We start from the raw sequence: 142,208 nt of genomic DNA on the forward strand, positions 1-142,208 counted from the left end.
GGTAAGGGAATATATTAGGGGATACCCATAGCAGCTGCCCAAGACCAAGTTAGGAGACAATAAGTCTGGGGGCTTTAGTTCATTCAAAGTGATTTTTCTGGTTAAAAATCTAATCCCTGGAAGACAAAACTGTGGCCTCAATTATTAAAGAAGCAGGGAGCAAGCCCTGCCCACCCCCAGTAAAAGAGCAACCAGGCCCACTACAAAGCCAGTGTGCTAAGTGATCTAAAACTGGGGAAGCCGCTGCGTCAGTCAGGCCCAGTGCCGTGTCTTGAAAGGGGCAAGGTGAGTGGTTCCAAGTGCGAGCGCTGGAGTAACATGGGGTCTGAGGACCAAGGGGACTGATACAGTCACAGGATAGAGAGCATTGCTGGAGCCTCAAACTGCCTAGATGACAATTTAAAAATAGATTTGTTTCATACCAAGCATATCTGAATCCAAAAAGGATTGTGATTTTCATTACTAATCAGAAAAAGTTGACACCACACAGAAACACACACACACACACAAACTGTGGCAGGTCTGCTTCTGATAACAATTCCTTAAAAGGGTTTTTGTCCCTATCTAAATAGGAAGGTGATCACATTACTCTTTAAAAACAGAACCATCTTGCTGAAACCCACATATTCAAAGAATTAACAAGCCAAGTTTCCCGTATCTTTCTTTCTGTAGTAATTGGGATTTGGACTTTTTAAATACAGGCTCACTGGAATCTCAAGTGTGGTCTCTTTTGTGTCATTTCATTCAGGTAATATTTTTATAAAAGTTGTTATTCCTAAATTCATGGTGTTTATATGACTGTTATTGAATGTAATTTTCATTGGGAATTTTTATGAAGAGTTATGACTTGCTTTTATTGCTCTTTCTTTCTAATGTGAAGTGTTAGAGGGAGGACTGAGCCACAGTTCAGAAGAGCTTTCTATAAAATAGGAATTATGGTGAGCATTTTAGACAATGAGATAGATAAACTAGCAAACAGGAGATTTAAGATTTTTTTCAGAATGTAGGAAAGAAACACAAAAAACTAATCCTGAAGCCAAGAAGAAGTCCAGATAGTGATATATCAGTAGGTCAGCTCAGTTGCTCAGTGGTGTCTAACTCTTAGCAATCCCATGGACTGCAGCACACCAGGCTTCCATGTCCATCACCAAATTCCGGGCCTTGCTCAAACTCATGTCCATCGAGTCAGTGATGCCATCCAACTATCTCATCCTCTGTCATCCCCTTCTCTTCCTGCCTTCAATCTTTCCCAGCATCAGGGTCTTTTCCAATGAGTCAGTTCTTTGCATCAGGGGGCCAAAGTACTGGAGCTTCAGCTTCAGCATCAGTCATTCCAATGAATATTCAGGACTGATTTCATTTAGGATTGACTGGTTGGATCTCCTTGCTGTCCAAGAGACTCTCAAGAGTCTTCACCAACACTACAATTCAAAAGCATCAATTCTTTGGCACTCAGATTATTTATAGTCCAACGCTCACATCTATACATGACTACTGGACAAACCATAGCTTTGATTAGATGTATCTTTGTCAGTAAAGTAATGTCTCTGCTTTTTAATATGCTGTCTAGGTTGGTCATAGCTTTTCTTCCAAGGAGCAAGTGTCTTTTCATTTCATGGCTGCAGTCACCATCTACAGTGATTTTGGAGCCCCCCAAAATAAAGTCTGTCACTGTTTCCATTGTTTCCCCATCTATTTGCCATGATCTTAGTTTTTTGGATGTTGAGTTTTAAGCCAACTTTTTCAGTCTCCTCTTTCACTTTTATCAAGGGGCTCTTTAGTTCTTCTTCTCTTTCTGCCATAGAGGTGGTGGCATCTGCGTATCTGAGGTTATTGATACTTCTCCCAGCAATCTTGATTCCAGCTTATGCTTCCTCCAGTCCAGCATTTCTCATGATGTACTCTGCATATGAGTTAAGTAACCAGGGTGACAATGCACAGCCTTGTTGTACTCCTTTCCCAATTTGGAACCAGTCTGTTGTTCCATGTTCAGTTCCAATTGTTGTTTCTTGACCTGCATACAGATTTCTCAGGAGGCAGATAAGTTGATCTGGTATTCTCATCTCTTTAAGAATTTTCCACAGTTTGTTGGGATCTACACAGTCAAAGACTTTGGTATAAACAATAAAGCACAAGTAGATATTATTCTGGAATCCTCTTGCTTTTTCGATGATCTAATGGGTGTTGGCAATTTAATCTCTGGTGCCTCTGCCTTTTCTAATACAAGCTTGAACATCTGGAAATTCATGGTTCATGTACTGTTGAAACCTGGCTTGGAGAATTTTGAGCATTACTTTGCTAGCATGTGAGATGAGTGCACTTGTATGGTAGTTTGAACATTCCTTGCCATTGCCTTTTTTGGGGATTGGAAAGAAATCTGACATTTTCCAGTCCTGTAGCCACTGCTGAGTTTTCCAGATTAGCTGGAGTATTGAGTGCAGAACTTTTATAGCATCATCTTTTAGGATTTGAAATAGCTCAACTGGAATTCCATCACCTCCACTAGCTTTGTTCATAGTGATGCTTCCTAAGGACCACTTGATTTCACATTCTAGGATGTCTAGCTCTAGGTGAGTGATCACACCATCATGGTTACCTGGGTCATGATGTTTTTTGTATAGATCGTCTGTGTATTCTTGCCACCTCTTCTTAATATCTTCTGCTTCCATTAGGTCCGTACCATTTCTGTCCTTTATTTGATATGTGAAATGTGCGATGTATGGTATCACATATGTGAAATATGTGATATATGAAAAGGCTAAAAACATGGTAAGACAAAAGAAAGAGCTAAGATGGGATTTATTAAACAAAGAACTTAAAATCCAGAAGGTGGATTTAAGTTACTCTGAATTCACTTTATTGCTTCTTCTATGTTTCTTTTAATGTCAATTATTCTATAATTGTATTGGGTATTGTATATAATTATGACTAAGTTTATAGAATTGACTTCCAGAGGCCCTCTGTTTTCCAAAAAGTAATTCATGTCTTAACAGTTCTAATCTGGAACACTTAAAACATCATCTATTATAGTTTGTTGAACATAAGGACCAGCAATGAATATCTGTTTTATGAAGAGACTTGAAATCAATAACATTAAAAATATTTTTTAAAAAGAATGCAAAGATGCTTGCTGATTTACTGTTCTCTACCAATAATACTTTAATCTGTAAAAGAATTTTTAGTTTCCTAGATATAATCCTATTCACCTTGTTAGACTCAACTCAATGTTACTTCCTAAAAGAAGCCCTCCTCACTTCCTAAAACAGTTTATTCTGATCCTTAGAGCACCCTGTGCACATATCTAACCCTCTACTTTTCATACCATCTTATAGTAATGCTGCCCTATCTCACGCCTTGTCTTCCTTACCAGACTTTGAACTTGTTAAGGGCCTGGAATACATGTACTGCATCTTCCATGTCTGGAATACAGAATGCACTTAATAAATCTTTCTAAAATAAATGCACCCACTTCTCTCTCACTTCACTTGCAGTCATGTTCTCCATCTTTCTCTGTCCTTTCCTCTATTTCCTAAGCACCTTTTCTCCATTGGCCTTGATACTGAGTATGTTTCATCATGTTTTCAATAGACCAAGTCAGAGTTTCTCATGATCATCTCTGCCGTAAGTATGTTGGCTAAGGTGCCAGGGTGTCAGGAGGCGGGCCAGCACATTGCATAAATGCCTGGATCATGTAATCAGATACTGTGACTTGGGACAAAGTGGGCAGGGGGGCCAAAGAAGTGAGACAAAGTCAAGGGGTAAGGAGAAAACCAGAGAGCTGCCGCCACAGTGCGCTGGAAGCAGGACAGGCTGTTGTACCCCCCGCAGCCCTGGTGTCAGAGAGTTTACTGATAAAGAGAAGTTTAAGTCAAATCCAGAGTCTAAGGATGAAAACAGTTACTGGGCCACTTGATTGATGAGCAAAGACAGGAAGTAGACATTTTCTTTGCACCAGAGAGTTTGTGGTCTCCCTAGTAAAGCTGGGGTGGAGGCCTGGTTTGCTCACTAACACTGTTTGTACTTCATTTTTCTCTGAAATCTGTTACACATCTTGTTCTGAGGGAATACAGGAGAAAGGAAAAGTTTTAGAATGTATTTTCGGGCAATCTGTGAAATGTGATTTGTTTTCAAATTTTGAAAGGAAAGGAAATTCACTTCATAGGGCATTTCCCTATTTGAGGCACTATCATTTTCTACTTATCCTCAAATGATTGTTTTCTAGTGCTTTTGCATATTTGGCTACAAAATAGATAACGAGTACACTCTATATACAGCAAAGATGAGAAAATGATTGTGGTAAGGGGTGCCTGGGGAACCCACTAACATCTCTACTTGTCCCTATGAAAGAGCCTCACAATGGTGTTTTCTCAAAACATCTTGTTTAACCCTTTCCGTCAGAAAATTTAATGTCACCATTTATCTGTACCCCAGGGGTACATCTCCCTTACCACAATCATTTTCTCATCTCTGCTGTATATAGAGTGTACCAATCAAAAACTGGGCCAAAGAACTAAACAGACATTTCTCCAAAGAAGACATACAGATGACTAACAAACACATGAAAAGATGCTCAACATCACTCATTATCAGAGAAATGCAAATCAAAACCACAATGAGGTACCATTACATGCCAGTCAGGATGGCTGCTATCCAAAAGTCTACAAGCAATAAATGCTGGAGAGGGTGTGGAGAAAAGGGAACCCTCTTACACTGTTGGTGGGAATGCAAACTAGTACAGCCGCTATGGAGAACAGTGTGGAGATTTCTTAAAAAACTGGAAATAGAACTGCCATATGACCCAGCAATCCCACTTCTGGGCATACACACTGAGGAAACCAGATCTGGAAGAGACACGTGCACCCCAATGTTCATCACAGCACTGTTTATAATAGCCAGGACATGGAAGCAACCTAGATGCCCATCAGCAGACGAATGGATGAGGAAGCTGTGGTACATTTATACCATGGAATATTACTCAGCCATTAAAAAGAATTCATTTGAATCAGTTCTAATGAGATGGATGAAACTGGAGCCCATTATACAGAGTAAAGTAAGCCAGAAAGATAAAGACCAATACAGTATGCTAGCGCATATATATGGAATTTAGAAAGATGGTAACGATAACCCTATATGCAAAACAGAAAAAGAGACACAGATGTACAGAACAGACTTTTGGACTCTGTGGGAGAAGGCGAGGGTGTGATGTTCTGAGAGAACAGCATTGAAACATGTATATTATCCAGGGTGAAACAGATCACCAGCCCAGGTTGGATGCATGAGACAAGTGCTCGGGCCTGGTGCACTGGGAAGACCCAGAGGGATGGGATGGGGAGGGAGGTAGAAGGGGGGATCAGGATGGGGAATACATGTAAATCCATGGCTGATTCATGTCAATGTATGCCAAAAACCACTACAATATTGTAAAGTAATTAGCCTCCAACTAATAAAAATAAATGGGAAAAAAAAAAGAAACATTCTGCAGCAGGTATATTAGAAATGTCGGGATGTCAGATAAATTAGGATCTGGGCTCATTCTGTTTATTTATGGCTTGATTTCTCTTGGGAGGAAATGTCTTCCCCTTTTACTTACAAGATCTCCCAAGTGAAGATGCTTGTTCTTAAGTCCTTCTGCCTGCTCTTTCAACCAGTTCTTGGACATAAAATGGATTTTTTCCCCCCAAGGTTGTATGTATGTATGTATGTATGTAGGATGTAATGATTTTGGAGAAAAAGCTACAAGATAGATAAAAGGCTACACAGGCTAAGAAGGCAATAATTGGGCATGCTACTGCCCATAAAAGTCCTTAAGCAATCTTCACTTGCAAGATCAACGTACACTCACCAAAAGGCCTCATTCATTTAGGCTTTGCCTCTATTGGATTTACTTTTTAATCTGGTTGGAAAATTTCCTGATATTCTAAATATCAGTTATTATGGTGTATTTTGACAACTATTCCTAGATATTATAATAGCAAATATTTATAGAGCATAGTAAAAGGCAAAAAATTAAAAGCCCTTGATTCTGATTTTAGGCTCTTTACATATCTCAATTTTGAGTGTATACAGTGATAAGCCCAAGGCCAAATGTAGAATTCATGTAATGCACAATCTAACCTTCAAGGGCCCAGGATTCAAAGCTCTTATTCATAGCTGAGAAAACGAGGTCCTTGGTTTTCAAAGAAGGTTAGTTGGGGCAGTTGAGTGTTGGAAAATCATCCAAGTGACAGTGTTTGGAAAATATAGTTTCAGGGGTGATCCATTAAACATTGATTTCTCATTCAGAACTGTAGCTGTAAGTGTAAAAACAAGAAGTGGCTACCAGGATAAGGAAGGATGGTAAAATTAAATTTTTAAATTTTATCCTATATGGATAACATGTAGGATAGTTTTCTCACCTAGTAGGTTATCTGCACTATGGTGTTCTTTAAAAGGGACATTTCATAAGACCTAAATATGATGGTTAATTCATTAGTTCTCTGACTGCTAAGAAACTTCAAGGTGGAGTGTAGCAGCAGGAGTAGGGGTGGTAAATGAGTAGTTATAAACTGCGCGGTGAAGGAACATCAGTCCTAAGTTACACTTTGAGACATAAACTCAGTGAGGTGTAGCGTTGTCATGGTGCTTCAACTTTCAGCTATGGAATCTTGAGGAAGGCATTTTAAGCTGTACGTGTGACTTGAGTTTGCACTATTTTTTTGTTGTTATCACAATGAGTTTAGTGAACATCCATCACCACAAAGAAACAGAAAAAAATGTTTCCTTGTGATGAGAATTCTTAGGATTTACTCAACAATTTGCATATATAACATGCAGCAGTGTTATATTTATCATGTTGTACATTACATCCCTACTACTTACTTATTTTATAACTGGAAGTCTGTCCATTTTGAATACCTTGAACCAATTCCCCACCTTGTCACCCCACAAAATGCTCCCTCCACCCTCTGGTAACCCCAGATCTGACCTCTTCTTACAATAACTTTATTTGGTTTTGAAGTATAACTGGTCTATAATACAGTGTTAGTTCATTTTACACAACATAATAATGAGATATGACTGTGCATTTCAAAATGAATACTATGATAAGTCTGGTATGATCTGTTACCATTCAAAGACATTATACAATTATTGACTGTTTCTCCACACTGTACCTTTCATACCCATGACTCATTTATTTTTGCAGCTGGACATTTGTACCTCTTAATCTCCCTCACCTGTTTATTAAGTCATATGGGCTCATGGTTTCCTGTTTTATTCATTGTAATCTACTGTTATCACTTATTATAATACACAAACTGTTCCAGATTTGATCAGTGGAAGCCCATTCAAGTCAACTTTTGTGTCCATTTGATTTTATATGGTTATTTGAATAATGTATTCCTCTCTTGCACAAGATATTCCAGGATCATCATGTCCTTATTCCCCGCCCCAACCCTGGAGTCAGATACTTCTCCAAAGAGCTTTTGTTCTTTTCAATGGAGAACTGGTATTTAGAAACCAACATTTGGATACTGGGTGTGCTCACTGCTTATGAAGTTTGTTTTCAGGCCCTCTTAGTGGACATTTCCATAGATACACAGGTAAATAGAGAGAGACACTGACAGATACAGGTAATTCCATTTCAGTCCAACACTACAGAATTGAATTTTCACTATTCATGTGCATCTACCATGAATGAATTGCTTTATGTATATGTATCAGCCAGTCTAGATTTTATGGTCAAAGTCATCAGAAAGAGTTTTTCTTAAAGGTCTGACTTACTCAGGAAAGTGCAGACTTAGGAAGCCACTAAAGAATTGCTTGGGACTTCCCTGGTGACACAGTAGATAAGAATCTGCCTGGCAATGCAGGGGGCATGGCTTTGATCCCTGTCCGGGGAGATTCCACATGCTGCAAAGCAGCTAAGCAGGTGTGCTACGACTACCAAGCCCATGGGCTGCAAATACCAAAGCCCATTTACTGAGATCCATGCTTCACAAGAGAAGCCACCACAATGAGAAGCCCATATACCATAACTAAGAGTAAGCCCCAGTCACCACAACCAGAGAAAATCCACAGGCAGCAATGAAGACCCAGCACAAAGAAAAAGAAAATAAATAAATAAATCATTTTGTTTTGTTTTGTTTTTAAAGAATTACTTGACATTGGAGACAATTCTGAGATCCAAGGGGAAAGAGTAAACTCTTTTGATCTTAAAACTAAACTTTAAGATTGCTTAATTGGGAAGGAGGAAATTCTTATACATGAAGGAGACTCATTGTTCATGATTCTGATAGAACAGAGGATCAGGATACAATCAAACTATTGATAATTGATTATTCCCTTAAAGTATTGATGAATTCATGCATTCAAAAATATTATTGTACACCCACTATGTTCTAGATGTGAAGAAGCAACTTGTTGGAAAAGACTCTGATGCCAGGAGAAAGTGAAGGCAGGAGGAGAAGGGGATGGCAGAGGATGAGATGGTTAGATGGCATCACCAAATCAATGGACATGAGTTTGAGCAAACTCCAGGAGATGGTGAAGGACACGGAAGCCTGGCATGCTGCAGTCCATGGGGTTGCAAAGAGTTGGACATGACTGAGCAACTAAAAAACAACAAATGTTATAGAACAGTGATCACTATAAGGCCGCAATCACATTGTTTCAGATGCTTCTAATTTAGTGGAAAATGATAATAACAACACAGCATTTATTAATTTTCAAATGAGTGTCACTTGACAGGAAATTCTTCAGGAGTTCATCAGAAGGAAAAATCTCTGAATAGAGAGACTCATAAATTCTCTCTGCTTCCTGGCGGTATTTTGTCCAGCTTCATGGGAAAATGGATGTTCAACTTAATGTAATTCTTCCCCAAGGAGAAACCGCAGCTGTTTATATAGAATTTCTTTTCACTTTACTATTACCATTAGCAACTGATTCTTTATTTTTGATTTGTAACATGGCTGGGGGCAGTAACAGACAAATGAAGACATTAGTAATATTCTCTGAGCATATTTCAATTACATCTTTTAAAGACATACCTTTAAAGCCACAATGCAAAATTAATGGAAGTTTCTATTGTTGCTGCTCAGCCATGAAGTCATGTCCCACTCTTTGTGACCCCATGGACTGTGGCATGACAGGCTCCTCTATCCTTTATTATCTCCCTGAGTTTGCTCAAATTCATGCCCATTGAGTCAATGATGCTATTTAACCATCTCATCCTCTGCTGCCCCCTTCTCCTTTTGCCTTCGATCTTTCCCAGCATCAGGGTCTTTACCAATGAATCAGTTCTTCGCATCAGATGGCCAAAGTATTGGAGCTTGAGCATCTGTCCTTCAATGAACATTCAGAGTTGATTTCCTTTAGGGTTGACTGGGTTGATCTCTTTGAAGTTCAAGGGACTCTCAGGCATCTTCTCCAGCACCACAATATGAAAGCATTGGCCTTCAGCCTTCTTTGGCTGCTTACTTTATGGTCCAACTCTCACATCCACACATGACTACTGGAAAAACCATAGCTTTGACTATATGGACCTTTGTCAGCAAAGTGATGTCACTGCTTTTTAATACACTGTCTAGTTTTGTCATAGCTTTCCTTCCAAGGAGCAAGTATCTTTTAATTTTATGGCTGAAGTCACCATCTATAAGGAATTTTGGAGATCAAGAAGATAAAATCTGTCACTACTTTCAATTTTTCTCCAGTTGCCATGAAGTGATAGGACTGGATGCCATGATCTTAGTTTTTTGAATGTTGAGTTTTAAGTCAGCCTAACACTCTCCTCTTTCACCCTCATCAAGAGGCTTTTCAGTTCCTCTTCACTTTCTGTCAATTAGAGTGGTATCATCTGCATATCTGAGGTTGTTTATATTTCTCCCAGGAGCCTTGATTTGAGCTTGTGATTCATCTAGCCTGGCATTTTGAATGATGTACTCTGCACAGAAGTTAAATAAGCAAGGTGAAAATATATAGCCTTGTTGTACTCCTTTCCCAATTTTGAATCAGTCTGGTTCCATGTCTGGTTCTAAGTGTTCCTTCTTGACCCACATACAGGTTTTTCAGGAGGCAGGTAAGGTGGTCTGGTATTCCCCTATTTTTAAGATTTTTCCACAGTTTGTTGTGATCCACACAATTAAAGGCTTAGTGTAGTCAAAGAAACAGAAGCAGATGTTTTTCTGGAACTCCTTACTTTCTGCATGATCCAACAAATGTCAATTTGATCTCTAGTTCCTCTGCCGGACTTTTCTAAATCCAGCTTGTACATGTGGAAGTTCTCGGTTCATGTACTACTGAAACCATGCTTGAAGAATTTTAAGCATAACCTTGCTAGAATGTGAAATGAACACGATTTTTCATACCAAATGTATAAAGTCTGAACATTCTTTGGCATTGCTCTTCTTCAGGATTGGAATGAAAATGGGCCTTTTCCAGTACTGTGGCCACTGTTGAGTTTTCCAAGTTTGTGGCATATGAAGTGCAGCACTTTCACAGCATCGTCTTTTAGGATTTTAAATAGCTCAGCTGGAATTCTGTCACCTCCACTAGCTCTGTTTGTAGTGATGGTTCTAAGTCCCTCTTGACTTCGTGTTCCAGGATGTCTGGCTCTAGGTAAGTGATGACACCATCGTGGTTATCCAGGTCATGAAGACCTTTATTATACAGTCCTTCTGTGCATTCTTGCCATCTCTTCTTAATCTCTTCTGCTTCTGTTAGGTCCTTACTGTTTCTGTCCTTTATCATTCCCATCCTTGCATGATGTGTTCCTTTGATATATCCAATTTACTTGAAGAGATCTCTAGTCTTACCCATTCTATTGTTTTCCTCTATTTCTTTGCACTGTTCATTTAAGGCCTTCTTATCTCTCCTTGCTATACTCTGGGTCTCTGCATTCAGTTCGGTGTATCTTTTCCTTTCTCCTTTGCCTTTCACTTCTCTTCTTTCCTCAGCTCTTTGTCTGAGAGCCTTCTCAGATAAATACTTTACCTTCTTGCATTTCTTTTTCTTTGGGATGGTTTTGGTCACTGACTCCTATACAGTGTTACAAACCTCCATCCATACTTCTTCAGGCACTCTGTCTATCAGACCTGATCCCTTGAATCTGCTTGTCACTTCCACTGCATAATCATAAAGGATTTGATTTAGGTCATACTTTAATGGTCTAGTGGTTTTCCTTTCTTTATTCAATTTAAGTCTGATTGTTGTAATAAAGAGGTCATGATCTGAGCCACAGTCAGCTCCAGGTCTTGTTTTTACTGACTATGTAGAAATTCTCTATCTTTGGTTGCAAAGAACATAGTCAGTCTGATTTCAGTATTGAGCATTTGGTGCTGTCCATGTACAGCATTGTCACTTGGGTTGTTGGAAGAGGGTGTTTGCTATGACCAGCATGTTCTCTTCGCAAAATTGTTAGCCTCTGCCCTGCTTCATTTGTACTCCAAGGCCAAACCTACCTGTTACTCCAAGTATCTCTTGACTTCCTACTACTGCATTCTAATCCCCAATGATGAAAAGGACATCTTTTTTGGTGTTAGTTCTAGAATGTGTTGTAAGTCTTCATAGAACCAGTTTTCTTCAGCTTCTTTGGTATCAGTGGTTTTGGCATAGACATGTATTACTGTGATGTTGAATGGTTTGCCTTGGAAACAAACAGATCATTTGGTCATTTTTGAGGTTGCACTCAAGTACTGCATTTCAGACTCTTATTGACTGTGAGAGCTATTCCAATTCTTCTAAGTGATTTTTCCCCCCCTAGTAGCAATATAATGGTCATGTGAGTTAAATTCACCCATTCTCATTCATTTTAGTTCTTTGATTTCCTAAGATGTTGATATTGACTCTCGTCATCTCCAGCTTAGTCATGTCCAATTTGTCTTGATTCATGGACTTAATATTTCAGGTTCCTTTGCAGTAGTGTTCTTACAGTATCAGACTTACCTTTCACCACCAGACATCCACTACTGAGTGTGGGTTACACTGTGGCCCAGCCACTTCATTCTTACTGGAGCTATTAGTAATTGCCCTCTGCTCTTCCACAGTAGCATATTGGACACCTTCTAACCTGATGTACTCATCTTGAAGTGTCATATTTCTCTGCCTTTTCATACTGTCTGTGGGGTTCTCCAGGCAACACAGGAGTGGGTTGCCATTCCCTCCTCCAGTGGGCCACATTTTGTCAGGACTCTTCACTATGACCCGTCTATCTTGGGCAGGCCTGCACAGCATGGCTCGTTAGCTTCCTTGAGTTAGGCAAGCTCCTTCACCATGACAAGGCTGCAATCCATGAAGGTGGAAGTTTCTATTACTCATCTATGTTAATGTGAACATTTTTCTTAAGAAGGAAACTCTGACATCTCATAAGAAATTTAGAACAACATCAATCCTACTGACAAATTAAAACAAGTGAAAGTTTATCTAGGACCTCGGTTTTTGGTGATAGAAAAAAGTAATTGCTTTGATAATATATCTTGATCATTCTCTTACATTGTAGTTGTATAAGCACCTTTAAAGCTTTTATTAAGCCACCAAAACAGTTCACTTAACTGTCCTTCCTAAGGGAAACCATAATAGAAAAGTGCGTGTGTCATGCTGTTTGTAAAGCAGTTATGAAAGAACTGCAAAAGAAAGTTTGTGAATTCATAGAATGATCAATGGTAAGTTAGATGATCATGACAATTTTCATTAAATCCATGAAATTATTCAAAAGCATACACTGAGCTACCTCACATAATGTAGAGGTGTAAATATCTTTTCTAATTTTTATGTACCCTATCTAAATAATGCTGCTTAGCAATTCTAAAGAATATCTAAGTATTGCTTAGTAATTCAAGAAAAATGACACTAGTGTTGAGACTTCCCTCAGGATATTTTTTTCAAGTTCCTTACAGATTAGGCTTCTGCACAAGTTACTTATTTTCTCTACCTTTTTCCTGTGAAGTTGGGAATGAAATACTCAGCATGGGAAAAGGAGGAAGTGGATCTGGAAATCTGATTTAGTTGTATGGTCTGGAAAGATTTTCAAATATAGGGAAAGGAAGATGGGTTTAGGTAGGAGAAAAAGAAGATGGAGAATCACTGGTCACATACGCTTTTTGTTCTTAGGGTTGTTTGGTGCTCACTGGTGTGTGGGAGGATTTCTAATGCCATCTGATAAGCTCAGCTAGTTCACTCATAGAGCCATGGCTCAAAAATGTTATTGGGTGACTTTTGTCCTCAGAGTATGACCAGCCCTCCCTTTAATGGCTCTTGTCACCTTGATAGCACATTAATCTCTCAATTGCCTATTTTGGTACCCAGGAACATGTTTTCTTACATGGCTCATTGAACCAATTTGTCCAGTAAATTTTCATAGAAAGCTTTCAAGAGTGAAAGTCTCTGTGCTAAACAAGGGTAAACTCATTAATGCTGGCAAAAAAAAAAAAAAAAAAAAAAAAAACAACTGAGCCAAACCTCCAAGGGAATTTATATTAAAATGTGACAAACCCCTATTTGATATCAAGGTTACATTACCTCTTTGATCCTACAGATTTATTAACACTGTAACTACCATACTGTCATGAAATAAGTCTGATCAATTTCTTCTAACTCATGGACTGGCGTGAATACAAAACCAACATACAATTCATAACTGTTTTTTCCTGGTGACTCCAGACCTTGATCTTTGTAACTTTAATCTCTGACTTAGCTTCCAGTTCCCAATATTTACATATCCGTTTATTTTGTATGTTTCCTCCATGTTTCCCTTTCTTTTCATGAAGGCCTTTTGGACTGAAGATCTTATAGTCACTGCTGTTCAAGGAGCACAATCTGATAAACACTGAAGCTGGGGGATGGTCATACAGGGTCCTTATACCTTTATTTCCACTTCTGAAAAGTTCAAGAGAAGGTCAAAAGGCAAAGCCACTTTCCTATATTGTGCATGGGAACCAGATGAGTATGAAATTGTTTAATTTTACAGAAAGAGAGAAGTTTAGAGAAAGACTCACAGGCCTAACTGTCCGTCAGAAGGAAAAAACAATGCAAGGGTTCTCTGCTTTAAGAAGTTTGCGTGCAATTAAGTTTTTATATGAAAGACTAGTTATTTTTGTTAGTTGGTGATGGCCAGGGAGGCCTGGCATGCTGCAGTCCATGGGGGTCACAAAGAGTCGGACATGACTGAGTAACTGAACTGTTTCTGTTATAATATACATCTTCCATGAGATTGTTTTAGAGACAAGCAGTACAGAGTCCTTGAGCTGGAAGCTTGAAATAGTGTCTCAGGGACAAGGAAGGAAGCTCTCAGATAAAAGTGTGGTGGAAAAGGAAAGGGAAAAAAAAAAGAAACAAGCAGAGTGTGTGGCTATAACAGATGAGGCTAAGAAAAAAATAGACAACAGTCTCACAACATGTTTAACTGTATAATCTTAATGTAGAAGGAAAAAAGCTATAGGGAAATATTCCAGTTTGTATTCTTATGTGACTTTGATATTCAGATGACTTTTAATACTTTTTTTAGGATATGACTATTTCCACAGCTTAATATTTAATGAATATATAAATTTATCCTTTATATTTAAGTGATATGTATTAAGTATATCATTTAATAGGGAAAAAAACTACTGACAGTGTCATTCACTATGCTTCTTTGATGTAAATTTTGATAGATGTGATCAAATATATGCACCATCAAAAGGGAGTCAGGATTATATTAGCTGCTATAAAAGCCAAATTGCTTAGGTCCTATAAGTTATCATCTTTCTGTTGTGTTTTACAATTGATAAAATTAACCATTAGAGAGGGTAAGTGGCCTATGCTCAGACATCGTCAAGTGGGAGAGTCACACTCCCATTATAAGCATGCCCAAACCTCCTGATTCAGAACTGTTTCATTGTCAAGGGCTCCCGTGACATGGAAAGCACTTTTGGTTCTTTTGACAAGAAAATAACATTTACAAGTATATATTTTGTTTCTCCCCCCAGCTTTTCAAAAGTCTCCTACAGAAGATGTCAATAAATCTCAATCAAGTTGTCATTTAATTTTCAAATGTGTTGAATACTTGAGTCTTATATTTTATCTAAATCTCAATACAAGTGGTTACACAATGTTTTTGTCTAAAAAACTACATTATTTCTTAAGAACTCTCTAGATTTAGAACCAGGACATTTCCAAAAGAAAATAACGACAAGACAGTATCTTTTTTTATTTTTTAAGTAGATGCTGTATTTTAGGGATGAAGGCTAACTTCTTTGAAGTCTAACTGAAACTATGTTAAGGAAACATGTCACTAGGAAAACAGTCCTTAAATGTAGTTTGCTATGCATAAATGCCAATTCACAACTCAGAGGAAACCAATTTGATTTTGCCATCAAGTAACTTTATAGACATACACATAAGTTGTAAACAAATTCTTAAAATGTTTTTAAATACTCACATCTCTTTTGAAATGCATTTTAATAGGTGATAAATGAATTCAGGGATCTATCTAGAGCTTATTTTTAAAACCAAACTGTACACAGGCTGATCATTTGAGGCACCATCTAACTGTTTAGGGAGAAGACCGAGAGAAGGAAAAGGCTACCCACTCTAGAATTCTGGCATAGAGAATTCCATGGGCTGTATAATCCATGGGGTTGCAAAGAATCAGACATGACTGAGTGACTTTCACTTTCACTTAAAGAGCTCATTGAAAGTTCCCCTCCCAAAAATCTAGACAGCCCTATTTGCCGATTAGTTCAGTTCAGTTCAGTTCGGTCGCTCAGTCGTGTCTGACTCTTTGTGACCCCATGAACTGCAGCATGCCAGGCCTCCCTCTCCATCACCAACTCCCGGAGTCCACCCAAACCAACGTCCATTGAGTCGGTGATGCCATCCAACCATCTCATCCTCTGTCGTCCCCTTCTCCTCCTGCCCTGAATTTTCCCAGCATCAGGGTCTTTTCAAATGAGCCAGCTCTTCCCATCAGGTGGCCAAAGTATTGGAGTTTCAGCTTCAGCATCAGTCCTTCCAGTGAATATTCAGGACTGATTTCCTTTAGGATAGACTGGTTGGATCTCCTTGCAGTCCAAGAGACTCTCAAGAGTCTTCTCCAACGCCACAGTTCAAAAGCATCAATTCTTCAGTGCTCAGCTTTCTTTATAGTCCAACTCTTACATCCATATATGACCACTGGAAAAACCATAGCCTTGACTAGATGGACCTTTGTTGACAAAGTAATATCTCTGCTTTTCAATATGCTATCTAGGTTGGTCATAACTTTCCTTCCAAGGAGTAAGAGTCTTTTAATTTCATGGCTGCAGTTACCATCTGCAGTGATTTTGGAGCCCAGAAAAATAAAGCCAGCCACTGTTTCCACTGTTTCCCCATCTATTTCCCATTAAGTGATGGGACTGGATGGCATGAGCCTAAGCAAAAATCCTATGAAAAAGATGAGCTCAATATTCCAGGCAAAATACCTATATGAACACTGCATCAGGTGATGAAGCTTAAGGCTAAAATCAAAGAAGTTTTCAGAGTGGGATGAATGTCATGAACACAGATTGGAAATGAGCAAATAGGACTGAGTTTCACACACTGTCTTAGCTGAGCAGCAGAGTTCAGATGCCAGCAATACAGACTAATTTCTCACATATTCTAAATTTAAATCTATGCTAGTAATTAGATACAGTGACTTAGCAGTGCTTTCTACTGGACTTTTTTTTTAAATTCCATTGGGAATAATAACCTATATTCTCAATGAAGGCCTCAGACCCTCTAACAACCCTCCACCTCCACCCACACACAAATCAGATTATTTTAAACTGTCAGTGCAGGAGATGCAAGAGACATGGATTTGATCCCTGGATTGAGAAGATCCCCTGGAGTAGGAAATGGCAACCCACTCCAGTATTCTTGCCTGGGAAATCCCATGGACAGACAGACGTTTTAACCTCTAAGCCACCAGGGAAGCCCATTCTCTGTGCTAGCTGTTGAAATACTGAGGAGAACATTAGAGAAAAACTATTCTCAAGTTCCAGAGTCATGATGAGTCTCAGAACAAAAAGCCACCCAAGGATAGGTTGCAGGGGGTCTGGGGTTAAAGAACATACTATTGATTTACATCAGATGCACAGCTGAATGAGCTATTGTGGAAAGGATACATTTACAAAACTGGTAGGATCACAAAACAAAACGCTTCCCCAGGCCCATGGCTACTGCCGGTGGCTCCATTTGGTTTCATTCCTCAAACAATGACCCAGTTAGTCTTCTGTGCTTTGGTTTTTACATTTTATCTCTTTGAACCATCAGCAGGTAGTAAATCTACAGCTGTTCCTTAAGATTTCCCATTTGTGTCTGTGTACTTTCAAATATAACTTGACCTGGCCTCCATTCAGGCAGAATGATTACTGCTGCATTATGTCATTTTAACACCACAAGCAAGTGTAGAGAGTGGTCTGCTTTGAGTACTGGGTGTAATTTAGTCAATCTATCCCTTGTGCTTGAAAAATCAAAAATAAAGCACATAACTTCTAGGGAAAAAGTGAAATAAAAACATCATCAGAGATACATGAAATAAAGAACAGAAAGCTGTTATTGGTGTCATCTAGGTAACTTGCATACAAATGAAAAGGCAAAAGTTAAAACTGAAGTTAGCTCACATCTTTCAGGAATTTATTACTAAAGTGCCAAAATTTGATATTAATTATGATCAGCAAACATACTTTCATAATGTATGAGATGATAAATGAAAACAAACAGGTTTTCATTATTGTTTTAATAAATGAGACTATTGTGATCTGTTATACAATTACCAAACAGTTAATTTGAACTTTACCTCACACAAAAATATAAAAGCATCCTTTTATATAATATTATTATTAAATTTTTAGGCTTTATGACAAAACTGTTTCTCCTTATTATACACTTACAATTATGACTGTTTTCTGGCTATATGCTGAGTCACCAGCTGAATCATGGACAGGATCAGTGATATAATCTGAACTCACTAATAAGGTGCATGGACTTGATATGGCTATCTCTTATCTTCCTCTAGTAGTAAATTGTTATAAGCTATTTACTAAAATAAAAATGTTGTTTACATGTACCTAGGTGATACCAGAAAATGATGTGGCAGAGAATAATCAGTTGATATGCTTAGAATTTGTCAGCTAAAAAAATGCACAACATGAAAGTTGCAAGTTAAGTTTTATTTGGGGCAAAATGAGGACTGCAGCCCAGGAGACTCAGATAGCTCTGAGACACTTCTCCAAAGAAGCAGTGGGGAAAAGTCAATATATAAGATTTTGGTGAAGGGGGAGTTCATTGCAATCAAGCACTCATTTTACAAAAGGTGTTCCACTAGTCACAAGGAGCTGATGTCACCATGAAGGGATTTAGTGTTTTTCTAGATAAGAGGAGATGCAAGGATTGGGATCACGAAATCAGTTCCTGAAAACATCAGACAGTTTCCCTGGAGCACAGTGCCCCTCTCTCCACCCTGAATTCCCTTCTCGGAGGGTCAACGGTCAGCAGCTGCAGCCGCCCAGGTAGATGGCAGATGCCCTTGTTGATAAGTTGCTGGCAAACGCTACTGGCAAGTGTCCATTTGCAGTTGATGGGCAAGTGCCAATTTGTAGTTGACAAGTTCTAAGGTAAAAAACAAAAAAACAAAAAACCCCCAGCAAAACAGAAATTTGGCAATTGAAGGCCAATATATGAATAAGAAAATAGAAGATCATGGAGAGTAATGGAATGCAAAATCTAGGATAATAATAATAGTAATATCAGAGCATGTAGTACAGATGTCTTGAATATCATTCTATGTTATTACTATCCTGAGATACTTAAAATTTTCAATGCAAGTAAGGGGAGTTAAAAATAGCAAAGTAAAACAAACAAACAAAAAATAGCAAAGCAAAGGGAAAGTATGAGACAAGATAATGCAGAGATTAAATTCTGCTGGCCTCTTTCATAAATCTTCCATATCGCCACAGTCCCTACTGAATGCATAGTTTGATCAAGCATTCAACTATTGATTTTTCTGTGATCAGCAAACATACAGGCTTTCTTTTCTTTCTTCCCCATTTAAAAATTATTTCCTATTCATTGAGTTGGCAGAACTTCAGGCACATTGATTGCCTGTCTATTTCTGTACAAATCCCACACCTTTAAAGGCCTCAGAATTTTTATTAACATTGTGTGCTCTACCTAGAAGCCCTTTTTTCTCTTTTTCCACTTTTTCAAATCCTACTCATTTATCAAAGCTTAATAACCTGCTACCTCTGCATTTCCTCATGTCTCCCTGAGATCTCAAAGCAAATTGTTTATGCATATTTTATTATTTTATAACTAGCCATTATTTCTATAAAGCAGTTTTTCCAACCACTGATTTTAAAATATTCAAGGATTAACAACAATAAAAATAGCAAATATGTGTTTCAATTTCAACTTTAAAAATCAGTTTGAAATAAAAGTGCTTAAAAGAGAAAAAAAAAACATTTGCGGTCTTAAAGGTTGTCAAATGATATGCATTCAATTTATCAAAGATGAACACTGCCAGTTATAAGGAAAGCTTTAAATTCTATTCAGTTGTATACTCCCATTATTCTTATTTTAAAAATTATTTTATAAAGCATTGACTAAAGATATTGGGAGAATTAAAGGTATTAAAAACCATAGGTGAAAGTAGAAGTAAAGGAACTTGTATATGTATAAATTTGTACCAACACCATCTTTATCAGGTTTGAAAATTGCATCCAGGTATTTCAGATTTCAATAAAGCAGAAGGAGTTGTGTCTGGAAATTCAAGGTCAGTATCCAGAAAGAATATATAGTGTCACATATATTAAATTTAATCTTTTGTTTGTTAGGTACAAAAGCAAGTCACATGCAAATAGTGTTATCGATGGAGAAGTGTTTTTAAAAAGTGACCTCTAACCTTCTTCCTTCTCCCATAATTAAGAAATTAACCATTATAAATATAAAAAAATACATAGTTTAAAACTGTGAAATGCAAAATTCAAGTAACAGTGAAGGAAAGGATTTTTGCCCATGTTTGCTGATAGAAAACTTGTTAAATTTCAAAACACTGTTCACTATGTATTTGGCAGTGAAACACAACACATTAAAATTTTTATTTATTCATTAACAAATTAAGCTTCTTATTATCTGGAAGTAAAATTTCCTTGTTAGTAGAAAAAATCAAATTTATTTTTCTATATGGCTATATTAAAGAATACACAATCCTTAATAATTTCCTAAAATTGTAAGAAATCTGACTCTACCTCATATTATTAAAAATGAATACAATTTTAACATGATAGGCTATAGATATATAATTATTAAAATGGGTCACAGGTTTCAAAAGGTTTGGAAATGTTAGTTGATGAAAAACAATTAAAAACTGAATATAATAAATTAATATTTACATTCAGACATTTGTTGTATAAATAAATCAGTAGATGAATAAATATATGAAAGGAGGGGAAAGCAAAATTTGTTAGGAAAGAAACTAATTGTAAAACCAGACAGACCTGGTTTGAATTTTTAAAACTGCCACTTATTAGGTATAGGCCCTTAGGAAAGGCATTCTACCAAAAGTCTTTGAGCACAAGTTAATTATAAAAATAATAGGTATGACAGTGCCACTAATATACCTACCTATGCAGCAGTCCTTATGCAAAGTTTTCATACCATTCTCTACTTGCTCTACTTTGAGGGTAGTTTCAGCCTGCATGTAGTATACATGTGGTTTCAACCTGTGTTGAAATGCTCAGGAGAAAGATAAAAATCTTAGAAGTTAGTATTTCTTCCCAGCTTTCCTCTGTATAATCCTCATATATCCAAATTCAGTTGCATCTTTCACACTCAGTTTGTGAAATGGGAAGTCCATATGGTAGGATTTTTGGTTTCTTTTGGTATATTTTTTTGTTCCATTAATTCACATTGTTTCCTATATCAAAACAAATAACCAGAAAGCTATTTCTTAGACTAAAGACTTTGCATTTCCTACAGAAATTATTTCATGGAATTAAGGGTTGAATATTAAATCTCAAACACTTTGCTGTTGTTTCAGTCTCTAAGTTGTGTCCAACTCTTGCAACCCCCATCTATGGACTGTAGCCAGCCAGGCTTCTCTATTCATAGGATTTCCCAGGCAAGAATACTGGAACAGTTGCCAATTCTTTCTCCAGGGGCTCTTCCTACCAGTGATCGAACCTGCATCTCCTGCTTGGCAGGTGGATTCTTTACCACTGAGCCACCAGGGAAGCTCCCTTAAACATTTTAATTGCAGGTACATAAATAAATATATAAAAATAGTGTATTCAGCTAGTCTGCAAATATTTCTGGCATGCTTTCTCTGTGTTGGGTACTCTTCTAAGCAATGTGGAATATTGCAAGAAGTGAACATGACAATAAAAATTCCCTGGCCCCAAGGACTTTACATCTTCATCTGGTGTATTCTAAAGATTTAAAAAATACCAAACAAATATATGATAAAATAAGGTAGCATAATAAATGCAGTAGTGTGGAGTTAGAAGATAGAATATGAAGAGAGATTGTTTCTTAAATACATTGGGCCCTAGAGAGAGGATATTTGAGCAGAGAAGCTGAATGAAGAGGGGAGCAGAACCTGCACAAAAATACCTGGGAGAAGAGGGTTTTAGGTCAAGAGAAAGTCCAGAGGTAGGATGTAGTTTGGCGTGTTCCAGTAGGGCCAGTGTGGTACGAACACAGAGAATGAACTACAACATAGTAAGAGTTAAAGACAGAGGAGAGATTAACCGCTAACCAGATGAGGTCTTTTAGATTCCCAACATTTGAAGACTAGTTTCTACTTCTGAACGAGTTGTTAGAACTCTTTGAAAACACTGTCCATTTTAATGTCTCTTTTAAGGATCCAGTAATAAAAGTTATCTTAAGATTTGGTTCATGAAGAAATCTGATGCCTTCTGAAGGACTGCTAAGTTTTCACTTATAGAGTGTTTTAAAACACATCACAGTTCCCTCGTGGTTGTGGCTGCTAGGAGACACCAAGCTTGGGCTTGGCTTGAGTGAACCAATGATCCTCAGCTAAGGTTTTAAGCGAAATTCATCTCCCCTCCTTTATGTTTTCTCTTTGTTTCACATCTTCACTCATTTTCTGTTGTGTATTGTGGCTTTAAGTACCTTCTAGAAATAGATATAAGGAAATAAATCAATAAAACTACCAGATCTGTATATCAGAGATCTTTCTAAAACTATGATTCATATGAAATCCATTTATTAAATGATTGGTTAGTAGACAGTGGACTAGATTAAATGAATAATCCCTGAATTCTTTCTAAAACTATGATTCATATGAAATCCATTTATTAAATGATTGGTTAGTAGACAGTGGACTAGATTAAATGAATAATCCCTGAATTCAATCAGAGATTAAATACATATACTAAGTTTGATAAAACAAGATTTAAATTTACAGGGAAGTAAATCATATATAATAATCTGGGAGGTCAGTTCAGGAAGAGTTTTTGTTGGCTAAAGGAGAATTGAATAAACCACAGAGAGAAGAGAGGAGATTTGTTCATTGAATCTTAAAGGAAGACCACTGCTGAATATGGTAATACTTGTACACTAAACAATACTAAATGATGTCATTCACATTGTATATGTGATGATATTATATATAATGTAATATAAAATATATGTAGATACATAATGATACTTTTCTGGTAAAGTACATCAAAGTATTTTGAACAAGTGGTTCCTTTCATTTGTACGAATTAACCACATAGACCAATAGTAGCACTAACAGTAATTTTTAAACATGAAAGCATTCATTAATTTCAATTAAATAGTCTAGGATGAAGAACGAATATGTTATATGTTTCAGTGTACACACCATGCTAAGGATCATTTAGAGAGTGGCATTTATGTAGACAATTGAAAATGAGACCATTTCATTGAAGAATGAAATGGAACAGAAATGGAACAGAATGCAGGAACAGAAATAGTAGTTAAAAATCTTCAGTGCTGGTCTAAGGGGTTTAAAGTCCATTCTGTACTGTTAATGGAAATGGGTACTATTAATGTTTTATTTTAAATAAATAAATCATAAAATCAAATTTGTGTTTTAGAAAGATTACCCTAAAATGAGTGGGAAGCATAAATGAGAGGGGGTAATTCTGCATGCAGGGAAACCAATTAGGGGGCCATGGCAATGGTTAAAGGTAGGTGGTGATGGAAATCTGACTTAAGTAGAGGCAGTGAAAACAAAACATGAGAGACAAATGGAAAATACACGACAGAGTTAGAGTTGTTAGGAATTGGAAGATGATTCAGTATAAGGGGACCAGTTTCAAGCTGGGTGGCAGGAGGTAGAGATGGAGAGATAGGGAAGGGGAGGTGTGTTAAGGCAGCAGGGTAGAGATGTCCACGGAAGGCTGATGAACAGTTATATCACAGTGAGTCAATCACAGCACAGTGTTTAAGGGCTTAAGGCCTGGAGTCATCTGAGCCCAAATCTGGCTACTCAGAGCATTGTCACTGTGAATTAAGTTACTTAATTTTACTAAACATTCATTTAAACTTCTAAAATGGTAAATGTTTGTTTTATACCCAGTTTTTAAAAAAATTAAATGAGTTAATATATGTTACTAGTGTATAGAGAATTCTCAAAAATACCAAGTAAATTTATCATTAGGGTAGAATTTAGGGGTAAAAAAATAGATTTGGGGATTAACTGTGCAGAGGTGATAAATTGAGCCCAGACAGTAGCACATATTGCCAAGAAAGAGAAGAAATAGGAAGAAAAAAGAATGGATAGGACAGGAATTTAGAAGACCCCTGTATTTAGAATGCAGACAGAGCAAGGGAAACACAAACATGGACACGGAAAGGACAATCAAGAACATGGATATTTGATCTTTACATGAAAAATGTATGCACAGAGGAATCCTATTTGAAGTATGATCTAAAGGTTGGACATTTTGGTTCTAGAGTTTTGTTAGAACATTTTGATCAGCCTCAGTATTTTCCTGCTTAATCTTCCCCTATCCTAAAGAAAACAGAGCTACAAGACACTAGATACTGTTTGTATAATCACTCACCAAGAAAGTACATAAGAATTGTCTGATTATTAGCTGATTATCATGTGATAACATCAAAACAAAATTTCATAAACAGATAATGCTACAGCAAGTTAAGTAGTAATTATAACAAAGCTGTGTCTGATTTAAAAACCAGTGAGCCATCTGCTTGGCTGCTACCGTAATTGGCTACTAGTCTGTTGTTTTGTTGTGCTAGAAGGACTTTATGTCCTGTGGATATTATTTGCTCTTGGTCCAGGGGGACTCAAGTTTCCATTAGATTACAAGCTCCTACACACAGAGCCAGATGTGTGCAAGACACTTGAACAATTTCTAAGTCACTGAAAAATTATTCCTTTTAATACTAGGTTCATTTATTTCTCTTTGGACCTGTCTCCATGAGAATCCATCATTTCCCTGTACTTCCTAGTCTCTTAAGGTATCAAGCAGTGTTTGTGACTCTCCTTGCCACAGCCTTGTGGAAACTTTGTATGATGACCCAAACAAAAAAAGATACATTGCAAGAAGCATTCACTCCTATTAACATTCTACCCACTCGCACTCACTCACTTATCCATTTATATAATCTTTTATATTATATAAATGAAGTTTTATGTAAATTTTTTGGAATTTTGTGGAATTCCATTTTATGGAATAAATTAAATTTTATGGAAAATGAAATTTTCCAGCACCAGCTGAAATATGCCAATCATTGAGCTAGATATGTTCTCATACATTATCTGAAGAGTAAATGTTCATGTTAGGGGGTAGAATAATTCCTAGAGAGCTTCAGTTTAAATAGTTTCTCAATTATTCTTCTTCCCTTTTCCTCATATACCACCACCACCAAAATCTGTTGATTTTACCTATGCATTTCACGAATCCATGTTTTTTCCTCCATTTACCATCCATTTTAGGATCTTATCATTAAGGTCAGTAATAACTGCCTTGCTGGTTTCCCCACATCTATCCTTACCTCTCTTTAATCCATTAATAATGAAACTATCAGAGAGCTTTTTCTTAAATGTAATTCAGATCCACCCATGTGTCTCTCTAGATTAAAATTTTTCAGTCTTCCCATTGTTCCCAGGATAAATCGCTACAAATCCTGGTAACATTCCACTCTCCCCCAACCCTTCTGTCTCATCTCATATTATCCTTCCTTAACCTCTTTCATCCAGTCACACTGGTCTCCACGGTGCTCCTTCCTGTCCCCGCCACTTCCTTACAGCGGTGGATCCTTACCTTTGAATGCTTTCTTAATTCTTTGCCACTTAAAAACAATTCATTTTTAGATATTTGTGTGTGATCTATATTATATGTATTATATATAATCTATTATATATATACTTATGCATACATATATGTACATATATATCATATATTTAGGTGTAGTAGAACTAAATGGTAAATAAAGTGCTCTCAAGAATCTTATTGTTTACTGAAGGCAGACAAGCACTATTATCTCAATAATATACATATTATACAGGGAAGAGTACATACAAAAATATTAGTGGAACCTCTCTGACCTCTCACCTTATCACAGTGTAAATTCCTTCCAAGTTTACCCTCATTGATCACGGTTTATGACAGTACATAAATGGGGCTTTAGTGTCGGCTCAGATGGTAAAGAATCTGCCAGAAGTACAGGAGACCCAGTTTCAATTCCTGGGTTGGGAAGATCCCTAGGAGAAGGCAGTGGCTACCCACTTCAGTATTCTTGCCTGAATTTCAAGGACAGATGGGCCTTGCATGGACTGAATTCAATGGACAGAGGGCTCAGTCCTTGGGGTTGCTAAGAGTCAGGTATGACTGAGTGACCAACACTTATAGACATAAACAACATCTGCATATATCCATTTATACCTACATACACATATAAACAAATGCATACAATATATAGATGTATACCCATATGCATGTATATATATACATAAATATGTTAATATAAACAAATACATACAGTGTGTGTGTGTGTGTGTGTGTGTGTGTGTGTGTGTGTATGTACACATCTATACATTTAAATGCATATGTATATTAGGGAAACGTCTCTGACCTTTCAGTCTAGCTTATCACAATAAATTTCCTTCATTATTTATCCTACTTCATTATAATATGATTTATTAAATAGTGTTTGTCTCCCTTCACAAAATAAGAAGACATTGAGAGCACAGCTTTGGCCTTTTATTCACCATTTTTCGCACAGGAGTAGCACAATACCATACACAATACCAAAACACATCTCGGTGTGTTTTGCTATTAGATGGATAAGTGATTAAACGAAAAGCCATTAACCTTAAAAGGAAAGAATATTGCTTTGGAGTTATAATATTTGGCTGCAAATTATCGATAAGGCTTTTACAACTAATGAGGATGACTCTGGGAGGCAGAAAGCGAATTAAATACACAGTTGAGCCATGATTTTAGGCTTCCAAGACTTAAGAGAACTGCTCCATTAGATCATTTTTAGTAGTAGAGATTTCCATCAATCCTTATTACTTTTGAATAACAAACACATAGCCAGCACTCACCTCTGAAGTCAACTTTGTGAGGAAATGGTGGTAAAATCTTTACCTCAAGCTGATGTTTGAAATAAAGACATTTCAGACATGTAGAGATTTGAGGAGAGCAAGTTAAGCAGAGAAGATTAATATTGACTTGTCCCCAGCTTTCCTGTAGGAAAATGCTCCTTATGAAGAATGTCTGAGTGAAATTATTTATTCCATGCTAACATGGGAAAACAGACAAATAAAAAAGCCTGGAAAGAAGGGTGTGTTACTGAAATTGATGACAAATTAGTCCCCAAAATTCAAATACTGAATATACACATTAAGCAAGCTGATAATAAGTCAAGGATGTTTTCCAAATGTGCTTTCCCTAAAAATCTACTAAGGTTCACATGTTTAAGTATCTTGGTGAATAATCTCATTGTTTTCAAGCGTGTACAAGGGTTTAAGCCAACATTTCCTGATAAGGCCACAAACTATTCCTTCCCTGTTATGTTACAGAGTCAAGGGTTCAAGAACAGATTAATGTTAACACTTATACAGTGAATAGGAATATAAACAAAGGGGCGAATCTTTGGTTTAAAATTTGAAATTTTCTGAAGGGAATTTTAAAAAATGCATCATATTATTAATTGAAAAGGCCCAAACCCATTCAGCAGGACATAGTACTTAAGGGTGAACTACTAAGAAGGGTGACTTCATGAAGCACCTTGGATGCTGCTGGTCAGGTAGAGAAGAGGGATCTGAAAAGACGACCCTCTGAGGGCATCAGGAAAACAGGATTTGAGCGGTGGGACAGAAATTGGGAAGGACAGAAATATGAGTGTGGCTACTACTGTCACTGTATCCATGACGCTAATGCATATTGACATTAATTTGACTGCTGTTCTGAGAAAAACATTTTCACATAGAAATTGCACATTTCACAATAATGTCTTGTGAAGAGCATGCTATCAACAGCTGGCAACAGCTGCTGTTAGTGGCTGGGCTGTTGGTTCAACTTTGATTTCTTACAGTTTATGGTACGTGTTGTGCAACAAAATCCAGGAGAGGTTTTGATTTTGCCTAGTTTAATACTTAAAAGGCAACAGTTTGGGGTGAAAAAGTCCTAGGTTTAAGTAATATCCTGTGATGAAATATTTAATTCTGAAGATAACTTCTTCAGAATGACAATTCTCGGGTTGAAGAGGGTCAGAGGTCTTGTCTGAGTTACCCCAGCCTAATCATTTTGTACCTCAGTCACTATTTTCCCGCTCCCTCAACATTCACCCTTCAGAAATCAGTGTCACCAGGGAGTGAAAAATTCAATGATAATGAATATATAATTCATAGAAAGGATATTGCACATTCCCTATCTTACTTATAAGGCCTAATCCATATTCAGATAGTGGGTGCTTAGGGTGTGAGCATTCTCTGATACTTATTGTGATTCATAGAAGATATATGTGATCCTGAGTTCACTGAATTTGTAGTTTGTCTTCTGACTTCTTTGATAAAACATTTTGTTTAACAGATTCCTAGTTCAAGTAAAAGAAAAACATTTGATACACATAGAACCTTTTTTTCTATAAAGAAATGTGTCGCCTTCTATGACTTCTATGACAGATGAGAATCTGACCTTCCCATGCCAAAATCTCTCTGGTATTGACCACCTGACCTTGCCAGGTGACTCTGTATCACGTGGATGTCGCTGCTTGTGCCGGGTATCCATCTCAAACTGCCAAACATGATATTAATGGCTGAGAAGTGGCCATTGGACTGGCCCTCCAGGCTCTGATAGGTCAAATTTTGCTTATACAAACTGACAAGGACAATTTGCAAAAAAGTAAATGCAAGAGATGAGAGATATCTCTGGCTAGGATTGTGCTGTCCTTCCAGATCGTCTATCTTTTCCTTGTGCTAAGGACAATGCTTCTGGGGACTTTCTAGTGTCATAGCAATACTCCACAGGGACCATTTCTGTACTTTCCCTAACTTTGTTTGAAATAACATTAAAACAATTTTGGAATTACTTATAGGTTGATTACTTTGACACAGATAATGTGTGGACGAAACATTTTTAACCTGTAACTATATTTTAGGGTGGGAAAGAAACATGCTTTCAGTCAAACTTGCGTGTTAGACTCTCATAGGAACCACTTATTATAGCCACATGTCCATTGTCAGTATTTATCCTTTTGGGTCTGCTTTCTTTCCTGTAAATATTTGTACCTAAAAATATTGACTTGATTTGAAAGGATATTTCAGGGTTAGGAAAAGAGAATGAGATTATACGATATGTACTTAGCAAAGTGCCGAGCATGTATACAGTGCTCAGGGCACAGCATCTATTAAATAAAATACTAGATATTAAAATACTAGTTTTGGTCCTTTGAAAGAAGTCATTCTCCTGCCTGGAATGATAGGTAATACTGGTTATAGTTCAGCTTCATTTAGAAAGTGGTAACTCCAAAAGCCATCATTTTTCTCTAGTGCCATTCTGTAAAGACTGAATTAACTGAAAATAATTAATACCTCAAAATCTCAGGAAAGCAGCATGACTTTTCTAGTTTCTTTATCCACTTTGTTTTAATATAGTATTATAGATTCTTGATAAATAATATGAACCCCAGGAAGGGACTTATTGTTAGAAATCTTGCAATTATAGCTTCAGAATAATATCTTTAATCAGATTGAGGGTAGATCCTTATTCATATGCTTAACAACAGTACTAAGCACAATTTGATTTAAATCTATCACATGATACGACTATACCAAAAGGTTAACTTAAGCCAAAGCACCTTGGCAGTGCATGACACTTTCCACGTCATTAAATGAGGCAAACCAAAAAGGACCAAATTACTGCTTAAACCATGTAGGAGGAAAAATTACTAGAAAGTTTACCAAACACCAATTTACATTTCAATGACTCACTTGGAAAACTTCCTGACAAAAGTTTGTAAATAAATATTTAATATTCATTACTGTTTTCTTTCAACTTAAGCAAGGGAAAGTCAAACCTGTCTCTATACTATGACAACAAATGCTAAACAGAGGAGCAAATTGATTGTTTATGATTGATTTGAATTCATGTGCTTCATAAGCAAAGGAATTATCTGTTAAGGTGCAAAACAGGTTTTAACAGGAAAAGGATTAAGGGTTTTATTTTCCTCAATGGAGCGCCAAAATGAGCAAGATTTTTCAAGTTAAGGTTCACTTCATCTGGCTCAGGTGTCAGGGATCTATATTTATCTCGGTTTAGGCATCTGAAGTGTTGGAAGTCTCAGGATGTCAATGGCTTCACATGTCAGGATAACCTTAACGACAGACGAATGGTCAAGACCCTGAGCCTCATTTCTGAGTTCTCAGCTGTGGAAATAATGTGTTTATTTTCTGCATCTTCTCCTACAACAGTCACTCTGAAGTTTTAAGATCCTACGTCTGGGCAAGCAAGCTTCTCTAAAAGTTGGTGAGCAGAGTTATTTTTGTTTAGGGGTGTGGCTATAAATGTCCTTGTAGTTGATGGACTATCATCTAGTAAACATGAATACTTGTTATTTCAAACTCCTTAAGAAGCTAAATACTAACTGGTGTATTAATTTAGTTTATGATATTGTTTCAACAGAGTTACAAGCTTTTGACTAAATGGATAAACTTTTAAGACAAAGCTTTCATTTCCACTAGTCTCTCAACTGATCCTATGAAATTTCCATTTATACATTTTCATATCTTTCATTTTCAAAGTATCAGAAAACTTTAAGTATTTTTAAAAGTGCAAATTTTGGTGGAATTTTTTTCTTCCTTCAGATTCTTAAGTTGATCTGTCATGTCCTGTTCTAAATTGATTTCTTATTTTATTTAAACTTTTGTGTGCCTTGTTTTAAAAATGTTACTCTTTTGAAAAGGATGCTCTCCAATTCTGACCTGTTCAATTTTCTGCTTACAAGTTGAGAAAACATGTTTTTAATGAGACTAGACATTGAATGACCTTTGTTCACGGGACCAAAAAAATGGTTCTTGTGTTTTGTCAAGACTGACAAGTATATTTAAGAAATAATCTAAATGACTCAATCCTTTTAACAAACTCTTAGAAGAAAAAAATATTTCCATAAATAAAATTACTGATCACTCATGATCATAGAAATTATATTGATTCTTGGCACCAGATATTTGAGGGGAGGGAATTTTGTTTCATGGCAGAAGTTTTGTTATATGGTGTGTTTCATACCATGGCTATATAAGACCAGGAAACAACAAACAATGATACAGTATGACTTATTCAGACAGGAAAATTAAGGATATGTTTGTTTAGAGACAAATAAGTATATAAGGATATACTTCTTTAGAGACAACTGCTGATACCAAAAAAACAGTTCCATCTGACTCTATGCTATGTTACAAAGTCTGAGAATGAAATGAACAGGCTTCTTTACCTTTAAAAAAAGTCACCTTCCATAATTCTTTGGAGAATGGTCTCTTGGAGGCGTGCAGAATTCAGGGGGAAGCACTCTGGACTGATAGCTTTAAAAGTATTAACTTCTATTCACTTCCTCTGCAAGAACCTAGGTAGGATCTGGATCAGATGAAGAGAAACAAGCAACCTGTTCTGTTTGCAGGTATACCTGACCAAGAAAGAGAAGGAGGGTGTGTGGGGCAATATATGAGACTTGTGCAATCCTGGCAAGGGGAAAGGAGAAATATTTTCAGAGGATGTACAATACAAACTGTAATTATTTGGAATTTGATCCTTTTGTAAAGGACAATGACGACTTTGCAATGAATTATTCTGAGAATTAGAGAAAGAAAGCAAACACCTGAGAATAGTAAAAAGATTTTCACCTGGGGAAAAATGGTGAGCTCCCAAACTCAGAAGAATCACTGTTAGGCAAAAAAGGAAAAGAGGCTTTAAAATGCTAACAAATCAGTGGCAAAGACCAAATAAGACTGCAGAGGGGACCAATCAAATGAAAGAATATGTTTTTCTTGAAATGAAGAAATACATAGTAATGTACTGCCCTTGAAGTGATTAGGGCTAATTTTGCTTTTAGCACAGATTGTTGGCGGAGATCACTAGCTAAGGAATTTAACATTCTTAGTATTTACAAACTAAACTTCACAGCTGAATTTTTCAAGGAAAAAAATCACAAAATTTTCAAATGAAAAAGAAACGCTTTTAGTTGAGAAGTATTTTTAATTGGTCAGTTGTGTATAGGTTGCTGATTGCTCTTTGGATGAAAACTGAAAAGCGTGCCATCACTGCAACCTAAAATCAGAGATCGGGAGTGGTGAGGAAGGAGGTGCTGGTGGAGGAGTGATGCTGTTTCCATACCAGGTTCCTGGAATCTGAACTCATGCCTAATCCAAAATGATTCTCTCAATCACAAACAATGAATTGTTTGTCAGGAAAAGGAAATAAGACTAAACTAGGGTAAGTGTGCCAGGGATATAAAAAGAAATATAGTTCAGTAAATAGTTTTACTGTTTTGTGCATTGCATGTTGAAGTATACATATTGACTAAGCCACTGGAAGCTTTCTTTCCATTATATCCGGCAGGTAATAAATATGCCATTGGTTCCACAATGCACTTTCTACTCATTTCTTTATGGATCAGGGCAAGGTGAATTGAGCTTTGTGTCTTCTGACAAATTTCATCTTGTGGAGAATAAATAACACTTTTAAATTGGGGCTTGCTATTACATTGTTAAATAGTTTAAGATGTTTTGAAATATACCCAGAGACCTTTGTCACACACTGTCATCTCAAGGAGGAAATGACAGAAAATTGGCAAACGTTCTGGAGGCGACATAGCAGACAGCCTCCCTGCCTTCACCAGCGACTCCAAAGTGAGCTCAAATGAAAGGGCATTGTGCACCCTACAGTGCTTTAAAAGGGGAGTGAGGACAGTTTTAAAAGTCATGATTTTGATCTCAGTGTTGTCTTCTCTTATTAAATCTTCCAAACTTCAATCTTACATTCATCCATTTTAATTTCCCCAAATTTCTCCCATTTCATTTCACCTAAATCAAAAGGGAGGGATATTAATACTCAGGAGAACACAGTCTAATTGAAATTCATTTCGAGGCTCACTTCATTCTATGTAGAACTTCATTATTACTCTATTTGAAATGTAACAGGTACTGTTATAAGGGGTCTTTCTTGTATCTCACTCTAGGAAGCTTTGGAAATAAAGAAATAAAAGGTTATTCAGTACAGTGGTTTCATCTCATGGACCCTAAATACAGTGTCTTCTCAGAGTAGACATACACTTTAGTAAGTGGGATCTTTCCTACAAGTATTCTTACTTTGATGGGACCCTAAAACAGCAGAAACCTATTTTGGTTGAATACATAATAGAGTCACTCTCTTTCAGATAAACATTTCTCGATGCATTTGCTGAAAAATATTTGAGCACTTACTGTGTGTCAGACATTGTAGTAAGCTACAGAAAACATTATTAGACACTGACAAGGACCCAGGATCTTTTTATCTTCAGGTGGTGGTTCTAAATTTTGTTTCTATGGAATGAAACCTTTTGATGAAAGTGAAAAAAAAGAAAAACTTAAGTTAGTAAATGATGAAGGCACAAGTTGAATTCTGTGGATACTTTGCCACCACTGCACACAAACATACCCCTTAAGGAGGTATTAATCTCCTGAAGAAAACAGGCCAAACAAGTGACTTAAAAATAATACTGTATTTACAGAAGGAATAGAAGGAAGATACCAGAGTGAGCATCTTGCTGTTGCCATTATAAATGCATAATTGACTCTTAAAATTCTAGTAACTAACATATATAAAACATGGAAATACCTCCAAAATATAATAACTGTACTGTGTGCTCGAAGGCTTGTTCTTGTTATTGCTCAGTTGCTCAGTTGTGTCTGACTCTTTGCGACCCCATGAACTGTGGCATGCCAGGTTTCCCTGACCTTCACTATCTCCCTGAATTTGCTCAAACTCATATCCATTGAGTCGATGATACCATCTAACCATGTCATCCTTTGTCGCCCCTTTGTCCTCCTGTCCTCAATCTTTTCAAGCATCAGGGTCTTTTGCAATGAGTCAGCTCTTTGTATCAGGTGGCCCACGTATTGGAGCTATAGCATCAGCATCAGTCCTTCCCATGAGTATTCAGGGTTGATAACCTTTAGGATTGATTGGTTTGGTCTCCTTGCTATCCAAGGGACTCTCAAGAGTCTTCTCCAGCACCACAGTTAAAAGGCATTGATTCTTTGGTGCTCAGCCTTCTTTATGGTCCAACTCTCACATCCATACATGACTACTAGAAAAACCATAGTTTTAACTAGATGGACCTTTGTCAGCAAAGTGATGCCTCTGCTTTTTAGCACACTGGCTAGATTTGTCATAGCTTTTTTTCTAAGGAGAAAGCACCTTTTAATTTCATGGTTGCAGTCCACAGTGTCTTTGGAACCCAAGAAAATAAAGTCTGTCACTGTTTCCATTTTTCCCCACTTATTTGCCATGAAGTGATGGGACCTGATGCTATGATCTTAGCTTTTTGAATGTTGAGTTTTAAGCCAGCTTTTTCTCTCTCCTATTTTGCCTTCATCAAGAGGCTCTTTAATTTCTCCTCACTTTCTGCCATTAGGGTGGTGTTCTCTGCATATCTGAGGTTATTGATATTTCTCCTGACAATCTTGTTTCCAGCTTGTGCTTCTCCAGCCCAGCATTTCTCATGATGTACTCTGCATGTAAGTTAAATAAGGAGGGTGACGATATACAGTCTTGATGTGCTCATTTCCTAATTTGGAACCAGTCTTTGTTCCATGTCTGGTTCTAAGTGCTGCTTCTTGACTGGCATACAGATTTATCAGGAGGCAAGTAAGGTGGTCTGGTATTCCCATCTCTTTCAGAATTTTCCACAGTTTGTTGTGATCCACACAGTCAAAGGATTTAGCGTAATGAATGAAGCAAAAGTAGATGATTTTTTTTAATTCTTTGCTTTTTCTATGATTCAACAGATGTTGGTAATTTGATCTCTGGTTCCTCTGCATTGTCTAAATACAACTTGTACATTTGGAAGTTCTCAGTTCACATACTGTTGAAGTCTAGCTTGAAGGATTTTGAGCATTACCTTGCTAGCATGTGAAATGAGTGCAATTGTGTGGTAGTTTGGACATTCTTTGGTGTTGCCTTTCTTTGGGATTGGAATGAAAACTGACCTTTTCCAGTCCTGTGGCCAATGTTGAGTTTTCCAAATTTGCTGGCACTTGCAGCACTTTCACAGCATCATCTTTTAGGATTTGAAATAGCTCAACTGGAATTCCATCACCTCCACTAGCTTTGTTCATAGTGATGCTTCCTGAGGCCCACTTGACTTCACGTTCCAGGACGTCTGGCTCTCGGTGAGTGATCACACTATCGTGATTATCTGGGTCATGAAGATCATTTTTGTATATTTCTTCTGTGTATTCTTGCCACTTCTTCTTAATTTCTTTTGCTTCTGTTAGGCCCTTCCTATTTCTGTCCTTTATTGTGCCCATCTTTGCATGAAATATTCCCTTGACTGGAAGAGATCCCTAGTCTTTCCTATTCTATTGTTTTTCTCTATTTCTTTTCATTGTTCACCTGAGAAGGCTTTCTTATGTCCCCTTTGGAGAGATAATCTTTTTAATATTTGGAGTTCAAAAGCTATTCTTTGGAATTCTCCATCAATCAGGTGTCTTTCTCCCTTTCTCCTTCACCTCTCACTCTTCTTTTCTCAGCTATTTGTCTCAGCTATCTTATCTCAGACAACCTTTTGCCTTCTTGCATTTCTTTTTCTGGGGGGATAGTTTTGGTCACCATCTCTGTATAGTGTTATGAACCTCTGTCCATAGTTCTTTAGGCATTCCATATATCAGATTTAATCCCTTGAATCTACTCCTCATCTCCACTGTAAAATCATAAGGGATTTGATTTAGGTCATACCCAAATGGCCTAGTGTTTTTTGTTACTTTATTCAATATAAGCCTGAATTTTGTGATGAGAAACTAATGTTCTGAGTCACAGTCAGCTTCAGGTCTTGTTTTCACTAACTATATAGAACTTTTCCATCTTCAGCTACAAATGATATAATCAGTCTGATTTTGGTATTGACCATCTGGTTATGTCCACATGTAGATTCATCTCTTGTGTTGTTGGAAGAGGTGTTTGCTGTGATCAGTGTATTCTCTTGGCAAAACTCTGTTAGCCTTTGTCCCGCTTCTTTTTTGTACTCCAAGGCCAAACTTGCCTGTTACTCAAGGTATCTCTTGACTTTCTACTTTTGCATTCCAGTCCCCCGTGATGAAAAGGACATCTTTTGTTAGTGTTAGTTCTAGAAGGCCTTGTAGGTCTTTGTATAATTGTTCAACTTCAGCTTCTTTGGCATTGCTGGTTGGGGCACAGATTTGGATTACTGTGATGTTGAATGGTTTGCCTTGGAAACAAACTGAGATCATTCTGTCACTTTTGAGCCTGCACCTAATTACTGCATTTCAGACTCTCTTGTTGACTCTGAGGTCTACTCCATTTCTTCTAAGGAATTCTTGCCCACAATAGTAGATATAATGGTCACCTGAATTAAATGTGCCCATTCCCATCCATTTTAGCTTAGCTTCCTAAATTGATTTCTGATTGAAGTGTTCTTGTCTGCAGTGGGGGACAAATCTAAATTGTAGCTGTGTCTCTTGGCAGAAAGACTCTAGTTTGCCTGGAAACATCTAGTTTTTATGAACCCAGTCTTTAAGAGCTGCTTGGTCAAAAGTTACATCCAAGCAGACACGTAGACAGGGAATTCCAATGCAGGAGAACCTGAGCTGTAATAAGGCCAGTGCTCAGAGATACCAGCTCTATTCTTTGACATAAGGCCTCTGTTCACAGACCTTTGCTATTATGTGGAGCCTGTACTTCCTGCTGGGCTGTGAACTCCATGAAGGCTGGGTTTCATTTGTAACTTAGTATCAGCAATATCCAGTGCTGGACACATAATAAGTACTTAATAAACAGATAGTACCTATCTATTCAAAAATAGGTGTAAGTCTTTTATAACCCAAAGGGTTCACCTTCCAATGAGGTCTAAACTAGGATCTTAAGAATTTTTAGTCATGTAAAACAATTTAAAATCTTTTATTCCCATTTCTTAAGCTTAGCACTTTTTAAAAAATATCCAACTTGACATAAATCTCTACCATAAAGTAATACATAGATGTGTGCAGTTTTGTGAGTGAGAAATTCTCAGGTAAGTAGTTCCATGGAATATTACCATCACCAGTACCACCCTAACCTTTCTCAGCATGTCTGTTTTATTTTGTTTTGTTTTTAAGTCTCTCTCTCTCTCTGTGTAGGGTGGATCATCTATTAAAATTATGAAATTTAACAGAAATATTCTGTTTCATGCTGCACTAAATATGCAAATTCATAGACATTGATAATCTCACAATGAACCAAATCCATGAAGCTCATTCATCTCACCTAATGCCGTGAAAATCTTATCCTTTTTCCCGTTCTAAGTGCAGAGCTTAGATATGTTTGCTTCTCTGTTCAGTCTCTTAGGTGTCTACAGTGCACTTACTGAGTTTTTAGATAAAGCTAGAGAAAAATTCTTGACTCAGCCATTCCACTCTGGGTCAAATGGTCATTTTTAAGATTTGCTAACAGGGAAAGCACAGGCTTTGATTTCTCCACTTCCTACTTCATGGGAACCGCAGCACAGTAGATGTTCTTTGTTGGCCTAATCACACATCCCTTCAAAGCCCTCCCTTGAGGTGGATGTGATGGCCACAGCAAGTGGAGAGATACAGACATCATTCTCTATTTTCCTTCTCAATTCATTGGTTAGAGTTAAGTCCTGACCTCATTGAGAGTTTGTCTCCTGTTATCCAAACTTCTTTGTTTCACAAGCTATAGTTCAGTTACAGCGGTTCAGCAGAATTCTATGTTTTACCAGATGAAGTCAGGAAAACCAGGATTAGGCAAGGAAAAAAGTAAATTCTAATATTAGGGAGCAAACAGAAAGGAAGCTTACTATAATGATTCCTTCCCTCTTCTCTACCTCATTAATATTCCTCCTGTGTATGAAACATGCCACTTTGTTTTCTTCCTCACATCTCCCATGCAGAACTCTGTACATAGTAACAGCAGGAGCACTTGTGAAGCTGAAATCCTGTAGAATAAATAAAAGCAATTGAAACCATTTGAATGGGCTTTTGTGAGAAGAAAACTTGTTTCATAATAACTTGCCGTGGCAGAGCAGCAGCTATGAAGTTTAGCTTTTCCCTCCAGTTTAAGGCTAGAAGTCACCTTTCAGCAGGTCTTCCAATGTTCATATTTGTTCACAACAAAAGCTGCAAACATTGGAAGTGAGAATAGTTCTTGGCACACTCTTAAACCATGATTCACTACATTTTTTTTTTTTTTTTTTTTTAACAAGTGAGGACTCTGAGGCCCAAAGAAGTGAAGTGAGCTTTCATGTCTGGGCCTAGCTGTTGGATTGTCATCCTGATTTCCCTTTCTGCAGTTTTTCTAGGCTCCCCCTTCCCATCAACACCAACATCTATTTTTTTTATGGTTTCAAACTATAACCTAGCTGTTGAAGAGACCCAAATCTTTTCACCACCCCAATCTCTTCCCTGATCATTAGACTCATCCATTTATGTGCCTGCTGCTCAAGTTCTAGACGTGGATGCCTTACTCGTGAGTTGAAAGTGTCTAACCTCTTTCAACACATAATCTTGTTACCGTGCTTTGATTCATGAGGTGCATTTTATGCTCAAAATTGTAAACAAACCCAACAGAGGTTTGTTTCCTACTCTGCTTGAGTATCTTCTAAAGTTCAGGAAAACCTGCGTATATATGTACTCTGCAAATACTTTTAAACTAACAGGCTGGATTAAATTATAATAGCTAATTATAACCTACTATGTTAGGGCCCTATGTTCAGGGCACTCACAATAATTATGAAAAATGCCTAGTATTTAATGAGAGGCACTGGGAATCACTGGTTGAGATACTCTCTGTAGCTTGATTGAAAAGGTTCGAAACCTGGAATCAGCCACTTTCCAGCTGTGACCTTGGGGAACATATTAAACCTCTTTGTATCTCTGCTTCCTTGTCTGTTAAATAAGATTAATAAAAGTACTGCCTTTATGGACCAGCTGCTCAAAATAAGCAAGTGACTATGTAAAATATGCAAGTGCAAGTCCTGCAGTTAGTTAGTGAGAGTGCTAGATAGAACTATCTTGTCCCACCCCAGATCTCTTATTTCCTCTCCATTCTTTCTTTTTATATTGTTGCTCTGAACCTAAAACCTAGAATTCATTTTTTTTTTTTAACCCCTCTACCTAGCTCATTATTAACCAAGTCTTGGCTGTTCACGCTACCTTCTAAAATCCCCCAAGTGACTCTGGATTGCATTGAAGAGAAATTTCTGAGAGAACTAATTCCTAGGTGTTCAGGCAAAACCCTTAGCCTGGAATATCATCCATTACATTAGGGCTTCATGATCGTTTGTGCCCACCTCTCCAGTATCCTTTCTTTTCCAAAACTCGTACATTGTACCAAAGCCTTACCAAACTGTATTTCCCCAGTTGTACAATTTCTTATGCATCTGTATTTTAGGGGCATGCCTCTAATCCCTTTGCTGTCTCCCCCTTCCTTACCTGGACCTGTATTTTATATGCAGTAAGCTATCACTTCTTCCACCAGCAGTCCTTTCACATTCTTACATGACCCACCATTTTTCTTCCCACTTGGGTGTAGGTGTCACAGTAAATCAATATTGTTGTCTGTTTACAAAGCTGTCTTCCTAGGGATGCTGTGAGCTACTTGCATGAAAATACCAGGTTTTTGTTCTGTTGATTTCCTCATTTCATCCCAATTAGAAGTCCAGGCTAAGAATGCTTCAGGAAATTATTTTATTTTACTGTTTCAGTGGCTACAGGTTAATGAAACATTTACCAGTGTCAATGGAAGAATAAAAGCATAAATATATGAGAAGCAAAGTGAATGATTCAAACTATTATAGGAAAGTAGCTTCAAAAGTAATCTAATATTTTTTAAAAATGCAAAAACCTTGATAAGGGAAATGATCCAATATGAGAACCAGTAAAAGTCATTGCAAAAAGAATGGAGCCAGAATTTGTTTATCTTCTGGGTTGTGATCCAGTGGTGAAGGAGCCAGATCAGAAGTTGGTTCAGGTTGCAGGCGTGACAGCCTGGCAAGTGCTTGCCATGTAGGCAAGAGGTTGAGGGCAAGATAAGATTAGGTGAGGACATGTACTATCATGGGTAAGCCAAGTTCAGAGTCTTATGTAGTTTTAAATTCTTCCTTCTTTTGGAAAATAAGGACTACTAAGTGAGTGCTGGAAACTACAGAGTGTGAAGTATTATCTTATAGCGCTAGGCTCACTTTTAATAGCTGTTTAAAGCAGAGTAGATTTAACACATTAGATCTCAAAATATTGGAAGGCATGAGAGTCACTAAGAATGCTTGTATGCTTAGGCTATTCTCTTGCTCTCTGTACATCCCTTGCTCAACCAATCCCTGCCCACCTACACCCTACTCACATCCTGCTGACCTTCCTTGTTAATCACTGAATCTAATCAATAAATGCCTACAAAACTTGTCCCTGGCCCCAACTAGTGATTCTTCCAATCTTTTTCTTCCTTTCCTTTGCTTGCTTCCTTCTTTTTTTTATTTTTTTGGATTGGAGTATAATTGCTTTACCACATTATGTTAGTTGCTGCTGTACAAGGAACCAAATCAGTTATATGTATACATATATCCCCTCCCTCTTGGACTGTCCTCTGCCCCACCCCCATCCCACCCATCTAGGTCATCACAGACCAAGAGCTGAGTAAAGTAGATAGCTAGTGGGAACTGCTGTCCTAATCTTCCGATCAGAACATCTCCACCAAGATAGCTTATCAAAGGGGAATGAGGGATGCACTCCTCTATTGGTTTCTCTGGTAACTGATGACTAAGCCTGATACCAACTGCTAACTTCCCTCTCCACATCCTCTGGCCCCCTGCCAGCAGACTGCTGCCACGTCTCGTCCACTGTCTGCAGTGTCAGTTCAGAAACTTGCTTCTGACATGTAAGATCCCCCATTCATTACACCACTGATGTGTCTGCCACTGACTTTGAGCTCTTTATTCAGTCTTATGGCTGGCCAAGCACAGAGCATTCAGCCCAAGTGTAGCCGTAATGCCTGCTTCTAAGCAACTCATTGTTAAATGTTATATTGTTGTTATAATTTTATAACTGTCTTCATCATCATTGTCATCATTACTCTTATTTTTTACATTTGTACCCTGATCCTCCCACCTGGCTGATTATCTAACATTTTAATCCCTTTGTCTTAATCTCTTCTAAATTATTAAAATTCACCTACAATTATCTTGATAACCCTTTACTGGGAGGGTTATTAGTTTCCTAGTGATATTTAGCTATTCTTTTGTGTTCCTCTTTCCATGGGATTTCCCAGGCAAGTATATTGGAGTAGGGCTGCCATTTCCTTCTCCAGGGGATCTTCCCAGCCCAGGGATCAAACTCACATCTCCTGCTTGGCAGGCAGATTCTTTACAGCTGAGCTACCAGGGAAGCCAAGCTTTTTATAGATATTATATGTATATACATATATATATGTGTGTGTGTGTATATATATATATAAGAATAGTATAATATTTTCACCATAGTGGCTAAGACTTGGTATTCAGACTTAAAATTTTCTTCTTATAACCCTGTTTCTAGTTGTGCAGCAGGGTTATAAGACTCTTTGGTGTTCATGGTTCTTCAGCTCATCTGCCTCTCCTTGTGCCCTGACTCGTGTTCTTCATCTCAGCAGGATATTTCACTCCATACTTGAAACAGTAGCTTTAGCCTCAAAATCTTTGTCCAGTGTCATTTTGCATACCCCATAATAATCTCTCCTGTTCCTCATCACTGTGTCGTCTTCTAACGTTCCTTCGGTGAAGTTCTACTTGTTGTTGTTGTTTGAGTTGCTAAGTCGTGTCCAGCTCTCTGCAATCCCATGGACTGTATGCCTGCCAGGCTCCTCTGACCATTGTCTTTCCCAGGCAGGAGTACTGGAGGGGGTTGCCATTTCCTTTCCCAGGGCGTCTCCCCTGCTCAGGGACTGGAGCCACATCTTCTGCACTGGCAGGTGGATTCTTTACTGCTGAGCCACCAAGGAAGCCTGATGTTCTATTTACTCTTTCCCCAGATTCTGGGAAGTTATGTAACCAAATGCATCAGAACTTCCTGATAACACAGGCATGAGGAGTCAAACTTTTTAGCTGCCTCATTACTGTTCTTGCCCTTAAGCCAGAGACTACCAGCAAGACACCTGTAGTTGAAAAAGTTGAGTTCGTTACCTATTGCAAAGAGGACAAAGTGTACCATGGGGTCAGAAGGCGTTAAAAAGAACCCCTTATAAAACTTCAGTTGAGTGATCTGTGGAGAGGGTTTAAGGAAGAAAGCATTACTCTGAATTGAATGTTGTCAGGAAGCAGGGTAATTTTGCAAGTTGGTGCCTTAAAAAGTCCTATTCAGGAAGAGGGAAGATAAGCCTGTCTTGGTAACGCAGCAGCAGTGACCCAGATTAGCTGGGAAAGGGGCACATGTGATGCCTGTGGCTAAGACAGTGTTCATAAGAGGTCTGTATTCAGGCATAATTACAGAGCGTTTTGTTTCTGTCTTGATTCTTCATGATCATAGAGTGTCCTTGCCTAAAGTTGATGTTCTGTGAAATTGCTTCTGTTCAACATGAGGATACCACGGCCAGGTGTGAGAGCCAGGCCAGTGTCCAGAAACAGGACCCACGTGATAGCACCGGGCCAGGTCCTGGGTGTCAGGGGCTGTTTTCTCTCTCATGATAAAATTCTTTGCTACTTCAGTAATTAAACTTACTTCCATGAAATCCACTTTCCTCTACTTTGGTGATAAGATTCTAACAGTTCTTTGTAATTTTCTCCCTAAGCCCTATGGTATGCTCAACACATTGTGTATTTCAATACAAAATTTCATTCCTCTTAAGCTAGCAATTTGATGATCAGTAAGGATCACAAAAGTAGACTGATCTATGTATAATAACTACAAAGGGCACAGATTGTTTAGGGAACTGATTATTTTTTGTGCTTACACCATAATCACTAATTTGTTACGTAAATATAAACCACTGGCAGATAGGAAATAAATGGAATAAAATTTTAATTTTATTTAGTGAAATTACTTGTGAAGACTTTAAAGTGTCTTTCCACTTACTGTATAGAAAAGAGCTTAATAATCAGAGACTGTGGAATTTTGGAGTTGGGAATTATGAATCAAAATATCTCTGGAAATATATATCTAGGCTAAACACAAATGTGGTTAAAAAACTTTCTACTTAGGCCTTCTAGATGCCTATTAAAAAAGGTGAGATAATCTTTTCTTTTACATAATAGACTGTCATTATCATAAGTTTTGCTTAAAGAAAAGAAGATCTAATTAAGTGATTTAAGTTCATGATTGAATAATCTTTAAGTAATGTATGGATTTTAAATGAGTAGAAACTGACTAATGTCCCATATTAATAATTTGCTTTGTAACTTGTTACAGATATATAGAGAAAGTGTTGTGGGTGGAAGGCTCTGAAGAGAGAAAGAGATAAGGTTGTATAAATCAGGCCTATTCTATAAGTCACACATGAAAAAATATCTTCCACAATGTAATATTTAATGTATTTGTAATATTGCTAAATATAACACTTTTTAAAACTTATACATATATGATCTTTAAACATGAGCTATTTAATAGGCTCAAGATTACCAGTTTCATAAGCAAGATTAAGTTTCTTCATCTTTGAGTTTTTTTATTGGTTTTAGAATAGAATAAAAGCAATAAAAAAGAAATAGTTACTTATTTTCCAACTCTGCTTTATTTATCATATTATCTTATTAGTACGGATAAGATGTTTTGATTGAACTTCATGAAATTTGCCCTTTAGTTACCCTTGAAGATATTATCTAAACCAAGATGCTCATTTTTCATTTTCTCTTTACAGTTTACTCTTCTGTATATGATTCTATTTCATCTTTCCTGTTTTCAAGTCGAATGTGTAGCTATGTTTTATGTGAACCAGAAATAATTATTTAAAACATGAAATGAAACTTAAAAAGTTAAAATTCAAGTTAAATATTTAACTTTTAATTAGACTATAAGGCTTAAATCATTTTAAAGACTACAGATACTTGTCATGGGCCTAGAGGTGGGTTTGTTCACTCTTAGTACAATCGAGGGCATCACTTTGGATCCTTAAATCTGAATGGTTCAATAATTAAATTACAGAAGACTCCTGATAACTGATTTAATTCTTCATTAACTGTAATAAAAGGGAAATAATACAATAAATATCCATTGGCTACTTGGGAACTTAGTCTATTCCTGGAGTCTATTTTATGCAGGGTCAAATTAGTTTAATGTGCTTTTAGATATGTGTGTTCTTTAATATTACTGTCTAGAAGTTTACTACAGATGAACTTAGATTACTGCTTTTTGTCAAAAGAAGTATTCTGAGTACCCATTTAAGCAGCAGGTACCTATCTGAAATGAAAAGAATTTAAGCCAATCAGTTTTCTTACCTGAAATATTCCTGCACATGGCGTGCTTCTGCAAACTCCTTAACACATAACAGATATTCTCAAAACCATTGTTGTGGCTGATGCCAGAATAAAAAGGTGGCTTTCTTATTCTTGTTTACACATATTCCTTTCTTCTCAGGGCATATCAGGCTTGGAGGCAAACAGTGGCAATGGTTTTCAACTGCAGAAACTCTCCAGATGATTTCTTCCAGAGTCTCCTTTTTCCTCACTGTCATTAGGCTTAGATTCTCCTCTCTTCTATCCTATCCTTTTTGAACTGTCATAATGCATTTACATTTTACACATCTACTTGCCAAACAAGAAAGATTACATGTTCAACAAAGAGCAGGCTCATATAATCATTTTTTTTCATTGTTTCTTTCCAACAAGGTCCAGTTACTGACTCTAGACTAGTAAGTAAATCAAAGGATCGATGTCTCCTGCTTACTCTTCCACGGCTGTTTGCAGTGGACCTCTCCATCTCTTGATCTTTGTTCCTCACGCTCATCCCCACGTCTCTTCCCTGACTCGCATGAGGCTGAGCGTGGCGCTAAGTCCACCAACCTCAGCCTGGAATGTGAAGCGGGGAAAGTGAGAAATTAGGAGATTAAATACTTCCTAATAGTAATATCAGCTGAAGTCTCTGCATGCTCTTGTTATCTGCTGTTTGCAGAGCCAATACTATGTCACTTCAGTCTGAGCCAATATGAGAAGTGCCAAGTCCCCGGTTGCTTTGACCTTTAGTGTATTGTCTCTGCTTTTGCCAGGACTGTTACTTCAGTTGGTACCCAGTTTTCATTACTGCTCTTTCTACCCTTGCTGTTATGCTCCAGAGCACCATCAGATAAAATAAAAGCTTAACCAGAATCTCTCTCCCACCCATGATGATGGCTGTAAGGGCATGCTTTCGCTTTACAGCCCTCTTTGCCACAGCTGCTGCCATGACCTGCACCATTTTATGCATTAATATACGATACTGGTTTTTCCCTTTCTGACTTATTTCACTCTGAATTACAGTCTCTAGGTCTGTCCACATCTCTACAAATGACCCAATCCCATTGCTTTTCTATGGCTGAGTAATATTCCATTGTATATCTGTACCACATCTTCTTATCCATTTCTCTGTTGATGGACATCTAGGTTGCCCCCATGTCCTGGCTATTGTAAGTAGCGTTGCAATGAATACTGCGGTACATGTGTCTTTTGGAACTATAGTTTTGTTTGGGTATATGCCCAGAAGTGGGATTGCTGGGTCATGTGGTAGATTTATTCCGAGTGTTTTGAGGAATCTCTCTACTGTTCTCCATAGAGGCTCTATCAATCTACAATCTCACCAACAATACAAGAGGGATCCCTTTTCTCCACACCCTCTACGGTGTTTATTGTTTACAGATTTTGTGATGACGGCCAAACTGAATGGTGTGAAGTAATACCTCATTGTTTTTGATTTGTATTTCTCTAATATTTAGTGATGTTGAGCATCTTTTCATGTGCCTCTTGAGCATCTGTATATCTTCTTTTATCAATATCTGTCTGCTTAGGATTTCTGCCCCTAGTTTTTTTTTTTTTTTTTTAATTAGGTTGTTCGTACTTTTTATATTGAGCTGCATGAGCTGCTTTAATTAGGTACCATCTGCTTATTTTTGTTTTTATTTTCATTACTCTAGGAGGTGGATCAAAAAGGATCTTGCTACAATTTGTGTCAAGGAGTATTCTGCCTATGTTTTTCTCTAAGAATTGTATAGTGTCTGGGCTTACCTTCAGGTCTTCAATCCATCTTGAGTTTATTTTTATGTATGGTGTTAGGAAGTGTTCTAATTTCATTCTTTTTTCACGCAGCTGTCCAGTTTTCTCAGCATGACTTATTGAAGAGGCTGTCTATTCGTTGTACCTTCTTGCCTCCTTTGTCAAAGATAAGGCAACCACAGGTGTGCGGGTTTATATCTGGGCTTTATATCCAGTTTCATTGATCTAAAAAGAAATTTCTAACATCACATTTCTGCTTCTTAGCTATAATGAGGAAGTTGCTCCAGATGATCTATAAGGAATGTTCCAATGCTAGGTTTATTTGATCATCTATTGTGTGAATCTATGCTTCTGTTACCTTCTTCTTTAGTATATACTATTGCACTGAAGTTTCCCAAATATTTTTTTAAGTATTGACAAATGACCATAATTGCAACAGGAGAAATTTTTCTAGATTTACAGAGTAGGTGACTGCAAGCTAGTAAGCAACTGGCTATAATATCTTGGTCAAATTCTAAACAAAGAATTATACTTTTTGTGTTGATTTTCTGATTGTAGAATTATATAGCAAATGTTTGTAAAGATTTCAATAAAATTTTCAGGCTAAAGAGAAATGATGCAAATAAAATGGTTACTGAAATTTCTACACAAATCTCCTGCCAGAAACATGAAATTAACAACTGCTGCTGCTGCGTCGCTTCAGTCGTGTCCGACTCTATGCGACCCCATAGACAGCAGCCCACTAGGGACCCCGTCCCTGGGATTCTCCAGGCAAGAACACTGACAACTATCCACGCCCAAAAATACCTTCACAGAAGCTCAGGATTCCAAGTAAGGGACTATAGTACCTGGGTCAAGGAGGTACTGTATTTTGAAGAGATTTTTAAGAGATACACAATGGATGGCCTCAAACTTTTTAAAGCAGGAAATAAAACTTTATCCTGAGAAGATAGGTTTCCAGGGGAATACTTAGGAAAATGAAGATGCCACAGCAAAACCAAAAGAGTGAAGGCAAGAGTTACGAGATAGGGAAAAAGTAAAGGACTGCTTAGCACAGCTCAATTCAATTATAACCTTGCTTTTAAAATGTATATAGATATCAAATGAATGTTTGTTAGTTTTTTAAAAGACCAAATGGTATTTTAAAACTTAAAGAAAAATAGACAATTGCCTTATTTTTCCCACCCTGTCCCATTCCCCATGTTAAATTTTAGAATACTGAGCTATTTTTAGATGACATACTTAGAGTGTTCTTGATTTAAAAAAAAAAAAAAAAAACCAACCCTGTTTTGTTTAACACAATTTCCTCCTGTAGAAGAGAAGGATCTAACTTTTACGTATTAAATACAATACCACTCCATCCATCACATCTATATACACACTTCTCATCTTCCACCTAACAGTGTAGTTATTTTTCTAATATTATTGACTGTGTAAATCATTATCATGAATTTTCTGAGCAGCAGAGCCAAGAAATAAACAATGAGTGCTTTCTTTCTGGTGCAATTTATGTTTTCCTGGTGATAATTGCATCTTTAAATCCTTTGTCCTCCTGGTCCAATACTAACTGGTTTTTGTTTTTTTCCCCTTGACCTGTGACATAATTCTTACCACGAAACTTCCCTTCTGCTGTTCCTGGAAATTCCCTATGCCTCTCAATTGTTGTATTAGCTATTTCCTTAATTCCCTGTCTTCTTTTACTTCCTTGTTTCAGTAACATTTATATTCTGAGATTTCTTGGGCTCCTTATAAAACAGTAAAAGAGAAGTAAAATTTAGGACCTTGTGTATATTAAAATGTCTATATCCTCCTTCTTGAAAATGTGTTTGCACAGAGAATAACAGCTGGAGATAATTTTTGGACATTTTTTAAGAGATTGCTATTTGACTTGTAAATCCCCAGTGCTGCTGTCTGCTGTCTCTTTGATTTGTTTGTGACATTACTCTCAAGCCCACCAGAGGTTTTTAAGAATTTCTCTTTATTCTTGGTACCTGTGATGTGAAAACCGGCAGCTCGGTCGTAGCCTGTGGCCCTTTACATCCACTCTGCTGTAGGTGGGTGACTTTCTGCATTCTGGGGATTTAATGTCCTTTGAGTCTGGAAAATATTCATGCATTCTATCCTGTTTCCACACTTGGTCTGGCTTTGTTTTCTCTGGAAACCCCACTATGTGGATGTTGGGTCTATTCTATAGCTAGCTCCTCTAATGCTCCCGTGGCCCCTCTGTACTCAGACATTCCAAATGCTTGCTCCACTGCGTTACTTCTACCATCATGGTTTCCTTTTTCCCGATTGCTGCCTTTTATTTATGTGGATTTTAGGACTTCATGGTTTTCTTTTTAAAGTGAGTCTTTCCTTTTTTTTTAAATTATGATCAGAATTTTTAAATGAACTTTTTACATTAATATTTTAATTTTTGGCTGTGCTGGGTCTGCGTTTCTGCGCAGGCTTTTCACTAGCTGTGGTGAGTGGGGACTGCTCTGTCTTTGTGGTGCCTTCTTTTGTTGCGGTACACAGGCTGTAGGCGCGTGGGGTTCAGTGGTTAGGGCTCCCAGGCTCTAGAGCGCAGGCTCGGGAGTTGTGATGCATAGGCTTAGTTGCTCCACGGCATGTGGTATCTTCCTGGACCAGGGATTGAACCATGTCTTCTGCATTGGCTGGTGGATTCTTTACCACGGAGCCACCAGGAAAGCCCCATGGTTTTTTGTTTTACTAGTTTCATGATACAAAATTGTCCCTTAGTTGTCTGATGATAGTAATCACAAAAATATTTCGTGTTTTTTATCACCTTTTCTTGTATTCAACCTTATTGTTTGTTTGTATTTAACTTTTTTCATGCAAGTCAGAAGTATTCCTCAAATGTCTGGTGATTGTCCATTGATATTTAAGATTGTGGCAAAATGAATACAGATTTCATTCTAGAGTTGCACCGTCCAATATGGTAGCCACTAGCCACAAGTGACTATGGAGAACTTGAAACAAAGTTAATCCAGATTGAAATGTGTTCTAAGAGTAAAGTTAAAAACCAGACTTTAAACACTTTGTGCCCCTGCAAAAAAATCTCATTAATAATTTATGTTGATTTAAATGATAGTATTTAAAGTGAAGTGAAGTCGCTCAGTTATGTCCGACTCTTTGCAACCCCATGGACTGTAGCCTAATAGGCTCCTCTGTCCATGGGATTTTCCAGGCAAAATACTGGAGTGGGTTGCCATTTCCTTCTCCAGGAGATCTTCCCAACGCAGGGACTGAACCCGGGTCTCCCTCGCTGTAGGCAGACGCTTTACCGTCTGAGCCGCCAGGAAAGTAATATTGCCTGTTTACGTACATTTACTTCAATGTGGCTCCTGGATATCTTGAAGGGATGTTTAGCATGAGGCTTGTACCGTACTTGCACCAGACAGTACTACCCTGGATTGAGAAGAAGGTCCTGATCATTGCACCATGCTCCCTGACTTCCTCCCTACCTCACCTAATAAGTGGTGTCAAGTGTTTTCTCCTGCGCCAGTTTCCCCAGAAAGGAATCCTGTAATGTTTTGCTTGATAGAGTTCTGGAATTGGTAGTGGAAGAGAAATCAGTGCGTGGGCTTAAACTTTTTTCAACATGGATCTCCCTCCTATCCCTGACTGGGCTTCCTTGTCTTAGGTCCAGAAATCTCTTACTCCATGTCTCAAAAGACCCCACCTCCTGACAGATGAGGAGGAAGGAGAGTGAGCAGGCTGTGTAAAGCATATGGAGAGAAGATTTAGGTTTAGGACTTCCTGAGATACTCAGTCAAGTTAAGACTCTGCTTTCCATGCAACCCATGGTCCTATGTAGACTGACACAGTAGATTCTTTTTGCTTCTGCTCTAGGTGAACATGTTTAGAACCTGACATGTAGGATGTTTGAGCAATTACCATTAGTCTATTATGCTTTCTATATGTTGACTGGTTTCTTGTCTTCACTCATCTAAATCTTTGAGCTGAACATGTGTGTTCCTCTTTTTATAAATTCTACAACTTTCATTTCAATGAGATTTCAGATGCAAGTGAAAATGTATTCCACCTGCCACATTTAACCAGAGGTCATAATTTTAAATCTTAATATCTTGTTATTCCCTTCTATCTTTTTTGTCAGATTATATTCAGGTACTTAAGTCTCCTATAACCTGCTCTAACATGTCCATCTCTCTGTAGATAGGAACCTTTATGCCAAGCCAGGCTTAGCATGTACACATGCCTTTTTCCAACCATACCAATTATATTTCTAAATGATTTATGTGATTTATATAATTTTATTTGCCACGAATCCCACTTCCTTCTACTTTTGTACATTTAACTCATCTTCTAGGGAAGATTAAGGATGTAAGAGTTCTATGAACATATTCTTAGGAATTCAGTCCCCACTGATCTCTTTCTTAGCTAAACTTCTATCATGTGTGTGTTTCCCACAATTTATAGTTTTTTATACTATGATAAATTATACTGTGAGGTATTAATCCACATGGTTTTATTCTGCCTACTTCATTCTCTTTTCTAACTGCAAGATACGAAGCTGCAAATTAAGGGAGAACTTTTAGTGGACACAAGGAACTGACATTCAGTTACTATTCAGTCTTATTAAAGACTAGGAAAACAGTTGTGCCCTAAGCATGGATAAAAGTGGAAACACAGAGTTTAGACATAAACGAATCCCAGAGAGCTGCTGTGATCCATTCTGCAGCAGACTCACTCCAAAAGGCAAGTTTTCTTCTCTCTTTCACCTCTCAAGTGGGAGGACCTCAGAACACAAGTGTTATCAGAGAGAACAAGCCTCAGAAAACACTGCCTCCGAGACTACGGCAGTGGCATAGTGGGTGGTGCGTAGGCTGTTGTTTAGAAGCAGATTCATGGAGCCCCTTGGACCCTAACACTGAGCTCAAGGCCCTTCAAGGTTACGTTAGTTGAGAAAAAGAAAGGCCCCACCTGCAAAGTGCTGAAGGCCAGAACAAGGGAAAGTCATAGCCACAAATTTTGAGAGGGCATGCTCTGTGTTCTTATCTCCTTCTCTGAAAATAGCCTGTACTGAGAAAAACAAGAGTTTTAAACTTGAAATGATTGAGGAACAGCAAAAATGAAGTTTCTTAAATGTGACTAAATATGCTGTATCAGACAGAATGGAGGTTTGAGATAAAATGAAATTTAGTGCAACAAAATTTTGTTTTTGCACACCTGAGTCTGTGACTGTAAAACTCATTTCTACCTCGGTAATATATAGTATACAGCCATTCTCAAAGTTTCTTTCTCACAAAAAAACAAACAAAAAAGAAAACCTTTTCCAGGTAACCATAATTATTTTTCTTTGTTTTAGATTAATTTTATCACATTCCCTTTGTCAGGTTAAACAGTTTTGTTTCCCAGAGTGATAGAAACGTGGATTTAATTTTTACTTTGAACTTTGCTTTTGAAAACTTAACATGTAATATTTTCTCCCTTTAAAGAATTATACCCATCTAGGGGACAGGAGATGGTCTTGATTTTGAGTTGATTGTATATACATACACATGTGTATGCAATTTAGCAAATAATTGTATTATCAAGATGGTATGATAGCCCAATATTTAAAAATGGCTGCTTTAGAGAAGAGCTAGAATTTTGGAAACTGATAGTTATTTCCTAATATTTATTATTTGACAAGTAAAGTTCTCCCCATATTCTGATCTACTTTCACTGGCGCATTCTCTTACTTGCAGACAAAAGTGTCCTAAGTGATACAACCATAGCTTGGCATTCTTTGAGCAGGCTACCTGACCTCCTGGTCCTTTTGCCTCTCAGTCCTTCGGTACTTTTCAGCTCAGTTCAGTCACTCAGTCGTGTCCGACTCTTTGAGACCCCATGGGCTGCAAGGCACTTTTACTATTTGTAATGTTAGGAAAACAACAGTTCTTACTTCAAATGATGGTTATGAAGATTAATTTAGATAATCCATATAGAGTCCTTAGAAAGGTGTTTGTCCTGCAGTAAGTGCCCTCAATATTAGCCATTTGTATTACATGACACATTTTGGGCTTTTAAAAAAAAAATGTGCTTCTGATAAGTTTTATCATCACACATTAAACACCAAGTGGTTTTCCAAGGAATAAAAAATGGTGATGTGATTATTTTAAAAGTCAGTCAATGCACAAGAATTTGTCAGCTGCCCTCCATAAGATTCTAGAGATAAGTTCAATGAGTTTTAAAAGCACTCACCATATGTATACATATATCCCCTCTTTTTTTTATATCCTTTCCATTTAGGTCACCACAGAAAACTGAGTATAAAGTTCCCTGTGCTGTACAGTAGGGTCTCATTACTTATCTATTTTATACATAATATTTGGAGCGCCTTTCTATCTGCTAGATTTGACGCTGCCAGATTCAAAATGATTTTTGCTCAAATAAGCTCAATATTTAAAAAATATAAAAGTACTCATCAGAAATAGCTTTGGGTACATATAGCCTAAAGGACAGGACATTAGACCCCATTTAGGTGGTATTTTCAATTAGACCTAAATAATTATTTGGCCTGTAATCTCATTCTACAAGGTTTCCCATATGCCTGAATGTTTATTTGTGGGTTTAAACATGGAAGTTCTGTGAATTTCAGGGCAAGAAGAGCCTGGTCCCTGTCTCCAAGGACTTTGGGAGTTACCTATTGGATAGAGGAGAGCAAGACTCTGCTTTTTTTTTTTAATTTTATTTTTTTAACACCAAAAACATTTTGCAATGGGGTATAACTGATTAACAATGTTGTGAAGTTTCAAGTGAGCAGTGAAGGGACTCGGCCATATATATACATGTATCATTCTCCCTGGAGAAGGAAATGGCAACCCACTCCAGTGTTTTTGCCTGGAGAATCCCATGGATAGAGGAGCCTGGCAGGCTACTGTCCTTGGGGTCACAAAGAGTCAGACACGACTGAGTGACTGAGCATATCCATTCTCCCCCAAACCCCACTCCCATCCAGGCTAGCACATGACATTGAGCATGAGTTTCATACGCTACACAATAGGTTTTTGTTGGTTATCCATTTTAAATACAGCAGTGTGTACATGGCCTTCCCAAAGTCCTTAACTATCCCTTTCCCCCACGAGTTCATTTTCTAAGTCTGTGAAGACTCTGCTTCTTACTGCCTAAATTCAGTTGAGCAACAGAGAAGAGAGGAGTCCAGAACACACTGCTGGACTGAGGCCAGAGGGAGGGTTACACAGAGAAAGAACGTACTGCCCTCATACTGCCTCTGGGTCTGGTAAGCTTAGTACAGCTTAGAGCTGAATATGATCAGAAAGCATTATAACTGGCTGGCACCAGTAGAGTAGATTTTTAAATGAATGACCTGAGATTGTGAAGAAGAAAATCTTTTTTCACAGAGATAGCCTCTTTATTACCATTATCAATGATACCAGTGATCACAACTTGTTGTTGTAATAAGTGCACATATTTCATCTTATTTGATCCCCATGGTATTACGAAATAAATATTGTTATCATCCTCATCTTTTAGAGGAGGAAACTGAAACACAGAGAAGCCAAGCAACAGGTTCAAGACCATTCGGGATACTCACTATCAACCCAACAACTTGTCTCCACAGTCTGCAATCTTACCCACTCACTCTCTGTCCCAAAGTTCCTCTGCAGAACCCAGACTATCAACCTGTGTCCCAGAGCATGAAAAAAGAAAAGACCCAACCAACCATCAAGGACCCTGCCTTGTCTGGCCAGAGCCAATTGATCAACAGATGTCAAGCTAAGCAAGTTTTTACAAGACAAACCCCCTATGTGGACAATTGCTATATTTGGGCTTCATAAGAAGTCAATAGTTATCAACTTATTTGCTTGCCAGACCCAGGGCAGTCTGAATTCCCTTTTTTCCTGCAGCCCAAAGGACTGCCCCTTTCCCCATCTCAAGTCTCTCTGTCTCTCTTTCTTTCCTGTACTCTCTTCTTCATTCTTCCTGTTTACAAAGATAAAAAATACAGGTCACTAAAGGTTATGTGTGTGTGCTAAGTTGCTTCACTAGTGTCTGACTCTGTACGGCCCCATGGACTGTAGCCTGCCAGGCTCCTCTGTCTGTGGGATTCTCCAGGCAAGAAAACTGGAGTGGGTTGCCATTTCCTACTAAAGGGGATCTTCCCGACCCAGGAATTGAACCCCTGTCTCTATGTCTCCTGCATTGGCAGGCACTTTCTTTACCACCAGTGCCACTTGGGAAGCCCTACCAAAGACTGTAAGATACTTTAAGTTGTAGACTTAACCTTTCAAGTCAGATATACCACCGATACACTCCCTTTTGCTTTTTCTTAGAAATTTTTACTTGTCCTTCTAATTTAATTCAGCACTTCCCCAAATGTCTTTATGAAACCCTGTTCCAGTAGATGTTAATAAAGATATCCTAGGGTGACATATGGTCAAATAAGTTTGGGAAATAAGGCATACCAGGACCTTCTCTTGGAGCTGTGTTATGAGAATAGTAAGACTGAGAAATCATGAAGTAAGGAAACTGTTGAATATGACTTTTAATTTAAATATTCTGGGTCCTCTGATGTATTAGGCTCAGGTTTTTTTTTTTTTTTTTTTTGGTATTGGAGTATGAAAAAACTTTTAAAGTGAGAGGAACAAAAGAGATTAGAGGGAGATCCATATTTCTAAAAAGTTAACTTCTATGACATAATGCTACAATATAGACTATTCATATTTTAAGAATGTTTTATGGTAAAAATAATTGAACCAAGAAAGTTTTATTTCAAAATATTTTTCTTCTGTGCTTTCAAATGGAAATCAATTCTCCCCATGTTTATTACTTTTTAAAAATACAGTTGCATTGGTGTTTCTGTCTTATTAGAGTTAGCATTTATACAACCTCAGGTTTCTTATTTCCTTAGCCGTGAATATAAATGTTTGCTTTCTCTAACCCCTAACATTCCCAGTAAGGCGATATGCTTTACCTGTAGTAAGAGACATTTGTTGTTGTTCAGTTGCTAAGTTGTATCTGACTCTGTGACCCCATGAACTGCAGCATGCCAGGCTTTCCTGTCCTTCACTATTTACCTGAGTTTGCCCAAACTCATGTCCATTGAGTCAGTGATGCCATCCAACCATCTTATTCTCTGTCACCCCCTTCTCCTCCTGCCCTCAATCTTCCCCAGCATAAGGGGCTTTTCCAGTGAATTGGCTCTTCGTATCACGTGGCCAAAGTACTGGAGCTTCAGCTTTAGCATCAGTCCTTCCAATTAATATTCAAGGTTGATACCCTTTAGGATTGACTAGGTTGATCTCTTTGCAGTCCAAAGGACTCTCTAGAGTCTTCTCCAGAACCACAGTTTGAAAGCATCAATTCGTCGGCACTCAGCGTTCTTTATGGTCCAGCTCTCACATCCATACTGAAAAACCATAGCTTTGACTATACGGACCGACATCGGTAAAGCGATGTTGCTGCGTTTTAATACACTGTCTAGGTTTGTCACAGGTTTTTATCCAAGGAATAAGCATCTTTTAATTTCATGGCTGCAGTCACTGTCTGGAGTGATTTTGGAGTCCAAGAAAATAAAATCTGTCACTGTTTCCACTTTTTCCTCATCGATTTGACATGATGTGACCAAATGCCATGATCTTAGTTTTTAAAAAGTTGAGTTTTAAGCCAGCTTTTTCACTCACCTTTTTCACCTTCCTCAAGAAGCTCTTTAGTTCCTCTTCACTTTCTGCCGTTACAGTGGTATCATCTGCATATCTGAGGTTGTTGATATCCTCCTGGCAATCTCGATTCGATTTTGTGATTTATCCAGCCCAGCATTTCACATGATGTACTCTGCATATATGTTAAATAAGCAGGGTGATTATATACAGCCTTGACGTACTCCTTTTCCAATTTTGAACCAGTTCATTGTTCCATATCCAGTACTAACTGTTGTTTCTTGTCCTGCATACAGGTTTCTCAGGAGGCAGGTAAGGTGGTCAGATATTCCCATCCCTTTAAGAATTTTCCATACTTTGTTGTCATCCACACAGTCAAAGACTTTAGTCAATGAAGCAGATGGTTTTTTTTTGGAATTCCCTTACTTTTTCTGTGATTCAGCAGATGTTGGCAATTTGATCTCTGGTTCCTCTGCCTCTTCTAAACCCAGCTTGTACATCTGGAAGTTCTTGATTGACGTACTGCTGAAGTCTAGCTTGAAGGATTTTGAGCATAATCTTGCTAGCATGTGAAATGAGTGCAATTATACAGTAATTTGAACATTCTTTGGTATTGCCTTTCTTTGGAACTGGAATAAAAACTGAACTTTTCCAGTCCTGTGGCCACTGCTGTGTTATGCAGATTTGCTGGCATATTGAGCGCAGCACTTTAATAGCATCATCTTTTAGGATTTGAAATAGTTCAGCTGGAATTCTATCACCTTCTCTAGCTTTGTTTGTAGTGATTCTTCTTAAGGCCCGCTCAACTTCACACTCTAGGATGTCCAGCTCTAGGTGAGTGACCACACCATTGTGATTATCTGGGTCATTAGAAACTTTTTTGTACAGTTCTTCTGTGTATTCTTGCCACTTCTTAATCTCTTCTGCTTCTGTTAGGTCCTTGCTGTTTCTGTCCTTTATTGTGCCCATCTGTTCATGAAATGTTCCCTTGGAATCTGGTAAGAGACACAGAAGTATACTAATATATTTTTTAAAATTTATATTCCTTATGCAACAAGAAATCTGTATCTTAAACACTTTCCCCTTGATACTTAGTCTGATTAATATTCATTTTAAAAATCATTGAAATCCTTCCAAAGATATATATATATACACACACATATATATATCTTATAAACTTAGATAAATTTAAATAAGCTTTTTAAAATCTATACAGGCACCAAATAGTAACATAACAAAATACTTGTAAAAGACATCCAGTATGGTTTTCTTTTCTCAATATTAAGTAAAAATTTTTGTGCTTTGAAGCAGAATTTTTAGTTCCTGTGCAACAGAAGTTATAACTTTTGGCAGTTTAATAAAAATTTATTTTAAATGCCAAAGTGAAACTACACATTGTTCACTAACAGTGCCTAGAAAAAGTGGACACTCAATTAATTTGAAATTAATTTTTTTAAACTTATATGTTTGTTGCCACAGCAGCTTTTTGTATTTTTTCCCTTGAAGTCACTATCTTGTGGCAGAAACTGCCATATCTTACGAAAGATGGAGAAATATTCTCTGCCTTTATGTCAGACGGCGTGTTCTTTGTGTTAGTCAGTACTTGGTGACTGGTCTCTGACTCATGCTTGAGGAAGAAGCTACAATGTTAGGTTCTCTATGAAGCTTCACCTTCTAAAACTACCCCCTTTGTAGGTTTTCCCACTGTACCATAAACCTTCCATTAGACCATCTATTGTACGATTTCATAATAATTTTTCTGTGTGTCTGCCACTCCATGAAGCTAGAGTTTTATTTTCATAATTTCTGGACCCAGGAGTATCTGGTGCCAAGGAGGAATAGTTTCTTAAATTAAGTAATTCTGTGAACCAATGAGTTTTTAACTATAATTCATATATGAAAATAATAAATAATTCTGAAACGCCAAAGTAGCATAGCACAATGCATCTGCTGAGAGATTTATACTGACACAAGGTAAGGATTTAGATAAGGGCAAAAAATGCCCTTCATGATCATGCATCCTAATCTTTGATATTACTTGTCGCCTGGATGCATAAACCTAAGGTGATCCATTTCATGCAAATGCTGGAAATCTTAGCATTTATCTAGTTTTTCTAATTTTCTCTGTCAATTGTCTCCTCTGTAGGAATGTAGGTTAGCCATACCTAATTAGAGAATTTTCTATAGATTTAAATAATAACATGGAAGTATTTAGCCTGACAACTGATCCATAATAATATGTCAACAAATACATAGTCCTCCCCCTTATCCTTTCCTAGAACTTTTCAAGTTGTCCTTATAAGGAGGAATAAATAGTATTCTGTTTTTATATTTGATAATTTAGATAATTTTAAAAGCATATTTAAAATAAAATAAAATTTAAAAAGGCAAGAGCACTGGAACCCAAATAATTTAGAAAAAACTAACCTCACTCTAGTAACAGGGTACAGTATATGGGAATCAAAGAGGTGTAAACTATTCCAATTACCCAGGAAATTAATATTAAATTGACTAGCACTTCCGAAAGTATAACAGCACACAAAAAATATTAAAGTAATACACTAGCAAATATCAGGCCAGATCCTGGGAGAAGATATGTGAAATACAAAAAATAAAAATAATAAAAAGAAACATCAGGAGGAAAAGAGAGCAATATTTCAGTTGAGGGGCTTTGTTTTTTTAATTACTCTTAGGGCAATGTAAGATGAGCATTTCCTCAGATCCCTGAGGGATGTTAAATGTTAAATGATTAAGAATAGATGATTCTTAAAATTCCTTCACATTTTGTAATATAAAGTCACGAGCAAGAGAGAAAAAACGTGTCATCCATGGAAGTGGGTGAAAGGTCTTTGAACTAAGAGTCACAGCTATTTTTAACTGAGTAAATGTGGGTGTCCCGTGAGCCCAGAGCCTTGTGGTTGCTCCTCTAGAATCCTTCTGTGTAACTGTCCTCCATCAAGCTGCATCTCTAGAATATGAGCTTCTTAAGGTAAGTGTTGCTAAACTATCCAAGCCAATTTGGGCACACACTGTCACGGGGTTATCTTGGTAGCTTTCAATAAATAACAATGGGGAGAACCACAGATCTTTCTCAAAAGGTGTACAAAGCAAGCCCTCTCAGTATTGGCTCCTAACAGAAGCAGTAAAGTGGCGGTTAAGTGGCAAGGTCCCCCAACCTGCTCCATGGGATTTGTAAAGTACCCACTCTGTCCTTTCAAGTGTCCCAGTAGTTCTTGCCTGGAAGTCTCATCGGGGCGCACGCAACATGCTAACTATAGAATTCAGCTAACTGTCCAATCCCGGTCAGGCAGCCAGGAATGCCCTGAAATCAAGCGCTAGACAATGAACTTGGTGGGTTTTTATAGCCTGTGATGTACGGATAGAGATTTAGCCAGTAATTTTTCTGGTCAGTTCATAAATCTTTGAAACCATTAATTTCACCAGTGAAATAACCTCTGTTATATTTATTGTGAAAATTTCCAGGAGAAATTTTAGGAGAAAAGGCAACTAAAATACATATTTTGATTACATGCTAAGTAAACAGTTCTAGAATGAATATTCTCAACTAGGTTAGCTGTCCACTTAGATTAAAAGTATTCAATGCTCCATCATTGCATTTTATTTGCAAGGTTTTGAAGTACATTACAGAAAATCTCACTGGAAGGATCAGGCTTTCTTCTTCTTGATGACAGGATTCTAAGAACACAGTGGACACATCCGATTTTCATTAAGTATGTGTGTGGGTGTGTGTATGAGGATACATGTCATCAACTTTAATCCTTAGAGGATTAATGCCTTAAGTACTATCAGGAAAATCATATATTTTTGTCTAATTTAGCATATACTGTAATGGCTTGATTTGCTTTTAGAATATATTTATCTTAGTTTCTTCATTCTTATGAGTTGCATATATAATAGCATAGTCACCAAACATTGCTAATCTTACATGACAAAAGAATGTCATAACTAGCAAAAACTTGAGCTTGTCCATTTTGCAAAGCCCTGCCCAATGCTGCTATCATCTCCAGCTTTCCACAAACTAGAATATTCACTGATGCCTTGTTTCTTATCCTGAAGGCCAGTGTGCAATGTTGTTATGTGGTTCCTAGGAAGACTATAAAGTCCTACACAAAGACAAAGGATGAAAGCAGTCAAGGGAATTGCTATAAGAAAATAAGTAGGGATATCTCTGGAGAGGGAGTTGCTTCTGTGTTCCTTTAAGCATCACAGAGTAATTGTTTCTTTTTTAAGGAAAGAACCAAGAGAAGAGCAGCTCATTTTCAAGCTAGAGAGCTTGGCAAACACAAGCTGCAGGGTTTACTTTGGTTTAGGAATCCCACTGCCTCACTGGAGTGTCAATCAAAATTCCACAGCCATTCTTGGATACTTGGAGGTGGGGCTGACTGATGTACAGCGGAGATTTGACCCAGCACTTGAGGCAGACACAACAAGAGTCATCAGTGCTAATTTCGTTGTCCTCCAACCAGCATTCTGAAAGTGCGTTGACACTGGTGGCCTTGCACTTTTTCATCGGACTTCCAACTGGTAATTACACCTATACTATCACTGTGAAGTTATCTAACCTAACAAAGTAGGACTCAAAACCAGTGCCTGTAATACTAAAGTCTCTTACTTTGATCTGATTTTTGCATTGTTCTTGTCCAGTTTAAGTTGTATGTGCATTTTTTCTCTTCTCCTAATGAATAGAGTATATGAGATAGTATAGACATTAAGGAAGCCTGTCCCAAGCTTTTAGATAAGAAATTGTGTCTAAAAGAAAACAGAAGGAGTTGGTCAGCTTTTGTAATTTTGCTATGATGTTGTCAGTAATAACTAAATATTAGGTGATAAGAGGATATTCAAAATATTTGAAATTGTCTAAACCTTCCAACACACCTATGCTTGTACACATGCTACAATGGAGGAATATCTTAGTAGAGCAATACATTAAAAGATCAAAAGCTATCTTTTATTCTAAAGAAAATACATGCTCAGGAAGACTTAAATTATAGATGGCCACTTTTACCTGAAGAGGCAATTATGATGAGTAGTACTGTATACTACTATGAGTAGTATTGTATATGTTTGGGACTCTCATATTAAGATTGTAAGGCAGAGCAGTTGTTCTTTCCAGTCTTGGAGAAAGAAGAATCTATCCTCCCCCATTGTCAGGGAAGTCTTGGACAGGGAAGCCTGCTATAGTCCGTGGGGTAGCAAAGAGTCAGACACGACCTGACCACTGAACACCACCAACCAGTAGAGGTTACAGGCACTTTGTACTGGGACATTCCTGGAATGGATCTAGTCCACTAGGGGTTACTGTGACTTGCTAGACAGGTGACTTTGCCATTTTTATTTTATCCTCAAGTTAGGGAAACTCAGTCATCGTACTGCATACCTGACTTGGGCTACTGAATCTTTAATGCAATAGTTAACAGCATATAAGCAGTAACATTATAAAATTTGCCATTAAATTAAAGCCAGTTTTTTCTTTGCAAATCATTCTTACGAGGTTTTTCATGGCAAGAACAAGCTACATAAAATGACAATGGGAGGCAGAGAAAACCAGGTATAAGAATTAGGTAAAATTTTACAGATTCCAGACTTAATCATTTTATTGGCCACACATAATTATTTCTATTAATGACATTTTATTTCAGCCTATATTATGATACAGTGTTTTGTAGGAACAGACAGTATTGGCTCACCTTAATTTTATATCATTGTGATTATCTTAAATAGCTGGAAACTGTAAATTAAAATTGGATGCAATGGTTTGCCTCAGTGAGTACTGTGTCAAGACTAAAAAGTATTTAACATAGAAAAGGACAGGAAATGTTAATAAAAGCTCATTCAAAGGACAGTTCACAACTTTGCTTGCATCTTAGAGGGATACAATTCTAATAGACATTTTGGTAGTTAATATTGTTACATAAGTTTATTCCAGACAATCCATAATTAAATATTTTGAATTAAACTCACAAATAATTGCAGACTTAACAATTATGTATGTTACCTAAATGTAAATGATTACAAAACAAAAAAACTGAGATGCATGCTTTATAGGAATGCTACTAAACAGATATATTTATATATATATAAAGTTAAGGACTTTATGAATGCCAGCATTATGTAAATCACTTTGGAGGGTTGGATTATGTGTTGAATCTTGTTTATTCATTCAACACACATTTGTTTGCCCACAACAAACTAGGTATTGATCATTTCCTGTTCCTAAATTCATCCACTTAACACTTTGGGTAATCAATTAATTCTCTAGTATGACTATCATTATTTAATAAATTAAATCTATCAATACAGGGGATGTTGTATAAGGGTCACTGCTCTACTGGATAATTGGGGAAACTCCCTCTGAGATTGGTACCACAGTTTCTCCAATTTTCCCAAGGATGATGAAAGATCAGTGGACTCCTAACTATCTTAAGTCTGTGGAGTCTTAGGTTGCTTAGAAACCCAGTGACTATGGGCTTGCTATAGCAACCCAACTTATCAGTGAACACAAAACTAACTTACCTGGCATTTTGCCAAATCTCCATATTTTTCTACGATAAATATTCTGATCAGCTCTTCCATCACATGGCTGTTTTTATTCACACAATCAAGCTAAATAATACTACAGTTCACCAAATTTTGAAAAGAACTTATAATAGCTAGCAACTACAAGAAAATTAAGCTTAAGCTCACTATGTAATTTTAGTTACTTGAAATTTGTTATGTAACCTGGTTATTATCCCATTGCCTAAATTTGATTATATATATGTAAGATTTGCACTAAATTAGAAGCATGGAAAGTTAGGCTAGTACAGTGTATAATCTATGTGATAATAAAAAGGCTCTATAAATGACTTCTATTAATATTTATAAATCCATAAATTTATCCATACATGTATATGTAGTGCATTTTAATGATATTCTTACTTTACATCATAAACCCCCTTTTCACATATAAATATATTTCTTTAAAATTATTTACTACATTATTTCTCTTTAAAATCTTAAGCCTTAAGTAATATGCTGTGTAATTTGTATACAGAAATGTATTAGAAAATTAATTTATTTGAAAAGCACATTTTTCCAATAATGGAAAAGACTGGGGAATGTAATCTCATCGTTAGTCTAAGTATTTGCTCTTTGTAGTATATTTTCAACTATTTGCCCCCTTTGATTTAAGGCATGTTTTGAGATTTTAATAGTATCTTCAGTTTATCAGTTTTTTACATTGTTGTTCAACAACAGCAACCTTCTCTACCTCTTCATATGTAGGAATCGTATTTATCTTATCTCCCTATTGATTCCCACTCTCATGTTTATCACAGCCAACAGCACAGGTAGACCCAGCAGCCTCTCCTGAGACTAGAGGCCTATAAGGTTTTAGTTACTGTCCTTTTCTCCTGGGTTTTGGCATTTATGCATTTTGTTTTGATATTTAATAAGAGTTTGTCATATTAAAAATTCTCTTGAGAATAAAAGAGTCAGTGAAACTTAGGTTTTTATGGGATAAGGATGCATTTGCTATTTTCAGTTTTTCTTTATACTTCATTTCTACCGAATTGTGCAATTGATAAAATTTTTGACCCCTCTAGTATGTCAGTTTAATTGGGTAGTGCCCATGTTAATGATGATAAATCTCATCTCACAGATGGAAACAAGTAGGAGGACAAAAATTGCGCTATTTTCGTTAAAGTAATTGCCATCAGAACAGAAAAGCCAATTCTCAGGAGTCCTTGTTTATGGGTCCAATGACTGGGCTACCCTGGCACCCTCAACAGAGGTGCATTTGTGCAATCAGATAAAGGCCTATTTTTTAACAAAATAAGTGAGCAGTCCAGTACAAATGCACTAAATAACCCAAAGGGATCAAACTATTAGCAAGGGATCACATGTTAGCTTATAAAGAGATAGTAGATTGGCATGTAAAATTAGATGGTAGAGTATAATATGCAGGAGACTTAGAATTTTGATGGGCAAAAAACCCAATACAAGAAATGATCTATATTTAATCATTATTTTTGGCCTCTGATTGAATTATTTTCATAAATTTTTGAAATCTTCACTTTAATCTATATGTATATTCCTGGCAATGAGGATATAAATATAATTGGTACATCTGACCATTTAAAATACTTGAGAAAAGCTTATCATGCAGTGGTATGTCATTTGTCCTTGTACTGCAGTTACTTAATACATATCTGTGGACCAACAGAAGTAAGCCCTCCTTGAGAATAAATATTTTCCAATGTGGAAGAGCCAGACTGTTTAATTCAGATAACCAGTCCTTTTAAATTCTATGTTGGATAGCTTGGAAAAGTAAATATATTCTTCTGCCAAAGTATTTAAGATACCCATGTCTCTTTAATGTATGTTGTGATACTTGTAGTTTAGGTTTTTCAGCATTTATTTGATGAGTATCTGAATACCTATTATGTGTCACGAACTATTTTAAAATCTGGCATATAAAAGTAAATGTTACCAACACAGTCTCAGTGAATATATTATGGAGAGTTCCACTGTGACCTTCTCCCTTGGAAGTCATAAATGAGTATATAATGAATTGAGCTTTTTTGTTATACTTTGTATGAGTAGGGTATTAAAGCATTCCAGAGATATAAAGATGAATAAATATAGTCACGTGGCTTTTGTATGTGGTTAACATTAAGATCTCTGCTTGTTGCACATGGTATACAAAACCATGTTGTAGGGACTGTTTATTTCCTTTGTTTTTTAGGAACCTATTGATTAAATCACATTTCTTGCTGATAGTTAATGACCGAGAATTTTGGTTAGATGTTTAGTTATTTAAAATGTGTGTGATCTACAATTCACATTTTACATAGAATCTCAGTGTGTGAGTTTGAGTGTTTTCAACTCAAACCATTGTATCAATTCAGGGATTTGGGGTCCAGCTTAACTGAAAACTTCAGAGTTAGCACTCTCTGGGCACAGCTGGATCAAACTGTTGGTTCTTCTGAATTTATCTGCTCTTGCCTGTTATTTGGGTGCTGTCTTTCACCCTAGCTGACCTTCCTTGAAGTTCTAAGATGGTTCCTGGCAGCATTCATACATCTTTCCTTATTGCAAATACTTAAGAAGATGGGGAGAGATAATAGTGAAAAGATCATTCCCACCTATACTGAAAAAAAAAGAGCATAGGTTTTGTGAGTTCTGAGGAGATGTATGTTTTTATAACACTGAAGTTCTTATAATGCTTTAACTTACAACAATTAAATAGGGATTTAATTTAAAAAATAGTAAAGAGAACATTGACATTTTTAAAGGCAATATCATGTTCAGTTCAGTTCAGTCGCTCAGTCATGTCCAACTCTTTGCGACCCCATGGAAATAGGTTAGTACCATGATAATACATGTTTTATAAAACAAAATATGGAGGAAACTTTTGAATCTTTTATTCTGAACTCAGTATTGTGAGTCATCTCTGAAAGCAAAGTCAGTCGCTCATGGTTTCTGGAACACAAGTTACTTCTAACTACATAGGATATAATAACGACCTGTTAGGCTAGGCTAAGTTCTTGAAGAAACATTATGATCTTCCTTTCCTCTGGGAAATTCTTAAACATGTGGAAATATCCCTTAAAGGTTATGATTTAATCAAAAAGGATGAATTTAGTTGTATTTATTCCTTATGTTTCATCTTTAAAAACTGAAGCCAGTTCCCTAAAACATATCTCAACACATATGCATTGGAATTTTTAAAAAACTATGTTATTTTCAATTTTAAGTTTAGTCACCTAATATTGGATAAAGATTGCCTGATGGGATGATTTTCAATGGTGGAATATTTTATCCCAAAAAGAAAAGGTTTTCCCCATAATTAGTTTGCACCAAAAGACTTACAAAGAAAATCACCACAGTATTTTTTTCCTAACCTACGTGACATGGCAAACGAGCCAAAGAAATTTCAGTAAACAGCACAAATTTAGTTTAATCTTTATTTTGTTTTAGTTTCATAGTTTAAAGAATTTAAATATTTTCTACTATACAGGATGGTAAGGCGTGTGTGCACAGTCGTGTCTGACTCTTTGCGACCCCAGGGACTGTAGCCCCCCCAGGCTCCTCTGTCCATGGAATTTCCCAGGCAGGAAAACTGGAGTGGGTTGCCATTTCCTACTCCAACAGGATGGTAATATGAGATTAAAAGAATAAGTGGCAGAATATGGTTCAGTTATAAGCAAAATGTTTTGGTAATATATTGGAAATCTGTGATTGTGTACTGAACTACCCCTGGAAAATGGATGTCTTTCACAACCAAACTACCAGTTAAGTGGGTAATGTGAGCGTATCAATACAAGGTGTGAAGAGCCAAATGAATTTATGGTTTCTGGTCATTTAGGAAAAGCTGTGATTTTACAAGTATAATTGTAGTAAGTAAATTTGCATGCAATTCCAAATTTACATGCCTAAAATCACACTGAATTTTGAAAAACTATTAGATAAAAAAATGAGATGTCAAATAAAAATCAACTAGGATAGATAAACGCAAGGTAACCAAGGAAGAAAAAAGGAAAAAAATGAAAACTGGAAAGCTTGTGGAGGAGAGAAGTCTATCCTGAAACTTATAAAAATAGTATTTGGGGACAGGCTTCTTTATAACATGGGAAACATTTAGTGGTTTTTAATTTCGAGTTGCATGAAATGGTATGGTTTCCATGTTTTCATGGGCTTTTTTCACCTCCAAGTATCACCTTCACTGTAGTCCTCTTTTCTACAACCTACTGTGATTATCCAGTTTTCCCAGAGGGGTTGCAGAAAATGAGAGGAAAAACAGGCTTGCAGCAGTCTTGGAACCTGTCCAGAAAATGTTTTTAGTCCTTTGACTACTTGGAGGACGGTGCTCCAAACCTTGTATACACAGATTGGAAAACAATGATAATCCCAATGTATTCACTCTGAACAGGAATTTTTGTGTGTGTCATTAACAAAAGGAATATCACAGAATACACTGAAACACACTGGGATACCAGAGGATCTCGATTCACATTTTTATCTTTATCCATGAACAGGACGCATTGTGCAGTAGCAGAGTTTGCTTACTAACTACCACGACTGAATGCCCATAAAGCCAGGAAAACAGTTGTTAGAACAATCTCTGAGGCTCCATGGACCAAGCGTGCAGAACTCGCAGGGCCAGTAGAGTCATTTGAGGGTGACATTCCACAGCAATTCAGATTCCGTAACTTGCTGTTTACTTAAATCACAACCTCCTAACAAAGGGACGTTCGGGAATCTGTAAGAGGATGCATGATTTGAGTCCTTGGTTGCCTTTTGGAGAACACTGAGATGACAGACACTTTCATAAAGACAAGGCTGATGTTACCTAAACCTACGTAAGAACTGGAAGATCTCTTTTTACTTAACCTAAGGTAAATTCCTTTATCCAGACCACTGTCAATGCCCCCTAATGTGAAGCAAACTTTAATGTGGCTACTAACAACGTGAGTGCTAAAATGAAGTTAAATATGTAAGTTGAACTTCTCTTTTACTTAAAACTTACTAAATTTTGTGCAGATACTAAAGGGAAAGTGTTACTCTATCCCTGACTATTTGTCATTTGCTTCATTTAAGCAGCTAAGCAAATGTGTCATGGAGAAACATGCAGGACAATTGCAGGGTTCTGCTAATTTAGAATTCTGAATTTTTATGAAATCTATCTTATGCATTAAACAGTACTAGTCTTCCATTTTTATTCTGTTTAGGTTTGAATGTTTATGGTTTACAGAATACAGTCATGAAAATAAGATATATAGAAAGAATTTTAAATGATTTATAACATTTCCAGGAAAATCTTTGCTTCCAGAAGTTTTATTACATATATTAGATAGATATACACTCTATATTTGGGTGTGCGTGTATGTTACAAGAATTGGTTTGTTTTTACAAATTATTACATGAGGCTTTGTTCAAAATGAAAAGTACAATTAAAGCAAGATGTTCCAACTCTGAATACCTATGGATTCTTAGAAATCTTAATACATTTCAAGTTCTCCAAAGAAGTTTATTTGAGGCGTAGACTCTAATTCAAACTCTTTGGCCTTTTGAAAGACAGAAAACTCTGTCTTACCACAAGCAGAGCTTCTCCTTAAGTCTCTGAGAACAAATCTGAGAAAATGGTGATTTGATTTGACTATAGAGTTTGATGGGCTTCCCTGGTGGCTCAGATGGGAAAGAATCTGCCTGCAATTCTGGAGACCTGGGTTCAATCCCTGGGTTGGGAAGAACCGCTGGAGAAGGGAATGGCATCCCACTTCAGTATTCTTGCCCGGAGAATCCCGTGGTGGAGGAGTCTGGCAGGCTACAGTCTAGGGTCACAAAGAGTTAGACATGACTGAGCGACTAACACTTTCACTTCAGGGTTTGATAGACTGTTTAATACTGCTGTGCAAGGTTTGTACCAAATGTTTTTTAGAAGTGTCAGGGCAGAAGGATCAAACTTTTCCATTTCAAGCAAACAGAAAAAGAAAGGCATTAGAAATGTACTATTTTCTGTGTGATGATTTCTAAAATTATTATTAAATGACGTGCTTCTTAGAACGTATTTTCTCAGCTTTAAAAAGGAATTTGATTAAGCTTCCCTGTCCCTGGAAAATGTGTGTGTGTGCATGCGCGCACGTGTGTATGCATGTATGTGAGTTTAACACTTTCAGGAATCTGACACCCCAGTGTTACATATCTCCAAATTTAACAGATTATCAGTTGGCACAGACATCAACAAAACTGTTTAAAAGACGGACTAGAGGATGGTTAGTATGTCTCCTTTTTAGTAAATGGAACAAAATTACTGTTCTCATTATCCATCTGATTTCTTTCCTGGTTTTAAACATTCATCATGCTCTTCAACTTCTTTTTTCTGCTGGTATTTAAAAAGAGTGAAAAAAAAAACCTTTTAGCATTTTAAAGCATATCATTTTGATCAAGCCATCAGCCAATGTGAACATGTAAATTGATTCTCTAACTCTTCTTAAAATTATTTTATTTCCTTTTTAAGACCCTACAGGGACTATTTATAATGTAGATGACACTTCTCAAAAGAAAACTTTGTTGTACCCTCAATTCAATGAATTTAGTATTTCTGCCACTGAAATTACAAGTTAATTGCTCACATAATTTTTTCAATCTTTTTTGGCACTGTTTAACTAAATCCTATATTTTGTTATTGATTATTGATTTTTCCCCCTACTATTTCATAACACCACGCTTTAAGGCCAAGCTGTCTTCTTACTTGAAGATTTCTGTTGTTACCTCCTAATTATTTCCCTTCCACTGTATGAACACAAATTGTACTGACAACTATGCAAATCTTAACACTTTCTTAAGTTTCTTAGTATTGTTTAAATGTTGACATTTCTCCACCTCCTCAGAGAGTTAAGTCAACTTTGCAAACAGTTCAAATAAAGGTTAGGTCAGCCAACATTTTTAGGCCTGTGGAATTTACATATTGATATGGCCCTGCCCATATGAGAACTATCCAGATATAGAGAGGTGTTCCCTCTTTAATCTATGTTTTATACACGGCTCCCACCATGGCTTCTAGGAAACATAGGGGAAAGTTTACATCATGAATGCAGTAGGTTTGTCAATACTTTGATCATGTGCTTTGATTCATTAGATGATGTAGCTTATGTATAAACTTTAATGACCCAGATATTCTGCATTATCCTTAATGATGTCCTTTGAAATTTTCCTTTAAAGTGATATTAAAAACTTCCATTTTAATCTCTTAAGCTTTCACTGGCATTATCATATCTATGTCTTATGCATGTAATAGTCTCTTTAAATCATGTACATATGTATTTCATTCCTGTATGTGAAGCCCCACCTCACCATACAAAACAGATAGAACCTGTCATTGGTTTAATACTTCCATAATGACCAGGGCAGCCATTGGAAAAATAGATATCTATTTATGTAGCACACGTAATCATGTGTGCTATACATGTGCATAAATATGTGTGTGTGTAAATCTCCATGGTTAGTTACCCCAAGGATTAAAGTGATAAATATAATTTCACCTTATGGTTTTACACCGGTAACTAAAGTTTTAAGATACTTTACAGTGTATCTGTGCAGTATTATGTGTTACAGATCTTCAGAATGAATTTTATTTTTTTAGTTAATTTCAAAATAATTCTGTTAACTGTTAATTACAGAATACTTTCACTGTTCATTCCTTGTTTATTGTACTTAGATATCATTTTCTTATATTAGGCCATATAAAATTGTTATTCAGCTTGAACAAATGCGCTGAAAAGAATATGCAAATTAGGTATTGATCAAGAACTCATATATATATATATATACACACACACATATATATATGTGTGTATATATATACACATTTTTCTTTCAGAAAAGACTGTAGGCTCTTTAGTCAGTCTATCTGGGTTTTAATTATTATGGCACAGAGCAGCTGTATGACCTCAACTAGTTGTCTAAAAATATAGCAAGGTTGTATGATAGGTCAATAAGATAACATAAATGAGACACTTATTTCAACAACTGGCTGATAAGCCCTCAATACATGTTAAGTCTGTTATTGCATCATCATCATAATTTATAGGTCTTTGCTTAACCATACAATCTAGAATTGCAATGCCTATGATACTAAAATTCTTTTCATTTGCTGAATTGTTAAAAAAAATAAGAGGGTCAATTAAAAGTTTTATCTACTACATAGAATCTGTATAAAACTTTAGAGATCTGCCGTATGACTTGATTGTCAGCTTGAGGCTGTAGGTAGGTTCTGTAGTTACTCTCTTTGACAAGAAAGGAAATGAGAAATATGACTGTGGGCTGCTCATGCCCAAAACTTACTATTGTTATTATTATTAATAGGGCTGTGGTCAGAACTTGGGCCATGCCATGTAATTCCTCTTCTATTATTCATTCACTGTATGCTTCTCAGATATGTTGCAATATTTATAATTACTCAATGTACTTCACTCTTCCTCTTTTACTTCACAAGTGTTACATTCCATGAATCAGTTAATCTAGAAATATATTCTAAAGGATTTTTGAAACCATAGAAACGCTAGAATAAAGTTTATTATTTTTCCTATTTTTGGAGAAAGCATTTCAAAGTATGACATAATACTTAAAAGGGAACTACTGTGAAAGTTAAAGGCATAAAAATGGAAATTATCAGTAATTTAAAAATTCAATAAAAATAAAGTCTAGTCCAAAAATTTTTTTTTTAATTGTCTAATGTCAGAAGACTGGTTATTTCCTTACTAGCTAATAAGGAAAAGATAGCACAAATGTTTAAAAATATAAATGCTAATACGCTTTAGACAATAGGTGAAACTTCACTCAAATATTTAGCAATAAAATAAGTACTTATAAACAAAGTTTAGTATGAGCCAGTGTGACCGATGTATCTGCTGCTGCTAAGTCGCTTCAGTCGTGTCCGATTCTGTGCGACCCCATAGACGGCAGCCCACCAGGCTCCCCCGTCCCTGGGATTCTCCAGGCAAGAACACTGGAGTGGGTTGCCATTTCCTTCTCCAATGCATGAAAGTGAAAAGTGAAAGTGAAGTCGCTCAGTCATGTCCGACTCTTAGCGACCCCATGGACTGCAGCCCACTAGGCTCCTCCGTCCGTGGGATTTTCCAGGCAAGAGTACTGGAGTGGGGTGCCATTGCCTTCTCCAGACAGATGTATGAAGATGGGCCTTTTCACATATTGCTGTATACATGTATGAACAGAAACTTGGTAAAACTCCTACTGCCAAAACAAGTACATACTTTTCACCTAGAAATTTCACTTTTCGCTAGTTACTAGTGTCCTAGCACAGTAAACAAAATTATATATGTACATAAATTTTTAGCACTGTTTTTGTAATATCAAAGAACAATTTGGTTAGCCAAAAAGTTTGTTCAGGTTTTTCCATTATGTGTGTATGTGCATGTTCTGTCATGTCCAACTCTTTGCAACCCCATGGACTGTAGTCTGCCAGGCACCTCTGTCCATGGGATTCTCCATCCAAGAACACTAGATTGGGTTGCTATTTCCTCCTCCAGGGGACCTTCCTGACACAGGGATTGAATCTGTGTTCCTATGTCTCCTGCATAGGCAGGCAGATTCTTTACTCTGAGCCACCAGGAAGAAAGGTGTAACAATGGAAAAAGAAAAATCAAAAGATCTATTACATATGATATTGGTCATTTAAAAGACAATGGTACATTCTTAGGACTATTTTTTCAATAATTGAGGAAGAAAAAAGAATTAACACTATCAATGATATGAAAATATCTCCAAGCCCCTTGATATTAAAGAGACAAGTTGTAGAAAGTATGATTCAGTATATGGTTTAGTCCATATGTGTGTATGTGTGTGTGTATGTTATAAACTTTTAAGTTTATACTTAGAAAAGAAATCAGTAAAATGATGACTTTATGCTGTGTTTATGCTTATAAGTTTATAACATACAGAAGTGTATACTTATAAGTTTATATTTACATGTAAGTTTAAAATTTATAAAATTCCTAGGTGGTAGTGACATACCTAATGTTGGTCACTTCTGAGGAATAAAATTGATGCTTGAATGAGACTTCTCATTTTATACCTTTTTATAATATTCAATATTTTTTACTTGTCCATATTACCTTAATGAATTCCCTAAAATAAAAATTTGCTTAACAGAAAATGATCACCATACCAATTATTTATTAAACAAACACTATATATGTCAAGGACTGCACTGAGTTCGTCACATCACTACTCTCACCTTTGCAACAATTCTGAGAGGGAGCTATTTCCAGTAGCAACAAGTCACACACTGTAGGAAGGGATGAATTCCAAAATCTGAGTTAGGTCCATTGACTTCCATAGCATATGCCCTTCATCTCAAAGCATTGTATATCTGTGGTATGAACAAATAGTATAATAACCTCTTATTTCTGGCCATTCTCATTTCTTTCAAAAATATTATTGTGGTTATGACAATCATGTGCATCCAGTCATTCAACCGATTACCAGCTATGAGCCTGCTCTGTGCTCCTGGGGCTTCAGCAGTGCAATAAACAGACAAGGGTCTCTCATTCCATGGAGTCAACATTCTAGGAAATGCAGAGAAAGGACCAAAATAAAAATTCAGATGCTTGTCTGATGGTGCTGTGTGCTCTCCAGTAATCAGAGCAGAAGAGAGAAGGGGACAATGACTCCAGGGGAAGGGAAGCACTTCGTTGCCTCATAGTCAGGCTTCTGTCAAGTGCTGCACACAGTCCACCTCAGTTAATCCTTATTATGATTCTCTTAGTTTTCTTCATTTTTTGCTTAAGAAAGTAAGAATAAATTGTTAGTTAACTCCTAATCCCCAGCCAATATAGCTAGTGGTAGTACATCGCAAGTCACTGTAGTCTGTCTGTTCCAAATTCTAAGTGATCTTCCAGGTAAAAAGTTTGCAAAGCACTGTGCCTAAGCTGACTTAGCATACTGACAGTTTGAGCTTTCATTCTGCTACATTGGTCTAGTGTTCTAGTGGACTTACAGAAGGTAAGGTATATGCTCATATAAAAATATCCCTTAAAAATACTGCATATACATAATCTTTTAAAAATGAAAACCCCAACATGCATTACTGAGAAATGGGTGCAGCAGTTTTCTGCCTTGTTCAAGGTGAACATTTTGCTCAAAATACAGACATGATTGCAGATTTTACTTGGCTCCGGGTTTCCTGTATCAGGAACTGTTGTGCACAGTATTAAACAGCTAACAGCTGCCTCTGGGAATGCAAATTTGATTCTTTGGGCTGCTATGGGAAAGTGTGACATTTTCCTCTCCAAAGACAAAGAATGTAGATGTCATCCCAAATAAGTTCAGTGTCAGCTTAGGTATCAATTTTACAGGTATTTTTTTCTGAAATATCTTCTTCTAACAATGTTCGTTTTTTATATAATTTAATTATCCTTTCAGTGCATTTAAGATAGGCTGTTTAAAATAGCATCTGAACTTCTGTGTTGGTGGGCTATTTCTGAATTGTCACACTGGAGGATATTTGTGTACATGTGTACTTGTGTATATTTGTGAGAATTAAGGCTGAGAAGGAAATGTATCAAAGCAGTTTAAATACAATAAAATAGATATTCACAATCAAAATAATTATTAAACTAGCCTTTATATTACCTTTTTATTAGTATAACAAAGATAAAATGTCACAGTGATAAGGGAATCATCTTTTAAAATTATCCAAAAATCTTTCTTTTTAAAAGAAAAGCATAAATTATAATGAGATTACACAAGGCCATTTCTACTTTATCCTAATTAAGTGATATTTGGAAAAACAATCCCAGTATAACAAAAGACTTCTATAACTTATTAATTTTTAAATAAATTTGTCTATAAAAATATCCTGGAAAAAGAAAGCAATGCTCAAGGAAAATACTGCTTTGGGTTCCTTTCCAGTTGTATTGCACAGCTAGCAAATGAGAATCCAACCCATGCCTAGAAGCAGGAGCACAGTCCAGTGAGGACTGGTTTAAATATGATCTAATGAAGTAAATGTATTTCTGCCTGTTATTGTTATGCTCTTGTCTTCCAAGGCTGAGTTAGAGGCATTTATTCATCTGGTCTGTCTGACAGATAACAGGTTTAACCTGAAGAATTTTATTTTCCCTGTAGGATTCTGAGAATTTCTTTCTCAGAATGGGATTTTAACATGCAGGTCTTTTCTCCCCAAAAGTTTAAGGCCTTCTTTTTTGATGAAATTTTAAAATAATGTTTTTCTTTTACAGCAACTTCATTATATACTTTTACTATTTAGAATGGCTTTTAATATGGAATTTTATTTAAATATTATTTAAAATTGTCTTTTTATCTAAAGAGATCTAAGAGAAATACAACTTCTTGGTTTTCGTAGAAGGATTTTGCTCTGCTAATGGAATTTCTGTGAGACTAACTAACAGAAAATAATAAATAGTGAAGAGCTTCCAGTTAGAACAGTAGGCTATTTCCTTTTTTAAAGTCTGTTTGTCATCCCTGTTGATTGACAAAGGCCAGCTGTTTTCAAAATCATTAGGCTTGACACACTTTGGATAAATGATGCATAGACGTTTTATTTAAACTGCATGAAATAGGTGTTTCAAGCAGGAAAGTGAGTCCGGTAATTCTTCCCAATCTACATTTTCCACCCCGGGGCCCGGTTTATCATCTGAAATAATGACTTATTAATATAATAAAAGAGTATATGAAAGGCTGCTCAGCAAGTTAGCTCCTTTTGTCTCTCTGGCCTCTGACTTACTTGGATGGGAAAATGGCCAAAAGAAAAAAAAAAAAAAAAAGACAGCAGAAGATCTCAGATATAGGTAATAGGTCCTCACTACAATATAAAAACAGACCCTTAAGACCTATCACACCCCTCCCACACACTCTAAGCGGGAGGTGTGGGGTTTCCTTTTTTTTTTTTCAAACTCCTTTTGGAACAAACCACTCATTAGGATCTGACTGACGTTGCCTTTCTCTCTCTCTTTTTTTTTTTTCTTAAAGCATATTTAAACTCACACACTTTTTATAATGAGGATTTCAGTGTAGGGTTTTCTGCAGGATACCATTTGGTCCTACTAAGAACTGACTGTTCAAATGTTGGAACATTTGATCGGAAAATACTTCTTAGTCTTTTTAAAGGTAAGTCATACTGATTTTTTTAAAATTTCTGTCTCCTAAGTGACAGGAGATGACACTATTATATACACACCCTTAAAGGTATAGAACAGCAGCAGTAAGCAGGAACTGTTTTTTGAAATCATTAGGCTTTTCCTAAAAGCTAGGTTTGTGCTGTTTCCAAAATTATCAACCTTACCTTTTATATTTAAGAAATATTAAAACTTTGTTCAATAATCAGTGTCATGTTGCTTCAAAACCTTATGTTTATGCATAAACCGTTTTTGTTAAAATGATGTACTATCCAATTTTGTTACTTCAGTACTTTTATTGTCTACTCAGGGTATTTATGCATGGTTTTTAATTTAAATTATAAATGAAAATCAACATAAATAAAAATCAGTTTAGTAGGATTAGTTCTTAAAAGTCACTTGGCACTCTTATGCCAACCTGCTTTCTAATATGCAATTCTTCAGTACTTATCAGTTCAGATAGTCTTTGGTTTATTTAATCTTCTATTTTTTAATGTCACAATTTTTTGGTGAACCTGACTTTGTCTTCATGGTTAACAGCAGTGTATATTTTGGATATATTCCTCTTCAGCATTTTTAAAAAATTCATTCTCACTGAATTTTACTTGCTGTTGGGAATGGTAAATTATATTAATTCCAAATGATTCTGATTTATATAACTGTATAAATTATACGAAATTTGGTAATAGAATTTTTTAAAAATTGAAGTTTTTGTGTTTTTAGGAAACTTATTACTAATATCAGCAAATTATTTTCTTGAATGATAATACTAATAAATGACAAATCCTTCTGGAGAAATTAAAAGTTATAAATTATACTAAGTGAAAACGGCATACATAACTGTAAATGGCATAAATTCTCTAAAGTAAATTTCAAACAGTTTCTAGAATTGTCAAGTAACATATTGAAAAATGTTTTTAAAATCTTTGCATGTACTTTTCAGTTCTTTAGTGTGTAGTTTTAAATTAATTTTTAAAAAGTGTTCTTAATATTCAATCAAAAAATAACCAACATAATATTTTTCAAAAATTTTGTTTATAGAGTCCAGTGGTCCACTGGATTTCATGGGAGAAAAGAAATACAAAGAAATTTTTTTCATTTACCAAAATCACTAGAAGACCAGAACAATAAATTCAATACACAAACATCAGATAGAAGTTAAACTGAGAGGAATAAAACTATAATTAGAGAGGTACTGGACAGAATGCACTGAAAATTTTGGAATTTATCTTGGGAGTTATAGTTGCTACACTATAGGCAAAACATCTTGTGGACTTTTTTCTTTCTGAAAGAATTGATTCTGTAACTATTTTCTGATTTAATCACAAGGTATTTTTTAATTAAGTGACCCAAGTCATGGCTGAAAGTTTTGAGGAATTATTCTAACCTAGGAGTTGATTTTTCATTTGCATAATATTCTAAACCCCTGTATACCTAAGAATAAGCCATCTCATCAGCTTTTATTGTAAACTAAGAGTTTTGGAAATGATCATTTATTATTTATGAAAAAGACGTATTTAGTAGAATTTTTAAAAATACCTGGCCAATTCATAATAATATTTTACTGTTATGTTACAGTTCAATGTATTTCATAATATTTCAAATAACATAACAGGTGCTATGATAGGAAATTTTGTTCATTCTCACTGAATTTTACTTGACATTTATAATTATATATGATGTATATATACCCATTTTAGAGAAAATTGAGCCACAGAGAAACTATAATGTTAGCCTGTGAAGCAAACCTAAATTACTTGAATTCAAAGCCCAGAATAATAACTATTGAAAATATTATAGTATCTTCCTGTTCACAGGAAGAGTTGGGTTGAGGAAAAAGAAACAATAGCATTTCTATCAGGATTCAAAAATCAAGAATGGTTCTAGATAATTCTATTTAAACTGATAAGACTATAAAAGAATCATATCAAATCTATAGTAATCTCTATAATCAAGTACTCTAAAACCTACTCCAAAAGACTGCTGTGTTTCTAAAAGAACATTTAATGTGATAATGAAGTCAATGTAATTATTATTTTAATTATTTTAATATTTCCACAAAAATAAAAGTTGTTATATTTGCAAGGCATAATTTAGTGAAGTGTATTATATTATAGATATCTATACATTTTCTATTATATATATTTACCTCCATGTATTCTGATAGGATGGAAATGCCCATATACATTAAAAAGATTATGGCAACTTCAATAAGAGAAGATGATGAAGATTTCCAAAACTAGTTATTTAAACATTTTCCACAGAGCCCAAATGAGATGTGACTAGAAGGGGAAAGGACCACAGTTCCTGCCCATTTGGATCAGAATAGCTATTCTTTTAACTACCTTCATATGTTGGGATTGCATGTAAAACAGGTCCTAATCTAGTGACCTTCTGTATCCACTTGATGAAACACAGCCAGATTTCAATAACTGATTTAACCAGTTTGATATGAATCTGCATCTTACTCATGTCTAGGGAATCATGGCTTTGAAAACACACCTAGATATCGTGTAAAGTAAGAGTGTGAAAAGGAACTTAATTTGGAAAGCTAATTTTCATATTCAACCTGTCATTGAATTAATCGCCCCCAAACTCCAAACCTGGGTTTTGTGTGCAAATACTGTATTGGGTGAGGAGAAGACTGTGTATTAAAAGAATTAGTTGTGTGTCTAGTACAAAACAGAGATGTTGTGATCTGGTTTCCTATTCTGAGGAAAAGCAGAAGGAAGGCTTATGGATAGAATAGGAAATTTGAGATATTCACTCATGAGCTAGAAAATGTCATCCAGGTTCTGGCATTCATTCATAGCGCAAGTATGTAATATGAAACTGTTTTAAAGTTTCACAGTTCACATCCCAGGAAACCATACCTCTTGGCCATGCCTTTTTCTGGGCGGAGTTTCCAAGGAAACACAGCTCTATACACACATGAAAATAATCACAAATTCTCTGGGAAGTGTCTCTATTATTCTGACCTACTTATGGGGACACTTCTTAAAGTTCAGTCTCAGTTCCTACCACCAGGTTTCCAACATAATGGAAAGGCATAACACTTGTAAGTTCATCTAGAAACACACTGTTGACTTGAAGCAAGAAAATAAACAGCCCACACACAGTTACGTTCACAAACTCTACAAAAAGAGTAGGATTTGTGGTCTGTGAACTGACAGGACACAGCAGATCTTCATACAGATTCAAGAAAGTTATGGGATTAGTGGGATCTTACAATGTCTTTATTTTCTTGTCCTTCTTCTTATAAGTCTCAAAAATAAGTTTTCTTCCCTGTATTTGTGAATTTTTTGTTTTCTAAATTGAAGTACTTTAAGCAAGCAGTAAGTTATTATTTCTAATGAAGAAATAAGGGTAAAGAATAAAATTTAACCTAAAATTAGCAAATAAAATAAATTTTATTATGAAAGAATCTGTATGACTAAGAAAACCAAGTGTGCAAAATGCAAATTTTATATGCTCTAAATAGCTACATTTGAGAGAATGGTGGGGACAAACTCCACTTTATAAAGCTGTTATTGAGTACAGCGTGCTGAGTAACCTGAACTTTTCTCATGTATTCAGTGCATGTCCTGTTCAGTTTGTTGGTTCCTCCTTTGCTTCAGGTGAATAAAACTACAGTGGCATGTGTGTTTGGTCGCTAAGTCCTGTCTGACTCTGCAACAACCCCATGTACGGTAGCCCGCTAGGCTCCTCTGTCCGATGGGATTTTTCAGGCAAGAATATTGGAGGGGGTTGCCATTTCCTTCTCCATGGGATCTTCATGACCCAGGGATTAAATCCACACCTCCTGGATTGGCAGGCAGATTCTTTACTACTGAGCCTCCTGGGGAAGCACAAATTACAGCTGACCCTTGGACAAAACAGGTTTGAACTTTGTCAGTACACTTTTATGCAGTATCTTTTCAATAAATACTGCAGTACAACCTGATTCAATAGATGCAGTTGGTTGGATACCACAGGTAAGCTGACGGTATAGTTATATGTGGATTTTCCACTGCCTGCATTGTCCATAACCCCTCTGCATTGTTCAAGGGTCAACTTGTATTTGTAATTTTGTAGTATGAAGCATAAGCTTGCATGTATGATTATAAGAACAATACTTACTCATGGTGACAAGGCACTGAAGCATGATAAATGAACAAAAATAAGTAATTCCCCCATATTCTTGGGGGGAACTATTTCCCCCCAAGACCCTCAGTGGGTGCCTGAACCTAGGCGTAGCACCAAACCCTAAGTAGTCCCCCTTCATCCAAGATTTTACTTTCTACAGGTTCAGTTAGCTTCACTCGACCACTTTTGACTGTGGATAAGTGAAACCACGGAAAGCAAAGCCATTGATAAAGAAGGATTACATTTATATAAAATATCTTGCCTATTTTTAGAGGAAAAAAACTTGCATCAAGATAAGGAAATAAGCTGGCCAAATGAAAATTTGAAAAAAGTTCATAAAGTCAATCTCTTTCTGTCAAAAGTATCAGTACATGTGTGCAGGAATGTGAGTCGCACTACTATCTTTGCTTAGACATCATCCAGACCAGTGTTAGACTAGTAACTGTCTAAGCATTGCAATTTAGCAGAATAAATTATTGACACTTCTGTTTTCTGATGAACTTGATTTAACAGCACTGGGCTGTGTGCACTTTCTCACTTCAGTTTTAAGTTCAAAGCAGACAGAGTCTAGGCAGTACCCAGGTCTGCCCATAACTAGACATCTCTGGGTGCAGGGTCCTGAATGGCATAATAATGAGCTTTCATGTTTAGAGAAGAAGGCACAGAAGAACACATTGGGTCATCCAGCAGATTTTTTAGGACTTTTTGCCCCTTGGGACTCTTCACTACCATCCACGGGACTGCTTGAATAAAGGATAATGATTCTGGGAAAGGTCAGACAGATTCTCAACTAGGTGATGGCACAGAATCTGCAAACAGACAAGTAATACACACCTATATCCATTTCAGAAATAAAAGATTTATAATTTTAAAATCATTTTATATTCCACCTGACATAACTGCAAACGACATTAATATTGAATAATTTTGTGGCATTTATATAGAAAATATCTTTTCAAAAGAGATGATTTGAGTTGTATTCCTGATGTTACATAAACGAAACTAGAATTTGACCCTCGGTATTTCCTGCTCTGAATTTTTAATGAATTGCAATCCACAGGTTTCTATAGAGATGCTCCTCAAGCATCCTAAACATGGGACAAGATAGTGCTACGTGGGACAGAGGAGACCAAGTTAGGAATCAGGGTTTCAGTGGACCCACAAATGCTGTAACCTAAGTCACTTGGCTTGGGCTTCCATGTAAGGATTTGAGTGAAGAACCAGTTCAGCTGCTTAAATGAAAAAATGGGGATCTCATCTTACAATCTTACTTTACACATAAAGAAATTGAGGAACAGAGCAATTAAATAGCTTGCCCATGGTCATCTGGCATAGAGTGGCCAATCACTTTGGTTTCATCTCAAGTCTCCCACCCTCAATTACAGCAGTTTGGATCCCTGTATTTTGATGTCTACCTCAAATATAACTTACAGATGAGAATTGGGGAATGGTCTATAGGATGGGCATTCAGTAAAATAGTACTTGATAAGTTCCCCTGAATATGATCACTTACATACAGTACAGCACACTCAAAATGATATTCACAAGTAGAAAAGAGATTCTACTTGTGAATATCTAGTAATTATTATCAAGTTTAAATAATTTATTCCACTGTATTATGACAATCCTACCCAAAGCCATAGAAGGGAGCATGTTATTCTTCATCCTCTGTATTAAATCGTTTCAGTCATGACCAATGTGACCCTATGGACTGTGGCCCGCCTGGCTCCTCTGTCCATGGAATTCTTCAGTCTAGAATACTGGAGTGGGTGGCCATTCCCTTTTCCAGGGGACCTTCCTGACCCAGGGATCGAACCTGTGTCTCTTGCATCTCCTACACTGGCAGGCGGGTTCTACCCCCAAGCAATTAATAAAGGAAGGAAAGCTATGCCAAACTTAGTGTACTGAAAAGCAGAGGTATCACTTTTCCTACAAAGGTCCGTATAGCCAAAGCTATGGTTTTTACAGTGGTCATGTACCGATGTGAGAGTTGGACCATAAAGAAGGCTTAATGCCAACAAATTGATGCTTTCAAACTGAGGTGCTGGAGAAGACTCTTGAGAGTCCCTTGGACTACAAGGAGATCAAACCAGTCAATCCCAAAGGAAATCCACTCTGAATATTCATTGGAAGGACAGGTTGAAGCTCCAGAACTTTGGCTACCTGATGTGAAGAGCCGACTCATTGGAAAAGACCTGATGCTATGAAAGACTGAAGGTAATAGGAGAAAGGGGTAGCAGAGGATGAGATAGTTTGATAGCATCATGGATTCAATGCATATGAATCTGAGCAAACTCCAGGAGATAGTGGAGGACAGAGGAGCCTGGCGTGCTGCAGTCCATGGGTTGCTAAGAGTCACTAATGACTTAGCAACTAAACAACTCAACTTGCTCAGAGACATAAAATTCCACAGGAAAAATAAATCACTTGTTTAGGCTTGTGTGTTTTGTTTACATTGGGAAAAAACATGTGACATTAATGACTATTCAAGCTTCTTAGCCACCAGGACCTCAGTGTGAATCAGTTTGTTCATCCTGATTTACAGTGGATCATCCTAGGTATTTGGTATAAGTGAATGGAAATCCTGAAGAATGAAAAAAGTTTGTAAGATTTGCCTTTTTCCATTTTGAGGGAAAGTCTTATTCCTTTATTTTATTAACACTATTCTTAACATTTTCTTAGCTAAGCAATTAATACTTTTAAAAAATTAAATGCTTACTCAAATGGGGAGAAATACTAATAAAACTAAAACCATCAGAATGGTACTGCAACCACAACCAAGCTATGGAAGGAAAATCTGAAACCATAACGAAGTATGATTTTTACTATTATCCTTACAAGACTGACAAAAATACTGTGTGTCCCTCCAACCTATTTCAATTTTTGTTTTCCTTGGGCAAGGGCATTCTGAAGTAGGGAATATTTGTTTACAAGCTACAAAGCACAATCTGTTTATCAATGTCAGGTCAACTCTAGTATAGATTTCTTACTGAAATCAAAACTGCTCAAATAGTATGTTTTAGGTATTTGAATAATAAAGTCTTGTTACAATAGGATCTACTTAATACACTAAGAATTTTCTTCCAAAGATAAGACTGAGTGAAACACATATTGACACAATCTAATTGATTTTAACAGAATTGTTATGAATCAGTTTATTATTGTTGTTTAGTCTCTAAGTCATGTCTGATTCTTTTGTAACCTCATTTACTATAGCCCACTAGGCTCCTCTGTCCATGGGATTTCCCAGACAAAATTACTGGAGTGGATTGCGATTTGCTTCTCCAGGGGATCTTCCCAACCCAGGGATCCAACCCACATCTCCTGTATAGGCAGCCAGATTCTTTACCACTGAGTCACCAGGGAAGCCCTATGAATCAGCTCCCTACAGCAAAAGGAAAACTATTGCTCTTAAATATGTTAAAATATACATATTTGAGGCTAGTAAGAAAGCAATACCTATTACAGAATCTAGATATACTCTACATATTTTCTTCAAGTTCTGTTCACCTTTAGATGATATAAAAATCAGTTATTAAAAAGAAAATATTCTGTAAAATATTTCAACATTTGCAACACAGTTGATACAAAAGAATTCAAGCATGAACTCAATATCCATGAAAAAGGAATTTTCTTTTAACAGTGATTATAATTTTGGTGGTATTAGAGAGTAGTGTAGTGTTAATTTTCTGACAATGTATTTCCCTAATTTACTCGTGTTTTTTTGTTTTAATAGATAGGTTACCACTGATTAGAAGAACTGACTCCTTCTAAGACTCATCAGATTATTTCCTGTAAAAACTGTATCTTTCTAATTGTGAAAAAGGTAAAGAAAACATCTGTTACCATTCTTGTTTAGCATTTAGATGGAATACACCCCAGTCAACCCACATTCAATCTGCAGGAGAACACTAGGTTCAGCTCAGTTCAGTCGCTCAGTCGTGTCCAGCTCTTTGTGACCCCATGAATGCCAGGCATGCCAGGCGTCCCTGTCCATCACCAACTCCCGGAGTCCACCCAAACTCATGTCCATTGAATCAGTGATACCATCCAACCATGTCATCCTCTGTCATCCCCTTCTCCTCCTGTCCTCAATCTTTCCCAGCATCAGGGTCTTTTCCAATGAGTCAGCTCTTCGCATCAGGTGGCCAAAGTATTGGAGTTTCAGCTTCAGAATCAGTCCTTCCAATGAACACCCAGGACTGATCTCCTTTAGGATGGACTGGTTGGATCTCCTTGCAGTCCAAGGGACTCTCAAGAGTCTTCTCCAACACCACAGTTCAAAAGCATCAATTCTTCTGTGCTCAGCTTTCTTTATAGTCCAACTCTCACATGCATACATGACTATTGGAAAAACCATAGCCTTGACTAGACTGACCTTTGTTGGCAAAGTAATATCTCTGCTTTTTAATATGCTGTCTAGATTGGTCATAACTGTCCTTCCAAGAAGTAAGCATCTTTTAATTTCATGGCTGCAGTCACCATCCACAGTGATTTTGGAGCCCCCCAAAATAAAGTCAGCCACTGTTACCACTGTTTCCCTATCTATTTGCCATGAAGTGATGGGACCAGATGCCATGATCTTAGATTTCTGAATGTTGAGCTTTAAGCCAACTTTTTCACTCTCTTCTTTCATCATCAAAAGGCTCTTTAGTTCTTCTTCATTTTCTGCCATAAGGGTGGTGTCATCCGCATATCTGAGGTTATTGATATTTCTCCCGGCAATCTTGATTCCAGCTTGTGCTTCTTCCAGCCCAGCGTTTCTCATGATGTACTCTGCATATAAGTTAAATAAGCAGGGTGACAATACACAGCCTTGCCATACTCCTTTTCCTATTTGGAACCAGTCTGTTGTCCCCCAGGTAGTATTGCGCAAATGGCTGTGTTTAGGTGGAAAATCCAGATAGAGGGCAAAAATGTCTGTAAGTGTCCCAGGCTGACAGAAAGTAGGCAGAGGGCAAGAGTACGTAAACATATTCTCCATAGATAAGATTTCAGTATGTTAATCATCCACAGGAAAAAAAAATTTAAAGAGAATTTTGAAGAAATGCTCTATGTGATGATATTTATTATTTCTACCACTTGTAGGTAGGTCACATTAAAAAAAAATTACAAGACCTAGAAAGTTTTATTTAAAAAAAAATCTGTCTATAACTGGCAAGATGATTTGTTTCAGTTGCGTGTTTTCCTTGTACTTTGATCTTTTTGTACTGATATTTATGCTTCTGTTTTATGATCTCCTCCTAATGATAGAACCAGACCTCTTGGCAACCACCTTCATCAGACCCGGGAGTTTGAAAGAAGCAGGTGCTGCACTTCAGTTTTTCCTTGAACAAGAAACATGGGCTGCAATCGAAACTGTGGGCTCGTTGCTGGTGCTGTCATTGGTGCAGTCCTGGCTGTGTTTGGAGGGATTCTAATGCCAGTTGGAGACATGCTTATTCAGAAGACAATTAAAAAGGTAAAAGTGGTATCAAGAATATTTCTTTTCATCCTGATTCAGTCTATTTGGCTTAGGGTTCCTGTTTTATATTTCATTATAATAGGCAATTATGTGTCTAACACAAAGGTGATTTTGAACAACTGACACTCTACATGATAAAGAAATAATCAAAGTATGATGTATACTCTATATGAATGCACTGTCATCTTAAGCCTAAATATTTAATTTCTGATAAAAACTATTCTAAGTATGCAGGTAATTAGAAATAATTCCATTTAATTATGTACAAAGGGTATGCTGATATGCTTTTCATATGCTTTTGAATGAGAAATGAGTATTATTCTGTGAGGGTACATTTATAAAAGTAGTTGCACTTTGGTTACAGTTGATTAAAGTAAAATCATATGTAACTTAAAACTATGTTTAATAAGTATAACTTAAAATTGTGTTTAATATTGATTTAGGAATATTTGGTAAAACTGGTAAAATTTACTTTTTTTTGGTAAACTGTTTTATATGTGTGTAATATTAATAATATATGATTCTTATAAACATTTCCTACTGATGAAGGTTGATAAGGGACTTTTAGAAAATACTTTCAAAAATGTTACGCAGAACATATCCCAGTATATATATATATATATATATATATATATATATATATGTGTGTGTGTGTGTGTGTGTGTGTGCGCGTATATATATATATATATATATATATGTATATGTATACAAACAAGTTCACTATAGATTTAACTAAAAATAAAGTGACTTAATATATAGGCTTTGTACAACAAACTGAAATCCGTCTCTCATCCCAGTTCCTTCTAATTCAGCTTTATACTCATCAACTTTAATTGATAAAGAGAAGGAAGACTAGAATAAGAAGTACATCTACTGAAGTCCTAAACCAGGGATAGCAAATTCCAATGACTTCAGGGTTTGGAGACAAGCCTTAAAGAAAAGCTACCAAGAACAATGTAAAAACAAGACAATGACTACTGTGAAGTTAAAAGTGTGTGCCCTGCTCAGAGGCATGTATGTTTATTTTTAAAATATAATGCTGGCCAAATAAACATATCTGAGTGCTAGCCTCAGCTGTCATCCTGGTTCAGATGCCAGTGGTCTAGATGGCAGTAAGCAGAATGCACAGAGGAGATCAACAAGAACTGAATCATAAATGGGCTAGACTACCAACTCATACTGGAGTTTCTGTTCCTGTCAAGACCTTTATCTGTCTCATCCATTCACCCATGTTTGACATCCTACTCTTACTAGGAGTAAATAATTATAATTATTTTTCACTAAAGCACTGCCTGACTTAATACGAAGATTTAACTTCAAATCTAGTTACCCAGGACAAGAAGTTACTATTTTCCAAAGCTTTTTTGGTTTTTGTTCAGCTAAATGCTTAGTCTGTAAATTAAATTTTTTTCTGGCTGTACTATTATAGCTATTGTCTTAGTACAACAGATTATGAAGTAGGACATTTTTGGTACAGTTTCTATACATTTGCTTAATAATCACACAGGCGTTTCTATCTTTTCTCTTGCTAACTGACAGCAAAAATTTTAACCTCATGCATTTAACTGGAAATATTATACATTAAATACCATCTCCTTCCTTGGAATTCCCCACTTTCTTGATATTATTTTAATATAGCTCAATAGAGACAGACAGGAGATGGTGAGGTGTGGGGTGTCTAACATGTTAGAGAGAACCACTATTGTTCTATATCCTTTCTGCTCTGTAAACTCACTTCCCTTCTGTATCTGTGGAGTGAGAACAGGATAAATTTTGACACACAGACTATAATTTTTTTTTAATCTTCAGAAGAGAAAAGCGACAATAATCTTCCGGTGCACAGCATCTTAGACTAAGATTTTCTGTCACACTTGATCATCAGCAGCGAACAATGATCATCTATTGTTTCTTCTTCTTATTCTACAATGTTATACAGAGTCTCTGTTAGACATCATGAGAGGCACTAACATCTATTTTAATTGTTTAATATTTATCTCTAAGTTCATATGGCTAATCTTGAGGAAATAAGAGTTTTCAGACATCAAAAATTTGTATAGTGGCTGAGAGAATAAATATTTATCTTAAGAAATATAAATTTTAATTGGGAAAAAGCATATTGTAAAAATAATTACAGAGACTTGTGAAACTCTGTAATTGAATTCTAAAGCATACACTATTTAGAAAGAGAACTTTCGCAGAGTATTCAGTAACTTCAGGAAGAAACTGAGACTTGAGTTGGATTTTGAAGTATAAAATTTTGAAAGTCCAAAGAGAGTTCCAATAAAAGTGTCAAGGGACTGCTTAATGCCATGGAAAAAAGTTGTGGAAATGCAACTAAATACTGTGATGACAGAAGGAAAAAAAAATTTTTTTTTAGAAAAATATTTTTTAAATGTGTCAAAATAAAGAAATAACAGCAGAGATGATTAGAAAGATAATAACATGGGGTAAAATTTAGGAAACTTTTGAGCATCAGGCAGAAGACTATTTAATTAATGACATGACAAGCAATAGTAGTGTATATTTACCTGTAGTTGTTAGATATAACAAAATCTGCATTTGGAGACTGGTATCAAATATACTATATACTAGTAAGTTATATGCCACACATACTAATATATTATACTATATACTAAATAAATAAAGCATTTTTTAGTCCTACTAAGAGCTTCATATATACTAATTCATTTAATCTTCACAAATATCTATGAGAAGGTACTACCATCACAAGACCTTAAATCAACCTGACAACTCACCTAGCCAAAAGGAATAGGAGTTAGTTTCTAAACCGAGGCAATCTGAAGGCCGAGATGAGATGATTTATACATTTTGCACTCTCTAATTCTACAGCAGAAAGTGTTGGAAAGTGAGGAGACCAAATACAGGAAATGTTATGCAGGACATGACCACTTTCAAGGAGAATTTAACACTCACTTTTAAATAGAGCTTTGCACAGTTTGCACATAACAAAAGGCTCTCTGGTCTAGTGTGATGGAGTATGTAGAACTGATGGGTGATGGAATGCAATGGGTAGAAGAACTAACTAAATAGGGGGAGAGAGAAGTAAAAATTTCAAACTACAAGATATCCAGTTGTGTTCTTGATAGAAACATGTATACCTTGGAAGAGTAAAGCACAGAGGTTTTATAAGTGATTTGAAAAGAACGTCAGTGTATATTTCAAAGGGAAGGTTCAGAGATTTGTTCATTATTATGGAGAATACAGATAAAACTAAACAATAGATATGTTTAAGGAGAGTTTTAATATAGAGACAAAAGAGCAGAGAAATTACTATGGGATTTGTGCATTCAGAGGTAAGTAGGAAGACAACAGAAAACAGAAAAATTACTTTATATGAAGCAATGAAAAAAATAGACTAATTTTTTAGAAGTTATTATGAAGCCAATTTTTAAGGAAAAAGTAAAATTATCTCAGGCAAATGAAAATTAAGGAAATAGTAGTTAGAACACAGTCACTAACAACTTTAAAATTGTATTTTCAGTAGTGCCGAGTAATAAAGTGGGATAAAATAAAGAAATAGAATGCTTTCCCTTCTTATTTTTGAAATGAGGGTTACCTGCAATCTTTGGGTCACATTGTAACCCAGCTCAATATTCACAGACTAAGACATCATCTCTAAGACATCACTTCTCAGCCTGTTGGTTAAGATCAAGTGGCTCAGATGATAAAGCATCTGCCTGCAATGCAGGAGACTTGGGATCAATCCTGGGTCAGGAAGATCCCCTGGAGAAGGAAATGGCAACCCATTCCAGTACTCTTGCCTGGAAAACCCCATGGTCAGAGGAACTTGATAGGTTACAGTCCATGGGTTCCAAAGAGTCAGACACGACTAAACGACTTCACTTTCATTTTTCAAGACATCATCAGAAGCCCTTCAATGGTCAGGAGCTGTGTAGTATAGTTAAGACAGACTGCTTTTGCTCTCAGATTTTCATATAGCTGTGTTGACCTTGCTTATTTTAATTATGTAAAGATGTTGGGACTTTTTCTTTATTTAAATAAAACTGTTTCTTTTAAATTTAGTTTACAAAATTATTTTAAATATGAGATTAGCATATGTATCAGTTTGGCATACGTGTAGAGGTCAAATCTTTGAATTATGTGTAAGCACAGAGAGCCAAGTGTCTCGCCCCTGCCTTAAGAGCACTTAGGTTAATACTGCTATTTTACAAATATTTATATATATATATGTTGTACTACCGGTCAGTTTATCTCTACAATTAAAACTCATTGCATGTAACTTGCATTATTTAATGGACTAACAGCAAGTTGTCAAAGTTATTACCTATATATAAGCACCATAAAAAAATTAAAGTGCTTAATTTAAAAAGATAAGAAAACCATCTTATCTTGTTCTCTAGAGTTGGAACTCTGATAATTTCTGGTTCTCAAAGATGACACCTGATACCAGTATCTGAAATGGCATAAAATAGTCGATATATTTTACTATTATATTTCTTTACTCACTGTTTCCAAAGGAAATTTTGTAGGGTTTTTATGCATTACAGGTAACTATGCATTATGTAGGGTTTTATGCATTATAGCTGAATGCTTTTATACCAGTGTTTCAGATCATGATTCCTAGTAGAATTGAGTGGGACCAGCAGATTTATGCAATCTTGCTAGATAGACTAAAAGTCAACGGCATGAGCTGCCACTAATGTGGAAAGCAGAAATTATCAAAGGACTTCAGTAAAAGGTCAAAGTTCTGGCACCACTCACAAAGGGTAATTTATCACCTGACACTATAAAATATCACTTGATTAATATTGCTGAATATTATATAACAGGCAATTTTAAATAGTTTGAATTCACCTATGATATTAACCATGGAATATCAAGACAGACAATCAAGATATCTTTTTCAATTAAAAGACTAATGTTCAATCATACCATCATTCAACTACACCATTTCCTTTCCCGATTCTTGAAAACAATGATCTTCTCGTAGCCAAAAAAATGCTTCCATATAAAATAAACATAAATGATTATAATTTTGACTTATTAAAATGACTATAATTTCAAAGCAAAGTCAATATTTGATAGCAAACTTTATACACATATATATTAATTTCATGATGTATGCTTAGACTATTTCTAGATATGATAAAATAATTTTTACCTATTATAGTATCTGAAAGCTCAAAAAAGTGCCAGATGTATATAGGTTGTTAAAGATAGTAGAATTTGCTTTAAATTTAATAACATGAGAACATGAAATAATCTAAAATAAATTCTAAATTTAAATAGTAAAACATGGATTAAACATTAATTTGCACATTAACTCCAATAATAAAATCACTTAAAAGTGTTTTAAGAAACAGGTCAGCATGTGTAATTTTCTTCCTCCAGCCCAATTTAATATCAACATAGTACACTTTTCATGCCAAATAAAAATTCTCCCATTTTAGGTAATTACATAAACACTTGGAGGCTGATTTCTTGAGTTTCTGAAACATATTATATCTAATCAATTCCACCAATTGTTATTCTGAGGTTTAACTGATGACTTGATAATAACCTGAGATCAAAAGCACTTTTTGACTGTTAGCACAACTAGCACCAATATTCTTTTTTTATTTGTTTTGTTTTTTTTTAATTTGATTTTTATTTATTTTCCATTTATTTTTATTAGTTGGAGGCTAATTACTTTACAATATTGTAGTGGTTTTTGCCATACATTGACATGAATCAGCCATGGATTTACATGTCTTCCCCATCCCGATTCCCCCTCCCACCTCCCTCCCCATCCCATCCCTCTGGGTCTTCCCAGTTCACCAGGCCTGAGCACTTGTCTCATGCATCCAACTTGGCCTGGTGATCTGTTTCACCCTTGATAGTATACTTGTTTCAGTGCTATTCTCTCAGAACATCCCACCCTTGCCTTCTCCCACAGAATCTAAAGGTCTGTTCTGTACATCTGTGTCTCTTTTTCTGTTTTGCATATGGGTTATTGTTACCATCTTTTTAAATTCCATATATATGCATTAGTATACTGTATTGGTCTTTATCTTTCTGACTTACTTCACTCTGTATAATGGGCTCCAGTTTCATCCATCTCATTAGAACTGATTCAAATGAGTTCTTTTTAATAGCTGAGTAACATTCCATAGTGTATATGTACCACAGCTTCCTCATCCATTCGTCTGCTGATGGGCATCTAGGTTGCTTCCATGTCCTGGCTATTATAAACAGTGCTGCGATGAACAATGGGGTGCATGTGTCTCTTTCAGATCTGGTTTCCTCGGTGTGTATGCCCAGAAGTGGGATTGCTGGGTCATATGGCACCAATATTCTAATCCTCCCCTTCTATTTTTCTCAGCATGTAAACACATAGGAGAAAATGTTTTGATCATAGGAAGACTTCTTGTAACTGGTTCTAAACAGAACAAACTGCGGTAGTAAGTGAAGAAGATAAAGACTCTTTTCAGTATGTTTCTGCTTTTTTAGGGAAGTTTTGATTTCAGTGGATGGAGAATAAATATAGAAATGATTAAATAGCAGAAGCGTCACAGGATTTTATATGAGTGATTGCCACATGACTGGTTCAGACAGGAATGCTATGAATGAAATAATTAATATAATTATACCATATTCCACATATATTGACTTTCAGAAATATTAATTTCATATAGTTCAACCTCATATTATTTCTAATATTATTGTTATCCCTGTTTTACACATAAGGAAGCTGAGGTATAAGAAATCAAATAATCTGCCCAAGTTTAAATGGTTAGCATATGATCAAACTGGGAATCAAACTCATAGCATCTATTTCACTGTTAACCACTTCACTCTGGGCTTCCCAGGAGGCTCAAACAGTAAAGAATCTGCCTGCAATGCATGAGACCCAGGTTCAACCCCTGGGTCAGGACGATCCCCTGGAGAAGGGAACAGCAATCCGCTCTTGTATTCTTCCCTGGAGAATTCCATGGACAAAAGATCCTGATGGGCAACAATCCATCCAGTCACAAAGAGTGACATGACTGAGCAATTAACGCTTTCACTTTTCACTCTAGGCTTTGAGTAAAGAAGCCAATATACTTAGTCAGGTTGGTAGCAGGGTAAGGAAATCTGCTCTATGTGATTCCATCTTTCAGTACTCTATAAGAACCATGAGAAATGGGACAGTATTATATTCTGTATATGTATTCTATACAGTTCATTCACAGGATCATAGTTAGACTAAAGTTGCCCATCATGTGGATGAGTACTGCTCTCCCATAACAGCAATAATCAAGTGACCACAGGACTAGATAGAGGGTATAACAGTCCCAGACATCTGCCTTCAAATTAATGTAGCAAACAGAACTTTCAAAATAAATGGCTTTCAACTCAGCCGAAGACCCTGCCACACTAGAGTCAACAGGCTGAAATCCAGGGCTAAATGCTTAAGGTCAAGGATAGATACTGATGTATGTTATCAGCCAAGGGAGAGGATCTTCAATTATATTATTTTTTTTTTACACAGAATTTCACCTTTGTATTTCAAATTTACTGAGAGATGCACAAAATATACCAGACAGTCCAAAGTCAATTTAAAATCAAGGCCTTCTAAATTCACAAAGAACATAAGAACTTGAACTCCTTTTTAAGAAGAGGTTATGATATATTTAGTCTTGATAGTCAAAGAGGTCTATACAAATTTCTAGTACCTAGGTAGTCTTAGGATCAGAAGAAATTCATTCCTGTTCTGACTGATTCAATATTTTTCTCTGTCTCTGTCCAAATTGTGGTTTTATAAAAACCACACAAGATTGGCGTGAAATGCCGGATTCACCATTATCTACTACCAAATTGTTGTGCAACATTGAATCAGACATCTGTTTTTCTAGGACCCACTTCTACTACTAAAGAAAAAGTGGATGGCGTTAGATGACCCTAACTCTAAAGCAAGAAATTCAATGCACTCATTTAAACTCTTCGTGTTTCAACTTCCATATTTAAAAATTATCTCCAGATTGACAAATAAGACAAAGTAACTCATGGCCCTTAGAAGAAAGACATGATATAGTTACAATGTTTCTTTATATAAAATGCACAAGCCTTAGAGTCAGGGAGATTTCTGTCCCACCAAGTACATTATTGAAATCAAATATGTGTCTTAAGAGGTAATGATAAACAAGTGATATTATACTAGTCCTTAAGATTCTACCGTGTGAAAGGAATAACGTACATGTGTATATGTTCACATGTGTTCTCCTCTCATAATTTCTCTTGAAATGGGTCAATGAACATAGCGTGCAGCTTCCATGTAGATTTCAGCTTCAAAACCCTCATCATTCACAGTAAACACCTTTACATTTAGAATAGCCATAATACTTATCTATACATAAATTTGTCTTGATTTGGGTTTGCTATGGAATTAAGACTTTGGGGGAGTAATAAAACAATCTTCAAGGACAATTGCTTGTTAAAAGTACTAAGGTCTCACACTGCTTTAATAGTTGCCATGTACCCAGTGTAAAAGGATTGTGACAGCACCGGATTTTGTAATGGCATTTTAGTTGATGCCCTGTTCTTCTCTAAGGAATTCCCTTTTTCTCTCCATTAAGCAAGTAAGTGTCCTGAAGATTGCTAATTCACTTTGACTTCTACCAACTAAATGCAGAGGTGACGGCAACAAAAAATATACCAGGGTGTAAAAGAGGACTAGCCTAAGGGTCAGAGATTAGGATCTTCATTGTGATTCTGCCACTAGTCATTTGCCTCAGTGACCCTTGAGCCAGGAACCTGGTTTCTCAGAGTGTCAGCATGCTCTCCTAGAAAATGTGCTAATAATGTTCACTGTCCTTTTCTGATCCATCGTTCTATGAATTGATGCTTCCTGGTGAACTAAACAAACAGGTGAGATTGTTCTTGTGGGTTTTAGGCTTATTTTCTGTGAAATGCTTTCCTTCCTCTTCCTCTAGCAGTAAAAGGGTAAGCTGGAGCTTTCCACCTGAGTATGTATTCCTTCCAAGGTAGTTAATTGGAAACATTGCCTGCCACAAAGTCACCTTTGTCTCCATTAGCTACTAGAGTTCCATAGGCTTCTTGCTCAGAGAGCAAACACCTTGGAAGGAACCTGGGAGAGCATCTATGATAACTCCCTCACTTTACAGATAATAAAATTGACCTTAAAGGGTTTGGTGACTCTCTATTCTGTCTCAGCTCCTAAACTATTAATAGATACTTAGGTATCCATACTAATAGATACCTAGGTTTCTGCAAATGTACTGAGAGGAAAGCCTCATTGATCAGGGTTTTGAATGGGAGAAATCAAAGTTGTGTTTCTCTTAATAAATGTTAACTGATTTTCCCCTGAAGTATCCAACTTCTGAAGAAAATGAGAAAACTTCTAATTCCACTAGATTTTTTCTGTTTTTCCCTTTTGCCTCTTCAGTCTGACTCATTGAGGGTACATAAGAAATTAATATTCAACCTGATAAGAACTTTTTTGAAATGCTTTAATTAAACTTGCTTAATAAACTGTTACAAACTGTTGCAATATAGAAATAGGGTCACTCTAAAGCTTGCCAATGGTTGGCCTTACAATCACCAGACATGTTGGCAATATTACACATTGATTTTCCTAGCTGACTAAAGAGATTGCTAACCATGATGTGTTGAAAACATTTCTGTTGCAAGCATGTGGCAGGTTGCAATGGTTTTCATGAGCAGGGTACTTAAGCTTGGTCTTTCACAGGCTAACTAAAGATTTTAAACTCCCAACAGGTGCCCATATTGGCTACAAAAAAATAATCCAAACTTATTTTCTTTTTCATAGGAAGTTGTCCTTGAAGAAGGCACAATTGCCTTTAAAAATTGGGTTAAAACAGGCACAGATGTTTACAGACAGTTTTGGATATTTGATGTGCAGAATCCAGATGAAGTGGCACTTAATAGCAGCAAAATTAAAGTTAAGCAAAGAGGTCCTTACACGTACAGGTGAGTCCCCAAAATACGTGGCCCTCTTTCCTTGAACACATGTATTTCTGAAAAAGCTTCCACTTGACAAATGTCACTGTATTGAAATGTACTTATTATTTTCTTACCATTAATATAGATGGAAATATTTTGTTTCTGCCTACATAAAACCCTAATCTAAGGATTTAATGATTATTAAAAAACAGATTTTATTATGAATTTTCCAGCATCAGTTAACTACCCTACATTTAACAAGTCACACATGTTTTACACTTGTGGCATATATGTTTCACAAACTCTGAAATATGCATCTAAATAGAAAAAAATCTATCAAAATTTTTAAAATGAGTATTTTAAAATCTTAAAATTGAAAAGTATAGGTATATGAGTAGTTCTCAAAGTATGGCTCCTGGACCAGTATCATCAGCATCACCTCGGAACTAGGCAGAAGTGCAGATTCTCAGGCCCCACCTTAGACCTAGTGGATCAGAGACCCTTGGTTTGAGCCTGGCAATGAGTTTTACAAATATTCTGGGTGACTGCAGTACATAGTCAGTTTTGCTAACCACAGCATTAAACTTCTATGTAAGTAAAATACCTGTTTAGGATTTCTATTCAAACATTTTCCAGGTCTTAAGAGTGTATTTATACAGTAGCTTCATTCTTATATTTTCTCCAGTACTAAGACTGAATAAAAAATACCTTTATCTACAGGCCTTAACAGTTTAACACATTTTGAATAGAATCTAAGATCCATCAGATGTAGGGGGAAATAATTAGCCAGGACTTATCATTTTGTAAATTTAAAAATCAAACTGACACCAGGCAAGTGAAATGGTTTGTCCACGATGACAAAATCTTGGAAACTGGGTAACTTCTAGATATTTGTGTACATTTTCCCCCTATCAAAATTATAGATTGAAGTGCTAAAAACACAAACCTTAGCCAAGTATTAGGACATTTATAGAGCCCATATGGGAACAGAATTAAGTCCTGTTGTATCACTTATTATATAAATTTTGATTTTTCAAGGATAATTACAACTAGTTATAGACAATAATCAAGTATTATCAGAAAACTTCATATTTGTAAAGATTTCTAATTCATAGTTTTATGTAGTCTATAATTATGTAATTTCTTTCCTCTCCATGCATTAATCTATTTCTATATCAGCAATTTATGCTCAAATATAATGAAGTAACAATAGTTGGGGAGGGGTGATGCCTGCTGCTGTAACATAATATATAAGCTGTAGAGCGCCATGGTGCTATCCCACCCTAGTAATTATCCCCATCTCCTGTCTTCAGACATATGTCTATTACTCTCCACATCTCGGTCAAAGAAATCTTGGTTTTCATTGTTACAGAAAAAAATCTTACTTTCAGAAATATTAAAAAAAATTTTTTCCAGAGTCTTATACTTCTTATATCACTATCAAAAGCCTGATATAAGATATCTGAATATCTTATTCCAAAAAACATGTACTCTGAAAATCTAGAACTCACGTATGACCTAATATAATCTAAGTATAACTGATTAAACTTCTGTCATAGCTCAGTTGTTAAAGATTGATAACTGCAGTGCCAGAGTCCGCCTGCAGTGCAGGAGACCCGGGTTCAGTTCCTGAGTTGGGAAGATCCCCTGGAGAAGGAAATGGCAACCCACTCCAGTGTTCTTGCCTGGGAAATCCCATGGACAGAGGAGCCTGGCAGGCTACAGTCCATGAGGTCTCAAGAGCTGGACATGACTTAGCAACTAAACCACCAAACCATAACTGATTAAAAATCGTACCCTTAGAGAACTGAATACATGTATTAAGAGAAAATAGGTGGTATTTGAGATCTATCTCATCATAGGTTTTGCTTAATTTTTTTGCTTGTTTGGCAGGGCGGCGGTGGTGGTGGGGGAGTATGTTTTTACTTTTAAGGGTGAGTGAAGTCGCTCAGTCATGTCCGACTCTTTCCGACCCCATGGACTGTAGCCTACCAGGCTCCTCTATCCATGGGATTTTCCAGGCAAGAATACTGGAGTGGGTTGCCATTTCCTTCTCCAGGGGATCTTCCCAACCCAGGGATCGAACCCTGGTCTCCCGCATTGCAGGCAGACGCTTTACCCTCTGAGCCATCAGGGAGATCCCTCTTTTAAGGGTATTCATTGTGGAATGTAAAAAACAAACGTAATATAGAATCCTGTCCCAGTCCTGCTCTGATAGGTGATAAGATACATATCTTATTCTTGAAGGCTAAAACCTTCATTCTCTAAAGGATAAAAATGGAGTGGATTAGATATAATTCATTTACTTGGAGAAGCAATGAGGTGGGGGGTGGAGAAATTGGATTTTCAGCTAAAGTATGTAAACAAACTCAAATTTATATAACAATTCTAAAGGAATCTCATGATGTCTTATTATGTTGACAAAGGAATCCTTACTGTCTACCTAGATGCCTTAAATAATGGGAAAACAATGGTTACCTTTCAGAAAAAGTAAATTGTTTGAGAGTCTTCCATGTGTTGAGGTGAATTTACTTCCTATCAACTACACCCTGAATTCAGTTGAAATTGGAAGTGAAGGAGGATGTCCCTCCTCAACAGAACCACACGGGCTTATTTGCCTTTTAGCTGCTGAAGTGAGCTTGATGAAACTTTGACAGGATGTGACATGGGTCAGAGCATGAAACTTCCTGGATTGAGATGTTAATTATGTATACCATCTCTATGAAGACCTGGTAACTCCTTCAGAATATTCTCAGATTGAACATAAATTTTTTAATTACTTTGCTTTGGCAGAAGTACATGGAAAACAATATGAAGCAGTTTCCTCCCTTTGACCTTATTAACCAACACTCTGTAAAACCTGAATACATTTGAATTTTTAAACAAAAACTTGAGTATTTATAATCTCTTTTTAAAAGTACATTCTAAACACAGACCTCAGTTTTAAGGATTTTTTTTCTGTTAGTGAGTGCCATCTGCTGGTATAATGTAAGTACAACTAAGTGAACTACAATTTGGGTCACAATTATGGCTCAGCTGGTAAAGAATGTGCCTGCAATGTGGGAGACCTGGGTTCAATCCCTGGGTTGGGAAGATCCCCTGGAGAAGGGAAAGGCTACCCACTCCAGTATTCTGGCCTGCAGAATTCCATGGACAGTATAGTCACAAAGAGTCAGACATGACTGAGTGACTTTCAGTTACTTACACTTACTTATATTGATATTATTTCAAACATATAAAATAAATGTTCCTGAAAATTATGTCAATTTTAAATATGAATGTAATATAATTTTAACATGTAACTATCTAATATAAAAGAGTAACTGACTAGTAATAGATTCTCCAGGATGATGTCTCAGATATTTATATTCTTTGTACATCTACAGTACTCCAAGGAGAATAAATAATAAAAAGCTTGATGAAATTGTATTAGAAATAAGATATATTTCCATATTTTGGTGAATTCTCTTTTTAAAGAGTGTAAAAAATAATTTCTTCATTCAAAAACATTTACCGAGAACTTACCCATGTACCAGACACTGCTTGGGGATACAAAATACTCATAATACCTATGGCAAAGGAATCTACATTTTTATTATACTTGATTGAAGTCAGGTCAGGTTTTTCTGGTTGGTCTTGTTTTTTCCATTTCAGTCCCATGGTTTTTCAGTCTTTATCTTAGATAACAACAGATAACATTTAGAAGCTCATATGATAGAGACATTCAGATATATGATAGAGCAGTGAATAATGTACACCTTATTCCATCTCAGTAAATATCCTGTATGTACAGAAGATTTTTTTCCCATGATATTACTCTTCACCACATTCCTAAAAAGTAGTTGGTACTCTGCCTAGAGATTAGAGCCAGGCACTTAGAACTAATAACTATTCCATACATGGGGTAGGGTTGGAGAGGAATTGATCTGTGATGGTGAAATACATTGTTAGTTATCTTTAATTCTCATTAAAATAATGAAAATTATAATCAAGCCATTGATGGAAAGGCTATCTACTTTGAACAGTCCTTCTAATAAAAGAATAGGGGCTTATAATATTCCCCTGCTCCAACTTCTGTGTTTCCCCCTCACCCTCAAGATAAAAGGTGAACATCTAAATGTAGAATGCAACCCTTTAGTCCTTGAGATCTTGCTCATTTCAGTGGCTTTGTTTTCTACCACTCCCCTTACACTGTAAACCAACCATATGGAAACATGTTATTTCTAAAAGTACACCATGTTCTTACTTATCCTATATGTTCTACCATATTTTACCAAAGTAAAGTTCTAACTGTCACTCAAACCACTTATATGGAATTGTATCCTGTCCATTATCCCCCCATATCCCAAGCCTGGGATTTTACCTCTTCTATCTTCTCACAGAATCTGTGTAACCTCCTATAATAACATGTATTTCTTCTCCCCTGGTATGTTCATCTAAGACCTTCCTTCTCTAATCTGCTAGAAACTCAGTATCAGCTTGCTTATCCTTTTGGTCTACTTGTTTAGCATAATTTCTGACACAGTCTATGTACTTAAAATTATTTGTTGCATGAAAGAATGACATTCATTTGAAACAACTGTTTTGAGTTTTAGTTACTCTTGTGTTTCAGAGTTCGTTATCTAGCCAAGGAAAATATAACCCAGGACTCTGAGACCCACACGGTCTCTTTCCTACAGCCCAATGGTGCCATCTTTGAACCCTCACTATCAGTTGGAACTGAGGATGACATGTTCACCATTCTCAACCTGGCTGTAGCTGTGAGTAGACAAACAGCAAAATTACTCTAGAATCCAACTGTAAATAATCTCATGATTAAAACCACCATTAGATATCTTTTTTTCACTTTTATAAAAATGCTTTCTTATGCTATTATTTTTAATTATGATCATTTGGAAAGATGACAAGATCATAGAATAATCAACTGAAGACTGATTAGAAGACCACTTAGAGTGTATCATTTTAAAAAGTAGGATTTATGGGGCTTCCCCGGTGACCCAGTGATAAAGAATCTGGTAATGCAGGAGACATGAGTTCAATCCCCGGTCCAGGAAGGTCCCACATGCCTCAGAGCAGCTCAGCCTGTGCTGTTGGGCATGTGTCCGGGAGGCAGGGGGCCGCACCTGCTGAGCCCACGCGCCCCGACTTCTGAAGTCTGCGCACCCCGGAGCCCATGCTCTGCACCAGGAGAAGCCAGCACAGTGAGAAGCCCATGCGCCACAGTTAGAGCCTGGCCCAGCTCAGGGCAGCCAGAGAGAAGCCTGCGAGCAGCGAAGACTCAGCACAGCCAAAATCAATAACCAATGAGAGAAACAGACAAAATGTGTCCAAAAGTAGGATTAACTTTGAAACTCTTCTTCCTGTGGCCCACACAACCACAGAGAAATGTAATCATGAAGAGATGAAGAAATAATACACTTTTAGCCCTGGCTAGATTTGGCAGTCATTTTAAAGATGGCTGGAACTTGTTTTATTCAGTTTAATTCTTATATTTATATTTATTTGTTAAGAAAGTGATGCTGCAGTCGGTGTCTTAAACCCTGATTTTTTTTTTTTTTTTTTTGCAGGCTGCACCACATCTCTATCCAAATGCATTTGTTCAAGGAATACTCAATTCACTTATCAAAAAGTCAAAATCTTCTATGTTTCAAAACAGAACTTTGAAAGAACTATTGTGGGGCTATACAGATCCATTCTTGAGTTTGGTTCCATATCCCGTTGCTACTACAGTTGGTGTGTTTTATCCTGTGAGTAATAATTATAAATGTTGATACTGTTAAGACTTTAACTGGATAAATATAATCACATTGGCAATTCATAAGTTTATCATTCAGTGTGTTAACCCTATTTCTGATCTCGGAATACATACTCTAAGTTTTTAAAAGTCTCTACCTCACACGGATTTAGCTTTCCTAGTTGGGAAAATTTAACTTATCTGAATTTAACAATTAAGATTAAGAAGTGGCCATTTAATTAAGTTTCCACTCCTAGATAAATGTGCAATTGTCTAAAATTAGGTTCTAAGGTGCTAAGAGTTTGAATACTGTTTTTGGTTTTGGTTTCCTGTCTAAAAAAACAAGTTTAAGCTGTGTTTTATTTTTGTTAATTGTATTCATCATATCATTCTTAAAAATTTATTTCAACATAAATTTAAAAGTCACCTTAAATTGTACACAAGATTGATACATCAGCATGTTTTATTCTCTCAGATTTAGTTTGTAAGAACATCTGTGAGTGAGTGCCGTGCTCAGAGCTGATAAGAACTTCTAGCAATCTACAAACTATGAAATGGCAGTTTGGATATAAAAAGTGAATTTGGTGATGTACTTAGTTATAGCAGAATGTTCCAAATTACAAATAGGACAAGGTGACTATTGCATTGAAAATTTTACTGTGATTCCACTTGGCACTATATGAGATATTAATTACATTTTGCAGTTCATTGTTGTTATTTTACTTTAGATGGTTTTTAGGGCTGCAAGTTCATATATCAATCAAATATGAATACAGAAAGCCTTAAGGGAGATAAATTCAGTTACTATTATTTCACTCACATATTTTTATTTCTTTCCTTGGCTAATTCTGTTTTTAATTTTGTGCACCTCATCTTAGTAACTACTTATTAGAGATCATAACATAGAGACAATGTCTAGAAATTGGTCATTTTTCTCATAGGTTTTGTTCACTCTCCCCTCACCACAACATATTAGGAGCAGTGATCAAAATGGCCTTTCTGGATGAAATAAAACAAAGAGTGCTAGAATTGGATCATGTCAGCTTTGGCACTTGTTACATTACTTTGTCTCGGCATCTAGCATTTAGTCACCTTTTGTATTCTGTGTTTTTAAAATATTAAAGACCAATAATTTTGAAACTATTGCATATATATTTAAAATCACATAAAATAATTATGAACAACTACTGAGAGTTAATTACAAATTTAATAACTTGGAAAGTATGGTTTGTTGTAGAAGTAATTTTTTTCTTGTATCTCTTCAGTACAATAATACTGCAGATGGAGTTTACAAAGTTTTCAATGGAAAGGATGACATAAGCAAAGTTGCCATAATTGACACATACAAAGGCAAAAAGTAAGTATCCAGGCAAAGTTTGTGTCACTAGGATACTCTAAGGCAGGCAAGGAACTTATTTACCAGCTGGTAAGGCACAGGGACAACGTGTGGAACAGAGCTGCTTGTATCTCAGCCCTAGAAGCTCCCTAGGTCTACCAGGCATTAATCCTTTAGTTGTGATAACTGGTCACACTATTGTATTTTTGCTGAGTTTCAGCCCCACTGGAGGGTTCACCTTTATGAACAAGTTCTCTTACATAAAGAAATCTAAAGGGACTACTTCCATCTCTGCTGCATAACCATCATACATGCAACAATGACATAAATGCAAATGAAAATAATCAATATATCAACTCATCATCTAGCAAGTAGGAATATAGACATCTTACTGTTTCTTTTTTAACTGAGCATGTCAAAAAACATCATTTATTCCAGGGAGATGATTAAATGTACCAATAAAGATGAAAGTGTAATGAATTCATGCAAACATTTTCATGACTTGCCCCTTCAAAATTTTCCTGAAATAATTTTCTATATTGATAATTCAGCTTTTACACCATTATCAATCCAAAAAATGGAATTATTACTTCCTGTTCCAAAACTGACATATTAAACCTGAAAATAAAGTGTACACCTCCTATGAAGTAGTAGTAGAATGAGATACGTTCACATAGCCATGATTTCCTACTTCTTCCAAGTTCCTGCCTGTTTATGTGGAGTACACCTAATCTGTCATATGTCTAAAATACAAAGAAGCCCAATAAATATCAGGGGGAAAAAACTTTTCAAAGTTGAAATAAGAGTTTTAAGATCAGTAATTTCTGACAAAGAATAAAGTGATCAAAATCAAGAGACGAAATATTTTTATGATTAAGTAACCATTACTTCACATTGAGTTTGTACCTAAAAATTGCCTAAAGCTGCTAAATACTCACTCACATAGACTTTTCATCTACAGAGTTCATAGTCATGTATCATTTTGAAAATTCTAATAGAGGAAAACAAACACTTCTAAATGCTCATTTTAGGGAAATCACATCTCTGTATATTGAGGAAAGTAAGAATTTATTCCATTTCAGTAATACCAGAGTTTTTGAGGAGAGTTACTAAATACTCCAAATTGGAGTAAGACTTTCATTTAAGATTATGATAAGGCTAACTTGACTGAGCATGACTGACAGCTTATTCTGTTTAAAAAAGAAGCAATAGCTTGCCTTGACATCTTACTGGATGGTATGTTAGAGTGAAAAAACCATTTTTCCATCACCAAAAAGTGGTTAAGTATGCAGAGAAACTATCACTACTGTTGTTTTCATTATTTCCATATATAAATATATACACACATATACATTTAATGTAGATACCAGAATGTAAATTAATAAACTTCATCCTACTTTAATGCCAGCTCACGCAAGAGTTGAGAGAAAAATATAAATTGATTTTCTACATTTCTAAATCTCTATTAATCAAACATCTCTTTCCTCCTCCACATTCTACTCTTTTCTCTCATAATGAGATATCAGTTAACCATTTAGTATCTTCCTCCTACTCAGCAGGACATGTCAACATAATACGAAATAATCCACTTCTCCCATTGGAACAACAAAAGAAAAAACTTTCTTGAAGTAGACATCTAAATGTCTGATATGTGTTTTTCACTTTTCTTTTTACAGAACTTAATCTTTTCCAAGTTGTTCCTAACTACCAAATTTTGGCAGCTTTTATCTTATAATTTAACTCCTTAGTGGTGTCAGGCACTTCCTTTATCTCAGCAAGATGCCGGCTTCAAGCAATACAAAGACCAAATGACTTAGAACATTTCTTAAACTTAGCACCTGTCACATCTAGTCTAATCAACTGTTATTATTTTTGCAGAAATACTGACTCATAATAGACAATGTAATGTGAGAAGGTGCTTCTGAAATGAAACTGATCATTTTCTTCTTTTTTTAACTCCTAAGGAATCTCCTTTATTGGTCAAGTTATTGTGACATGATTAATGGTACAGGTAAGTGTACCAAGTGATGGGTGAAGAATCCCTTTGTGGTAATATCACAATGAAACCACCTTCTTTCTCCCACAAATCCTCCATCATATCTACAATGTTCTGGGGGTTGAGGATATCCATTTACTTATCTTGTGTCCCACAACATAATTCAGAGTCTCTATACTTATATATAGGCTTATTAAATGCATGTCTAATGTGATGGGATTTCTGAAGACTGCCCATTGAAGATGAGCCTTTACTGCCTTCCTTGGGAAATGTTTACTTCGTAAAAGCATTACTTAAGTGAACTTCCTTCCTGGCCACAGAAGTAAGGGGGTGGAAAATTTTACAGTAGTAGTTACTGTTTGCACGTTTTGGAAATACTACATAAGCTTTGACCAACCTAGACAGCATATTAAAAAGCAGAGACATTACTTTGCCGACAAAGGTCCGTCTAGCCAAAGCTATGGTTTTTCTATTAGTCATGTATGGATGTGAGAGTTGGACCATAAAGAAAGTTGAGTGCCAAACAATTGATACTTTTGAACTGTGGTGTCAGAATAGACTCTTTTTGAGAGTCCCATGGATTGCAAGGAGATCAAACCAGTTCATCCTAAAGGAAATCAGTCTTGAATATTCATTGGAAGGACTGATGAATATGAAATTTCAATACTTAAAAATAAAACATGTGTCCAAGTGGAGGTTTCAATAATGAGGCAGAATCAGAAAAGTTCAAGGCTGAATATAGATTTTGAATGAGATGGTCAAAATGAAAAAGAAAACAACAACAATAAAACACAGCTGCATCTGTACTAACCATGAAAAATGTATGCAAAAATAACACTGTGAAATAGAACTAGGAAGAAAGAAGGTACTAGGACTTTAGATTCAGAGTGTGATAGATCCAGTTTATTATTCTCCTTAAAGAAAAGCAAAGTACACATATGCCTATTAGTTTAAGTATTAAAATTTTTAAAAGTAATGGGAATAAAATACCATTAGGTATTTAAAATCAAAGATGAGCTTTCAGCTACTAAGAGGCAGAAGCAGAATATTGTGTGTATAAAGTTGGTAAGGCAATACTTTAGAAGAATGTAACACATGAAGAAAAAAATGTTAAAGTACATAAAAAGATAGAAAATAAGAAGGAAACATAGAGAACATTCATTTTCACAAAGGTATTGCTGAGTTTCACAGGTTATTTAATTTTGTTTACACTCTGGTTAAAAAAAAAAAAAAAGATCAACAACCAGTAAAACCACTGCTGAATTTGCTTTACAGCACTTTGAGTCATGGTGATGAGTGAAGAAATCCCTTCCAAGTAGTTCATTTCTGCAAATAGTCAACTGTCCCAATACCACTAACTTTAATTTCATAAGCATACACTTCAGTCCTTAAGAAAGAAATATACTGCGCTTCTCCTAAATAGTAAGCTATTGTTTATGGGCTTAAAGTATATTTAAATCTTAGTCTAAAACAAAAAATAGACCAGTTTTAGAACAGTAATAAGAGGATTCATTAATGGCTGTAACATATACATAGCATCAGGCATGAAATTAAAAGTATCTAAGATGAAAATAACAGTAAAACAAACTAGGAGCAAAGGTTGGTTGGACAGATCAGGGACTCTGACGGTGATTCTTGGTCACAGTAGTAGAAAAAGAGACTAATGAAATGTCAATGGATCCAAGGTGATTTCTAAATCATGATTTAGAAGTACTTCCTCTACCTTCTTCACTAAGTTTAAAGACATAAAATGAAAGTATTTATTTATATTTGAATGCATTTTAAAAAAAGAGAGCCCTGCTAGTATCAGCTATGTTATGGTCATGGCCCTTGGTAGTTACTGGTGTCATTATAACATAATCTTTGATGATATTTCAGATGATTTTTAAATATTTTCAATGTACTTTTTTCCTTTAATGGCTAAGGTGTTGGGACAGCAGTTGCAGGCAAGGCCCATTCAGGGAACTATTTGAGGAATTTAATCTTCAGTATCCCATTCTCTCAACGTCTTATCAGGTTCACTGAGATGCTCTGTTATATTTCACCTATCATAAGAATATAAGTGAAATAAAATCACAAGGTCAGCGAAGTTACCAGAAAAACAGTGTGGTAGTCATAACTGAAGGATAGGTCTTACTGTTTTGAATAAATACATTCAGTGGTGGCTCATGTTTGGTGATATTCATTTGTGGAGCAAATGGAGGAATTGTCTAGCTATTTTTTCTTATATCCAGTGTGTACTATGGAGCACAACTGTGGTAAAGATTTACTAAGCTCAAAAGATGCTCTTTTTAGTTTGATGTGTACATTTTCCAACCATTTGTGTGAAATTGTTTAGTGATTTAAAAAATATTGATCAGCCATAAGGTGAATGGATCACTATTAAAAGTATGGACATTTACAAAAATGAGTTTTAAAGGAATCTCAAGATTAAAAAATTGCTACTCTACTGATAGATGGAAGATTTAAAAACATAAAATCACAGTTTTAACAATGTGATTTTGCCATTTTTAAAAACTTTCATCTATTTTTAAAAAATGGGAAAATTTAATATGAAACAGAATACCAATGATTATGTATAGTACACAGTCTTATTGAATATGGTAGCTGCTAGCCACATGTCACAATTCAGCAGCACTTGAAACGCAGCCTAGTACAAACTGAAATACTATAAGTATAAAGTAAACATTGAATTTTCAGATTTTTGTTAATTTTTATATCGTATGTTAAAATGATGGTATTTTTGATATATGGGGTTAAACAACACATACTTGATACATGTTTTTTCATCTTTAAAATGTAGTTACTGGAGAATTTTAATTTTATACATACAGTTTGCATTACATTTCTCTTAACCGTGCAGGAATCAAGATTTCTAGATTTGTTTAAGTCGCACTGTTTCCATCTAATCCCTTGCCACTGGTTTGGTTTTTAAACAGATGCAGCCTCATTTCCACCTTTTGTTGAGAAGACAAGGATATTGCGATTTTTCTCCTCTGATATTTGCAGGTAAGAGAAAGACAATGATGTATCTCTCCAAGTCATAATTCTTTCTCTAAGTGATAAAACACAGACCAAGAAGCTTATGCTTAAAAATCATGTTATTTGAGAAAAATAAAATACTTTTAGGGAAGTATTTCCTGATCTATTAAGAATAAATACAATGTGAAATTCATGATTTATGCCCTGAAGAAGGTAATGGCAAACCACTTCAGTATTCTTGCCTAGAGAATCCCATGGACAGAGGACCCTGGTGGGTTACAGTCCATGGGGTTGCAAAGAGTTGGACACAACTGAGTGACCAACACACACACACACACAAAATATATTTGTGAGTCTTTAAAATTTGATGTGGAAGGATGTTGTGTATAATGCAAATCAGTTTCTTTTTTGTTATTTTTAAGTAAGAACTACTTTTTTCATTCTTTTACTAAATTAGCAGTTAAGAGTGATAAAGTCAAGTCTAGAAAGGCATGCCCAGTCTTTGTAAAGAAGAGGATACCACAATCACAAACTATCTTCATGTGTACCACTTACAATACAGCATCTTTTCAAATTGACAGGGGCCCAGTAGCTATCACACAGGCATTAGCGCCTACACCTGTATCCTTGAATGCGCACCTGGATTCTTAACACTGTTTGGTAGAGCAAGCATATTATCTCTGAATCTTTTTCCTTATCTGTAAAATTGAAGAGAACAGCATTTCTTCAAATAGTCATCTGGGGATTAGAAAATATTTAATCTATAAAGGAAACTAACTGTGAGGAATGCCTTAACTGTAAATACTCCATGGTAATTCACAAGCAAAAACTATTCTCAGAAGTGTTTGAAAACAAATAGCTCATACTCAAGTATTAAGTTCTAGTGTGTCTTAAAATTTTGCAAGCATTTTTTTTTCCCTAAAATTTAGGGATTCTAATAAGATTATATCTAATTTTTCTAATTTAAGGCAGCAATAATATAAATTTAAATAGAAGAAAAAACAAATCTCCACAACAAAGTTCAGGGTCCCAGAATGAAGCTCTTTCTTATCTGTATTCAGGTCTGTCTATGCTGAGTTTTCAGCTGAAATGGATCTGAAAGGAATCCCTGTGTATAGATTTACTCTTCCATCCTTGGCTTTTGCATCTCCAAGTGAAAATCCAGACAACCACTGTTTCTGCACAGAACAAATTATCTCAAAAAATTGTACCTTATATGGTGTGCTAGACATTGGCAAATGCAAAGAAGGTGAGTACAAGTTCTTCATGTCACAATCCCTGGTATAATTTGTGTTATTCTTTAAAATGTAAACTTCACCCAGGATTCCTTTCCACCAGAAATATACAGTGAGAAAGCAGTAAGGGCAGAAAGTAAGAGTGATGGTGGGTATTTTTGTTTTGATGTTTGTCTTGCTTTCAGGGTCGCAGTTGTTTTCGTGTTGCAGAACTTAGTTTTTATTAGGTATAATCATGCTTATTGATACTTCCTGTGCTACTTGGAAAATGTCTCTTTAGGTCTTTTGCCGTTTTTAAATTGGTTTATTTATTTCTTTGAGTTGTGTGAATTCTTGTATATTTTGGATGTTAATCACATGGGATATGTGTTTTGGAAGTATTTGCTCCCACCTACAGCTAACCTTTTCATTTCTGACTGTTTCTTTTGCTGTGCAGAATGGCTGTGCTCCTTTTATATTTAGGATAAAATGAAAATAGTTTGCAGAATACTTTGAGCATCCCAACTTGTCCATCTGACATTTTTCTTCTTCTACCCTAGAATCTGTTTTTTTTAAAAAAAAAAAAGTATATTTTAGGATGTCTCTGAAACAAAAATTGATCCAAACAGGGCATCTGGAGTCTATCTTATTGTGCTTACCTTCTTCATGTTAGAGTGGGTGAGAATAAAGAAAGAAAAGCCTCTTTAAATAAATTCTCAGTCCAAAGACACTTTACAACATGAAGGTATATGGTTGTAACTTTGTGTTCAGTAGCTAAGCTTTACATATTGAAAATAAACACCTAAGGGATGAACAACATACATTAACTAAATAGTCAGTAGGATGATGTATAAGTTTACATTTTATTTTTGTTCAAAAGTGATCAGATACAATAATTTTCCCTCACTCTCATCCCCTGATTAGATTTAAAAGCCAAATTTGCATTTCATTTTTTAAATTAAAAGCTTTATTTTCAAGGAAATCTTTTCTAAGTGGTATATGAAATGAGGAAAATGATTTATCCCAATTGTCTCTTAAAACTTTTTTTCAGGAAAACCTGTGTACATTTCACTTCCTCATTTTCTACATGGAAGTCCTGAACTTGCAGAACCTATTGAAGGCTTAAGTCCAAATGAAGAAGAACATAGGACATACTTAGATGTTGAACCTGTAAGCAAATAGTTTATTGATCAGATTTGTTTTTTAAAAATGAAGAAAAAATTAAATTATCAATCACATTTATTGTATTACATTCTTAATAAATTACTTTTACTTCAAGGAAAATTACAATGATTTCTTCCTGTTGTTGCTTATGAAATGTCAAGATAATTTTAGTTTTTCAGCAAAGGTCAGGAATAATGAAAATCACTCTATTTGGATTAAAATGATTTTATATGTTACTCTTTCAAGTGTACTTTATATTTAATTGCAAATATTGCTTATATGAAGGTACCCTGTAGATTATGAGGGATTAAAAATGTTTTATGGGTATACATGCACTTGAGGCAAGATCAAATATATTTCTTAGCGTCAAGAAAAATCTATTAAGTTCCCTATAGTTTAACAGTTCCTATTTTTCACTTATATTAATATTCCCATTTTCAACAGATAGATGAAATGTCAGGACTTTAGTAGTCATATTTTAGTTTAAATAATGACAGAAGTAACATTATACTGATGACACATGGATTCTGACTGAGTACATATTTAAATTCCAGGATATATTTTGTCAAATGAATTTTAGATTTCACTACTGTTGTTGTCATTACTAATTCCCCAAAACCAATTCAAGTAAATATCACAAATCTAACTAAACCTTGACATTAGGTTGGGCAAGGATATATCTGTATACGCACATGCATATACTCATAAAATGTAATTATGGAGAGTTACATATGTAATATTCAATATGTCTGATTAAGTCCAATTAATGACAAATTTCACAGGTTTCAAGTAGTACACTTTCACCTTAAGCTCATATATAACAAAAATAAAGTCTGGATATTATAAAAGAATGTTTTTAAAATAAGTTGGTAATTAGTTTGTTCTCATTTTAGATAACTGGATTTACTTTACGGTTTGCAAAACGGCTGCAGATCAACATACTGGTTAAGCCAGCAAAAAAAATTGAGTGAGTTTCTTAAACAAGTTTCATTTTGATTTTTCAAATTATCTTGTAAGATGCAGATATATCTATCAAAGGAGATGGAAATAAAATTTCAACGTCTGTTTGGCTTAATGTCATTAAATAATTATTACATGCTTATAATTGTCATTTGTAATTTAGAATTACATCTAATGTGTAGTGAAATGGTACTTACCCATATTTTGGAATGAGTATTTCTGGTATTTCTCTCTTTGCTAACTGTCCAAATATTTTTATGACAATAGTTTCAGCATTCATATTTTAGTTTCCTGGGTATAATTTGTTGAAAGGGAAAATACATAATTAGAAAAGGTCATTCTAATGAAAAAACCTGTATCAGATGGCTTTCCTGCGGTTTAGTGCTTTACAGTCCACCTTTCACTGCAAGGGACACTGGTTTGATACCTGGTACGGGGAGATCCCACACGCCTCTGGGAAGCTAGCCCCGTGCCCCACAACGAGCCTGCGCTCCTGGAGCTTATGCTCCACAATAGGAGAAGCCGCTCCAATAAGAAGCCCATATATAGCAACTGAAGAATGGCCCCTGCTTGCCGCAGCTAGAGAAGGCCCGTGTATGGCAACGAAGACCCCGTGCAGCCAAAAATAAATAAATATTTTTTAAAATCTGTATTAAAAAATTTGTATGTAGGAAAGATGTCTGAGAAACAGAAATATTAAAATTTAAATGCTTCATTACAGGAAAAACAAAGTAAGTAACTTAACCAGGTTATAAAAGCAACTAATTTCTGAACATTTCTTTTCACTAGTAGTTACTAATATCTGTCATACATGTATAGCATATTAGTATATATTTTCACACTTATTTTCAATATTTATTACAGAGCATTAAAGAATCTGAAGCACAACTATATTGTGCCTATTCTTTGGCTTAATGAGGTGAGTATTTTTATCTATTAGTCACTAAAAACAGTAAGCTTCTTAATATACAGAAAGTTTTTGATGTTTGAAAATTAAATATATATATATATGTGTATATATATATGGATACACACACAGTGTTTGAACTTGTCTTTCCATTGTATCTATGGGTGAGTTTATATATTATTAATTATATAATTAATTATTTTTTAAAGTAAGTCATACAGAAGTATCAGGATTATGTTAGACTTAAGTATAACTTTAATAAAAATAAAAATACTTCATAGTGCATTAATTAGATAATTTTTCTTGTCATAGTGCATGTGTTAGGAAAATATTAAACTCCAAATAATTCAATATGAGCCTTGTAGTGCTAATAAAACCACCCAAGCTTATAATGGGCAAATTAGAGTAGATGTAGGCAGTCTATCTAGTGCTTGAAAATCATGGAACGGACAAACCACAGAATTAGGAAATGCATTGCATAAGCCTTTAGAGGATAGAAACAATTGAGCTTTGCCATTTCCCTCTGTCACTAAGAAGCAACCTTTGGGAACCTGGAGAATACTTTCAGTAAGACTAGTGATCAATGAAATCAGTATATTCAATAACACTAGATAACATGTTTAAAGGGAGGAATATTATATCTCTCTCTCTAAATATTCTACCTGGGCATTTACTGTCTTTTTTGACATGCAAAGAGAATTCCAACAGGTTTGTTTTGCAGATAAAGATTACTAACATCCGTGTGCTGTTTCAATACGAAAGTGATACACATAAGTGGAGAGTTTTGAGTATTCTGCTCTCAAATCTACTCAAATAACACTATTTACTAACTTGATTACAGACTGGTACCATTGGTGATGAGAAGGCGAAAATGTTCAGAAATCAAGTGACTGGGAAAATAAACCTCCTTGGCCTGGTAGAAATCGTCTTGCTCAGTGTTGGTGTGGTGATGTTTATTGCTTTTATGATTTCATACTGTGCATGCAGATCAAAGAAAGTAAATTAAGTAAGTATATAACAGAAACCATATATGACTTCAGTAACATTAAATATTACTTGTTTCCATTTTGTCAAAACAGTTATAAACTAGGCTGCAAATATTATGAACATGTCTAGTCAACTATCATTTTTAACATATCCTTGAAACTTTGAGACACTTAACGTAAGTTAAAATGAAGACTGAATGAGTACTTAGGCTTATCAATATTAAACAGATCACTATATTTCATCTTTATTCTGGGAGGAAATGGGCTAAACTGTGAAGGTGTCACCTTTGAAAAATTAGAATGCTGCACAAAAGCTATACATGTACTCAATTTTTATTTCTTAATTATTTTTAGATAGTTATTTTAAAAATCACAAGTAATTTAATATATCTGACTAGGAAACGTTGTGTGAAACTGAAAATGGCAGATATTTGGGGAGACTGAAATTTATAAGGGAAAAGAAAATAAAAAGTAAAATTAGATAAGCTATAAAGTAAGGAGAATTAAGGTCAATAAATGGTAAAGATAAAATCAGATAAAAATATGCTATTTTTAAATGCAAATAGCATATTAATATAAAAACAGAACTACTGCATATAGACACGCTGTCCAAAATCATGACATGCAGCCTACATGTTCCATGTGGAAGCCCTGATGAATGATTATAATTCAGGAGCTAGAATTAAACGAGCACAAGAAAATAGACTAAAGATAATGTTGAACTCACTAAAACCAAATAATTAGAGTTTAAAGGAAAAATCAGATAAATATGGATGGGTGAGTTTCAGCAAAACTGAAGAGGTGGTTCAGGTCTCTGTGTTTTAAATATTAGTACCCATGTCTCCTTGAACATAGAGGAGTGTATGCCAGACCCTATTTTCTCTAAATGGAAGCCTTTCTTTAATAATCATAGGTGGCACTGGTATGGCCTGATGGGAGTGGATTCTCCACTAACCCATAGTTTCTATCCACCGTTCCTTCCCTGGGATATCAAACAAAAAAAATGAAGTGAAGTGAAAGTCACTTGGTAGTATCCTTCCATTTTCTACCTCATGAACTGTAGCTCTCCAGGCTCCTCTCTCCATGGAATTCTCCAGGCAAGAATACTGGAATGGGTTGCCATTCCCTTCTCCAAAGGACCTTCCTGACCCAGGGATTGAACCCGGGTCTCCTGCATTGCAGGCAGATTCTTTACTAACTAAGCCACCTGGGAAGCCCAGAAAAAGAACAAGAAAAAAAAAAAAAAAGGAATCTAAATTAAAGCAAGGACTGATGCTGAAGCTCCAATACTTGGGCCACCTGATGCGAAGAGCCAACTCACTGGAAAAGATTGAGGGAATAAAGAAAAGAGGGTGACAGAGGATGAGATGGCTAGATGGCATCACTGATTCAATGGACATGAGTTTGAGCAAACTCAGGGAGATAGTAAAGCACAGGGTAGCCTGGCATGCTCCAGTTCATGGGGTCGCAAAGAGTTGGACATAATTTATCAAGTGAACAACAGCAGCAATAAATTGCTCTGAAGAAAACCAATCACAATTTTAAAACAAGTCTTCTTATTCCACTTTCAATCAGATTGCTGACAGTAAGCTACCCTGCATAGAAATTCTGGAGCTGCCACTGACAATTACTGAACTTAATGTGCTCAAATCATGCTATTTTACATGAATTTCACAGCTCAGTTCAGTTCAGTTGCTCAGTAGTGTCCGACTCTTTGCGACCCCATGAATTGCAGCATGCCAGGCCTCCCTGTCCATCACCAACTCCCGGAGTTCACTCAAACTCATGCCCATCGAGTCAGTGATGCCATCCAGCCACCTCATCCTCTGTCGTCCCCTCCTCCTCCTGCCCCCAATCCCTCCCAGCATCAGGGTCTTTTCCAATGAGTCAACTCTTCGCATGAGGTAGCCAAAGTACTGGAGTTTCAGCTTCAGCATCAGTCCTTCCAATAAATACCCAGGACTGATCTCATTTAGGATGGACTGGTTGGATATCCTTGCAGTCCAAGGCACTCTCAAAAGTCTTCTCCATCACCACTGTTCAAAAGCATCAATTTTTCAGCGCTCAGCTTTCTTCACAGTCCAACTCTCACATCCATACATGACTACTGGAAAAACCATAGCCTTGACTAGATGGACTTTTGTTGGCAAAGTAATGTCTCTGCTTTTTAATATGCTGTCTAGGTTGGTCATAACTTTCCTTCCAAGGAGTAAGCGTCTTTTAATTTCATGGCTGCAATCACCAGCTGCAGTGATTTTAGAGCCCCAAAAAATAAAGTCTGACACTGTTTCCACATCTATTTCCCATGAGGTGATGGGACCAGATGCCATGATCTTAGTTTTCTGAATGTTAAGCTTTAAACCAACTTTTTCACTCTCCTCTTTCACTTTCATCAAGAGGCTTTTTAGTTCCTCTTCACTCTCTGCCATAAGGGTGGTATCATGTGTCTATCTGAGGTTATTGATATTTCTCCCAGCAATCTTGATTCCAGCTTGTGCTTCTTCCAGCCCAGCATTTCTCATGATGCATTCTGCATGTAAGTTAAATAAGCAGGGTGACAACATACAGCCTTTATGTACTCCTTTTCCTATTTGGAACCAATCTGTTGTTCCATGTCTAGTTCTAACTGTTGCTTCCTGACCTGCATACAGGTTTCTCAAGAGACAGGTCAGATGGTCTGGTATTCCCATCTCTTTCAGAATTTTCCACAGTTTATTGTGATCCACACAGTCAAAGGCTTTGGCATAGTCAATAAAGCAGAAATAGATGTTTTTCTGGAACTCTCTTGCTTTTTTGATGATCCAGCAGATACTGGCAGTTTGATCTCTGGTTCTTCTGCCTTTTCTAAAACCAGCTTGAACATCTGTAAGTTCTCGGTTCACATATTGCTGAAGCCTGGCTTGGAGAATTTTAAGCATTACTTTACTAGCGTGAGAGACGAGTGCAATTGTGCAGTAGTTTGAGCATTCTTTGGCATTGCCTTTCTTTGGGACTGGAATGAAAACTGACATTTTCCAGTCCTGTGGCCACTGCTGAGTTTTCCAAATTTGCTGGCATATTGAGTGCAGTACTTTCACAGCATCATCTTTCAGGATTTGAAATAGCTCAACTGGAATTCCATTACATCCACTAGCTTTGTTCGTAGTGATGCTTTCTTAAGGCCCTCTTGACTTCACATTCCAGGATGTCTGGCTCTAGGTGAGTGATCACACCATCATGATTATCTGGGTCGTGAAGATCTTTTTTTTATAGGTCTTTTGTGTATTCTTTCCACCTCTTCTTAATATCTTCTGCTTCTGTTAGGTTCATACCATTTCTGTCCTTTATCGAACCCATCTTTGCCTGAAATATTCCCTTGATATCTCTGATTTTCTTGAAGAGATCTCTATTCTTTCCCCTTCTGTTGTTTTCCTCTATTTCTTTGCATTGATCACTGAGGGAAGGCTTTCTTATCTCTCCTGGCTATTCTTTGGAACTCTGCATTCAAATGGGAATATCTTTCCTTTTCTCCTTTGCTTTTCGCTTCTCTTCTTCTCATAGCTATTTGTAAGGCCTCCTCAGACAACCATTTTGCCTTTTTGCATTTCTTTTCCATGGGGATAGTCTTGATCCCTGTCTCCTGTACAATGTCACAAACCTCTGTCTATAGTTCATCAGGCTCTCTATCAGATATAGTCCCTTAAATCTATTTCTCACTTCCACTGTATAGTCATAAGGAATTTGATTTAGGTCATACCTGAATGGCCTAGTGGTTTTCCCTACCTTCTTCAATTTCAGTCTGAATTTGTCAATAAGGAGTTCATGATCTGAGCCACAGTCAGCTCTTGGTCTTGTTTTTGCTGACTGTATAGAGCTTCTCCATCTTTGGCTGCAAAGAATATAATCAATCTGATTTCGGTGTTGACCATCTGGTGATGTCCATGTGTAGAGTCTTCTCTTGTGTTGTTGGAAGAGGGTGTTTGCTATGACCAGTGCATTCTCTTGGCAAAACTCTATTAGCCTTTGCCCTGCTTCATTCCATACTCCAAGGCCAAATTTGCCTGTTATTCCAGGTGTTTCTTGACTTCCTAGTTTTGCATTCCAGTCCCCTATAATGAAAAGGACATCTGTTTTGAGTGTTAGTTCTAAAATGTCTTGTAGGTCTTCATAAAACCATTCAACTTCAGCTTTTTCAGCATTACTGGTTGGGGCATAGGCTTGGATTACCGTGATATTGTATGGTTTGCCTTGGAAACGAGCATAGATCATTCTGTCATTTTTGAGATTACATCCAAGTACTGCATTTCGGACTCTTTTGTTGACTATGATGGCTACTCCATTTCTTCTAAGGGATTCCTGCCCACAGTAGTAGATATAATGGTCATCTAAGTTAAATTCACCCATTCCAGTCATTTTAGTTCGCTGATTCCTAGAATGTTGACGTTCACTCTTGCCATCTCCTGTTTGACCACTGCCTTGATTCATGGACCTAACATTCCAGGTTCCTATGCAATATTGCTCTTTGCAGCACTGGACCTTGTTTCTATCACCAGTCACATCCAAAACTGGGTACTGTTTTTGCTTTGGCTCCATCCCTTCATTCTTTCTGGAGTTATTTCTCCATTGATATCCATTAGCATATTGGGTACCTACTGACCTGGGGAGTTCCTCTTTCAGTATCCTATCATTTTGCCTTCTCATACGGTTCATGGGGTTTTCAAGGCAAGAATACTGAAGTGGTTTGCCATTCCCTTCTCCAGTGGACCACATTCTGTCAGACCTCTCCACCAGGACCCGTCCATCTTGGGTGAACCCACACGGCATGGCTTAGTTTCACTGAGTTAGACAAGAGTGTGGTCCTGTGATCAGATTGGCTAGTTTTCTGTGATTATGGTTTTAGTGTGTCTGCCCTCTGATGCCCTTTGGCAACACCTACCCTCTTATTTGGGTTTCTCTTACCTTGGACGTGGGGTATCTCTTCACGGCTGTTCCAGCAAAGCACAGCCGCTGCTCCTTACCTTGGAGGAGGGGTATCTTCTCACGGCTGCCCCTCCTGACCTTGAACGTGGAGTAGTTCCTCTCAGCCCTCCTGCGCCCCGCAGCAGCTGCTCCTTGGAACTGGGGTAGCTCCTCTCGGTCACTGCTCCTGCCCTAATAAAAATTTATGATTTTCCAGTAGCCATGGATGTATCAGCATCCATTCTGGTTTTTGGAGACATTACAGAAAATTAAATTTTAACAGTATAAAACTGTCTATTTTCAAAGTTTCAATTTCAGTTAAATTGAAGATTTAAAAAACAAACTTGCCTTTTTGGACCAATTTTTTGTGTGTGTGTTCGTGGGACTGAAAGCTTAGACTGAGGAAGGCAACTTGATCTTTTGATCTGATGCTTTCTGCCTATATATATTTCCTTAAAAGGAGACTGAACAATTCTGCCTACAGTCTATTTGGACAGAATGTATTCAAAATGCTAATACAATCACATTATAATAAAGGAGATATGGCATCACCTTTAAAACCTGTCATCAATCCAGTAACATGTTTAAACACAGTAATTCATATGACCATTTATATAATAGACCAAAATATCATCTATTGAAAAGCCAAGTTAAAACAAAAACTTGTTTTACTGGGAAAATTAGCTTTTCAAAATGAATTATAGTAGTTGTAAATTTTGGGGTATTATCCTCTATTAAAATTACATAGCCTATTTCATCAGTGCTTAATGAGCCCTGAATGTCCAACATCTTGGGTCTCTATGTAGCTTGGGCTCCCCTGGTAGCTCAGCAGGGAAAGAATTCACCTGCAATGCGGGAGACCCTGGTTTGATTCCTGGGTTGGGAAGATCCCCTGGAGGAGGATATGGCAATCCACTTCAGTATTCTTGCCTCCTGGAGAATCCCCATGGATAGAGGAGCCTGGAGGGCTAGAGTCTATGTGGTCACAATGAGTTGGACACAACTGAGCGATTCAGCACAGCTATGCAGCTGAAAGTAGAAGATTGAAAACTTTCCAGAGTGTCTTTATCAACAAGTATATTGGTTTGGCTTAAACATCTGACTGTTACAAGGAAAGTAACTGTTCTTTATACAATAGGATGTCTTTTTTCTTTACAAATAGAGAAGAAAAATTTTCCAAGTTGATTACTTGATTTACTAGATTTAGACTAATCACAGATATAGAATTCCTTTAATAGGCCTCATGTTGAATATTGTAATTAATTATGCCTTTGGGAAGATTTACAAGCAACTGTAAAAAAGGAGACACTGTACAGAGGGAATAAAGTAAAGATAGGAGAGTGAAGGTGTGGATTTACTCAATGGATCACAAAGAGAATAAGGCAACAGTCTTTTTGAAAGTAGCAGTACATATACCACTAAATGGAGGATGGTCTGAAAGGACAGCAAAGAGTGGAAATGCTCATGAAGAGCAGACTTAATGAATGACCCTCCTTATATGACTGTGTGCAGCTCTTGAGAGCTGGGAAGGAGCCTTCCATGTTCCCTGGAATGAGAAAATAACTGCCTTATCCATGAAGTACATCAGAGAAATTTTCTCTACAGCTGGAGAAATTGGACTGATTTCTAGAAAATATAACATCTTTAATATATAGAATTTGAGTCTTAACTATTTTTCCATGAATTTCTGATATGTACCTTATCTTTCTTCTTTCCAGGGAGCAAAAGAGTCTCTACATTTATGCACCAGCTATGTCAGGACCTTTCTTAATATCACCTTACAAAAGTCAAGATTTTCATGCTTTATTTTTGCAAAACACACCTTATCTTACAATTCAAGAACTGGTGACCCTCCCTCCCTCCCTCCACCCCCCATAAGCAGCAGCACATTTCAAAAGGATTATTAAGACATCATTAAAATCCACACTTTGAACAAAAAACCAGCACTTTTAAAAATTCAACATGTTCACAATGGAATGGACTTCAGTTTCTACAGATGTGGCTTGAGCATGATCCACTTATTTTTATTGGTACTGATTCACCAATTTATTCCCAATGCTAAATTCAGCAGGGAGATGGTCATTCTACACAAATCCTGGACCCTGAACACTAGCCTTCCTCATCAAAAGGAAAACATCACTACCCTCATCAGTATCCCTGCAAAACACAGACCCCAGTACTGTCAGTACATTGCCTCTGAAGAGCAAATATTTTGAAAGATATTTGAAAATGTAAACTAAATGACTGGCCTATGAACCATTTATTATACATTACTCAAGTTTTTTTCTCTATGGAATCCTTTGTAAAGCATCAGCAAGGCATTGTAGCCATGGTATTTATAACAATACAGGCTTATATTTTTGTCAATGGTTATGCATTTGGACATTAGAGAAGGAAATGGCAACCCACTCCAGTGTTCTTGCCTGGAGAATCCCAGGAACGGGGGAGCCTGGTGGGCTGACGTCTGTGGGGTCGCACAGAGTCAGACACGACTGAAGTGACTTAGCAGCAGCAGCAGCATGCATTTGGACATGTTTGAGGACTTTGCTATCTTCCATGTTCTACCGCTCTTCTGGAAATCTGAGCGAATTTTCATCTTTCTACTATAAGTTGCATATAACTTATGCTTGGCAACTTCAGAATGCTATGCTAGTACTAAGAGATGTAAATGATAATACAGAAATTATTGTGTGGAAGATTACTAGCTGTAGAATGTTCACTCATAGTCATTTGTTGTAAAATTTCTTGCTTTCATTGTCACCTCAAAAAGACTGGTTTTGAACATTAAAAGATGTTCCTTAAATCTTGTACTTTGTCTAGTTCCTCTTGTGCCACAAAACATTTACTCTAGTTTTCTAATTGTTCTATCTGAATTTTTGTTTCTGTATGAATCTAATATTTCCTTTTGAAATATTATTTCTAAATTCAATCTTTACAACTTTTTCCTTATCTAATTTTTGAACCAGTTGGGGGATAAGGAAATAAAAAGATAGCTGGTCATGCTTTAAAGGTACAGAACTTAAATTCTAGATTATGAAAGACCTTTCCTTTCTACCAGAAGATGTATTGCTTGGTAGTCCTGCTTTCTTAAGCAGAAGTTCACTTATGGCAGAGACCACAAGTCCTCCTAAGAAGGCTCCCCATAGAGGAGGATGATGGACCACATTCTGCCTTGTGTTTTACAGGATAAATTATTAGTAACTGGTTTGCTTAGATACTAAAATCAGGAATAATCTTGTCATGTCAGTTGCCAGGGTAAATAAATACCAAAAACTGCAAACTGAGATAATACCAGTTTGGAAGGATCTTTGAAAAAATTTTGAAGATATTCAAAACATACTGATGTAATATCCTTTCATTTCCTGGGAATAGAAAAAGTAACCTCCTAAAATATGGGGATGTGTTCGAGAAATTAAAATGAACAAAGTGTAATTCAGGCTTCAGGAGCAGGAGAGCAGGTTTCTGACCTGCCTGGACACTGCCTGAATTCCGTGCCTGCCTGTAAGTCCCACCGGTCAGACGGTATTTTATATGAGAAAGAGAGTGGATCTTGGAATCTACTAAACTCCTGAAGGTCTTACGAACCCTCTAGGGGTTCTAAGAAATGTTGACGATTCACAAGGTGAAACAAATGGCATTGTAAAAGTTAAAAACCAAAACTGCAATTTTGCAAGCAAACTGATGATGTTATGTTTGTGTACGGCCTGGGATTGTAAATGGGAGACCTCAAAACTTCAATCTGAAGTCTCACCCATGGGGTGGATGTACTGTCCAGGACCCTTTCCCTGTTGGGGCTCCAGATTAAGGAGGGACTTCTCAGTGCTGCTCAAGTCTGGATATGGATAGGCCCAATCTGGTGATGTATAAGCTGTGACTTCTTCATTGCTTGTATTTCTTTTTTTAAAATGACTGTATATTGAAATTAACTCAAATAATTATCCATAAAAATTGAAATTGTTTATTTGTGACTAAGGAGTGGTTTCTTTTGTTAATGAATTCATCAAACCTAAAGGAAAGTAAAACTTTTGGCAAAACATCATGTGAGATCCTAGACATCTGTCTTCTGATACTGAGTCTACTTTCACTACATTAGGATACCTGTGGACATGTTGATTTAGGAAGAATATAAAGGATACTTCTTTCAGTCTTAAACTAAATAGGGTTGAATGTAAAGCAGAAATAGTTCAGAAGAATTGAATAAAAAATTACATACCCACCTAAGGGTAGATAGAACTGTATAACCAATCAATGATTCATATTTTAAATCTTCATACAGAAATGTACCTCATATTATTTGCGTGCTGAGTCGCTTCAGCCATTTCTGACTGCAACCCTATGGACTGTAGCTCGCCAGGCTCCTCTGTCCATGGGATTCTCCAGGCAAGAATACTGGAGTGGGTTGCCATGCCCTTCTCCAGGGGGTCTTTCTGACCCAGGGATGGAACTTGCCCCTCTTAGGTCTTCTGCATTGGTAGGTGGGGAGAGAGGTTTTGGCTTATGAGTCCATAGTACTCTCTCTATTCTAATTTTTATCATTCCTTACCATATTTTCTTTAAATTCTGTAAATTTACAAAAGGAAAAACAATCCATTCATAAAGATAAATGAAATACATTAAAAATACCTAGTAGAAAGTATAATACTTTGTTTTAAAAATGGGAGACAGTTATTTTTATATGATGAGTGAGTTTGGATGTGAGCACGTGTGCTTCCACATGCATGTGCTGAGGCGGGAGTGGGGCACTTTAGGGAATATGTCTCATGTTGACTTAACTGCCCCAGAGCAAGTATAATTGTACACATGGATGGATTAGTCTGCTTTTTTTCATTGAAAAATTGCACCATATTTTAAAGAGGCACGTTTTTATTCAACATTGTTAAATCACCCCAAAAAACCAGGTGTTTAAAATTTAAAGTTTGAAAATCTGTATCATCTGCAAAGGGGTTAACATAAATTGGAGAATCTGTGGCATCTTAAAATGGGTTGAGGCTTACTGTTGCTGATGAGCACATGAAGAAAAGAAAATGTGTAGATCTTTCAGTACCCAGAAAAAAAGGTTAAAGGGGGTGTCATCTTAGGGGAGACATAGCTATATGTTAGATTTTTACATGTGTGATAATCTGTTGATCTTATTAACCCATTATCCATATCTGGTCTGAATTATAGAATATCTTTCTAGCTGGAGTTTGTTGCAGGTGTGTTCTGTCAGTTCAGCGTTTCTGGTTGAAGTTCAATGTATTAGAGACACTGTGGCTGCCTTCTCTTTATCTGCCTCTTCATGGTCACCTACAACTATAAACAACCACTCCACTTAATTAATCACTATTCATTACGCTTTTCTGCATATACTTACAGAATTACCTATATTTGTTTTTCTGAGTTATTTACAGCAAGTTGAGTTAATGAACTAAACATGAATTAGTGCCAAATACTGGTATCAAAAAAATACAGGCATACTCTGCTTTTTCCTTTCTTGGCTCAAAGGTAGCTGCATTATTAAATATTTGTGAAAATAAAAATTTCCTTTAGTAGAAAAATGATTTGCTTTTCATTTATTTAGTTTTGAATGTGTATGATTTGAATGTTATTTGATATTACTATTGTAACTATATATTAGCTATTATTCACCCTATCTGAGTTTTTTACATATTAACTTCTATTCTCTTTCCCAAGTGTTCTCAGATGCTTGTAAGCTTATGTGCGCATATTTCCGAAATTCTCCATTCTATACACTCATGAAGGAACTAGCTTCATGAGTGACATAGCTAAGGACAAACGGTTTAAACTCTTGTTTATTTCACTGTGTGAAATCTGAGTCAGGTGCTTCAGCATCACCTGTGAACTTCTTAACAATGCAGAATCTCAGGTTCTATTCTAGACCTACTGAATCAGAATCTGTAGTTTGGTAGGATACCAAAGTGTTTTCTAGTCACAAGGAAGTAAAAATGCCCACATTTAAATCACAGTGAAACAGACTACCTGTGTAATAGTTTTATTTGTCTTGTTCTTGGTATTAGGTAGATTTATTACAGAATGACTTAAGAGAGCGAAGTTATACAAGCATACTGCTATGAGAAGAAAGTTCATCGTGCTTGACAATTTTCTATAAATATTTCACTTCGCAGAAGGAAAAGGCAACCCACTCCAGTATTCTTGCCTAGACAATCCTGTGGACAGAGGAGCCTAGTGGACTGCTGTCCGTAGAGACACACACAGTCGGACATGACTAAAGCGACTTAGTATGCATGCATTGGAGAAGGAAATGGCAACCCACTCCAGTGTTCTTGCCTGGAGAATCCCAGGGATGGAAGAGCCTGGTGGGCTGCTGTCTATGGGTTCACACAGAGTCAAACATGACTGAGGCAACTTAGCAGCGGCAGCAGCATTTCACTTAGCTTTGTCGTTTGCTCTGTGAAATTTGAAAATGCTATTTTCCGATGGTCATAGAGCTAATCAGCATAGCAGGGTAGAGGGTGAAGCAATAGTAACTTGACTCTTTGAATCTTATGGAAGGAGTTCTTTTATCTGTTTGACAGTATTCATGACAAATATTATTTACTGCATGTAAAGAAGAAGATAGGTCAGGAGCAGGGAAGAGATATTAACACTGGAGATATTTGCCAGAGTTCATCTGAGGTAGAAATTATCTATTTATTGAATAAAGGGGCTCTTCAGCATCCAGTCAGTTTATATATTACACAAATTATAAGGAATGTATTAACAGCTACAGAGCTTTAATCTGGGCAAAATAATGGGTTGGATTTCTTCCCTGGAGGATGTCTTGAGAGGGACAAGCAGGAGCAAGGAGGAGAATACAAAGACAAGGGCTTATTTCTGGAAAGAATGAGTGTCTACACAGTCATAGAAGCATAAATAAGGCCAACATGGAGGAGAGAACCGAGCTCCAACCTACCTAGAGTCCAGAAGTCAAGGCTACAGCTGTTCTGCCCTAACACTACATTCAGTCTACACAGGTGAGGACTATGGTCATTATGGAAAGATGGTACTATATATGACAGGATAGGTAATTAGTGGAAGATAGTTTTACAAATCCCACTAAGTATTAAAGAAGAGAATTTAGTTATTGTAGACATCTAAGGAAACATCTTTAGATGGTTTTGCCAAGAGAACGCACTAGTCATAGCAAACACAGCCTTCCAACAACACAAGAGATGACTCCACACATGGACATTACCAAATGGTCAATACCAAAATCAGACTGATTATATTCTTTGCAGCCAAAGGTGGAGAAGCTCTATAATGTCAGCAAAACAAGACTGGGAGCTGACTGTGGCCCGCTCATAAACTCTTTATTACAAAATTCAGACTTAAATTGAAGAAACTAGGGGAAACCACTAGACCACTCAGATATGACCTAAATAAAATTCCTTATGATTATACAGTAGAAGTGACAAACAGATACAAAGGATTAGACCTGACAGACAGAATGTCTGAAGAACTATGGATAGAGGCTCATGACATTGTAAAGGAGGTGGTAATCAAAATCATTCCCCAAAAAAGAAATGCAAAAAGCCAAAATGGTTGTCTGAGGAGACCTTATCGATAGCTGAGAAGTGAAAGGCAGAGAAGAAAAGGAAAGGTACACCCATCTGTATGCAAAGTTCCAAAGAACAGCAATGAGAGATAAGAAAGCCTTCCTAAGAGAGCAATGCAAAGAAATAGAGGAAAACAACAGAATATGAAAGACTAGAGATCTCTTCAAGAAAATTAGAGATACCAAGGGAACATTTCATGCAAAGATGGGCTCAATAAAGGACAGAAATGGTATGGATGTAACAGAAGCAGAAGATATTAAGAAGAGGTGGGAAGAATACACAGAAGCACTGTACAAAAAAGATCTTCACAACCCAGATAATCATGATGGTGTGATCACTCATCTAGAGCAAGACATCCTGGAATGTGAAGTCAAGTGGGCCTTAGGAAGCATCGCTACGAACAAAGCTAGTGGAAGAGATGGAATTCCAGCTGTGCTATTTCAAATCCTAAAAGATGATGTGAATGTGCTGCACTCAATATGCCTGCAAATTTGGAAAACTCAGCAGTGGCCACAGGGCTGGAAAAGGTCCATTTTCATCCCAATCCTGAAGAAGGACAATGTGAAAGAATGTTCAAATTATCACACAATTGCACTCATCTCACACTCTAGCAAGGTAATACCCAAAATTCTCCAAACTGGACATCAACACCATGTGAATTGAGAACTTTCAGATGTTCAAGCTGAATTTATAAAAGGCAGAGGCACCAGAGATCAAATTGCCACCATCCTTTGGACCACAGAAAAAGCAAGCCAATTCCAGAAAAACATCTACTTTTGCTTTACTGACTACGCCAAAGCCTTTGACTTTATGGATCACAATAAGCCGTGAATAATAAAGAGATGGGAATACCAGACCATCTCACCAGCCTCCTGAGAAATGTGTATGCAGGTCAAGAAGGAACAGTTAGAACCGGACATGAACAACCAACTGGTTCCAAATCAGGAAAGGAGTACGCCAATGCTATATACTGTCGCCCTGCTTATTTAACTTATATGCAGAGTACATCATTTGAAATGCTGGACTGGATGAAGCACAAGCTGGAGTCTAGATTACAGTGACAAATATCAACAATCTCAGATATGCAGATGACACCTGCCTTAAGGAAGAAAGCAAAGAGGAACTAAAGAGTCTCTTGATGAAAGTTAAAGAGGACAGTGAAAAAGTTGGCTTAAAAGTCAACATCCATAAAACTAAGATCATGGCATCCAGTCCCATTACTACATTGCAGATAGATGGGGAAACAATGGAAATGGTGATTTTATTTTGGGGGGGCTCCAAAGTCATTTCAGATGGTGACTGCAGTCATGAAATTAAAAGATGTTTGCTCCTTGGAAGAAAAGCTGTGATAAACCTAGACAGCATATTAAAAGGCAGAGACATTACATTGCTGACAAAGTTCATCTAGTCAAAGCTATAGTTTTTTCCAGGAGTTATGTATGAATGTGAGAGTTGCACCATAAAGAAAGCTGAGTGCTGAAGAACTGAGGCTTTTAAACTGTGGTGTTGGAGAAGCCTCTTGAGAGTCCCTTGGGCTGCAAGGAGATCAAACCAGTCAATCCTAAAGAAATCTGTCCTGAGTATTCATTAGAAAAACTGATGCTGAAGCTCCAGTAGTTTGGCCACCTAATATGAAGAACTAACTCCTTGGTAAAGACCCTGATGCTGGGAAAGACTGAAGGCAGGAAAAGAAGGGGACAACAGAGATTGAGATGGGTGGATGGCATCATCCACTCAATGGACATGAGTTTGGGCAAGCTCTGGGAGTTGGTGATGGGCAGGGAAGCCTGGTGTGCTGCAGTCCATGGGTTCACAAAGAGTCAGACATGACTGAGTGACTGAACTGAACTGAAACATAGAGCAAATGAGAAAAATCCAACAATAAGCAGGTAGGAGAGGTTGAGACATAATTTTGCCATAAACCCAACACCTAGCTCAGCTATCATCATTCAGGAAGAAATTTAAAACTCACAGCTGTTTCTTTAGGTAGATATACTCCTAAGTATTTTATTCTTTTTGTTGCAATGGTGAATGGTATTGTTTCCTTAATTTCTCTTTCTGTTTTCTCATTGTTAGTGTATAGGAATGCAAGAGATTTCTGTGTGTTAATTTTATATCCTGCAACTTTACTGTATTCATTGATTATCTCTAGTAATTTTCTGGTAGAGTCTTTAGGGTTTTCTATGTAGAGGATCATGTCATTGGCAAACAGAGAGAATTTCACTTCTTCTTTTCCTATCTGGATTCCTTTTACTTCTTTTTCTTCCCTGATTGCTGTGGCCAACACTTCCAAAACTATGTTGAATAGTAGTGGTGAGAGTGGGCACCCTTGTCTTGTTCCTGATTTCAGGGGAAATGCTTTCAATTTTTCACCATTGAGGGTGATGCTTGCTGTGGGTTTGTCATATATAGCTTTTATTATGTTGAGGTATGTTCCTTCTATTTCTGCTTTCTGGGGAGTTTTAATCATAAATGGATGTTGAAACAAAAGACCTATACATAGAAAACTATAAAACACTGATGAAAGAAATCAAAGAGGACACAAACAGATGGAGAAATATACCGTGTTCATGGATTGGAAGAATCAATATTGTCAAAATGGCTATACTACCCAAAGCAATCTATAGATTCAATGCAATCCCTATCAAACTACCAACAGCATTTTTCACAGAACTAGAACAAATAATTTCACAATTTGTATGGAAATACAAAAAACCTCAAATAGTCAAAGTAACCTTGAGAAAGAAGAATGGAACTGGAGGAATCAACCTGCCTGACTTCAGACTATACTACAAAGCCACAGTCATAGAGACAGTATGGTACTGGCACAAAGACAGAAATATAGATCAATGGAACAGAATAGAAAGCCCAGAGATAAATCCACGAACCTAAGGTCACCTTATCTTCGACAAAGGAGGCAAGGATATACAATGGAAAAAGGACAACCTCTTTAACAAATGGTGCTGGGAAAACTGGTCAACCACCTGTAAAAGAATGAAACTAGAACACTTTCTAACACCATACACAAAATTAAACTCAAAATGGATTAAAGATCTAAATGTAAGACCAGAAACTATAAAACTTCTAGAGGAGAACATAGGCAAAACACTCTCCGACATAAATCACAGCAGGATCCTCTATGACCCACATCCCAGAATTTTAGAAACAAAAGCAAAAATAAACAAATGGGACCTACTGAAACTTAAAAGCTTTTGCACAACAAAGGAAACTATAAGCAAGGTGAAAAGACAGCCCTCAGATTGGGAGAAAATAATAGCAAATGAAGCAACAGACAAAGGATTAATCTCAAAAATATACAAGCAACTCCTCCAGCTCAACTCAAGAAAAATAAATGACCCAATCAAAAAATGGGCCAAAGAACTAAACAGACATTTCTCCAAGGAAGACATACAGATGGCTAACAAACACATGAAAAGATGCTCAACATCACTCATTATCAGAGAAATGCAAATCAAAACCACAATGAGGTACCATTACATGCCAGTCAGGATGGCTGCTATCCAAAAGTCTACAAGCAATAAATGCTGGAGAGGGTGTGGAGAAAAGGGAACCCCCTTACACTGTTGGTGGGAATGCAAATTAGTACAGCCACTCTGGAAAATGGTGTGGAGATTTCTTAAAAATCTGGAAATAGAACTGCCATATGACCCAGCAATCCCACTTCTGGGCATACACACCGAGGAAACCAGATCTGAAAGAGACACATGCACCCCAATGTTCATCGCAGCACTGTTTATAATAGCCAGGACATGGAAGCAACCTAGATGCCCATCAGCAGACGAATGGATGAGGAAGCTGTGGTACATATACACCATGGAATATTACTCAGCCATTAAAAAGAATTCATTTGAATCAGTTCTAATGAGATGGATGAAACTGGAGCCCATTACACAGAGTGAAGTAAGCCAGAAAGATAAAGACCATTACAGTATACTAACACATATATATGGAATTTAGAAAGATGGTAACGATAACCCTATATGCAAAACAGAAAAAGAGACTCAGATGTACAGAACAGACTTGTGGACTCTGTGGGAGAAGGCGAGGGTGGGATGTTTCAAGAGAACAGCATCAAAACATGCATATTATCTCGGGTGAAACAGATCACCAGCCCAGGTTGGATGCATGAGACAAGTGCTCGGGGCTGGTGTACTGGGAAGACCCAGAGGGATCGGGTGGAGAGGTAGGTGGGAGGGGGGACCGGGATGGGGAATACATGTAAATCCATGGCTAATTCATTTCAATGTATGACAAAAACCACTGCAATGTTGTAAAGTAATTAGCCTCCAACTAATAAAAATAAATGAAAAAAAAAAAAAAAAAACTCACAGCTGCTTCCTAAGGAGCAAAGAGTACGACTCTACAATTGGGCATCCTAAGTTTTAAGATCTACAACTGAGAGATGAGCCCCCTGAACACACAGCTTTCTAAGTCAATGGATCTTGCGTCCACAAGACCCACAAAGGTATAACAAAATGAGAACTGACTCATAAAGGGCTCACATGTGCAGATTCACCTGCCCCAGGGCCAGGTACAGAAGCAGCAGAACAAGAGGCACACAGAATGCATATGAAAGATGCTCAATTGCTAACCTTAAAATGTCAGACTGTGTGGCAGGCATCTCATTTCACACACACACAGGCCTGCTGGGGAGAGAGGATTGCAACACCATCTTCACACTCTTCCTCTGCCTTGTTCTAGCAGGCAGGGGCCACCTCCCCTGTCCCACCTGGGACATCATGCTATGCTACCCCTCTGCTTTACTCTAGCCAGCAGGTGCCAATTTCACATTCTCCCTCTGCAGTGCTAAGGAGAACCAGTAACTCTCAGTTTAGTTCATTCACTCAGTCATGTCCAAGTCTGCAACCCCATGGAATGCAGCACGCCAGGCTTCCCTGTCCATCACCAACTCCCGGAGCTTACTCAAACTCATGTCCATTGAGTCAGTGATGCCATCCAACCTCTGTTGTCCCCTTCTCCTCCTGCCTTCAATCTTTCCCAGCACAAGGGCCTTTTTCAATGAGTCAGTTCTTCACATCAGGTAGCCAAAGTATTGGAGTTCCAGCTTCAGCATCAGTCCTTCCAATGAATATTCAGGACTGATTTTCTTTAGGATGGACTGGTTGGATGTCCTCACAGTCCAAGGGGCTCTTAAGAGTCTTCTCCAACTCCACAGTTCAAAAGCATCAATTCTTCAGTGCTCAGCTTTCTTTATTGTCCAACTCTCATATCCATACATGACTACTGGAAAAACCATAGCTTTGACTAGATGGACTTTTGTTGGCAAAGTCTCTCAGAGGGGAGCTTTTACCCAGATTTGGTGATTAGACTTTTATATCTGGTGCTCTGGATTTGGAGAGTGCTTCCCAGGGGATAGCTCTTGATTGCCTGGCTCGAGAGGCCAGTGGGGCTTCTGTTTCTCTGATGCGACTATAACATTTGAACTGACAGCTCCTGGCAGACTACCATGCCAAGGACACTGCACATTCAACAGACTGAAATACTCCCATTCTTTCTGTGAAAGAGACCTTTTTGCCTGATCTGGAGCTTTGACCTCAGGGGCAGACTTCAGGATTAGCATTTATCTAGAGGCCTATTGAACATAAGCTGGCAAACACCATCTCTGTGCTCTCATTCTGCCTCCCTATACCTCACCAGTATCTTTCAGAAAAGAACTATTTTCCTTGTCTCAAGCCCTGATTTTTGCAAGTGCCAACCAAGGCACACCTCTAGAACACTTGACTTTGCAGGCCAAAAGGGCATAAAACTATGATCACACTAGATAATATAAATGTGCATAATTTATACCAGAATATATACTCAGGCATACAAAAAGAATGAAATAATTCCATTTGAAGCCACATGGATGGATCTAGAGATTATCATACTAAGATAAGTAAGTCAGATAAAGAGACCTGGACTGTAGACTCACAGAGAAAACAAACTCATGGTTAGCAAAGGACAAACAGGGGAGGATAAACTGGCGATTGGGGATTAACAGACACATGATACTAGACTTAAAATAAACAAAGAGGACCTACTGTATAACACAGGGAACTATATTCAGTATCTTACAATAACCTACAATGGCAATGAATCTGAAAAATATGTGTGTATGTTTAAATTTTTTGCTGTATACCTGAAATATTGTAACTTCTGTTGAACCATAAAAATTCTGAATTTTGAGCAATTTTGAGAAAGAACAAAGCTGGAGGCATCATATACCCTGCTTCCAAACTATATTACAAAGCAAAACAGGATGTTATTAGCATAAAAACAGACATATATTAATGGAACAGACTGGAGACTGTAGCAATAAACCTATACATATATGGTCAATAATTTACAACAAAGTAGTTCAGAATATGTAACAGGGAAAGAATAATCTCTTCAATAAATGTTGGTGCAAAACCTTGACAGTCACATGTAAATAATTGACACTAGACCACTATCTTATACCATAAAAAAAAAAAAACTCAAAATGCACTGAAGACTTGAATGTTAGGCCTGAAACCATACAACTCTTGGAAGAAAACATATGCAGTAAACTCTCTGACAACAATCTTGATTTTTTTTTCAAATTTTGCAACAAAAGGAAACAAATGAACTACATCAAATTCAGAAGTTTTAGCAGAGTAAAGGAAACCAATAAAATGAAAAGACAAACTATGAAATAGGAGAAAATATTTGCAAATCATGTATTTGATAAGAGGCTAATATGTGAAATACATAAAGAATAAAAAATTCTTTAGAAAAAAAATCTGGTTAAACAACTGGGAGAAGATCTGAATAGATATTTTTCAAATGAATATATACAAATGGCCTAACAGGTAGTTGAACTGCAAATCACAACCACAATGAGATACCATTGCACATTAATTAGAATGGCTGTCATTAAAAAGACAAGAAATAGCAAGTGTTGGAAAAGATATGGAGAAAAGGAAACCCTTGTTCACTGTTGTTGGGAATGTAAATTGGAGCACACAACATGGAGAAACAGTGGAAGTTCTTCAAAAAATTAAAAATACCATAAGATTCAGGAATTCTACTTCTGGGCATTTTTTGAAGAAAACAAAATCACTAATTTTGAAAGATATATGCATTCCCCATATTGTTGCAGCATTATTGACGAAAGCCAAAATCAGGAAACAACTTAAGTGTTCACTGAGGAATGGAAGGACAGAGAAATTGTGATAGATAGACAAACACAATGGAATGTTATTCAGTCATGAAAAGTGACATATTGCCATTTGTGATGACATGAACAAACCTTGAGGGCATTGTGCTAAGTGAAATAAGTCAAAGGGAGAAAGACAAACATGGTATGATCACATTCATATACAGAATCCAAAATTTAAAAAAAATCAAGCTCATAAATACAGAAAATACACTGGTGGTTGCCAGAGGCAAGAGGTGGGCATAGGTGAAGTCAGGAAAGAAAGTCAAAAAGTACAAACCTTCAGCTATAAAATAAGCCTTGTACATGTACGGCATGATGACTCTAGTTAGTAATACTGTATTGCACATTTGAAAGCTGCTAAGACAATCAATCCTAAGAGCCTTTATCACAGGGAAAAACTAACTATTTACAGTGATAGTAGTTACCTAGACTTATAGTAGGGTCTTTCTTGGTGGCTCAAATGGTAAAGAATATGCCTGCAATGCAGGAGACCCGGGTTTGATCCCTGGCTTGGGAAGACCCCCTGAAGGGCATGGAAACCTACTCCAGCATTCCTGTCTGAGAATCCCATGGACAGAGCAGCCTGGTGGCTACAGTCCATGGGGTTGCGGAGAGTTAGACACGACTGAGCAACTTTCACTTCACTTCAGACTTAGTATGGTGTGATCCCCACACTGTATAACTATACTGTACACCTGAAACCAAGGTAATGTTATACAGTCATCCCTAGGTATTTTGCAGGGGATTTGCCCAGACCTCCAATGATACCAAAATCCAGGGATGCTCAAGGCCCTTACATAAAATGGCACAGTACAATTTGATCTCTATGTCCACTCTCTGCATCCCAAGATTCAGCAAGTATATACTGAACTCCAAACATAGCTTAATCTGTGGATGCAGAACCCATGGGTATGGAGAGACAACTTTGTGTAAATTGTACAATTTTTTTTAAAAGGGTATTCAGTTCTGCTAACCAAAGAACAAATAACAAGGATAGATGAAACTGAGGGTAGAAGCCAGTATGACTCATCAGATGCAGAGTATTTGTTGAAAACAGAAGGAATGGAAACACCAAATAAACATGAGTCAGTAAATGTTTAAGATTCTACATTTATAGGAGGCAAAGAGGTATCCTGGGCTTCCCCAGTGATTCAGCGGTAAAGAATCTGCCTGCAATGTAGGAGACCCTGGTTCAATCCTTGGGTCAGGAAGATCCCCTGGGGAGGACGTGGCAACCACTCCAGTATTCATGCCTGAAGAGAGGAGCGTGGCAGGCTACAGTCCATAGGGTCACAAAGAGTTGGACACGACTGCAACAACTTAGCATGCACGCACACACAGAGGTGTCCCATTTGTCTGCTGCCAGTAACAAGTAGAAAACAAAAAACTATGCTGTCCATCAGGTCACTAGTTGTCTACAGCTGTGGCCATACTTGCCCCTGTGTCTCTCCAATACAACAATAAAAGGGCAGAATTTGACCCCAAGCACTTTCAGTATTTTAGACTTGCTTGCTCCTCGATCATGTGCCTCAGGATTCATGTACAGTAGGGCTTTCATCCTGCGTGCATCCTTTCTTGTTTGTAAACCTAGCACATCTCTCTCCCCTAATTTCTCACTGTGTATTTTTATATTGATCTTAAAATTATACTACTCAACCATCTAAAGTTTGGGGCTTTTTGGTTTGAAGATCACTGGGAGAGTGCCTAGACATGTGCTTGGAAGACACTGTTGCATCAAGGTAATTTTTTACACAACTTTATAGATTTTATGTTAGGATCAAAAAAAAGTGTCTGTTTATCTGAAATAATTTGGTATGCAAAATATGAAAAAAACATTCAACAGGCTTGCTAAATTTAAAAAAAAAAAGTATCATATGCTGTATAAGGCCCAGATGGCAAATAAGTTTCTTTCAACATCTATTTGATTGTAGTTGCTTAAAATCAATTGGCTGAGAAAGACTTAAACAGGTTGAGAAAAATAAATAGATAGTTCAAGATCTGTGTAGACCAAAGGCCATGAAGAGTTAGTAAAAGCATATCATGAGAAAACTTAAGTGAGAAAATTCATGTAACCCTAGGGGAAGAAAAAATCCCTAAACATAACTATAAATGAGCAAGTTGATGTCTGGCTTTAACCAATGACATCATTAAATGGAATAAACATTTATGGTCAATTAGTTGAAACTGTCACATTGTAGAAATGAAAAAAAAATTTCAGTATAGTAATAATAGAGTTCAGTTCAGTTCAGTCTCTCAGCCATGTCCGACTCTGCGACCGCAAGAACCCCAGCACGCCAGGCCTCCCTGTCCATCATCAACTCCTGGAGTCCACCCAAACCCATGTCCATCGAGTTGGTGATGCAATCCAACCATTTCATCCTCTATCATCCCCTTCTCCTCCTGCCCTCAATCTTTCCCAGCATCACGGTCTTTTCCAATGAGTCAGCTGTTCATATCAGGTGGCCAAACTATTGGGAGTTTCAGCTTCAGCATCAGTCCTTCCAATGAACACCCAGGACTGATCTCCTTTAGGATGGACTGGTTGGATCTCCTTGCAGTCCAAGGGACTCTCAAGAATCTTCTCCAAAACCACAGTTCAAAAGCATCAATTCTTCAGTGCACAGCTTTCTTTATAGTCCAACTCTCACATCCATACATGACTACTGGAAAAACCACAGCCTTGATTAGACAGACCTTTGTTGGCAAAGTAATGTCTCCGCTTTTTAATATGCTGTCTAGGTTGGTCATAACTTTCCTTCCAAGGAGTAAGCGTCTTTTAATTTCATTGCTGCAATCACCATCTGCAGTGATTTTGGAGCCAAGAAAAATAGTGTCAGCCACTGTTTCACTGTTTCCCCATCTATTTGCCATGAAGTGATGGAGCCGGATGCCATGATCTTAGTTTTCTGAATGTTGGGCTCTAAGCCAACTTTTTCACTCTCCTCTTTCACTTTCATCAAGAGGCTCTTTAGTTCTTCTTCACCTTCTGCCATAAGGGTGGTGTCATCTGCATATCTGAAGTGATTGATATTTCTCCCAGCAATCTTGATCCCAGCTTGTGCTTCTTCCAGCCCAGCGTTTCTCATGATGTACTCTGCATATAAGTTAAATAAGCAGGGTGACAACATACAGCCTTTATGTACTCCTTTTCCTATTTGGAACCAATCTATTGTTCCATGTCCAGTTCTAACTGTTCCTTCCTGACATGCATACTGGTTTCTCAAAATGCAGGTCAGGTGGTCTGGTATTCCCATCTCTTTCAGAATTTTCCACAGTTTATTGTGATCCACATAGTCAAAGGCTTTGGCAGAGTCAATAAAGCAGGAATAGATGTTTTTCTGGAACTCTCTTGCTTTTTCAATGATAAAGCGGATGTTGGCGATTTGATCTCTGGTTCCTCTGCCTTTCCTAAAACCAGCTTGAACATCTGGAAGTTCACAGTTCATGTATTGCTGATGCCTGGCTTGGAGAATTTTAAGCATTACTTTACTAACATGTGAGATGAGTGCAATTGTGTGGTAGTTTGAGTATTCTTTGGCACTGAAATGAAAACTGACCTTTTCCAGTCCTGTGGCCACTGCTGAGTTTTCCAAATTTGCTGGCATATTGAGGGAAGCACTTTCACTGCATCATCTTCCAGGATTTGAAATAGCTCAAGTGGAATTCCATCACCTCCACTAGCTTTGTTCATAGTGATGCTTCTTAAGGCCCACTTGACTTCACATTGCAGGATGTCTGACTCTGTATGAGTGATCACACCATCATGATTATCTGGATCATGAAACTCTTTTTTGTACAGCTCTTCTATGTATTCTTGTCACCTTTTTTAATATCTTCTGCTTCTGTTAGGTCCATACCATTTCTGTCCTTTACCGAGCCCATCTTTGCATGAAATATTCCCTTGGTATCTCTAATTTTCTTGAAGAAATCTCTAGTCTTTCCCATTCTGTTGTTTTCCTCTACTTCTTTGCATTGATCACTGAGGAAAGATTTCTTCTCTCTCCTTGCTATTCTTTGGAACTCTGCATTCAGATAGGAATATCTTTCCTTTTCTCCTTTGCTTTTCACTCCCCTTCTTTTCACAGCTATTTGTAAGGCCTCCTCAGCCAGCCATTTTGCTTTTTTACATTTCTTTTTCTTGGGGATGGTCTTGATTCCTGTGTCCTGTACAGTGTTACAAACCTCCGTCCATAGGTCATCAGGCTCTCTGTCTATCAGATCTAGTCCCTTAAATCTATTTCTCACTTCCTCTGTATAGTCATAAGGGATTTGATTTAGGTCATACCTGAATGGTCTAGTGGTTTTCTCCACTTTCTTCAATTTCAGTCTGAATTTGGCAATAAGGAGTTCACTTCTTAATATTAAGAAGCATGTTTCACTTACTTTTATATACATGCTTAGTAAGATATTTAAATAACATGATATTGTTAATATGTGGAATCTAGAAAAGGGTCAAGTGAGCTTATTATCTAGAAAAAACAGAAAAAGGAGTTACAGGTGAAGAAAACAAAGTCACGGTTACCAAGGGGTAAGTGGGCGGAGAGAGAAATCGGGAGGCTGGGATTGAGATGTAGACAATTATCTGTATCTGTTTTATATAAGCAGTAAGGACCTACGTACAGCAGAGAATTCTACTCAATGTTTTACAATGTCTCATACGGGAAAAGTATCTAAAAAAGAGTGGGTATATGTATAGCAGTTTCACTTCGTTGTATAGCAGAAACTAACATAACATAGTAAATCAACTATATTCTAATAAAAACTGAAAACAAGACATATTTGTCATTGATGAACACGTGTTTAAGGCACCGAAATAGGAATCTAAAAACTTTTTCTGCAAAGGCTCTGACAGGAAATACTGCAGGCTTTGCAGGTCACACGGCCTCTGGGGCAGTTGCCCCTACTCAGTTCTGTCACTGGAGCACAACAGCAATTACAGACAACACCCAACGACTGGGTATGGCTGTGTTCCAAGAAACAATTATTTACAAAACACAGAGTGGAACAGTACTGGCCTATGTTTCATGGTTGGGTGATCCCTGCAGCAGAAGGTCCTTAAGTTGTACAGATCTTGTATCGTGAGTAATCATTTTTAGCAGCTTGGTTAACCTGATAGTTTCCTGGAACACTACAATTGTACTAACACGTTACTTCCCTGGGGGCTCAGATGGTAAAGAATCTGCCTGCAGTGTGGGAGACCTGGGTTTGATCCCTGCATTGAGAAGATCCCCTGGAGGAGGGCATGGCTACCCACTCCAGTATTCTCGCCTGGAGAATCCCATGGATGGAGAAGCCTGGATGGAGAAGCACGGCAGTCTAAGGGGTTGCAAAGAGTCTCACACTTCTGAGTGACTAGCACACACATTACAGCTATGTAAAGTATATATCATACAAAACTGGGGCTACACAAGATAGATCCTCTTCAACTGACTGAACTGCTTTGCCACACAAACAAGAACCCTGACTTTGGGGGTTAGAGATCCATGTTAACATCTGAATGGGACTGCTCTGCTATCTGAATGATTAAATAAGGAGTATTAATCATATCTTGAGTTGGTGGGGCCCAAACTCATTTATTTCCTCTCTTCCCAGATTTTACTTATACTTGTTGGACAATGACATTTAGATTTGCTTTCCTTTTTATGGGTAGACATTTGCAAACTGAGGTTCTTAATATTTTAAAAATCCTTCTTCAACTTGGTTTTTATGCTTTGTGACAGCTGTTCTTGTTTCTATTATGAATAAATTTAAAATTCCTTTATCTCCTTTCTTTAAATATCATAGATAGAAATTTGCTTCTGGTGCCCGGGGTTTGAATTCCAGGCCTACCACTTACTGCATGACCTTATAAACATTAATTAACCCCTCCATTTCCTAGTCTCCTCACCTGTAAAACGAAGGTACTCATGTCTCCATCACAGAGTGGTTTTGAGGATTAAATAAGTTAATGCATTAAACAAGTTAACGAACTTTAGTTCTTTCCACCGTGAATATAAGAGTAAGCACTCAAATGTTCATTAAGACCTTGTAACTTTGATAGGTTATAATATCTGTGAGTTGATTGTCTTATAACTCATACTTCTCCTCTGTCACAATTAGTAGCCCTGGAAAGATTATTCAAATTAATATGGAAAGCACTGAAAGTTCATTATTACCATGTTGTAACTGTTTTACCCTGGATTTGAATTTATCCTAGTTACAAGATAGTAAGTTAATCTAAACTGTACATGGATGCTGGCAAAAGACGCATGATACTCCTGGATCAGAGACAAAAGATTCCGCTGTAGTTCAGTAAAAAGCACAAGTCAGTTCCCCTGGACCTCAAGTCTCACACGGGAGATGCAACAAGCTCAAATGGCTCTTGGGCACATAGTGAGATTATACTGTAGCTCAGGAAGACTGAGTTTCAAGGATCCATCACTTTCACAGCAAGCAGTAAGCAACACCTCTCATGGTTTAGGGGGCAGGATTACATCATTCCTCCAGGTTCACCACTACAAACAAGAGCCCAAGAAAAGGCCCACATAACAAGCAGCTAGGAGATTTCTTTCTTAGCACATTCAGCAAGACATGTAGAAAAACAAGAAGAATCTAGAAAAATGGCATTGATGAATCTATTTGCAGGGAGGGAATGGAGACAGAGATGTAGAGAATGGACGTAAGGACAAAGTGGGGGAGGTGAGAATGGGATGAATATGAAAGTACCATCAAGAAATATATACTATCAGGTGTCAGACAGATGGCTGGTGGAAGTTGCTGTGTAGCACATGGAACCTGGACTGGTGTCTGTGATGATCTGCAGGAGTGGGATAGAGGGAGGCAAGGTAAGTATAAATATGACTGATTCATGTTCTTTTATGGCAGAACAACACTGTAAAAATTAAAAAACAATTTTTAAAGGATATTAAAAAAATAATGATTACGAATACAAAGTGAATTTTTCAAAAATACTGTTGGATGTTGCTATTTTGCTTGCTTCACATAATTTACTTCCTGGTCTTAAAAGAAAAATCATTGTAATACCCTTAATCTGTACAGGAATATAAAGTGCCAAGTGAAGAATAGAAAGAAGAGGAAATATACATACATCTGATCTGAATGCAGAGTTCCAAAGAATAGCAAGGAGAGATAAGAAAGCCTTCCTAAGGGATCAATGCAAAGAAATAGAGGAAAACAACAGAATATGAAAGACTACAGATCTCTTCAAGAAAATTAGAGAAACCAAGGGAACATGTCATGTAGATAAGGGCACAATAAAGGAAAGAAATGGTATGGACCCAACAGAAGCAGAAGATATTAAGAAGAGGTGGCAGGAATACACACAAGTACTATACAGAAAAGATCTTCATGACCCAGATAACCATGATGGTGTGATCACGCACATAGAGCCAACATCCTGTAATGCAACATCAAGTGGGCCTTAGGAAGCATCACTACAAACAAAGTTAGTGGAGGTGATGAAATTCCACGTGAGCTATTTCAAATCCTAAAAGATGATGCTGTGAAAGTGCTGCTCTCAATATGCCAGCAAATTTGGAAAACACAGCAGTGGCTACAAAACTGGAAAAGGCGTTTTCATTCCAATCCCCCCAAAATTCTCCAATTCTCAAAATTCTCCAACCTAGGCTTCAACGGTGCATGAACCAAGAACTCCCAGACGTTCAAGCTGAATTTAGAAAAGGCAGAGGCACCAAACTGACATCTGTTGCATCATAGAAAAAGCAAGACAATTCCAGAAAAATATCTATTTCTGCTTCATTGACTATGCTAAAGCCTTTGAGTGTGTGCATCACAACAAAGTGTGGAAAATTGTTAAAGAGATGAGAATACCATACCACCTTCTGTGCCTCCTGAGAAATCTGTATGCATGTCAAGAAGCAACAGTTAGAACTGAAAATGGAAAACTGGACTGATTCCAAATTGGGAAAGGAGTATGTCAAGGCTGTATATTGTCACCCTGCTTATTTAACTTCTATGCAGAGTACATCATGTGAAGAGCCAGGTTGGATGAATCACAAACTGGAATCAATATTGCCAGGAGAAATATCAATAACCTCAGATATGCAGATGACATTACCTTTATGGCAGAAAGCAAAGAGAAACTAAAGAGGCTCTTGATGAAGATGAAAGAGGAGAGGGAAAAAAGCTGGCTTGAAACTTAACATCCAAAAAATGAAGATGATGATATCTGGTCCCATCACTTCATGGCAAATAGATGGGGAAACAATGGAAAACAATGACAGACTTTATTTTCTTGGGCTTCAAAATCACTGCAGATGGTGACTGCAGCCATGAAATTAAAAGACACTTGCTCCTTGGAAGAATAGCTATGACCCGCCTACACAGCACATTAAAAAGCAGGGACATTACTTTGCCAACAAAGGTCCATCTAGTCAAATATATGGTTTTTCCAGTAGTTATATACAGATGTGAGAGTTGGGCCATAAAGAAGGCTGGGTGCCAAAGAATTAATGCTTTTGAACTGTGGTGTTGGAGAGGACTCTTGAGAGTCCCTTGGACAACAAGGAGATCAAACTAGTCAGTCCTAAAGGAAATCAGTCCTGAATATTCACTAGAAGTACTGATGCTGAAGCTGACGCTGTACTTTGGCCACCTAATGAGAAGAGCCAACTCATTACAAAAGATCCTGACGCTAGGAGTAGAAGGGGATGACAGAGGATGAGATGGTTGGATGGCATCACTGACTTAATGGACACGAGTTTGCACAAGCTCCAGGAGTTGGTGAAGGAAAGGGAAGCCTGGTGTGTCGCAGTCCATGGGGCTTCAAGGAGTGAGACATGACTGAGTGACTGAATAACGCAAGGACAGAATGAGGTACACAAAATGTTCTCAATATTTGAAATAGTTGTTTTTTCTGTTCTTTGGCTTGCACTGACATGCTAACTTTTATCATCTGATTATGGTAGTAACTGCACTATTTTATTAACTTTTTGTATCACATGACACTTTCCTGTAACTACATAGCTACTATTTAAGCGAATTCTAAACATGACTTCAATTTCCTTCTGTAACTTTCTGAAAGTTCCCTTAAATGTGAAACACTAATGATTCAATCTTCCTTTACATTGAATACATCCTCATTCTGTGGGAAACTCTATTCACCATTGTACAATATCTAGATTACACTATTATGAAATTCAGAAGATATCAATCTGCCATGGCAATTTTCTTCACAAAAAGGAGATAAGGAGTGTTGTCAGCTGTGGCAGAGACAGAGGTGACCCCAAATATTTTGTCCACTCGCCTGCATCTCTCAAACCTCTACAATTAGAAGCAGTTATGCAATGAATTCTGGCTGAGAGTCTACAGATGGAAGTTCCATGCAACGCTTCCTGGGAAGTGCCACACGATGCGCTCTAGGAAGCACCACACGATGCGCTCTAGGAAGCACCGCAGAGCACTGAGGTTCTTGTCACCTGCTGCCACACCCGAAAACATGCAGAGATTCCCATCAGCATGGCTCCCTGGTGTGGCGCGCTGCCTCACCAGCAGGTGTTATGAGAAAGGAAGAAATTACTGTCATGTTAAGCCATGCAGAGATTCCTAAGTTATATTATCATTAAAAAAAAACCAACTTTAAATAATAAAAGGCCCTCTCAAAAGCAAAGTTTTTATGGTTTTCTTTGAAGTCATCAACAGCCTATATATTACCTGTGTAATAATCTGGAAACCTTGAAGAACCTTATATTTAAGGACCAAAATATCCTGTAGTGACATTTACTAAATGGTATAACTTAGAACACCAGTTCTGGGGTATGATAACAGATACTATATGGGAAAATTTGGTTCTCTGGGTAAATATTTGGGAAATATTGCAAATTAAATAGCCCTTCTGAGGAGTCACCAAACATATAAGCATGACATATGTTCCACTAATAATTCCTCTAATCCAGTTCTCTAAACATAAACATGGAACATAGTTTTTCCATTCAATATTTAGGGTAGCAACTTACAGAATTCTAATTTTGGAAAGCTTACATTGGGAAAAGTTTAGTACTTCTTTTCAATAGGGCTGCTAAGTGATAGAGGGATTGTGTGTATTTCATATACTTCAAGAGCTTCAGATAAATGGGCACAATAAGGAAGATAAAGAGGTTATATGCTGGCTCAAAAAGGAAGCCTTTTTACTCCTAATAAAGTGCTTGGATGGAAACAAACCAGGATAACCCTCAACTTCAGCTTGCAGCATTCAAGCTCTAAACTGGAATCATTTATTTGAGTGGGTGCCTAAAGAATTTGAACCTTAGCTTCTCAGTCCTGACAAAAACTTTCTGTTACATAAATCCAGAGAGGATGTGGAGAGAAGGGAGCCCTCCTATACTCTGGTGGGAATGTAAATTGGTACAAGCACTATGGAGGATAGTGTAGAGGTTCCTTAAAACCAAAAATAATAGATCTACCATATAACCCTGCAATCCCACTCCTGGGCATATATCCAGAGAAAAATGTGATCTGAAAGGATACATGCACCTCAGTGTTCATTGCAGCACTGTTTCCAATAGCCAAGACATGGAAGCAACCTAGATGTCCATCAATAGAGGAACGGATATATAAGAAATATATGCAGTGG

The 142,208-nt window shown here is 36.8% G+C and overlaps 1 protein-coding gene across 9 annotated transcripts; it reads left to right on the forward strand.

Annotated features, from left to right (window-relative positions):
* Positions 1-629: 629 nt before the first annotated feature.
* LOC110146700 (platelet glycoprotein 4) lies at positions 630-119,668 on the forward strand. Of its 9 annotated transcripts, none has more exons than XM_020907641.2 (15): positions 630-748; positions 82,992-83,081; positions 84,509-84,716; positions 94,510-94,670; positions 99,256-99,403; positions 100,211-100,390; positions 101,643-101,734; positions 103,678-103,724; positions 106,649-106,718; positions 107,753-107,940; positions 108,957-109,075; positions 109,963-110,036; positions 110,894-110,948; positions 111,778-111,942; positions 118,579-119,668. In XM_020907641.2, exons 3-14 carry the CDS (start codon positions 84,597-84,599, stop codon positions 111,940-111,942), a joined length of 1,419 nt encoding a protein of 472 aa, XP_020763300.2. In that variant the 5' UTR covers positions 630-748; positions 82,992-83,081; positions 84,509-84,596; the 3' UTR covers positions 118,579-119,668. The 9 variants fall into 9 exon arrangements, with proteins under 9 accessions (XP_020763300.2, XP_070325970.1, XP_020763299.2 ...); XM_020907640.2 differs by lacking the exon at positions 630-748 and adding an exon at positions 58,389-58,458; XM_070469858.1 differs by lacking the exon at positions 630-748 and adding an exon at positions 59,843-60,014.
* Positions 119,669-142,208: the final 22,540 nt, after the last annotated feature.

Source organism: Odocoileus virginianus, chromosome 1 (assembly GCF_023699985.2).
Source record: "Odocoileus virginianus isolate 20LAN1187 ecotype Illinois chromosome 1, Ovbor_1.2, whole genome shotgun sequence".
NCBI lineage: Eukaryota > Metazoa > Chordata > Mammalia > Artiodactyla > Cervidae > Odocoileus > Odocoileus virginianus.

Bases quoted from the DNA above. Each gene is read 5' to 3' on its own strand.
- LOC110146700 (XM_020907641.2), top strand. From the start codon at position 84,597: ATGGGCTGCAATCGAAACTGTGGGCTCGTTGCTGGTGCTGTCATTGGT. The intron at 84,717-94,509 runs GTAAAAGTGGTA...TCTTTTTCATAG, and splicing joins TTCAGAAGACAATTAAAAAG to GAAGTTGTCCTTGAAGAAGG. The intron at 101,735-103,677 runs GTAAGTATCCAG...TTAACTCCTAAG, and splicing joins GACACATACAAAGGCAAAAA to GAATCTCCTTTATTGGTCAA.